Source organism: Strix uralensis, chromosome 4 (assembly GCF_047716275.1).
Source record: "Strix uralensis isolate ZFMK-TIS-50842 chromosome 4, bStrUra1, whole genome shotgun sequence".
NCBI lineage: Eukaryota > Metazoa > Chordata > Aves > Strigiformes > Strigidae > Strix > Strix uralensis.
Genome location: NC_133975.1, coordinates 121,031,463 through 121,175,641, shown reverse-complemented (window position 1 = coordinate 121,175,641; position 144,179 = coordinate 121,031,463). Strand labels below are relative to the sequence as shown.

Genomic DNA, 144,179 nt, shown 5'->3' with positions numbered 1-144,179 from the left:
TTCTTGGCTTTTTAAAAACATCATCTACTCTTTAGAAAAGCTCTATAACACAATGAAGACTAAAGCTTTCATCTAGCCAAGCCCCGGTGTATGACAAATATAAAAATTGAAAAGCACAACAGAAGCTAATAAAACTTGAAATAGGTGAGATTTATTTCTTTAAATTGTAACTTTTCCCATACCCACCGGGCCACAGTCTGTTCTGGGTTACACTAGGGTAAACCCTGAGTAAATCCTGTGAACTTATCTGACTTTATTGGTCACAACTAATATGTTTTGCAGTGAATTGATATCAGTTCTGCTAAGCATATTTGTCATTCCATTTCTAGTTCCAGCATTTACATAAAAATCTAGTAACAACAGTGTGACAGGGGAACTGAGGAACTACTAAAATTAAGCCTATGTATGCAACTTCAGTTTGACTTATATCCCTTATGCCCTGCTTCTGAATATTAATTCTGAAGCCTTTAATGATGTGATCACATTTTTTCCACAGGATCTGCTACGTCTCCAAGTAATGGATCACTCTGTTGGGGTTTAAATGTGAAGCATGCAGCAAGAGAGATTCTTGCCTTCCAGATCTCTGTTTAACTTTAAAGAGGTACTTGCAGCTACACAAACCAAGTCCTGGAGAAAGTAGGTGAAAATGGGGTATTTATGCACTCAGCTGATAAGGAATCCAAGATTGGAAAGAGAGTTTACCATGCTGTGCTTCAGACACCTTGAATGAGAAGGGAAAAGCATATGGCCTGCAAAAGAAAAATGATCCAGGAGTCATACTTACAGTCTTCTGATCTATAATCAGAGGGTGTTATCCACTGTGCTACTAGCATGCTGTTGGCAAGGGCTTTGCTTGGACAGATGCACCCTATAATCAAAGTTGAAAGATGAATAATGAAATTTATTTCTAAAACCCCACCTAACTTTTCCCCAAAATTACAGAGCAAAATGAAACCCTCGCCAGGCTGATATGAAGATGAATTGAGTGTTTGTGAAGCCCTCAAGAACAGTAGTGATGAACACTAGAGAAAATTTTAGGACTTGAGCTACCATATCACTGACAAAAAGTAAGAAGAGTAGAGGTCTTACATGGTAACTCTCAAATCCTCTAACGCCAAGAGCACCTATCCCTCAAACTCTCTTTTAAAATCCTCTTTACTGCCTAAAAGAATCATCCCGATGGGATTCAAAGGGCAGAAAAGAAGGATGTACCAGAGAAAAACAAATATATGGCATCCTTACTTAGGAGGAAACAGATAGCTTTTAAAACAAGACTGAATAACACAGAATAAAATATGTAGAGGACCACACATTAAATACCGCAGATAAAACGACTAATGGATCCTCTGTCCATCTTGTGTACTGAAGAAATTCAAGTCCTTTGGAAAGAATAGTATCTCACTAAGGACTGCATCATAATGCAGTCTTTATTCTGTCATTTTTCTGAGTCGTCCGAATTTCTGAATCACCTGAACTTCAACCTCATCGTCACTCGTACATGTAGATTTCTAATTTGGGGTGAGGGAGAGGAGAGTGAAGACTTTTTTTAAAATATATCATCTGAAATCATTCATATTCTTATGCTCAGAAAGAGGAGACTCTTTAGGTTCACTCCATAGATTTCTACCACTTGACCTAATGGAGTATCAACTCACAGTAGTACAATGCCATGTGCTCTGGAAGGGAGAGGACCTCTCCTGCCATCACAGCTTCACTGTTATTTACTGACAGCAGAACAGGGAGGCTCAGCAGCCTGAATGCCTTTCCATGCACTGATAAGGGTATCGCACATATTCATGGACATTCCCCTAAAATGGACCTTTCTGTGTCTCAGTCTTTTCCACATCCCTACTTCCTCTCATGCTGTTCACTTTTTCCATTGTTTTAACTTCACTCTCCATTGCTCAGGGATCTCATCCTCATCCCAGCCTCTTGATGGCCTCACTATAACCTCCATCTCTGGATTTTCCATCCAAGTACTGTTCACTTTCTACACTGTCAATGCCTTTACACCAAGTACCAGCCATCTTTTAATCACGTTAATTCCTGTTTCTCCTCCCTATTTCCCTTTCTCTCTCTCACCTCTAGGCCTGTGCCTCACACCAGGGTACCATTACGAAACCTTTGCCAAAAAAAATCCCAAAGGCAGGTTACTGAAAACTGCCATGCTGCAATCTGAGCTCTCGTTGGTTGTTGAACACTGCAAGAGCCATAGAACACAAAGTATTGAAATACCATAAAAATACATGCAGAAGTAAGGGTCAGTATGTTTGTCTGTAATTCAGGTTCACAATTTCAGCAGTCCATCATGCAGTACACTTCACAGGACGTGCACATTTTAAAATAGTTATAGGAGGGCTCAGGAAAACTGAAAGCTGTCTGGAACTGCAGGTTCCAAGAATCAAGAATTTTAACATGTGCTCTGGTCTGCTTAAGGGATCAAAGGAAGGAGGCTAATTAGGCACAATAGCCTCTTTCCTGCAAGGCTCGACTTGGTTTTACAACCCAAATGGAATGGGAGGTGTGGTTGGTCTGGTGAGGATATTTATTGAAGTAAAGCCAGAGACTCAGGCCATCCTACACCCTTAAAAAATTACGTAAAAATCACAAAATCCCTAAACTTCTCACAGCATAGTCAAAGGCCTTTCCTCACTGAAGAAGGTAAAGGAAAACTGGTTTGGAAATCTAAAATTCACCTAACTTCTGAAGAAAGGAAAAAAAAAACAAACACCACAGATAATTTTACCCTGAAGCATTAAGAAGAGACACACTTGCAAGTAAAAGGGTCAGAGCAAATACAGCATATCCTGAACCCTTCAAAGTGATAGCAATAACACACTTAATATACCAGTGTCAAATTTTTATGTCCTTGGTGTATTCCAGTAATAACTGGAATAAGACTGATTTTTGTCTCTAAGCTTATATGTCTCTTTTCCCACAGTTCAGAGAAACCCTGCTGTCTGGAATAAAGTTTTGAGGGGACAAAGACAGAACAAGACTAGGCATGACTAGCTAAATTATTAGGGATGGTCTGGGATGTTGAGACTCAGATAGGTGCTGTAATATCTGGAACAGAATTATTCTCCTCCTTTCTCCCCCTCAAAAATCTCTAATTATTTCATGCAGCAGAGAAAAGCTTCAAAAGGTCTGCAGGGTCTTCTCTTCCAGCATAGTTCCAGCTATGCCTGGATGCTCTGCTGATAGACAGGAGGTGAATGGATCTCTTTGTCAAGTGCTCTAACCCCTGCCTCTTGTGTCATCTCCAGCAGCTGACACAGAAACAACAAAAACAACAACAACAAACAGACTAACACAATAAGGCAAAGTTTCAGGCATTTTGAATTTTGAAAGGAGAAAGGCACTGCCTGGTGGCATGCAGTAAGAAGTCTATGCCACAAGAAGGGATAGATTTAAAGCTTTGGTCAGATGGCCTCTTGCAAGTGTAACTGTGACAGCATAAGGAATTAGCTCCTTGTCTTTCAGCTACAACTCCTGGGCTGAAAACTGTTGCTTTCCCTTAGCAGGGAGTCGCTTGTGACATAACTCATCTGCTTCAGTGCAATAACTAGCTGGTCAGACGTTGCACTGAGCAGGTGAGGAGCGCTCAGGTGAACCGTTCTGCTGTGATAACGGTAACCTCGGACAGAGACGTGGTGAACTCAAATACCTGAAAGGATGATCGTGTCTTAAATTGCTGCAGTCTCTTCTAAAGTGGTGGTGTATATCCAAGGATGTCTCCACTTTTCAGTGACTCCTCTGGACTATTTTCGATAACTGGCATTTCAGCATAGTGGCTTTTGTGGATCCCCTTCTGATGTTACCTTACCATTACCATGCACTGGGGGACCGAGGGGTCTACCACAGAGCTGCAGATCCTGCCGTGGCTGGTGTGTAGCTGTGTTCTGATTACCCCATCAGTAGAGCAATTCTCCCTTTACAGTGAATAAATGCACTAACAGTTCAAAGGCACTAGTAAAAGGAAAGGAGGCCACAAGGATTTTTTTCCCATATCATTCTTGCTACAAAGTTAGTCAAGCTTAGCCAAGAGTCACTTGTATCGAACATCCTTTAGTTAAAACATTGTTGTCACTGTTACATGATGGTCCAAATAATAACTTTAAATATACCTTTAGCAAAATAAAACTAGTAGCAGCAGAAAGGCATAGAGATGCCAGCTGGTGCCTGCCCAGTCTTCAACATCCCCAGACGTGCACAAAGCCAGCAGGCTGCCTTTTGAACCTTGAATGTTTTTACTATCGACTGACTTTGGTTTTGCCCTGTCTCCTGCCTCCCTCCCTCGTCATCACTATGGTGACTACTGTATCGCAGCCTGTCTCCTAGCCTTTGAAACTGTCTCTCTCCCTTATTCATCCTTTCTCCCTTAGCATCCCTTTTCCTTTCGACCCAATCCTGCCCTTTAAATGATAGGATCAGCTCTGGACTGTTGCTGAAGTCATCCCAGCTGTCCAGCCTGTCCCTGCTGCGTGCTTGTCTCATTGCTCATCAATCATCTCCTGAATTACCTCGGTTTGCCAAGCAACATTTTAAGGCAAACTGAAATAAGCAACAGTTCACCTTGAAATACACTCTCCCAACTGTGGCAGCCAAAGAGCTGACTGACAAGCAGCTGTACAACAAAAGGGGGGAAACAAATGTCCTAAGGTAAACTTTCCTTTCTCTTAAAACAGTCTCTTCAATAAATACAGGTAATGAATGCTCATCCATCTTCCTCTTATTGATTTAATCTGATTTCAAACCTACCTTTTCACATATTCTGGAAGAGATCCTGTTTTCCTCCATGTGTCACCTAACATCACCTAGCATAGCGACTGATAGGAGCAGAGTTCAGGGATGATAACGAGCTGTGTTGTTTCTGATGCCAGACACAGCCCCAGAGGCTCGGAGGTGCTAACTCAACTTCAGCTTGGTAAATGAAGTCCAAGGCTTCAGACAGAGCATCTCAGCCTTATGTGTCCTCCTTAACATATTGAAAAAGAGAGAAAACATGAAAAGCATCAGATATGCAAAGGATCAAGTAAGGCTGTTACTTTTAACACTCCTTATTTCCTTTTCCATTAGCTTTTATCCCAGTTTTTTATAGAAATAAGGCTTATGAGATCAGCTGGGTAGTGCACGTCTCTTCCTTCCCCTACCTTCTTTCCCCCATTAGCCAGTCTCACCAGAATTTAATATAGAAAGTAAAGTTCTTCAGAGTTAATTAAATTCTTATGAGTTTTATAAAAACCAGTGGCCAGGAAGCAGAGAGCATGGTTTGGGCCTCCCCAAGTTGACCTCAGATGATTTTGTTCCTATCATCCAATTTCTTGAATATCACTTGACTTTAAAATACTTGGCTGATGTGGGAATGTTGTGAGGGAAAAGAAAGGGAAAGCACAGTGTTTTAGTGAGTACACATGGCGTACTCAAGTCACGCTATATGCAACAGCCACCGTGGTGCCATTGTGATAAAAGGCCAAACACAGGAGCCCTCCCGGCCATACTCAGATAGCAGGCTGAGAGCAGGCAGTAAAGGCAAGAGGACAGGCTAATGCAATGCCAAAAAGTGTGGAAAAAAAAGGAAACCTCATGTAGCTGTGTAACTGTAGTCATACCAGTGGGACCATCAAGCTTCTCCTGAGCAGCATGGCTTATGGTCCAGACAAGAACTAACCAAACCCTAATCTAAAGGTCTGGAGTCTGACTTAACACAAGCCGTAAAAGGATATTGGACATTAGGGATATGTCATCCAGGAAATGTCTAAATATAGCTTTAGATGAAATGAACACGGGGTGCTGACAATGACTGCCATGAACGTGCGACCTTAGGATAAGGATGAAAAATTAATCAATTAAAAATGTATAATAGGAGATAGCAGCCACCAAGGAAGTGCACTGCACAGTACAAAGGGCTGATTGAGTACCAGGCAGGAGTAGCTGTAGCTCAGTTCTTCTACCTTTAGTTGCTGTGCCACATGGGCCCTGGTACTGGTGTTACGGCTACTGTTCCACCCCCGTACCGAGAGCAGCTGTAGTCCCTGCCGTGCAATGGCAGACAGCAGGAAAAAGAAATTCCCTAGCTGGATTACGGCCAGCGGATAAATGGTCAGCCGTGGAGGAGGACTGTTGGTGGGTCCCATCTCTGGAGCACAGCTAGTTCTGGAGGGTCTGTTGTGGTTACTGGGCATGTGAGAGACCTTGAGAGATCACCGGCTGTGGGGGAGTGGGGTGAGGTATCACCCCACTTCCCCTGGTGTTCCCCATGTACGTGGCGTTATTTCTGCTTGACTGCAGCCCTCCCGCTATTTACGGTTACAACAGCAGGTTGCATGGCCCTGCAAAGAGAAGGAGAGTCACGTCAGGGGAAGGGATGGGTTAAAAAGGAGGAGGAAATGACAAGATGATCTCAAAAGAAACCTGGAGCAGCAGAAAAACAAGGAAGCTGTAACATGCAGGGAAGATGGAAAGGAGGAGGAAAGCCAGCCAGCTAAAGGCAGCAGAGCAGCTGTGGGGAGGCGAGGGAGGCAGAGTGGCTGAAGAATGTGGAAGTCACAGAGCACAATATCATTTATGCTTTATGCAGAGATAACAGTAGATTCGAGTATAATTAACTTAAAAGTCAATACTGCCCTTTACATGATAGGAGCATAGATCTGCAGAGAAACAGGCTTCGTTATTTTTCCTGCTCACAGAATGACCTACTGTCAGGGAAAGCCACTCTTTGGCTGGCTCTTGTAAGGTACTGGAGGTGACAACAACTGTCCATTTTGTCAAAAAGGGAAAAGGTTATTTTAAATGGGCCAGAGCAGACGTTGTTTTCTTTTGTTCCTCCAGAGGAAAAAAAAGACAAGAGCATACAAATGGAGAGTGAGAGGGAAGAGCTGCAGAGACAGAAAACACAGTGGCTGTTGTGGTGCTGACTCTTCCTCTCCATCTCATTGTGAAAGAAAGGGCACAGCTCATGCTCTTATCATTTCCTCTGAGATGATTTGTACCAGCATACGGCTGTTCAGGGCACTGCTCAGCCTTTCTGAGCACCTTTGCAGTACTCTAACAAAAATGCAATCTTGGCTGCCTAATCCAGACTTTGAAATAGGGGCACAAGCAGACAGAGGAGAGAAGAGGAAACAGGGAGAGGGAAGAAAGAAAATAAGAAGCCCAACCAGGTGGAAATTAAGATTTCAGTCAGATCCTTTCCTTCAGTTTCCCTGACTACATAATTTTTCTGAGAGTAAGTAGAAGAAACCCATCTTAGTAACTTAGTGGTTTCTGGGATTCAAGAAGAGTCTGGACAGGGAAGCCCTGATGATTAACAGCTTCACCAGAAATCTGTCCTCCTCACCTAGTGGCCACTGCAGTCCCCAAATGGGCAGAAACCCCACTCACTCATCATTTTATCCTTTATTAATGACCTAGTTTACCACATGAATTTAACAGAACCCTGAGTCTGTGACAATAGGCCTTTGCTCCAATCAATTCCACATGTTTTTAATACTTTCATTACTTTTAGTTTCAAAAAAAAATCTTGTGTGAAGGACTGAGTTCAACCCTGTGTAACCCCAAATACCTTAAAGGTGCTGATTTCCACATTTTCACCCTGCTTTGTTAAACCGAAATCAGTCCTGCTTTAATTTCATGTAGTGGACTGTCACAACTGCTGTGGTTCAGGAGTTCCTGTACATCCTGAGCTCTTATCCCTGCTGTAGGGATGCCAGTGAGGGTGGGCACAGCGCTGCCGGGAAGCTGATTCAGCTGTCACATTCTAATCTGCTGCAGTGTGCAAGCTCCCAGAGAGTGGTCACTTCTTGGAAGACAAGCTCTCATGTGCGGGACTGGGCTGCAGCAGAGCCCCCATGGCCAGTGCTGGGAGGGAAGCAAGCACCACACACATCCTGCTTCCACGCTTTCACAGGGACTCAGGCAGGGAGCCCACAGAGTTATTGCTCTGGCTGGAAACATGGCCATCCCCAGGCACTGTTCTCCCCCATACGTGGAGGGATAAGTAGTGCCATGCCCAGTACACGAGCAAAGGTCTACTCCTGAAATGCCAGGGAAGGGATTGCAAGGCCCCTGAGAAAAAAGCAGGCTGCTACTGCCAGATGCCCTGGACAGAAAGCAAACAGGCAGATCGCCCCTCTGCCAGCACGGCAGCAGCAGCCCCTCTGCAGCGCAGGTCCCCTCTGTGTTCCACAACACAGTGGTCCAGGCACTAACACAGGAGAGAAACCAGCCTTGTCTCTGTCAGCCCCTGGAGAGGGTCTGAGCCACGGGGCTGCTCTCAAGGCTGTTGTGGCTGTGCCAGACCAGAGCCTTGGCCCAGCACAAGGTGGGACAGGAGACACGTTGCAAAACAAAGGAATGCCTTCACTTTGATTTGCAAGAGAGCACAGCTACTGATATGTTGGAGGTGGGTTGGATCCTGTCATCTGCCATCCCTGTGGGAGATGCATGGGCACAGTCTTCGCATCACGCTTTTGGCTTTAGGGCTGGAGTGCCTCCACACACACACACAAACTTCAGGTATCCAGTGAATTTTCATTTCAAAACCCAAGGTGCTGCTTTGGGTTAGGTTTTAGCTGCAGAGGGATTTTCAAGATTGTGATTTTCCACTTACTCCTGTACAGATCTGCCCCTTGCTGCCTGTGTGCTCTCTCTGCACCCAAGAAAGCTCCCACCACCTGTGCCTGGTGCGTACGTTTGTGGCATTTTGTTCATTCTGTCGCAGTGTGACAGACTGAGGGTCCCAGCTGCTAATTCCTCTCTCCCTGTGTTTGAACGGGGCTAGTCCCATCTGAGCCATGGCAGGAGAAATACTGTAAAAGTACAAATGCGAGGAAAAATGAGTTGTTAAAATATTGACCCTGAAGTACAGAGTGAAGTAAAGAGTGTCCCAAGAACGCCTCCTTTGCTGTGTTTTATTAAACAAAAATAACATGGAGATGCTGCAGAGTCCACAATTTGCCCAGACCCCAGTGAAGAGATTTGATTTTTATTCTTCTCTTGCTGCTGCTCCCTTTACTTCCCCATGAAGGAAAGAGGATAAAAACACCTCCCCAGGTTGGCAGGAGGGTCCTGTTCAGACCTGGGCCCAGGCTGCAGGTGAGGGAGCTGACAACTGAATTTTCTGTGTGTCTGTGTCTGGTGGGGCAGAAGGGACAGGAGCAAAGAAAGCCGGACAGGCTTTCCACATCACACAGTGACCCACCTGCACGAAGTCACATGAAGGACTGACATCTTAAGCTCCAGGACATTTTATACATCTTAACTTTATGTCAACAAAATTGAAACAGAGCTAAACAGATATTTGCCCCCACTCCCTGTAAACTTTCATAACCTGAATTGGTTTGGTCTTTGCTTTTGTTTTGGGACCACCATTTTTTAACAACACAGGCATTGCTTCAAGAGAAACCTTGGGAGCTGAAGGCCTCTTAAAGCTGAGGAACACAGGTAGCCAAAGAGCACACTGGTCCAAGAATGAAACCAGTAGTCCTTGAGAAAATTAAATCATTACTGAAATAGAATCTAATTTTAATAGATTTTTTAGTGCAGTTTTTTTAAGGTACAGAGCCCAAGAATTAAATGAGTGTTATCTAGATGCTAAAGTGTACTGGTCTCTCTAGATTCTACCGAAGCCCCCAGAGATGACACATGTGATACTGGGAGTTTAACTGCAAACACTCGCAGAAGGACACCAGTTTATTTTAGTCCTCAGGGTCATTTCTTGCCCTTTGTGGAAATACCCATTTTAAGTCTCTTTGCTGCCAACCCCTCAGGCAGCTCTTAGTCCCATTCCCAGCACTTGGAGGATCTCTTTGAGGAGTGTGATGACAGAAAAAAGGGATTGAGGTCATCTAATCCATCTGGTTATCTAGTCCATTCAGGAGGATCAGCTTTATTTTACAGATGTAAAAACCTCAGGACTCTCCCAGACTGCAAGACATTTAGTTGCTAAGCCAGGGTGAGAGAACTGTAAAGCTTTCCTGGAGGGTGACTCCTGCAGAGAAAATCTGTACCCCAAAGAGAGCTGCTAGAGCCAGATGTAGAAAGAATAAGGAGCAAAAACACACACAGTGAAGCATCCTGTAATTTTTCTGCCGTTGCAACACCCGTTGGGGATACAGCACCCCTGCAAGTTAAGGCAGCTTTCCAGAGTTGCTGCATCCATGCTGCATGCTACATGAACCCTCGGGATCTCAGTTGTAAGCTTCTCACCTTGCACCAGCACACCGACAAATGGAGACAGCCAGCAGCACTGTGACTCCTCAAGACCCAGTGTGGGCAACAGGGCAACGTGCATGAAAGCCTCCAAGCCTGCTCAGAAATGCATCTGTCAGCCCAAAGAGAACAAAAATCAGGCAACTCTTTGAGAACTTCAGGTATATTAGGACATTGACACAAAGGAGGACTCATCTGCAGCTTAACTTTAGAAGGCTACTTTGGAGAAGTGATTTAATACTGTGCTGTATTTGGGATGTTTGGGATGTTGAAGTGAGGTTTCGTCCATTCCTTTATTAAATAAGGGGTCATTAGTATGTTTTCAAACTACTTAAGCATCAACATCATCTGAGACCTGAAGTGGGAGGTTGGTCTTCCTTTCCCACACATCAGCCAGTCAAACCCAGCCCTTAGCTGCCGTTGTTTAGGTGGAAAGCATGGCAGCTACCTAGTTCTTGGTCATCAGCTTAAAATAACAGATTTCAAGGCAAAGCCCAGGCATGATTTTTGCCACTGCTTTTCAAAATGGACAGCTGCTTCTAGGTCAGTAAAAGCACTTCCTTTTCTCTACCCAGATTATTTTTTTCCTAGGTTCTTACCAAATCTTTTTAGTCCTCATATGCAAGAATTGCAAGAGTGATTTTTATTTAGGTGACAGATAGAATGAACATCCCTGGGAGAGCTGGGGAGCCCATGCTCCTACAAACTTTGGCACATGGGTTTCCATGGGCCAGTGTTGCCTGAGACTTTGCAAACAATGTCAGGAGAAGCGAGAGATATGCTGCAAAGGAGCAGATTTCATCCTGGACATGTAGCGTTTCCAAGAAAAGGACGTTCTGTTCTCCACCACCTCTAAAAACAAAACTGATTCTGTCATCTCCATGTTTGTTTTGCTACATCTGATATTTTTAAATTGTTTATTAAATACAGTGGCAATTTAGCTGAGTGTTTGTAATAGCATGAGATCTGTGCCATTGGCTTGAGCCAAGAGCCAGAAGGCATGCAGAAAAACTTCCCCCATCACGCTGCCGTTGCCAGGCCTCCACGGTTTTCAGAAAATCCCTTTCCGATCACCCAGTACTAAACCTCCTTAAAGTGATTCCACCACCACCACCAACTGGGATGAAAATGCTGTGAGAAGTTGTCTCAGAGCATGAACTCATGCACAGAGGACCTTTCTTTAATGTCACCATAATTGTCAAAAATAATTTTCCAAATCCTATCATAACCACAATATAGAAAGGGTTCATGTAAAAATCTTCTCTCCTCACTGCATCTACCAAAGTCATAGGATTTGTGCTGCTGCAGTACTATTGCACTGGAAACTATTATAAGGAAAGCTCATTAAATTTCATTGCATAAGTGACCAAACATGAAATGTATACAGCAAAACAATTCCAAGGAAAAATCTTAAAATATCCCATTTCGGGAAAATGAAAATGCAGGGTTTTCCATCTGGAAACCGAAGGGACGACTGTGCTTATGTCGTTATAATGCTAAAACAAATACCAAAAAATACAGAAATAAGCTTTGTAATAATGAAATAAAGTCATTTTAAATTAAGTGACTGCTTACACAAAATACACTAAACAAAACCAATGTTAAAATTACAATATTAAGAAATGAATCCACAAAAGGGGAATTCTAAATTAAATCAACTCTTTGCTTAATGCAATTCTTATAAAAATGACACTTTTCCAGCAAGATACCTTATTCCCAGCATATTCTTTCTGTGTACCAGGCCACAGAGTAAGAATGAATAAGTGGTTATTTACACAGTTTGAGTAATGCTCCACATCTCACATTCACAGATAAGTATGTGGGACTCAAGGCATCCAGCAACACAAACAAGCTACCAGGACTGCATTTCACTACGTCTGTCTCTCTTCCCATCACCCTCCACAGTCCAAAGTTACTTCTGCAGGGGAATTGGGGACATTTGTGCCCCCCTACGCCATGATTTCCCCAAAACCAAATAACAAGCAATAGAAATTGTGTCACCTTTCTCTCTGATGCTGCCTTTCCCCACAGAGAAGACGGTGGTTGCCTTACCCCAGGGGGCAGCGGGGTTCGTCTCTCAGCCCCCTCTCCCAGGTGCTCCTCCTGCCCACCCACAGCAGAGGTTCAGAGCTGAGATGGAAAGCCACATGGACACTGGTCCCTCTGCGAGGCTTGAGGCCACCCATGGGAGATGCACCTCGACAGCACCAAGGGAGACCCTGAAGAGAGAAACAAGTAAGAAGTGGTGAACTAAGGACCCCAAGTGCCATGGTTTCACTGAAAGGGAGTTGAAGAGCTGTAATGGGTGACATTTCTTCCCTGTTGAGGGTTGAGCACTGGCCTGAGCTACCAGCACTAGACGTCCTCAGCCACCACTGATGGAGCAGTGCCTGGCCGGGAGGAGAGGGAGCCTGACCTGAGCCAGAAAGGGAACTCGAACCACCACAGACAAAGGAGATGGTCTCCAGGAGGCCTGGACGTCAAAGCGATGGCGGAGAGGAAAGGAAGCAAAATGGGGACAGAAGTGACAGCAAATGCATGCACCAGGTGCCACAGGAAACAAAACAGGAGGCCAGTGGGAGAAATGTGATAGAGGAAAAGATGGAGGAGGCAAAAATCGAAGAAAGGGGAAAATGAAGGAAAATACTTCACCTGAGGAGGAAGCACTGGCCCCTGGAAGACTCCCACTTAGACAAAGCCTTCCTTCTGTTTCCAAATTCCCCATATAGAAATGCGGACAAGAAAAACTTCCCTCCCGCTCCTGACAAAACAAATTGGCACATGCCCTATAACAAAAGCTACTGAAGCAAAGTCAGCATTGGCACAAGAACAAATGGGTCTGAGCTGGCCACAAATGCGTTTAAGGTGACAGTGAGAAGCATGGCTCTGGGGTGGCAAAGGGCGGGAACTTAATTCAGTATGAAACGGAGCTTGATGCATTAATTAAAGGGATTATATAGTGCAATCACCTGTGAAGACAGACTTGTTTCAAGAGTCCCAAAGACCCCCACCTCTGTTCCCAAACCCCACTGTGCTGTCTGTGGCTCACTGTTGCCAACCTCATGTGCTTTCATGGACCCAGCAGCACCACACTTCAAGAATAAAGGACAAAGGTGCAAAACAAATTTGGAAGCTATTAATGTAGCACCATACATATTCATACTCTTACACGGATAAGACCAACATTTTCACTTAGGAATATAGGGCCAATCAAGGGCTGTAAGAGCACATACAGATCCATCCCAAAATAATGCTTTCTGTGTATTTCAGGAATGAGCCTTAACTATACTTAGGATAAGGAATTTGTCTTCATGTGATGAGCCTGACCTCATCATCTACAAAGGGAGAGGTCATGAGCAAGCAGACACTCCTCTCATCTGCAAAGTCCAAATCACCAGTATATTTCATATATTTAAAGTACTGATCTGGGACCCGTTGCTGTAGTGTCTGGGTGCCTCGTAGTCTGCCTAAAAATAAACAAATATCATTTACTCAAGTGGGTGACTCATAATCATATACGAGCCCCTTCCAGTGTGAGCGGGTTGGCTGGTTAATTAACTTGAAGTCTGACTAACAGATGATCCTAATACTATCCTCAAACTACCATCAAACCACTTTAATTAGTATCTGTAAAAAGGCCAAAGTGCACAAAGCTAGTAAACTAATCTCCCCTTCCCTCTTACATCATGTACTAGAAAAAATTCCCTGTTCTCACACCAGAATTCATCCCTATTGACAAGAAACACTCATAGAGCTCTTTCCATCCCACATTCAAAATATGGGCAGAGGGGCAGGTTTTGATCATAGCACCAGCAAAAGCCCTTCACCAAACCATGAACTCAGCATAAAACTCAATCCACTCTTCAGATACTTGTCACAATGCTCATGTAGCCTGTTGTTGATATCTCTGATAACTTAATCTCGCCCTCCATCCTTTCCACACTCCTAAAAAATACACAGTCTATTGAGATGATACTTCTGAATCTTGGCCTCATGGAAATATATTTTTTAAATGATGTGAATATTTCAAAATAAAAATATTTTTGAACGAGTGGAGCCCTTTGGGATCTGATAAGTGGTTTATTTCCTTGAGTTTATTTTTTTTGTTTTTAAAAACTCCTGTTTACATATAGGTATATACACACACACGAGAAAATATATATCTCTCTATATATAAATGCACACACATACATAGAGGTATATGGGACCATATGGAACCCTTCTTGCCAAGCCAGACTCAGCCCAGGGGGAGCTTTGCTGGCAAGCACAGGAACCTTTGCTGTCCTTTGACTCAGTAGCAGTCCTCTCACTGCCAACAACATTAGTTTAGTTATCATTCAAAAATGCAGAAAAAAAATCTGGGCTTAATTTCCTTAAAAAACCACCATACTTAATTGTTCCAAGAAAAATAAAGTTCTTTTTTTTTTTTTTAAAAAAAAAAAAAAAAAAAAAAAAGAACAAATCTTGTGGCATCTCTCTACGAAGTGTTACAACTGGCCACCTTTAAAAGACACTTGAAGTTTAAACCTGTGTCATACTCCACATGCTGGTTGCTTTCCACTCCAAGCAACTGCTCTGGGCTGGAGAAGGAAGGAAGGGGGATCCCGACAGACACTCCTCATCTATAACCAGCAGCTATAATTGCACTTTCCTTTAGCTGGCTCTAGCATTTTCCAGGCTAAACCCCACCATTCTCATGCAGGGAAAACTCTTTGGAAGTCAATACAGAACTGCTGCTCTGAAGTCAGTGAGAATTGACTTTTTCAGCCTGTCAGCAGGTGCTGGCCACAGTCGCTTTTTGACATCCCTGCACTACACCGGCTTTGTGTGTACAAATGAGTGAAGTTGCTCCCCGGTGACTGACTCGAAGTGACTTACTACTACCGACCACTGCAGGAACTCTCTCTTTGCTCAAGAGATAAAAATGTGTGTTTTGGAGCCAAAGAACCAGACAGTCAGAGTAAAACACACTGAAGCTGATGAGAAAACTCCTACCAACTTCAGTGGGACCAGGAATTCACCCCTTCTCCTGGTGGCTAATGGGTGTGTGCAGTTGTGCCTCTTGGCTTTGTGACTTCTTTACAGCTCGCACCCCGAGTGTCTGCTCTGCAGCCCTGCAGCACACACGCACAGCAACATCAGGTGTAAGATCAGAGCTCACATCACAAAGTGGTCTCGTCTCAACATCAGTCCCAACATTTTTCTGTACAGAAATATATACTGGCCAGTTCCATCTAATGAATGAGAAAAACATCTGGTCTCGTAACTGCTCCTATGGGCTCCATGAAGCTGAACTGATATGACTCTTCAGGGCTAAACGCAGATGTACAATACTTCTCTTGGCGTTGCTACTTGAGTTTTCTATCAGCGTTCCAAAACGTGTGAAAACAAAAATAATTCAGGTTTTCACCTTACTTTATTGACTATTTCAAAGCAATGTTCACCAGTGCCTACATAATTATCTAAGTGAGATAATACAGCAAACACCTTTCAAGCCACAGGACTGTGTCAGTGGATGAGCTGTGCATATTACTTGTACCATGAAAAATACTGTTAAAGTAAGTAGGGCTTTGTTCTGTTATCCTTCAAAACTTATTTTTTGTAAGAGTTATGAAAGTAGATGAAAACAAATGGAAAAATGTGCTGTAGAGGCAAACACAGTGCTCACCACAAAAGCCAGCTCATAGAAAAAAAAAATTCCCAACATTGTTTTGTGCAGGTTTCGTTCCAGGGAAAATACCCTGAATAGTGCAAATATGCAGTTCTCCGACCTGACCAGAGTCTGGACAAAGGCAAGAAAATCTTCATGTTGTGGGGTTTTTTTCCTTTTATTTTAAGATGCTTGTGAATTTCATGGGATATTTTCAGCCTGATGTTGGGGAAGCAGTAGAAAATACAGACAATTTCACGTGCTACACCAGACCCTTTTCTTTCCACTGAATGCTTTTCTGGATATATAATTGCAGTTTCTTTTTGAGCTTCCTTCTTACTCTAGAAAAGAACCACCCAGAGCTACAAGGGAAACACAGTAGCTGGTTTTACATGAAAGTAGCAGCAAAACCGATTATACAGAGCATAACCTTAAATTTATCCAGTGAACCACTAGAAAAATAGAGACATTTTCATTATTTTGAGTAAAACTAGTGTGATGCTGAAATTGGTATCCTTTCAGCATTAGCAAAGGCTGCCAGTTTGCGCTGAGGGTCAGAGTGTTCTTTATCTCTACGTAATGGGGTTTTCTCGCTTAATGAAGGCACCTCTGCCATCGAGCTGGGATTTTTTCTACTTCTCTTAAGGAAAGGAGGAGATGAAATAAAAAATTAGAAAACCCCTGGCACAAAAACAAAGGATGACTTTAAAAGACATTCAAACTACAAGTTTTATTTCTGTCTAAAATACGTAATTTGTGCCAATGTACTGTGTTCTGTGACATTACACTGCAGTAAAGTGAATTCTGCCATGAAAAAAAAGGAAAATAGTTTATATTGTAACTCCCACCTTGGGGTGTGTGGATTTGTTTTTTGAATTGACTTTTTTTATTTCTTTAAAGTTCCTATGTAAAAAATATTTTTAGTTTTTTTGGTTTTTCTTCTTAATTTCAGCATCTAAACAGGAATTCATCCCTTTTGCTTGGGTAAAAAATGTAAAAAATATGTAAAAATTTTTAAAAGTGTAAAAAATATGTAAAAAATACCTTTAGTTTTTTGGGTTTTTTTTCTTAATTTCAGCATCTAAACAGAAATTCATCACCCATGCCTAGGCGACTGCCCATACCAGCATCCTCAGGGTGAGCCATTCCCTTTGGTTCCCTAAGACCATGGGGGAAGAGCTCCCCACTTTTTCCTCCCCTTCCCTCTGTTGCCAGGAGCTCAGAGGTGGTGCTCCCATGTAAGTACCTCATCCATTGCCCATCTGCCAAGCAATTCCTACAGGATCTAGGGGAAATGGACTTGCCCCCTCTCTCCTTTGTCTATATCCTGAAGCAAGGAGAGAAACAAGTTATATCTTCAGAGCCCGCAGAAATGTGTTCAGGTAAATATGGTTATGCTCCACCCATGTAGCACAGACATGCTCTGGACTGCTTCAGCTCATGGAGATCAGACTTTGCTCCAAGGAGAAGCACTTACCGGGTGCTACACATTGATGCCTGAAGCAGATCAGAAATAGGATCTAGAGTCCATAGAGAGCTCAGATTCCAGAGAGTTTGGCACATGTTTTTTCATGATACCAGTAACAGAGGGGCTTGGAACATCCTGTGGTCATCTGGCCACAAAAAAATTACTATCCCACACCACTGCTGATAGTTGATAGTATCATTGGTATCACTGATGGCAGGCAGATGGATTTCAAAAATCCCTTCCCAGCCCCGGTCCCTGTGATTCAGTAACCAGCTGATCCTGCAACACTCGTGCCAGCCCAGTAAGCCTCAGAGGCATGTCTGCTCCGTGCCAGAAGTACATGTGTCTGCGTGAGACTCAGGTCGCACTGCCCTGCCTCACTCTTGTATCACATCCCTGAAATATGTGCTGAGCACCATCAGCACCAGTGCAACTGTGTCAGTGACAATGCTGGTTTGCAAGCAGCAGTACATAAACTTGGGCTTTGAGAACAATCCCAAAGTGTCTCGGTACCTTGGCATGAACCGTGTTTCAAACTCTCGCACCCATCCTCCTTCTGAGATGCAAGAAGAAAAGTACAGTCTGTCATCACCCCCATCTCTACCAACCTGTCATCATCCAAATTTGACTTCATTAGGGTCCTTCCCCAGGCATATCCAGGTTGGTGTTACCTTTCCGCTCAGCGGACTTACTCACCAAGCAAACTGGCAGAGGCATGTCCAGGTCCAGGCAGGAGTCTCTCTGAAACTCATTGCACTGGGTTTTGGTATAGGCAGCCAAACCAACCCTGATGAGTGCCAGGGACATCTTGGTCTTTGTCACCTGATTATTCATGCTGCAGGCCATCAGTGCTGGTCAGCATCTTCAGGCTACACAAGGGGCTCTCTTGAAAGACTTGTCCATAGGGGACATCTGAAGAGCAGCTGCTCCGCTGTTCATCCCTCACCTCCCAACATGCTGTGCCATCACAAGGTCCAACACAGACGTCAGAGAGGCTGTCTTGCCCTTTAAACAAACCCCTGAGTCTCAGCATCATGAAGCCCTACTTGGGATCTTCATACAGTAAAACAGACAAGTGCAATCAATCAAAGAAACAAGTAATACTGTGCACAGCAAGTTTTGCTTTCTACAAGCATCATCTTAAAGGTGAGGCTGGATTCTCCCCAGATACCCATGGAAAGATGAGCTCCTGCCCCTTCCCTGTCCTAGAAGCGGTAACAGGTCTGTGTATTCACAGAACTGAAGGAGATTGATACTTCTGAGGTCCCTGAAATTTTGTCTAATTTGGTCAAATGAGTTCAAAATCAGAGGACAGAGTGACAATATGAGCACATAATCTCACTTTCATGGTAACCACGCAGCCCAAGTCACACCTCCCTTCCCTGCAGCTCCCCGTCCCTCTGCAGGAACTGAGGGCAGGGCAGCAGGACATGTGCTGCCTAGAACATCTCACTGCGGGAAGTTCTCAACTCCTGCATGCTGAACAAGAGCACAGCACAGGAAAATGTGTGTGTCACACACCTCAAATGGGACACCTCTAAGTGGGTGAGTAACCATTGCTATCCCGCTGGCCCACTAATGCCAGGGGGACTGTTCACAACTGAGATAGGGACTGCCATTCACTGCTACACAAGCAGTAACTTCCAGCAAAGGCTGGGGTGGTCTGATAGAGACAATCAGGCTTCAAACCACCACCATGGGACCGCCTGGAGCTCCTCTGACAAAGCCCTTGGTCTCTGTGGCTTAGCTGTTCTCATGAAGATAAAACTACTCCCTCTGCCCTGTTTGCACATGTCTGGCTCTCGCAGTAACTGCAGAGGTTCAGAAAGCATGCAGGGGGGACACCCCAAAAACCTGAGGTTTGTTTCTTCTTTTTTTTTCATAGCAGAAATGCATATAAATTTGCAAGTGGTTGATTTGTGGTTTTAAAGGGGTATCTCGTCCTTCCTGAGTATCCCCACCTTCCCCAGCTACAGGTCACATCTCCCAGCAAATACCCTTATGGAAATGCAGGTTATTGCAACGTCCTTCAGCTGGAATATCTCAGACTGGCTCTGGAGAGAGAGCAAATAATGCCAGCAAAGTCCTTTTCAAGTGATATGACTGCATCAGCACTAGGACATTTGCCAGCACAGCTATTTTTTGGCAAGAGAAAGGTAAAAAGCCACTGCTCCGACCAACGTAACAAAACTGGCAAAACAGAAGCACGGTCCATGGCATCTCTGATAGCATCTGTCTCCTCTGTCCCCTGTCTCCAGCCCCACTTTCTCCCACCACCACTTACACACACAGTTTCAGACCTGCCCAGAAAGGGAAGGGAGGGGAGGTACTGCTTTCTCCTCATGCAGATAAAACCAAAATGTCTCATGTAAACAAGTCCAAAGGACCCGTGGGAGATGTGGACCGTATGCTGCAAGTCAATTCATTCACTCAGTCACTCATCACCTCATTGAGCCCTTAACCCGACAGCGTTTCCTCAGATGTCCTCGCTAACTACAAAGCTTTTCTTTCAAAGGAAAATGCTTTGAATGATCTTTGTGCAAAAAAAGATACCGTGTCTGCGATGAGAGCTGCAGTGCTGCCGTTTGGTCTGTGGGGCACTGCTGAAAGAAGCAAACAGCCAAAAGCGTAGCTGCAGCCTGTTCGCTTTAATGAGCAGTGAACTTCATGGGGGAGTTGGGACCGTTTCATCAATAGCGTTATTAAGCAAAGCTCATTTGCCCTCCCACCTTCCACCTGTGGAAAAAGGAGAGAAGTTCGGTACTGAACTCTGTGCTAATGCAACTACAAAATTACAGTATAAAAAAGAGCTCAGAAAGGGGAAGCTGGGGAGCTGTTTTAGCAGCAGCCGTAGTCCAGCCTTGCTGCAGTGACCCAGGTGGGTTTCCCTGGGCGAGGGCATGCTGGCAGCGTTACAGCTTCGATTGCGGTGCTTTGGCACAGCAGAGAGGGCAGGGAGACTTGGCACAGCCTGGATGCAACTTTCAGTGCCTCTGCAGGCTCACACCTTGGCTTTCATTTTAGCAAACAGCGCATGGTGCAGTCTGACAGTGCCTGGAAGGATGCTGTGCCATAGCTACACATGCACACAAGCAAACTGAGCAACAGATAGGAAAAACAAAGTATATGCAGCCACATCTCCGCTGACATGCAGGTGAATCCCGATGACAGATTCTAATCCTTCTTGTTAACACACCTAAATTTCTTCCTATGGTTTAGCAAGTTGATACTATTTGGGCAAAATACCACATTCAACACATAAGTTGGCAGGCACAACAAATTGAAAAGGCTTTGAATAATGTTGATCCAACTCCTAGCTTGAAAGCTTATAGTTTACAAACAACACAACATGTAACAACACTGTATTGATTTCATTAAATAATAGCATTGGGTGGGGGGAAATTGCTCTGAATAGCAGCTTTTAGAAAAATCACTTTATAGTCCATAGTATCTGATAAAAACATAGCGCTGGCAATCGAGACCAAGGGGAGAAAGAGCTGAATCAGAGGCCCCCAGGGATGCAGTGCCAGTCTCTGCTGCAAGGGTGTGGGAATCCTGCAGCAAATTTTACTAATTCTCCTCCAGCCCTGCAGTACCAGCATGTGACTGCAATCCCCCCGGCCCCGGGCTGCCGCTGACAGCCCCGCTCTGCCCTGCGTCCCCAGGAACTGCTGCTAAAATCCTTCACAGCAAGACACAGCATCAATCCCTCCAACGATGCTTGTGCTCTGGGCGGTCAGATTGTGCCGCAGAGAAGACGTTGCTGGGGCAGCCAGGAACATTTTGGGTAGGGGCTGGAGCTGCACTGGCGGGATTTTACCAGGATAACTTAGACCAGGCTATCTCCAGGCAAAGCGGTCTGGGTGCAGGCACCGGTCATCTGCAAAAGTTAGTTTCTGCCAGATAAATGCACCCAACCTCTCCTCTGCTCCCCTTACCCCAAACAAGCCCTAACAGGGAAAAGGCTGCTTGGGGCAGATCCAAGGGGCTTTTTCCAACACAACTCTCTCAGGCACCTACTGCATCTCATCGCACCTCCAGCCAGCGCAGCTCTGAGGGGTGATACCAGAGCCTGGCCTCCAGCAAGACGTGAAGGAAAAAACCTCAGATTTGTCAAATTAGCTCCTGCTCAGAGCAGCATGGACTGCATTAGGATCTGGTGGGACAGCCATTTAACCTCACCATTAAGTTTCCATCAGGCGAGGACACTGCCCCTGCCAGGGTGGAGCCCAGTTAATTGAGCTTGTGACCTCGGTTCCCCAGCTCCTTTCATTCAGAGCAGGCTCGTAAAGTCACAGACGTTGACAGCCAGAAGCGTGCTATTAGTAGTAATAGTAGTGGCGCTGTTATTATTAGCTAGCCTTTTATTTATTTTTTAGGAAGTTATACTGCTGGACTGCAGACCTGTCTGTAATGCTTTTCTAAGTGGGGGGGTGGAAAGGGCAGACTCCCCGGCACCAAACCCATCATTAATCTATTTTAAAAACAGGATCGTGTTTTCCAAATATCATTGCATGACTTCTCCTACTCTGCCAACATATTTTTATGGTGGTTTGGGATTTTTAGGGGTTTTTTTGGTGGTGGGGGAGGAGGTTAATTATTGATAAGCATACTAGCCTGCTTCGCAGCAAGCCAGAAGGAGTCTGTGCCCTCACCCTGGGTGTGCTGAGTGAGCAAAGCCCTTCTGCACCGGGTGTGGATCGGGTCTCCAGGAAGCCCTCTCCACTGTTGCTGGCTGTAATCCATTAATCCATTCCAGCCGGAGGATCTGTGCATTTCAATACGCAGCGATACTGGAGGCAACGGCGTCACCAGCCACGAATGCAGGAGGTTTGCTCGGGCGCATGCCCCAGGAGCAAGGTTAATCCCCCCAAAAAGCTGGCGTGACTGCAGCCCAGTGAAATGCAGGGCCAGATTCTCGACCACTGCTCTGCAAAGCTGAGCTTTAAGTGCCTGTCCCCGCTGGAACAGCTGCCTCTCCCACAGTGCAGCACCCCTGACTGCCCCGCAAGGCTGGCCCCGCAGCCAAGGCGAGCTGGACCTCGCAGGAATGGCTTTGCCCAGTGCCTGGGGTAGGTTCCTGCGGCTCCCAGCTGTGTTTGCCAAGTGCAAAGGTCCCATCTCGGTCACTGCTGTGATTAAAGATGATGTTCAGCTACAGGCTCCACGTCAGAGCTGGTCTGAATGGTTTACAGTGCTCGAGAGCGGATCAGCACTCCAAATCCAAATGGATTTGCCCCACACCTCAGTAAAGACTAGCTCGGGATCAAAGTCTGGTTCAGTCTCTAACTGCTGTTATTTGAGGGAGACGTGCACTGTCCCAACAGGAAGAAATGAGCTGGCTGCTGGCAGCCTTTGCAGCAGGAGCAGCAGGGACAGGCGAAGACCAGCTGCCTTGCTGTGCAGACAGTGAGGAAAGCAAAACACTTGCATTTTAGCTCATAGCTTTGGACCCCATTTGGGGAATTCCCAGCATGCAAGATGCTGTTTGCTTTCTTCTGGGGTCCCCGAGGAGCTTTTGGGCAATTACAAATGCATGCAGTAGAGCACAAAACCTGGCTTCTCCCTGAGATAGACAAGGCAGACTGGTCCTGCACCAAGGCCTTTCAGCAGCCTTGAGGAGCCATGCTCGCCGTGAGCCTCTGCACCTCCCCTACCTCCAGCCCAGCCACCCGAGCAAGAAGCAACAGAAGCGAGAGCACAGACCTACAGCTCAGGAAACAGTTTACTTCCAGCACCACCTTCACCTCCCAATGATCCTATACAAGATTCCTTGCTCTGTGCCTCAGTTTCCCTCTCTGTAAAATGGGCTTGCAGCCACCCTTCTGGTAAGCTCTCTGACAGGTATGGAGAAGCGCTGCGAATGCTGTCACACAGATGCTGGCCTGGGGCGAGGGCAGGGGGAAGGGGACAAGTAGATGTGCCAGCCATGTAGCAGAAACAGCAGACAGGGTCTCAGCACCTGTTTTTTTTTTTTCTAGTTTAGAAAACAGGAATCCTGGGCAAAGGAAAATAAACTCATCAACTGAGGTGACATGCCACGTAGTTGGCAAAGTCATACAGCTGGGGAAACTGAGGCAGAGTCAAGCTTCAGTGGGAATCAATTCACTGACACTGAAAAGCCTCTTCGACAGAAGGTCTTGTCCACTCCTGAGACTCAGACAATCCTGGCAGTGAGAAGTCCATGTGTTACTTCTAAATACTTCAGAAAGTCCCAGCTGCTGCAAGGAAAGGAGTCTTCCCTCTAGGACAGAGCCAGGCCAGCTCAGGAGAAGGTGAGTGTGCTGCAAAACAAATCTCACAGAGAGGCTACTGGGTGCTTTGCTCATCTAAAACAGTGTTGTGCTTATTCATCTTTGTGCAATGTCCCCTGTGATTGCACGTGGCTGCATGCAGTACTGGAGAAGTTAGGAGAAATTCAATTATATTGATTTACAGAAGAAAGAGACAATAACAAATGTAATGGGTAGTTGTTATTCCATATTTTATCGTGAGCCATTAAGACTTTGGTTTCTAATATCCTCTACCTTTAGCATGAGAATGAAATTAAAACAATCATTTTCAGGATGAGGTGCTTCTCCACACAAAGCCCGGAGCTGCCAGCTAACCCAGCATCGACACACATAAATCAAGACCTCATCAAAATCTGGGTGCATTTGGATACTTGCTGGAAATCAATTGAAGAAGGTTCCTGTCAGAAAAGGTGCTTCTTGGTATAAAATATGCCAAGCGGGTGTCCCACTGATTGTGCAAACCAGTTGTAGACTGGATAAATATACAGTAGGAAACTGGATCCGAGGAGGCTTCTGTTTAATGTCCATGCTTTGAAGATCCACCTTGTAATTACTGGGTAGGTGACCACAGTCTACACCAGGGAAATAGAAAACTCTAAGTATTCAGCTAAAGCAAGCAGAGAATTGTACTGGTCTGTAGCATGTTCCAGGTACCAGTGACCAAAACCTGAATGATTTTGGGGGTGACTTGAAAAAAGACAGATTTTTGAGAGGGGAAACAAATCAGTCATCCAGCCTTGAGGTTACCAGCTAAGAAATCCCTGGCATCTCCCACTGCTGAATACACATATCACTAATGACAGCTTAATGTGTTGCTGCTCTGCTGCTGGGTGTATTGCTCCACTTCCACAAGGAATAAAGCCCTGAACCTCTCCTAACCAGGGTTTCCTCCTCTGGTTAACCTTTCATGCTCTCAGTACCATGATAGCCCAGGTGGAAAGCAAAGAGCAACCAATTCTCCAAACCTCTTCCCTTCAGCAAGTAAAATCTGAAACCACCTCATTTATAGGTATGTTGCTAGCGGATTCAGATTCTGCTGGGGACACACAACCAGGCAGCCACTCGTTCTAATATAGGCTGAAAATGCCTGCTCTTTATTATGGGCAAGGGCTAAAAAAGCTGCTGAGGCACATTCCAGCATTGTAATATTGCTCTGAATAGAAAAACTGTAGGATAAAACTCTGGCTTCTTGAGGCAGAGCATTTTTATGTTAATTGTGGTTTAGGAGCCCTGCTCAGTAATTGAATGAACGACCATTTGTTTGCAGCATCTTACGCTACCACTGCTTGCAGTTTATGGCAATTTAACAGAGTATTTATAGCCCAGGTTAATAATTTCACTGCAGTTTTTCTTAGCTCCTTGCTATCATTTGACACCTTGAATGGCTCCTCCCCACCCACTGCCTGGACCGAGCAGCGATGTGCTGCCAAAATGGCAGCAATGCCTCCTTCAGCGTGCTCCTGCCTCGGCCAAGTAATGGGAGCAACTTATACCTAGCTAAAGCATGTCTCCCTGTTCCAGAAATCAGTCTCGGAGTCTTAGATCTCTCTCCCTGACCCTATCAATGCTTGAAGGCTTCCCAAACCCCCACCTCAGAGACACCAGGGCAGCCTGTGTTCCCTCTGCACAGAGGCTGTTGGGACGCCAGCACGGCTCCCACGGGACATGAGGAAGACTGCAAACCCACCCAGCCTTCCTCCAGTGAGCAGACTGGGGCGCTGCTTTGGCTTGCAGCTGTCTGGCACTTCTCCAGGCAATGCTTGCTTGCTTTTTAAAAGCAAGCCACCCACAGCCCTCTCCCCGGTGAGGTGTGACACGTGGCAGTGTCTGCCGAGCCCCTGCAGAAGGTGGTCTCCCAGCCCTTGCGTTCTGCACAAAGCCTGGAGACACCTCATGGCCCAAAAGCCGTGATGGGCAGAAAGCAGCTACCTGAGCCCTAGACATGGACCCTCCCCAGAGCATCGCCCCTGCAGGAGGCCTCCAAAGGGCTTGTGGTTTCTCCCAGAAAACTCCTTTCCCTGAGGTGGGAAGAGCCCAGAGAGCAGCTCCCTCCACCAGGCTCTTCCCTCTGCCCCAGAGCACAGGTTTTGCACTGGTTTAGATGGATGGATGGATGCTTCAGTGCCTCTACCTCCTCAAGGATGTACAGCTCCTGCGGGGCAGGTCACTGTGGGCCTGCTCTGCCGCAGCCTGAGCCCGGAGTTTGTCCCATGGGTCTCTCCAGCACTTTCACACCACCTTTGGGGAGAGGGGGCCTGAGGTTTGGGTGGAGGCCAGGCAGGTGGGAGGGGGCTCCAGGGCGTCCCCAGGGTGCGGGGCCAGGGCTCAGAGCAGGGGGGGGGGCAGGGGGGTGGGGGGGGAAGTGGCAGCTGCACACCTTCCCTGGGGAGCAGAGAGCTGAGACAAGTTTCAGTGCCAGTTTCAAAGGCACACGCTTCTCAAAATTAACCCTCTGATCTCCCAGCACACCCTGGGTCAGCCTGTTGCCACTTTCCTTGGCATTTCAGCAGCTCAGGGCATCCTCCTTGAGCTTTACAACAGGGTTACAATGCACTAGTTGTGTGTTCAAGCAGGAGGAGGGAGCAAGAGGAGCAATGGGACTGGATGATTTGCAGTATCAAGATGACTGAGGCTGGCAGGGACCTCCAGAGACTGTGTGTCCACCCCCTGCCCAGGGCAGGGTCAGCCAGAGCAGATTGTTCTGTCAGGCTTTGTGTATCTCCACGGGTGGAGATGCTGTATCCTCTCTCTGGGTGACCTGTTCCTGGGTTCGACCACTGGTTACATCCAGGAGGCTGGGATTTAATCTCAGTCAACATCTGAAAATGTCATCACAAAGCTTGGGCAGAGCTGGTCACCTTCACTTTACCCCAGGTCTCCTCCTTTTCTGTATAAAACTGGTGCCCTCTGCAGGGTTCCTGGTCCAGCTCTGCTCCATGATGCCTGCGGGAGCCTCCACCACCTCAGAGGTGTGATCACAGCAGCACAGGAGACTCGGTCTCCCAGCTAGACCTTCTCCCCCCTCTGAGTCCACCATCCATGTATTTGATAATTTACAGATTCAAATATTCTACCTTTTGCCATTTAACCTTTGTCAGCAAAGTTAATTTGCAGAGGCAGATTGTGAGCTCTGTGGGACAGAAACCACATTTTTCTAGTGTGTTGTACATAGTAACAGTTTCTATGTAATATTCCATAGAAATAAGAGTCTTTATAGGACGGGCTAAATATAACAGCTCTAATGAAGTTACCTCTGGTCTTAAGCATAACGTGCTGTCTTCCAGCCTGCAGGGCTTCAGCGCATGCATTGTTCCCCTTCATCAAAAATAGGGGAGTAGGATGGCTGTTTTTCTGTCCTCAGGCAACTTTACCTGCCTCCTTTTTGGCCTAGGAGCTACTTCAATATATCCTTCACTTTCTAAATATCACATGGTGACCCCTAAGAAATGTCACAGCCCTCTTTTGCCACCTCCTCCCACCCAGGCTATTTCCCAGTTCTGTCCCACTACTCCGTGGACTCCTTGACCTCACCTCTGTCATTGCAAGAGCCCTCTAGCCCTGCCTTTCTTGGCATCTCCATCCCTCAACGATTCCCAGCACTACCCAAATCTCATCGAGAAACAGTCTGTCACCTTTTGCTATGTTCATTTTTTATTTCCCATTACTATCTCTAAAACTGAGGAGATAAAGCTTATATGAAAGAAATCAAAATCATCCCCCAACTTCAGGATAAACAAAACTGAGTTAGATAGGGCAGAATTGAAACTTCCCTCTAAAAGCTCACAGCATAGTAGCTTCAAAACCAAGGACACTTTAACAGCCTCAGCTAATCATGCCTATGAATGGCTACTCAGGTTGATTCCTACTTGTGAGTTATATGGCATCACACACAGCGCAGCAACACAGACATCCAGGTTAAAAACATGCACAATCAATTCCAGGGTTGGAGGCAGGAATGCCAGACAAGGGATTCCTGCCTGGCCTGAAGAATGAGTGCCTTGGATCACTGCACACTAACATGTAAAATTATTAAATGCATTTATTGGGACCATCTGCTCTGAGAGCTGCAGCATGAGGGCAGGGGAAGCTGCCTGCAGTAGCTTGTTGTTTCTAGCTGCTTATCTGGAACCTGAGTCACAGTTGGCTGGTGGTCCAGAACTGAGAAGCGAAAGACACCGAAATGAAATGTAGTCGGCTTGAGCACTGCTTCAGCATTTCACTAACGGGCCGCCTCGCTCAAAATCACTTAAAACTTCTGTTATACATGCAGAGGGAAAGAGCACTCCAGAAGTTACAGATACTCTACAGATGCACAAAAATAAACAGTGGCTTAGCTAAAATTGTGTATAGATGGGGGGGGGGAAGGAATCCAATATCCTTATTATGCATTTCAGTCTCACAGATAATAAGAATCTGATTTTCCTTTCCTACCTACTATCTGCATTCTCTTCCACTGCAGGCAATGTTTGGAGAACCCACGTAAGCAAAGAGTACCTGATGATGTGCCACTGCACTGTAGAATAGGTACACTCGTTCTCTGTACCCAGAGGATGTGCTGGATGAACAAGGGGTGAAGTTCCTTTAAAATACCCATTTTGCATTCCTTGTGAAGGCCAGATCCAGCCAATAGTACTCTGTACCGCATGCATTGCAATAAGCTGTAGATCATCATTTGGCAGGAGACTTACCCGCAGACTGCCAAGCTGTCCAGGAGTTAGTAACAAAAGACCTCGCTGCCTCCAGCTAACCCTGACGGGCTCGGGACCTGTGGACCACTGTGCACCACCCTCCCCCATGAAGCAAGCACCACTTGATCCAGGTCATGAAGTCACTCTTGTTGGCAACTGTGACTGACACATCTGGCTGCATCTCAAGTCACATCTGAAAGCTTCTTGGCTGGGGTTGTTTTGTGCAGGCCCCATGGGCTCCCTTTGAAAAGGGTGACCAGGCAGAGTGGAGGCTAATGCCACTGGTCAACTGGCTGGCTCCTGGCTAGTGTTCCAGATAGCAGTGGAAGGTTATTTGCCTCAGGGGATCTCAGCTTGGGATGTTCAAATTCCAAGTAATAGATCAATTTACTGAGCTAGACCCAGAGCTCTGTGCTTGCCGGGGCCCAAGATACTCTTTCAAGCACCATACTGTCACCAGGAGCCAGCCACCTGCCAGCCCCAAGGTCTCCAGGTTGGGGCTGCAGCTTGACTCCAAAAAAAACCAGACACCCATGTGATGTTCTCATTTTCTGTTCTACCACTCTGAAACGCTGTGCTTTCTCAAGTGGCTGACTGCACTCAGCCACCAGCACCAAGCAAAGGCAGCTCGGCAGCCCTGTCCACCCTGGCACCCATGGCACAAGCCCAGCTGGAGAGTGTCCCCATGCAGCTGGGGGGAAGAGCTGCACCAGCGGGACCACAGGAGAGGCAGGAGAGAGGATCCTCATTTTGCTTTGTTCTCTGTTCTGTCTTTTCTCCTTTTATCACTTTCATTCGTGCTTTACCTTTTTCTGCTGTTTTCTTCCTCCTCTCTCCTTGGTCAACAACCCTCTCTTGGTTCCCACCAAAGCCAGGTAGGTCCAGCCTCTGACATCTGCAGTACCCAGCACTGAACTAAGCTGTGCTTTTTCTCAGTCCCCCACCAACGCTAGTCCCTAATCTCTGAACCTCCTTTTCCCCACCAGTGCATGAGCTGTCTGGGTGAGGTTGGGTTTGGAGACTGCAAGCAGATGGCCACAGTGGCAGAGGACAACGTTTGGCTGGGTCACTGGAGCAGAGCACTGTGGATGCCTGAGCTTCAATGCCAAATCCATGAGGCCCTTGGTGCACATGGGCACTGTGTCCCTCTGTTCAGCTGTGTCCGGACCCACAGCTCTCCCCTCTCAAGCTGGCATCTCTACTCACATTGTCACCACATGCCCTGCCTCCAGTGCTTGGTCAAAATCAAATGGCATTCACAGTGATTGAAGGTACATGTACCCTTCATTCCTGGTGTTTCACCATGCAACAGGGAGCAGATACTCTTCAGATTCAGTTTATCACAAGAATTTCTTTCATTAAATCACCAGAAACCCCTCACGTTATCCATGCTGCTAACACAGTGCAAGACTCGGCCTTAATCCAACATGCAGCCACCAACAAATTCAGATTTGTTGCTAACAAATGTGACAAAACACTTGGCCACTGATGCATCCATGACCTTGTCTCCAGTGTCATAAGGAATTACTCTTTTCCCCTTACCTGCTGACTTCTCTTCCATTTTCCAGGATGTGAAACAATTAATCATGAAAGGGGGGGAAAGTGCTCCTCCTCGCTCCTGGAGAGGGGAAGAAAGGAGCTGCAGGACATTTCTAGCCCAAGTAAAAAGCATCAGGCTAACAGTCTGGCACCAAGTCATTCTACAGAAAAATTAGCAATGATACCTACTGCAACATGAACTGGAGCTGGCTGGATATTTGTCAGGGTTTTGGCATGTGTGGGTTGGAGTTGGTTGGGGTTTTTTGCTTTTATATAAATTAATTTAGAAATGGAATGCAGAGGTGCCTCTTTTATAGCAGTTCAGCTCAGAAAATGTTGATTTGCATTTTTTGTGAGGGTTTAGCTAATAATGCTCCTCTTGCTTTCACTGTAACAGCCCAGTCTAGACTATGGACACACCAGTTTGCTTCTGCTTTGCTTGTTTGTGAGGAATATATATCTTTTATATATATATATATATATTTGTTTGTGTTCCACGTTTGTATTTCAGACCTCCTTTTTTTCCTCTCCAGGCATTCTTATTGACAGAGTAATAAATATTACAACATCTCTTTCCTGTGGATTAGGAGGGCTGCAACTATCTGTTCAAATGCTCAGAATAATCCATTATTTCACTGCACATAATAGGGGAGGGGAAGAAAAAGCATCATAACCCACGATGGGCGATCAGGCAGGGGAACAGCATGTACACAAAATGCACCCTAGCAGCTCTGGAATTACACCATTCCTGTTTCTGAAAGCTTAATTTGTCATATCAGGATTTTGTATACCAGAGGATTCAGCTGCAGGCTTGAATTACTGTGTTCCCATCAGGGCCGCTCACAGAAATCGTCTAGCAGGTAAACCCTATACCAGCATTGCAGGGTATATTGTTTTCAGGCCAGGCAAGAATGGGTTTGCGGGAAAAGGGGCGTTTCAAAACAACAGTGTGCCCGTACAGCTGAAAACAGAGAATCAGGTCTGAGGTTCTTGAGTCAAGAGCAATCTTCTGGTCTTCTCAAGCACCTAACTATCTCAGGGTGCCACAGGCTTATCTCCTTTCCCAGAGGCAGTGTTGCCTTAGTTAGTCCCATGCTGCAGTTCGGGACCAGACATAGGAAAGCCACCCGAGATTTGCAGGCAAGATTTATATGATTGGTGTATTATGGCTGCAAAGCTCGATGCCCTAGGCAAGACCAAGGCAATGGGACTTACTAAAAATCACTGCTTTTCCTCAGAAAAAGTCATCTCTTGCCTTTATCACAGTAAAGTTACCCACTAACACATGGAGCTCTGAGAGCACAGGCATCAAGTGAATAAAACTGAGAGTGGCAAAGGAGAAACGAGATATGAAATTAAATAATGGATTATAACACTTGTCTCTTTCTGGCAAGAATTTGGAAAATAAGAGACAGGAAGGTGCCTATCACCAGAAATACCATCAAAAAAAGCTCATGCAAGATTTTATTTTTATGAAGACACGCTCAATAGGAAGACAAGAAAAGCATGGCTCTAGAACAAATATAATTTTTCACAGTCAAAAAGATTAGTCTTGCTCAATAGTCTACAGCTAAGTGGGAAGAGCTGGTTATTAGGCGACACTAGAAAAGAAAGAAAACACTGCAGTCTTACAAAAAAAATTGGAGGGATATTGCTTTCATATAAAGACGGAAGCTTCTGAGGTCTGAGATGGGAGATTTACATCAAACCCACAGCCTAGTGAAATGCCTAGTTTAAGGTTAGATTGTAAGGGCTATCGGAGACACAAAGCTGGAAAAGAGCCTGCTAAAAGGGCCCAGTAAGGATTCAGTGTTGCTGTACATCACAACTGCAAATTCTGGCCAGAAAACCACAGTGGACTGAGCAGGCAAATCCCAGCCCCATGGACCAGGGATGTAGAGCCAGAATTGCAAGACCCAGGGAAAGATTTGCAAAGCTCAGTGTATTTGCACAAAGGATTTTCTATCCAGTGTGGAAGTACGCATGGGCTTCTGCAACTCTGCTGTGTTTACAAGAATATGGTGAGGACCCACAGAAACATACCTTGAAAGAAACCCCAAAGGTCTATCCCTGAAGGGAGCAGATGGCCTTAGTACAAAGCAGGAGGGGAACTGCTCACGGGGATTTCTCAAGAAGCCAAGGCACCAAGCAAGTGAAACTTCAGCATGAGCATGAAGGTCTCTTATAAATTGAACACTTCTGTGAGTGGGTAGATGGAGTTTCAATAAAAGGGTTGAAAAGAAAATATAATCATGCTTTTTGCTGAACTAGGCTATCACAGTAGGAAAATAATTTTTATCATAGATAGAAGCAAACTAGATGTCAGAGGAAAACAAAATACTGAAAAGTTTGTTTCAAGTAACAAGTTCCTATGCCAGGGCTGAAAACATCTGAAGCTTCAGCATTTGGGTTCATCTCCCCCAACTTTCAGGATGTCCAGTATGGAAACCTGCATCTTCACTGCCCATCCAAGATCCCTCATGGGTTAAGGGAGGGGAATGGGCACCTCTGGGATGCAATGCATCTCAGCTAGTTTAGAGATCTAGCTTAGAAGGAGATGAGTTGTATCCTAGAAGTGGGTGTTTTTCTCCATCAGATAAAAAGGGAGACTTTACAACACAGGTATCTACACACAAGCTGGCTGGTCACCATGACCTAAAACCCTGGTGGGATTCATCTTACCTTACTGAATGAAAATTTGTATCACAGGACACGAGCTTGCAGAGAAAAAAAAAAAAAAAAAAAAAAGAGAGAGAAGCAGAACTAAAGAAGGGAAAATAAAACAAAATAGAAGCCCAGTTCCCAGTAGTAGGTGAAGGCAATGCAGAAAGTGATACCTCTAAAGTAAAATGAAAAAGAGACAGAATAAAAAAAAAACCTAAGATAATGTTTCTGAACATACTGAAGGAAGCCAAATTCGTAGGCCAAGGCTGGCACAGGCCTGGTTATGCTGGGAAAATATATATTGATTTTGGATCATTGTTCTTAGAATCCAAAAATAGCATTATTAAAGATTACAAACCAGTAACCATGTGGTATCCTGTGTAAAAGTCTATCTGCCAGTCATAGCATAACAACTATGGAAACAACAGATAACAAACCACAGCTTGAGTGTTACAAGTTTAAGTGTTTCACAAGGGAAAAAGAAATTATTGTGAAGAAAATCCTCTGAGCCCAGAGCGATTTGGCTCAGTCTGGGATCTCCAGCTTATTTACCTCGTGGGAAGCGATGCCTACAGTCTCAGCCCAGCATCAAATGTATAATGAGGTTTTATTCTGGGTGCTGGGGGGCAATTCCACCCTCCTTGTGTCTCCAAAGGGATTACTGGAGGGAACCAGACCTATAAATGAAACAGGAAGCCCTTCATCAGGTTCATCCAGAAAAAGGGGAGATGGCAGGATGGCAGCTCTGGTTCTCCAAGCTGCAGAGCGAGGCCAGCTGGGCTCATTGCACCAGGGAGAGGACACCTGGGGTGCACAGGAGCCAGAAGGCCAGTGCCGAGCACAACCAGGTCTCTCTGAATTTCTTTTTCAATGCTATGCAAGTCCTTCCTTCCTTCCTTTAAGACAGCAGTGCTGCACCGCAGTGTCCCAGAGCAACCCAGTCAGAGCAGTTTTGGGAACAGTAAAGTCTGTAGCCAGAGACAAGCAGACGATGCCTTTTTTCAGCTGGCAGGAATATTTTTTAATTTATGTCTTACACTAAGATGCACTCAAGTCATTACCCCAGCGGGGCCACCGCTGCCCCTCAACCACCACCTCCTACACGTAGTGCCTGTGTGAAGAAGCTGTTCCCAACACCTGGACATCTCCACCCAACGCTGTGGCCGCACCTCCATGACCGAGCTACCCGGGGGAGCGGGCTGGTCCTGCGGGGACCAGCGCTGCCGAGGGGCTGAGCAGTCACTGCCGGAGCTGCAGGTCCCTCTGGGTCTCTGGTGGCTCCTCTGTTTCCAGAGCACTGCTACCTCCAGGGTTTGCTGCAAGTTCGATGTTCAGAAACTGGGAATTTTTAGGCCTTGGCAGAAGCACAAGAAAGGTTGGAGGAGGGAGAGGGGAATGGAGAAGAATTTGATGCTGTTCTGAGCGCAGTGAAAATCAGAGAAAGAAAAAATAATCCTGCAGAGGTAGAAAAGCTGATTTACAGCCGAGCTCATTTTTAGAGTGACAGCCACCAACATCTGCTAATGGCAGTAAAAGTCCTCCCACTTTGGCTACATATCAGCTCCTGTATAAACTCATCCAAAGACTGACAGGCATTCTGGGTTGGCTGTTTCAGTAAGTTTTATTGCTTCAGCACTTGCAAAGGGAACAAATTTGTGTCCCTGGTGGCTAAAAGCCTCACATAACCTGCAGCATCACCTCTCACCGGGGTTTAAAATCCCCTGCATTGCCCTTCCCACACTGACCTGCTGATGTTCCCCAGGCTGCAGCCTCCCAGCCCAGCACCCACCTCCCCAGCAGCTCCACCGAGCCCCTGCTTCCCTGCAGAGGACAACACCGCCGCAGCCAACCTACCTTTTAAGCAACCAGAGGCTCCGTTCAGAGGAAGGCTCGAGCTAACCAAGCCCAGGGCAGGCATCGCCCAGAGCTCACAGCACAGGGCAGGCCACCCAGGGCGCTCGCTTCCAGAAGCTCAGGGGAATAGCTACAACTTCTGCTAAAACTTCTCTGCAAAGTACTCAAGATGCTAATGGCTTTTAATTTTCCATGAATTTGCAAAAGCAGTATCCTGCAAAGCTGCAGATGATTGTTCATACTTCCTCACCTAGTCTAACATTTATTATATTTTTCAAGCAGACATTAGTATTAATTTAAGCTTGATTTTTTTTCCCCCCTGAAGCAGGCTATAATTAAATGTCCTTTTCCCATGACATTTGCTAGGACATAGTGAGGCCAGGGCATTTTTAAAGACTCATTCAATATAACTAGCATTTTAATTAGTGTAAGTGCATGAAGTAAACATTTAAAAAAAACAGCCCAGTCACTTGAACTCATACACATGGGACAGTTTGATTTTTAATTGACTGCAATTTTTTATTTTTTCAAAGGAGAGGAAGTCTGACTGAGTGGTGGAAGTCCTAGCAAAGTATGCATGTTAAAGCATGCTGAATTTCTTTTAATTTTCTCCTCAAAGCTGTAATATATTTTCCTTTCCACAGCTGAAGCTTCATGTTGACACTTCATCTCCGTGCTGCTGCCCTTACTTGGGGAGATTTTCATATAGGAAATTTCCTACTGAGCAACACTGTTTCACTGAACAAAGCTGCTTTTCTTTTGGTCCATCATAACATGCCTCAGCACGGATTGACAAAGGCATATGTAATATTTTCAACAGCTTACCCTTCCTCTTTAAAAGCAATCACAGAGGCATATGGTATTCTCATTCCTGTTTTTCAGGGAACATTTAAAAAAAAAAAAAAAGAAGCCTCCTTTGGGGTTTCACAGATCCCAGCTGCCTACTGAGGAGGTCATTAAAGCAAGAGTGCAGCATCTCACACAACAGACCCCTGACCTTCCTCAGGGTGCCGGGAAAAAGAGAAGTACTATGCAGCAGCAACAGTCATTGAGCCTTTAATAAGTTCTCCCAAACTACCATAGGAGACATTAAGGAAAGGGACATCTAATTACAGTTCTCTCTTAGAGGAAAAAAAGCAACAATCATTTTAATCCATTTCCCACAGGTGTGGAAAAGAAAGAGCATCTTCCCCATGCCAATTAAGTCTCCTTTCTGTACCGCTGGTGACCAAAGTGGAGTGGTGGTGGGAGAGGACACCAGTCCATGGGCTGACAGCAGCTCCTGGAGAAGCAAAGTGGAAGGCTCAACTTTTCCAACTCAATATAAAGGCACTTGTTGTACAGCACTCAGAGAGGTTGTCCTGCTTTGAGAGAGCTCCCTGTATTCCCGCAAGCACCAGCTGGTTGCCCAGCTCCGGGGGTGGTGTGTCTGTAAGAGGGCTCCAACACTTCTGGGCTTGTTTCAGGAGCCACAGGGAGAAACGATGCACTGAAGGTGAAGAGACAGGCTTGGGAAAAAGGCGAAACTGAGCTTTCCCTGAAGAAAGCAGCAGCATAGAGGCTTGCATGGTAAGAGGGGCACGTCCCTAAAGGGACAGCTCAAAAGCACATGCAGGAGGCTCCTGACATGGCAGCAGCAGTGAGGAATGCGACATGCAGATACCTCACCCTCGAGTAACCCAACCAGGCTGTGGTAAATTGAGCAGGTCTTTGGCCCTCATTACTCCCAAGGCCTGGAGAAACATGAGGACAGTGCTTGAGAAGAAACCCAGCATCTGCACCATTATTTCTCTTCCCAATTTAGGTTGCAACCTAAAACTGTTGCAACACCAAAATGAAGTATGATTACACAAGCCAAGAGTATTTCTAAAAATGAAGGAAATACCAGTAAATGTCTACATATGAAATACAGCATTTATCTAACACTACCAATTGAACTAAACGCTGCACTGCTCGCTCTGCCGTTCCCAGAATAAGCACGATGCATCTCCAATTGATTTACCCTTATTACTCATTTTGTACTGGGGTTTGCAAATTCCTCTCCCAGCACAGAACACAATTTTTCTCCGTTGCTGACGGACAGCAGCAGGCTGACTCCGATAAATTCCACTTGGTCAGAATTGAGTATCTCCATAATAATTTCTCCTAATCGACTGGCTGAAATATTGCCGGCACTGCATTAGCAGGAGGTAATTTCAGTAGCTGCATTTATCCTTCCTTTAGCCTCTTCCACAGATCCCAGAGCTTTCCCATTATTTCAGATGCTGGAGATGCTTTCCTCAACTTAGGTGCAAAGCAATCCTCTCCAGGAGGAGAGGAGATTTGAATGCCATCACCTCTGGGTGGAAAGTCACCTTTAGGAAGGCTCAACCCAGAACCATCATCTGCTTCTGAGGGGAAGTGAGCATCCCACTGCCCTTTTCCCACTTCAACAGATGGCACTTGGCTTGAGCTGGAACCCAACAGACCCCACAGTCAGAGTAAGATTTATGACCAATTTAGCAATGTGTTTGGTTTTGTGTAGTCAGTTCCTACAGTTGCTACACAGTGACAAGCGTCCTTAATGTGACACTAGGCTCTCTTCTGGGGCTGATATTTCCTGCCCAACAAGTCTACCCAAGGGTTCTTATTAATTAATCCCCAGCCAGACTCAATATTTGCTGATGGGACCCCCAACTGGGGGGAGTCGCACTCCCTTTTCCTGAGCATGGAGAACCCCATCTCCCCCTTTTATTTGATGGAACTTGCAACAGGTGGGTATCAGAGATAAACAGGGGAGGAGGAGGAAGACTACAACTTAAACACCAAAGCTGACCTGCCCAGCATGCTAATGAGGCTCCTTGGTGTGCTGCTGCACTCGCCGGCAGCAAACCATTTCCCCATCTGTCCCTACAGCAGCGGAGAGGCGGCACGGAAGAGCACTGCAGGGAATGCAAACCCGTTAGCATTAGTTAAAAGCAACATCTAGAAAGCTCCTCGCTGCAGGAGGGAGGTGGCACACCCGGACCGTTGTACCCATCGGTATCCTCAGGAAGGGATACAGGAACTGGAGCCTCCCTCGTGCCCTTCCCAGAGGAGCCTAAACCCAGTTCCCTTCCCTACGGATCTGTTTTGCCTCAAGATCCTGGTGCCCCCCCAGGCCTCCACAGGAAACCTCATTTTTTTTCTCAGGGGCTTCTTTTAACACCTGGGGCCTCTTGCCTGGACTTTGCCAATTAGAGGGAATTGCAGACACTGCAGAATTGCTCTCATTTTGTATTTCATTTTTTCAGTTAGATTAATTCAGGGATCAGAAAATGAATGAGCTTAGCTCGAGTCCCACAAGCCTGCTTTTCCTCCAGGCAGCTAAACACACTGCTCTGCTTGCTAGACAAACATTTAATCACTTTCTGCACTCAGCATCCTCCGCCACGCTGGGAGATGGGCTCTTGCCAGGTTCCTCAAACAGGCAAAGCATCCACACGCGTACGTTTATTTCCCAAGCAAGTTGTGGCAAACACACAAGGACAGACACAAAGAGAGGAAACTGCCTTTTGTAAAAGAGAATCCTTGTAAATAGAATCAGGTTAAAGAGGTTCCCTGACTTGCAGAGCATCTTCAATGCAACTATAAAACAGGAACCTATCGAATAACATACCCATCAGACAATTTATGCCAGGAAACATAGGGGAAGGGAGATTCACCTCCACAGGTTACCTGTGCCAAATACCATGGGTTTGAGTAGAGGGCATTTCAATTCTGTAAAGTCTGCCTTTTCATGAGAATGGCAGAAAGATCATACCACTCAGTTTATCCAAAATAAGACTAAGATGTAGCTGCCTCCTCACCTGCAAGTACCAGGTTGTGAAGAAGTGTCTGATAATAGTCTTTAAGCTCACAGAAGGAGATGCAATGAGATATAGCAAATAGGAAAAAAAAAAAGATGCTGGGCAAATCAAGGCAGCAAAGGTAACTTACAATCGAAGCAACTTGCTTAGGGACCTTGTGAATTCATCGTTGCTTGAAGTCAAACCTGGGCACCTTTCCAAGAACTACGTTATAGCTCAAGAATAAATTACAGGTGTGACAGAGCTGATGTTCTGGAAGCACAGAGATATGATAAAGGCCATGGAAACAGTCACATCAAGCAGAAGTCATTAGGAATAAATTTGTATTTCTTACCTGATGGGAACTACTGAAGTGTGTGGGAGAGGAAAGGGATAATTAGGGCAAGCTCCCACAATTGCCTGCATAGATGGCTTGTCCTCTTAAGACATCATCTCCCAAAGAAAACAGCACCGCTTGGTTCAGGAGGCTGGATGAGGCCCTTGAGCTAAACACTGACAGTGCTGGACTTGGAGAAACAATCCTCACTCCGGTACCAAATGCCGAATACGTGCTCCACACTCACCATGGGCTCCCACTGCTGTCCTGCTAACCTGAGCAGACACGGACTTGCTTTGTGGGAGCCTCTGCACTGCTACCGCCTCCAGCAGAGCTGGGGAGGTTGAGCTGACATCCAACATGTGGAAGTTACCATGGTACATCACAAGGCAGCTGTGGGTTTAAAACCCATCCCTGGAGAGATGGGAGCGTGGGACAGAGGCACTAGAAGACTTAGAGAAGTCCCTGAGAAGCCACAGAAGAGCTGCAAGTACAGCCAGCCTGGGGGTCTGAACGGGGTCTTGGTACAGAGGTCATCAGGTACTGAGATGTTTTAGGGCTATTAAAGTCTGAGTAGTGGGATAATCCACACAAAACATGGCTGTGGGCCTTCCTGGCCTTCAAAACCTGCAAGAATTCATCCCACTTGATCATTTATCACTAGATGTGTGGGTCCTTCATGCATCCCAGCACAGTTTGTGCCTCCCCCTCAAATTGTACTCATCTAGACTTCACAGAGAAAACCCCCAAATAAATCATCTGTGATTCATAATTTATTCAAGCAGTTCCCAATCTAGGTATTGCTTGGGTTGACATCTGACAAGATTAATGGCTTTCCGGAGCCACTGAGAACACCTTCCCCACCCACTTCTCCTCAGAGCTTTACCAACTCTGGCAAAGTACAGGCTGGAGGTGCCACCTGGCACTCCTGCATTGAACACAGGCTGTCAGGAAACAGTTTGTGTAGAAAGACAAACTCAAACTTTCACAGCAATAATGAACACGACACATCTGTCACTCAGCTCTGCTAATGATTAATTCCCTTTGCCGCCTCATTTTCAGGACTTCATCAAGAGCTAATTTCTAGTCCTTCCACACAGCCAGGACTGAAGCACCCACCTGTCCACCCTCTCTGGCCAGAAACCATCTCCTGAAAAAATAAATCCTGTCGGCTCAGGGCTCCTAGCTGCTCCCTGCCCCCATGGCATAGCCTACCCTCAGTGCCTCCTTTCCACCCTGCAAGGAGTTGCACCACTTCCTTCCAGCCCCTCGCCATTCCTGCCATCACCCTTCTGCGTCCTTGGCTTCGCCACTGGGCAAGAGGTGGATTTTTTAACAGTAGATTTCAGTATCTTTGATGGATAGAGTAATCCAGGCTTAGATCAAGCTTCCCACAAGAAAGACCTTATTATAAAGTGGGTAGGAAGGAAGGAAGAGGAAATGTGAGGACACATCCATGCCCCTTCTTCCTGTGGGGTCTACAGTTTCTTCCCCAGCTTCTGCTGTAGGCAGTATTTAAGACAGCAGCACACACACGTTGCCCAGCTTCCAGCCACAAACACATGGCTTCCAAAGGCTTCTGCAAGCATTAATCAAACACTTCAGGACACACAGTTTTCACATGCTAATTTACTGAAATGACATGTTACTTTGTCTTCACAACAGAGACACCTAAACAGCTGAACAGAAATCACAAACTGAATCTCATAGGAATAATTAGTACACAAAAAATAAACCAAGCCAAGCTAGAGCCACCCAGGCAAGTGGCCCTTTGGGTCTGCCTATGAAACAACTTATTTAGTATCAGAATAGTCACACACTGAAGAAATTTGGACAGTGTTCTCCAAAGCTCCAGCAATTCTAGGAAAATAACCTGCTATAAAAGGATCTCATGAAAAATGAATCTTGTGATGTGCAACCAGACCCAGCATGGAAAACAGGCCACACTGTTCATCCACTACTCAGGAATGGTCTCAGAAGTGGGACCATGGCAGAGGTCCCAAGACCCAACTCCCCCACAGACTGTGACAGTGCTTCCACTACTCCCAGTGTACGTTCAAGGTAGGTACCTTTTGTTGATTTCTAGGCACCCACACTAGTCTGTAGCTGGAGCACAGCCCAGCAATCTTGTTGATGCATATAATATCAAGACATTCTTTTTGTGTTCTCCAACTTTCCTCTGTGCTTTGATTATACCTGGTTAGGGGTTTCCAGAAAAACCTGCTATAAATGCCATCATTGCCAAGGGCAATACCCTTCTAGCATCAGAGAACTTCGGCCTTCAGAAAGAGAGTCCACACTGACGTCTCTCTCCAGAACCTTCTTGCATCCAATCAATGACCCATCCCCCAAGTCTGCTACTCAAACACATGACCTCAGCCTCTGCAATGTTCTTCAGACAGGGCCACACTCACAGCCACACACAGCTCCTCATCAGCCCCCTTCCCACCAGCATGGACTTTTCACAGGGCTTGTTTTATACAAGTCAACTTTGCTACTAGACAACATCTACCACAAATCTCTTGTACAACACCTTATTTGAGTGCACTGACTAAAATGATATTCTGGGGCCTCTGGTAGCCACGTATTGCAAGGATTAGGAAATGCCTTCTTCCTTAGGTATGTAATTGCTCCTCTACAACTGTGCAACATTAACTAAGGGTTTTAACTCCCAAACACTCACAGATTAACAACCCAAGCCCTAACTGGGCATTATTCTAGGACTTACTTATCCATAGGAAGGACACATTCTAACACTTTCCATCTGCAGACATCAATGCTTTCACACTGACATTACTGCTCTCTATTCCTGAGCTCACAATTGAGTTAACCTCAACTTAATTTTGGCAGAAATTAGCAGAAAATAGTTTTGCTCCTCCTCCATGAGCATGCTAATGACTCTCAGCAGTGCTGTGAGCCCCCCCAAGTGACCAGCAGCTGTTTGAAGCCTTTAGTAGGTTCTGAATTTTTAAACAAAGATGTATTCTCCTGAGTGTTTACAGGGCATTAAGTAAACATTAAACTTTTTAATAAAATGAAACATTGAAAACCATCTCAATTACTCAGCTTTCATTTATACAGCATTGTGACCTCTCTGTCCCAGGAGGTTGTAGAAGTAAAACTGAGTTACTAAATGAAAAAATGTACCTTTACAAGAAAAACAGTGATGACTCCACTGCCTTTTGGCAATCTTCAAATGCAAGAACAGCAACAAAAATTATACAAACCCTCTTCGCTTCATTTTACAGTTTACTACTTCTTTTCATACCAGAGCAAAAGCAAAACATTGCAGAAGGACAGAACACTGGACCACATCCAAGTTTGAAGGCACTGCCCTCTTGTTAACACATATTACTTGTGAAATCCTTGAGGTTAACCAGTTTGACCCAGGAAATGACCATCTCCAGTGGACAAAGAAGCAAAGAGTTTCCTGAATGCAACATAAGTCCCTCCTTCAAGTCCTCAAAACAGGTTCACCAACCAACAAGGAAGCAATTCAGAGGTGCTAGATGCTCTCTCAAGTCGATAAAGCATTGCTGAAACCTTGCTGCTTCTCACAGCATGCTGACGTGTTCCTTCGTTAGCAAGGCACATCTTTGCTTGTCAAGTTTCTGCTTGGCCCCAGACACTAATGAAAGGCTGACAAGTAATCATTTAAAGCTGCATTTGCTATAAGTTTATAAAGTTATTTACTACCCACCTGGTCCAACTCTTACTGCAGACTATGTAAAAGCACCCAACAAGGCTTGGATTAGGCTCCCTACTATTTATTTAATGCCTATAGCGGGTGCATCCTTGTGTGGGGGACTTGCAGTTTAAAGCATTAATACAAAAATATCTTGGGAAATCCAGCCGAAGTTAGGGAGTCATGAGTAATTTTTTTAAAAATATATATGTATGTATATAAAAATTAAGTTTTCTCCTGTTATTGTAAGAGATTTTCTCTTCGCCTTGAGACTGGTTGGCAGAAGAGGACTTAGTGTATTTCACACTATGGAGGCCCTAGGCAGCACACATTTGAGGGCACTGAAGATGCAAGTCAGTTCATAGTTATTTATTATGGATCTTTTTTCTTGACACTAGATTCTGAACCGCAAATCTGGAGCCCTTGGCAGATCCCAGTACTCACTGCTAACAATGCATGAAAATAAAACCAGGAGGAAGAGAAGTTACCCATCCGTGCCTTGGGCTAAAGGCATTGTTCATAACAAACTCTTGACTAGTTTATCTTCCTTGTGTGCGTAGCACAATTCTCTTATTTTTCTACTGCTAAATCCCACTGTGGTTCTGGGTCACTCATTGGAAGTCAAAGCAAGAGGCTGCTTGTGATGGGAGCACAGACATGGGGTATTGTTTGCTTCCCAAGTACGGCATAGTGCTGAACCCAGGGCCTCCCGTGATTAGTTGCAGAAACTGGAATCTTTATACAAATACTTTTAAAGGACAATTTGATTAAGCTTGAAAGTTATCTTCTCAGAATATTTGTACCAGTGAGACTTGATCGTGCAAGGAGGAGAGAACCAGCCATGCAGCAAAAGAGAATTAGCTTAAAGGAGAACATCCAATTAATTGCTTTTGGGCTTGGTTTTGGTTTTTTAATAGTTGTTTTTAATTTATTTTTTTAAGGGAGAACATTAACAGCACAACATACTGATCAGAGATGCAAAGCTACTTTTGGCATCAGAAGAGCTGTCCCTACAGTTGTACTGGAAAGGCTAAAAATGATAGAAGATGTAAAAGAATAACATTTTCGGCATTAGTGAATCATGACACTTCTTACCTGAGCTGTCTCTTCAAGAGACGTGGGACACAGGGCCCAAAAGAATGAAAACTGGGTTCGATGAGGTTCCCCCCCCCCACCCCCCCGCCCCATATAGGTACATTTCTAAAGTACTTAAAAGGTACCAAGCCACAGGGGAACTAGTTCTGTTATCAGAGGCATATTTCAACAAGCAATGAAAATTTGGGACCTTCAGGAGGATATACTTGTTTAGAAGTTCATGAAGTTTCCAACTCTGTCCCAGATTTCCCGCTATATCTTGTGACAGGAAACAGACTTAATCCTCCTTCATAAGGAAAGAGCATAAGACAGGAGTAGAGACCCTTCCTACAGAAAATCAGGACGAGTAATTCAGTTATCAGTGATGGAGACAAGCCTACAGTATATGCCATGCTGCAGTCTGGGGAAACTCAACATCCAGTAGCTACTGAAATTAAAATAAACAGAATCCTTCAAGCCAGTCTTTCCTATCAGGAACCCAATTCATTTTACATGAGGAAAAAGAAAACATAAGCCAACACAAAAGCCCCAAACCAACACAGCAGGAATCTCTGGGAATCTGCTGGTGCTCTTGTGAATGTCCTTCCCAAGCCTCCCCGCACCAGCGGCGAGGTCCTGTGTCTGGCACTGGGAGAACAAGGAGTTACTGCATCCCAGGGACAAGTGGCCTGGCTGCTGTGGGCTGCAGTCCAAAGCAGGCAAGGCAACTGGAGTGACCCACAGCTTCTTCAAATCAGCCTCTACACCCAGAATAGCACATGCAAAATCCAGAGCAGTGTCACAACACAACTTTTACTTGGCCAAGGGCATCTCTCAGTCTCCCCCTATCCCAAAGCCATTTATCCCACCCCACAGGCAGGACGTGGAGAATAGCCATGGACCTTGGCCACTTCAGGGAGCCCTTCATTCCCAGCTCTCACCCACTCAGCTGTCAGCCAGCAGCTTCATTCTGGTGCAAGCTCAGACTCGAAACTCGCAGCCAGCACACTCTTACATGCTCAGAATCACAGAATCATCTAGGTTGGAAGGGACCTTGAAGATCATCCAGTCCAACCGTTAACCTAACATTAACAGTTCCCAACTACACCATATCCCTCAGTGCTATGTCAACCCGCCTCTTAAACACCTCCAGGGATGGGGACTCCACCACCTCCCTGGGCAGCCCATTCCAATGCCTAACAACCCGTTCTGTAAAGAAATGCTTCCTAATATCTAGTCTAAACCTTCCCTGGCGCAACTTGAGGCCATTCCCTCTTGTCCTATCACTTATTCACACAGAGAGCTGCTCGGCCTCTGCAATGCACTGGCCAGCTGCAGGCAGCCAGGTGCCCAGAACAGGGGAGGACTACAGATACAATCAGCGGTAGTTATGTCTCCTGGAGCACCCTTCCACCAGAAGCTGTGGCCCTACCAACAGTACAAATCCCTGTGATTCAACACCACTACTCTTCTGGAGGAAGAAAACCAGCTGGCAGCAAGGGTGGACCCAAGTGGTAAACCAGAGCTTGCCCAATACCCTTCTGTACCAAGCGCAGGGCTGGAAAGAATCTTCTGCCATACGGAGTTCAGCTCAGTAACCATGGCACCTCCTTCGCATACTTCCAGAGCTTAGGAAAATAATGGAGAGATTTGTCCTCAAACCTGGAAGAATCACCTCACTAAGGTTATGGGCTGACTAAAATCCAGCCTAGTTTTTCTCTTACCAGCACTGCCTTTATCTTAGCCTGTGAGCCCTGGGGTGTCATTTACAGGGAACAGTTCTTCGCCAGCCCTTCTTCCACCTGTCCGAGCAAGCCGAGCTCACTGGGTGCCTTCCTTTCATTTCCACCTTTCTTCGGGAGATAAACCAGGATCGTACACAATAGCCCAGAGGAGCTTTCCGAAGCGTTGGTATGACGGCATCTAGCTGGAAGTACAGTGCCCAGCGCTGCAGGAGGGGGTTTAAGTCCTTGCCCACTCCTGGGGTTAAGCCCAGGCAGCCATGGCACTAGCATGGTTAATGCCCAGCTTCCACATCTGAGACAGAGCCCTAGGCTCTGCCTATAATCTATAATAAGGAAAGAAATAAGCACTTTCAGGATGTAATACATTAGATCAGTTTTCAACATCTAATTTAGGATTAAATTAATTATACGCTAGAAAAGCTTATTTCTCTCTAAGGGATTCTGGACAGGGAGCTCAGGCAGTGATACCCATAACCACTGATGAATCCTGCACCTTGTGATTGACTAGTCAGGCACAAGTCTTTCTCTGACAAACTCACTGCACCCATTCTTCTATTTTATTAATTTACCTAATTCTCCTTCCCATCATGACATTCTACACCTTGAATGCACAAGGCAGTATCAAGAAGCCTGCAGCTGCCTAGATCTCCTATTCATCTTTTTCTTTTAGAAATCAGTTCAGTTTTGTCAGTCACATAGTATCATCTTGCATTTTAAAAGCTTATTCAGATCTTGCTAAGCCATACAGTTTCATATGCTAGGTGTCAGACAAATTATATCTGTTCCCCCAAAGTGTGCAGATGAGGAAAAGCTCCTCCCAGCTCACATGTGCACATTTTATTTCCATCATCCCACACCTTCTCCTGTTCCAAACTACCTTAGTGAAAACTAAGTGTCCACCCAGAATCAGAAAACACCTTGACCTCTCCTCCCTCGCCATCATCTCCAGCTGGAAACAAACAGAAGTCAGCATGACATGTGTCAGTTCTTCTTTCACTCCCATTTCCTGATGTAAACTCCTTGGCTGATCAATGTTTTTCTCCATCCTAGAAGTCCCTGCCCTTTGCTGCCCTTTTCAGTCCAGGCCTGCAGCCTCCATCCATGCGAACTGCTTCCCTTCCAGTAGGGGAAACTTCCAGGTGAGTTCTCAGGCTTTGATGGAAGTTCAGACCTCCTATACGCTACTCTCCTCCACATTTCCCTTCCCAACGACTTCAGAAACTAGTTCCCTTAATACGTTACAGTAATTCTCTCCCTAGCCCTTTTGCAGCAAAAGTGAGCAACTTCTCTACTACTATCAGCAGGCCCTTTGCTGAGTTTTGGGGAGTGTTTTTTGTTTGGCTTGGTTGTGGGTTGTTTGTTTTTACATACACACATGCACATTTTATTTACTGTTTACTAAAAGCAAGACCAGAAATTACATTTGCTCTTCTTAGTGGGTGGATAAGCCAGAGCCCAGTTTAGATAGGAATGAGATAATAGGTTTGATACCCAGTTCTCTCTCAAACATCATGCTCTTTCAGACTGGAAGTTGGTTTATGAAATAAAATCCATGCTTACACTGTTATTTCATAAAACCGATACTTGGGGATTAGATTAAGATCTCAGCACACAAACAGCACCAACACTGAACTCGTCCCTTTCAGCCTGAACTCCAGCTCCTATCGCATCCTGCAAGGCAGCTCCTATCCTAAGGGAGAAGTGCTCAGAGCTGCTGTGTTGTTCATACTCCACAGCTTGCAGAGGGGGGAGAGGCCTGGAAGACACATACATGCGTTCTGGAAACTTTCCCCACATGCACACACTCTCACTCTTAGTTAAGGTTCAAAGCTTAATTAAGGTCAGACCTTAAAAGTCTAAACCACAGTATTTGCTGGAGCGCTGATGCCTTAAGACTTCAACACTGGAAGTTATCAGATACTAATCTGTTTACATAGGAAAAAGCCTATCAGGAATACTAAATACAGCCTTTTAACTCCATTCAGCATTAATTCAACGCTGCATTCCCATTTACAAATACATACCATTACTAGGCAGATAAGTAGCACCTGTGTTTTTAAAAACCAGTAGCATTACCACTACTTTACCTGTGCTTCTGGACTCCTCAGGACATTCTTCAGGTATGTGTTTGGGCAGAGAAAGTCCCCATTTTCTCACCTGCTTATGCTCTCTGAGTGAAAGGAGGGGAAGTTCCTTCTTTTATATTTCTCTTTGTTTCACTTTGGGGTTGTAGGGGCACAGGGGCAGGAAGGGCTGGTTTGTATTGAAGGTTAAGTGCTGAAAGATCTTAGCGAGTCAAACTCCGCTAAAAGAGCAGATCACTCCCTTACAATGCTGGTACCATATTCTCCACCACCAGGAAAATTACGAAGATGCTTTCCGGTAAGGAAACACCCTCAACTCCTAAAAATGCTGTCTGTGCTTCCAAAACCCCAAGCCCATCTCCCTCCCCCCCCACCTCCCCCACCCAAGTTTTACAATATAAAAAGGCATGACTAAATCCTGCCCTCCACACACTACAGCATTGGAAGCCACCACAGTATCCTGCTGTCTTGCTGTATTAGTTCTGCTGCATTTAACACAAGGGAGCAAAGAAGAAAACTCCTTGTCACTTGTCCTGTGCCACCACCACCCAGAGTCACAGAGCACTGCTGGTACCCTGCCCGTTGAATGTAAGGACACAACACAAAGCAGCTTTCCCCAAACTGCCCTGTAATGTCTTGTCTGTGCTTCTACATTTAGCGCTTAGTGTGACACGTGACAACAGAAAATATTACCTTGCTGCAAATCCCAAGGTTCAACCCCAGTGCAAAATTTCCTGCCATTTTGAGCATCTGGGATAGCAACATCTGCACGCTGCTAAGCTTCAAGGGTAAGAGTTGCCTTTTTCTATGTGTTTTAAATGCATTCCCTTCATTGCAGGACAAAGATGACAATCTTGTGAAGTTGTACAGCCAGGTGCTAGCTCTTTGGAAGCAGCAGTTTAATCTCCAGGTCCTCATTCTCCATCCATTCCCTACGAGCTAGACTCTACCCCCTCAAGAGCAGCCAGCACCCCAGTCCCACCGCGTCCCCCACACAGGAGCTGTCTGGTGACAGCGCTGCTGTTGCCCGAAGGCAACGCCGTGCTAGTGGGGCCGTGGAGTGTGCGGCTGCACGGCCCAGGGAAGGAGTATGCTGCACCATCAAAAAAGGAGCAGATGTCTCTGCGGGGCCACTGGCATGAACTGCATCAGGCAGCTCCGGCCGGGAGCAGTGTCCTAAAGGCTGTTCCAGCGTCCCAAGAGCGCAGGACTCTGCCTGCTGGCTCCAGCCATGGTCAACCTGCGCTGCGACCGACACCTACGCACAGACAATGCAATACAGGAAGGGGCAAACTCCAGCCGGTTCTCCGGACCAAAATTTGAAAGGGAGGGGATCAATTACATTTCAGAACCACATTTTACATCAATAACACTTTACTACATATTTTATTACATCAATGGCTTGAAAAAATTTTATTTGATGTCAGCAAACATTGGAAATCATAGAAAAATGAATTATGTAGAATTTCACAAAGGAATTTACCCCACTATAATTCCTCATACAGTAAAATAATTCAAAACCAAATGTTACTTTTCAGTGGCTAAGCAATTTTATAATGCTATGAACATTCATCACAGTAAGTGTGCTGAATAATAGAAAACAGGCAAAAAAGACATTTAAAATATTACTTACAACAGCATTATGACAACATACTTTCTTTAAAATCCCAACAAGTATTTTATCACTTCAAAAGCTATACAGCATTTCCATTATATTTGCAAACTTAACCTTATACATCTTTTAAAATCTTGAAAAAACTTCTTTTAAGCAATCTATAAGCAGTTAACAAAATTGATAAAATCTACATAATGGAATACTATACACTCCAGTATAAATTTTATTTTAGGAGAATATGAATGTAAACACTCATTATTATACAACATGCATAGACTATACTGACCTTCCATTTTCTGAACTGTAACTTTCACTGCAATTGTGCTTTACTATCAACAGGAAAAGCTGCATTAATCCAGGGAGTGGCAGAAAGTATTCGCTTTAGGGGCATTGCACAAGATCACTAGATTTTTGACTTGCTGAAGACAAGCTGGAGCTAATAAAAATACATTTTCTTCTTTTTGTAAGGAGTAAATACCAGGCCACTCATCTCTGAATGGGCTATGCCTAATTTTATACAGATCTGAAGAAACGCATTTTCAGAAACATTTCCTAGAATATTTTTGCGCTTCATTGACTTGGAGATTTATGTCCACAAATCCAGTGATCAAGTTAGTGTAATGCACTGTTTGGCTCATATTTGGTGTGCAAGAATACCAACAGAATGTTAGCGATTTAGAGAATAAAAACTGAACGTTAAAGTGACAATGAGCATATTTTAATACATAACGTTTCAGATGTATTTGTACAGGAAAGAAAAATGTTTGTCAGGACATTGCTTTAAGAGAATAAGAGTTTCACTCTTATATTAACTATTAAAAAAGTGTTCTAGTGGATATTTATGGGGTCTTCCTGGTTGCAAACTTGTAAAAATATATTAAGAATTCATTATCCCCATTGGTATTAAATATATCAAGACAACCATTGTGGTTGTACTACCAGTTATGGCTACTATGGTCTTAAGCATCTGATTGTACATTGTTGCTATATTGTTAAGCACAACTGAGGCATGTATTTTTTTTTCCCTTGGTTAAAAGATTATATTACAAAAATTGATCACTGTTTCAAACCAGTTAAACACGAATATTCAAGTAACAAGGTTGTTTTATTGGATAAGCGAAAAAAGAAGTTACCTAGCACTTTACACAACTACATAAAAATTAAATAGAACAAATGAAATTTGTTTATGCATATGCAATACACTTTTATATCTTTAAGATTTCTAAAACTAAAACTTAAACTATCATTTTCTTTAACGATACCATATTTTGCACAATAACTTATACTTAGGAGAAATAATTTCTCATTTTCCACAAAATATATATAATTATGACATTCACATTGATAGTTTAAGAAACAAAATTTAAGTGAATATTCTATCTTATGCAGTTATCTTTGTGGACCCTTCTAATCAGAATGCAACCAGTTAATGTATCTAATGCTTGACCCATTTAAATAGAAAAAGAGGGTCTTCACCTAAACAAGACCAAACCATTTAAACTTTCAAAAGCTAAAATGAGTTTATCGCATTTAAAAATATAGTTAAAGAGAATGTAAAAAACTAAATGTTTACAGTGCTATTATATTGTATGTATCAACTACAATAAGATAGCAGTCAACTGAAAAGTAATTAAACAACTTTTTTCTTCCTAATATCATGAATTATACATGTTTTCCCCCTATCCCTTGGGGATGAAGCCAAAACACAACTTTTCTGATCATAAGATGGACAGATTTGAGGGCAAAATCCGATGAAAAGTCCTCACAGGTAACTTCACTCGCCAGCAGAAGCCTCTCCTGATGAGTTTCACCAGCCAGGATGCAAGCTCACACAACCCTCACACTGGCGAGGACCCATCTCTGTGCATTGGTACCAGCAGGAGGTTTAATACTAGAGTATTTCTAATGAGTGGCATTGCTTTACACCAGAACTGTCAGCTGAATTCACAGTGCTATTTGCCCGGTCTTTAATCCTAATTCACACTGGCTAACAACTAGTGTCCTTTCCCACAAGAAACTCCCAACTCCAACTGTCACAGGACTGAAGGAACATCTGCAGGGCCACCAAAGCTGCCACTTCACATCAACAGCTGTAGAGATGTTGCCACAAACTTGGGATTACAGGTTCCCCATACAGAGGATGGGGAATAACTCCCTTCCATCCTACCATCACCTCAAAGGATCAGCCTGGGGCTACCAGAATGAAACTACTCAGAAACAACCGCAAAGTGGCTGAAACAGGCCCTCTTTTTGGGTTCCACACTCTAGCTGGCCCTAAGAAATCCCTATCTGCTCCTTCGCCTATTTGTTGTTGCTTGATTTCTGATGTTGAATTACTTTCCCCACACAAGGCCTAAGGAGACCACCTCAGCAGTACATGAGGCTACCTCCCCTGCCTTTCTTGGGTTGTGTCTACTCTGCAGGAGGTGCAGTCACAGCTGGCTGTGAGTCAGCTGGCATTAGCCTACCTCACTTAGGTACAAAGAACAGAGCAGTCACAGCACACAACATGGCACAGCCCAGCAGCTAAAACATCAGCACCAAGTTCGGGGCTAGACTCCAAGCTGCAGCACCTTGGCTGCAGGCCAGGACATGGCCTAGCTCATTTCATGTTGTGTTAAGAGGCTGGTGCCACACATTGCTCTGTGCCACCTTGGCTTGAACCCTCTGTAGAGGAAGAGAGGCAAAGAAGGTCCTTCTTTCCACCCGCAAAGACACATGGTGGTTTCTTCCAACATCATTACATTAACCATTTTAAATGCTTTGTGACTAGTGTTATTTTGCAGCTTTCCACTGGACAAGACGTAATACTGCTGCTTCCAGCTTCTCTGAACACTGTCTGCTCGGCAGTCAGCAACTAACTACCTTGTTCAAGGTGCAAAGTCCTCATACAGGACTTTCAAGAACAGCTCCAGTTCAAGCCAGCTAGATAGGTCACAGCACAGGATATCCGAGCAGAGGGCTGGGGATTTGAAAGCTGCATGCACCAAGTATTTGGAAAAGCACCTCTTAGATTTCAAATTGCATATTTTGGTTGAGAACATGAAAGCGATGTGTGCTTCAGAAGGGTTAAAATGGCCAATGAAATTAACCCAGTTCTTCTCCATTAAACTTCCAAGAGACCAAAAACTACTTGAAGGTTGAATTTTGTGCTCCAACCCTTGTCTAGACTTCCAGTGGGAGAAGTAGTTTGATGTCTTTGGCAAACAGCGCTCTGAAGAGGAATGAGACACTGGGACAGAAAGTGACCTATGGTAGCCAAATGTAAAAAGGCACATATTCCAGAAGGAGAGGCACCAGAGAAAGTTGTTTTGACTTAATCCCACAGAGGATCAGGAAAAAGAAAGTTGTGTAGCACTCATTTAACAAGTTACAATGCAAATGCTGAATGCCAGGGGTTAAATAGCGTATCAGTTTCAGGTTATTTATTCCCTTTTGCACTAAATAAAAGCCATTAAAATATACAGGAGTAAAATGCTCAATTAGGGAGCTTTCTATGAAGCAAGAACACACAAATACAGTGGAAAGAATTGCACAAACCAGAAGTGTAATGAGTTACGTCTACAACCTTGGACTGATCAAACCTTAGAAATAACATTTCCTATCGCTTTGCATTACTCAAGATTGCTTGTTAACATGCCCTGTCATTTCAGAACAAACCTGACACCACTGGTATGTGCACAGGCCTCTCCTTTATAGAAAGCTCACTAATAATAGTGTCATCGTAAGAATACACAGGAAGCGGAGACCACAAGGCCATGCAGCAATACATACTTATACCCTACGGACCAAGTATTATAAGAACTCCTAATGTGTAGAGTTACTGTGGGGCTGCTAAGGAGCTCCTTGTTTTGCAGGTTGGTCAAAATTTGTCCAATTGTCAAAAGACAGGTGTTACTGGTTCTAGAAATCCCCATGCTTAAGCAGGACGTTGATGAAATGGAAAGCTGAGCTACCTGGGTGCTTTTGAAAGAAAGTGGAGGCAGTATGGAGGAATGAGGGGAGATTAAGGCAGATGTAGCACAGGACTGGAAGCGTTTGCCTTTTTTTGGTAATAGCTGCTTGTCCACAGATATGATGCAGATGGCTGTCTGAGGTTTCTAATACCTGATATCCTGGATAACACAGTAGTCAACACAAATTGTTCTAGGCTACAGCACCTTCTCACGAAGCAGATGCATATCTGACATCAAGAACAGAAGTAGCCTGGAGGGAAGGGGGAGGGGGGAGAAAAAGGAGACGTTTAGTTTAAAAATGAATACACATAGGCTTTCTTGCATCTCCAAACTTCACCCCAGATCTGTGGTACTGAAAGCGACAAGACTGACAACTTTCACACATTGGAGGAATCACAGCAGCTTCCTCTATTCTGAACCACACCGGGATTTGTTGGGAATGAAAACATAGAAGAATTAAGACTGGAGTTGAGGCTGCTTTATAATCAGCAGTCTCACCTCCCCCCCTCAAAAAGAAAAAAAAAAAAAAACAACAAAAAAAGGAACTGCAGCCACTCACTATGAAAACACACTGAAGGGGAAAGCCCAGAGCAGTCAGAGGGCTGACAAAGCTTTTCCTAGGCTGGCAGCCAGGTAGTCAAGGCATGCCGGGGGGGAAAGCACCCAAGGGAGTGCAGTGTTCAGCCAAAGTCTTCTCCTGGCTACTGCTGACTGAGTCCACCTGACTTGACCAGCTGCCTGTGCAAGTACTCTCAAGAGCAGGCACCAGCTGCATAGTACTGCGCAGCTCAGGAGGGACCAGGAGCCCCCCTCCTAGCCCATATGTATCACTTATGTGATAATCCCAATGACATTTCACTTTGCCCCCAGAACTGCTCAGACAGGCACCCAGTCAGCACTGTGCTTGTGTTACCTCTGAAGGCAGGAGCACCACATTTACAGCCAGCCTGAGAGGCAATGCCTGATGTGCTCAGAGAGGATGGTGGCCATTAGATGTCCACTGTGCGACACCCCCATGTCTCTTCCTCATGCATTTTTATAAAAAGCTGCAAGCTTGGTAGTTAAAATCCCCTCCATGCTGCCAGCACCTTCCTCCTCCCAGCCGTGACACATCAGTTCCTACCATCCAGAACAGGCTTTATCAAGAACCACAAGCCACATGGTACTAGTGTAAGGCATACATGGTGTGTCATGGCTGGCAGCTCACTGTCACCCTGCTTGTGTCAGCCTGGTGCAGGCAGGCTCTGTCCTCATCCCTTACTGTACTGCAGGGCACAGTGAATTGCCCAACTGGCAATAGTTGCCTTTTCTCTAGGCTTTGTAACTAACTAATCCCACCAGCCTATTATTTTGGACCCCCTTTCACCACTCAGCACTTGCTCATCTCCAGCCTGGGCACTTTCCATCACTAGTTTGGGGATCACAACTGCTGCTCCACCAGCCATTTCACCAGACCATGCTGTCATGCCTTCACTCTCCTTCCTCCTGTGCTAACTTGTCTGGGATCCTCATTGCTCCAGTATCCACACACTTGGCCACATCAGCACACTCCAGTTCCTGCTGCAAACCAACACTTTTTCTTCCTATCTCAAGTGCGACTCTTCTTTTTCGACTAACTTCAGGAGCAAGGGTGCATTTGAAGCCAGGAAGAATCTCAGAGGGCTCAGAGAAAAGCTCTGCACTGCTAACAGATACCACTCTACTGGTCACAGGAAAAGGCAGTGACAAGTCACCTGTCTTTCAAATGGGTGGCTATATACTAGTATCATTGCTTCTTTGTTCCGCCTCTCAATTCTGGAAGAATGGGACAATTTCACTCACACCCTTCTGAGAAGGCAAGTGTTTTGAGTTTGGTTTTGTTCATCTGTCATACCTTCGGACCTAGTCCCCAAATATAAGCATCCTTGATTAACACATTATTAGGATTTGTGAAGCAATTAAGTTATACTCTCTGAATGCCTGAATGGCAACATACAAGTGAGCCAACCATAATCAGGGCAACAAAAATATACAGTACACTGAGACGTCTTTAGTCCATGTGAGACCAAAATTCGCCTTATGCTATTGACTGTGCTTGCATTTAGAAGATCAGGCTTTTGTGCCAAGCTGCCTTATAAAATTAGGCCAAAGGGAGCCCTAGATCAGACATTTTTAACATGCAAACCTCTAGTGGGGTTCTCTTTTGCAAGACTGTGTTAATATTACATATTTGCACCTTTCATATTTAAACATTCTACAGTCTTAGATAACTTTAAACACACATTGTCTTTGGAGAAGTGTTATCTCCATGAAGCTCCATCAAGGAGAGGCTGTTTCTAGAATTTCTGTCTTCACAGAAACTGCTGTAAAATCAAGGAAACTTTGTCTCTAGGTAATTCCAGAGTGAACAGTTTCACACATTCGCCTTGTTTATAGCTGTCTTCCCTTCCCCCGAGTGAAACCACTCCATCGTCAAAAATGAAAGAGCGAGCTTTGCCTCAGAAGACTGTACGGTCCCACAAAGCCAAACCTAGAACAGCTTGGAGAACTGAGTGCAGGGAAAACATCCAAGTGAGATACAGATGTTTCGGCAGCAAGAGGCATTAAAATGTCCATGTGCTGATGAGATACAGATACTGTCAGAGGGCTGCAAATTAACTGTTCTCTTTCCACTTTCATGTATGTCTGGAATTCCCAGTTCCCAAAATCAGTACTGGAATCTGTATATCCAGAGGAAGTGAAATATGCTCAGATTGAAGATTGTCAAAAATGGCTTTTGCGGAAAGTATACATATATACACATTTATCTGAACCGAGCTCAGATTGGGAATTTTATGTGACTTTTAAATTGGATTTACCTCATCTTCCTCTTCGGACATTTTAGTGGAATTGTCAGGGGATTTTACAGGCTTCTGGCTATTGGTTCCATTTGTCTCCTCTTTGCCATGCTCTGCCTCCCACTCCTGTAGAACTTCATCTATGTTGAAACGACGTCGATAATTTACAAAAAAGTTTTTCACTTGCACCACAGATTTGTTTCCAATCACATCAGAGATTGCCTGAAAGTCTCGGCCGTATTTCCTAATTGCTAAAAGCAACAAAAAGAAAACCAAAAGCAATCTGTTATTTCCACAAAGACCACAAATCAGGCTCAAGTCACAACATAAGGAGCTGAAGCTGAACTTCTGACAAGGTTTCAAGCCTTTCTCAGATTAATCTGGGGCGAAGGCGGGGGGGGGGGGGGGGGGCAGTCTGAATTGGGCGGGAGGCACAGTTAAGACTATCCCTGGAGAACTGAGGTGTAATAAAGATGGGCAGTGCCAAATCTAGAAGACCTGGGTAAATCTGTCTGCACTACTTGAGACATTATGCAGGCAGAGAGCATAACAGTGCCCCCAGTAGAGTTTCACTTTCTGAAAGCTTGGACAAGCAGAGATTATTTGCAAACATTCATATGGTGCAATTTATACTGCCTGGGGAGGGGAAGGGGCAATATTGTTTCCTTGTTCAATTCCATCCTTTGTGCATTAATACACAGCAATGTTAAAACCCTTCACTAGTCACTGAAGGGAAACACAGCTCTGAAATGCAGAATTTTGATTATCACCAACTGAAGTACAAATAGACTTGTAATGCCATACCTTGCACAGCAAGAAGCTGCTCATCCGTGGTCCAACGTGCATTAAATTTCTGAACGACCTAGACACCCAAAAAATTAGGTAACTCAATTTACATAAGCAACAACTTTCACTTGTATCCAAGCTCATAAAAACCTCACAAAAACACAAGAAATTAACTGCTAGTCAAACTGTGTCATTCCTTTTAGTAGCAACGATGTTTTCGATATAAAGAACTGTGTATGGCATCCATTCAGTTAACTGTGACATACGCTATGCCTGTAAGTCATGGTAATACAAAAAGATAGAGAATGGTCTGAGCAGATAACCAAGAGCCACACTCTTCCAAAGCACCTACTTGTTTTTATCAGACACCCTCTGTAATCTTGGTCAAATTATTTCCAGCATGTGGTGCCAGAGCTGGAAAGAAAACAGCAAAAGCACCAAGTGCCAAGAGAAAGATAGGCCATTAACATCCTCTCCTACATTTCTCAGTATTTAGAGCAAAGCAACTACCTCTCTCACAAGGCCGTATGGGTACAACACTGACAAAACATGGTATATCTGGGGTACCTGTACTTCTGTTAGAAACCACTTTCACATGTTAAACACTGCTCTTTCTTCTCATCTCCCACTTCCATTACACAACAGCAGTGAGTATGGTATGGTCTGGATTCACACTGACAACTAATAGAACATTGGCCCTAGTTTACTGGCAACACCAATAGCCCTGGTACGTAAACACAGATTAGCATTGAGCTCCACGGTAAAGGTCAGAAAATGATCCTACCTCTGGAAGTCTGTATTGTTCTATATCACCTTCAAGTTTTTCTTTGAGCGCACTGTTTGTCTGTTTGATATTCTGAATCTGAAAAGAAAGTTTCATCCCTTTAACAAAGATTAAAAAAATTTCTTTGGACAAGCCTTCTTCCAGTAGCCCCAGCAGGAACCCCACAAGTTCAGCATTCCAGTTATCCTCACAACCTCCCTTTTCCAAAAAGAAAGTTTGTTATATTGGAATAAAGGAATCCAGGAGCAGCTGGCACACCAGGAGATCCCATTTAATTTACTCTATCCTATCTGCAAGTTATTTGGAGTAAGAACTGCCCCAACTTTCAGGGCTGTATAAAGCCTAGCATAAGAAGAAAGGCCCTGTTCACAGCAAGTAATGAATCAAAGACTGCTAGAGCGCTCCACTTCTCCCAGAGTGCCAAGAAAAAGGCTTTAGGCCAAAATACCAATTCTATTAAGTTTAATAAAGAGCTGGAGCCAGATCTCTGCTTTAAAAACAGTGAAAACGTTCAGATCTAGGAAATAAACTCACGTAGTAAACCTGTCTTTACTAATAGGTATTTGAAAAACATTTGTTTAAAAGGCAGATCCATCAGGCAAGCAAAAGATATGTAGGAAAGTTTGTATGATGCCTGTCTAAGAAAGAATAAAACAAATGTATCTGCCTGTTCCAACAGTATCATGGGAAAAGGCAAAGGAATCTGACTGCTGCAGATGGAAATCGATACTGCTGAAACCAATGTCAGCTGAGGGAAGTTCATAGTTAAAACATAAGGAACTCTGAACTGCAAGAAACACTAAGCACCAATAAACATTCCTTCAAGCCAGTGCTACGAACTTTTCCTGCTTCAGTTTAGGTATAAAGTAGGCTCAGCCACAGAACTAAAACATAAGAGACATAAAACACAGGGCTGCATTAGTTCATAGCACAAGCGTAGCAGCTTGTCAAGTAAGCCACATAATGATGTGCATCATCACTGTCAAGCTACAAATTCCTGCGAACTTTGCAGACTGTGACAGGCACTACCACCAAAAATACCAGTTATTCTTGAACTATCCCATCCGTACCTGTCGTTTGATTGAGACTAATTCCATGTCCAGTTGTCTGAGTACAGTGGTAGCAGCTGTTGCGTTGGCAGAAACAGCCTCCACGTCTTCTTGGGAGAGGAACATTCCTTTGGGAGGTTTCCTCTTTGCTCTGTTCTTGGCCTGTGTACTGTGTTTCTCCTTCTTCACCTGAGGAACAGTTTCAGCAGGTGGCACCTGGCAAACAGCAGTCATTTTACAAAACTAGATGATCTTTAGGGGTCCCTTCCAACCCAAACCAATCTGAAATTCTGTGACTTTAGCCATCCTCGACGGATGGAGAATGGTATGTCATACAAACACTGTCATATAAATCTCTCCTTTCTTCTAGGCAGCTTTCAATGTTTACAGAGATACTGGTTGTCTTCTCCGCCCATTCTCATTTTGGAAGACAAATGCCCAATCTTCCAGCAGTTAAATATTCTGGTTATTTTCAAACACTCCAAAACACTTCTTTTTTTTCATCACCAGACCTGAACATGGCAGCTTAACTGAGCACCAGAAGGAAACAAAGTGGAGTTTGGAGACAGGGTAACACCACAACTAGAAGAGTTTACACAGACTTGTTTTTCTACATGTCAGACAGGAGAAGGAATAAACCAAATTTATTTAAAGGCTAAGGATAAAGGAGTGAGGTGACTACAAAGTAATTCTTAGATTGTTTTGCAGTTTCTTGGAAGCCATTTTCTTGCATAGCACTGATATATCAACTGTTCCATTAAACTGATGCAGTTTTGCCCACAAATAAAATTTAAATCTCTTTTAGAAAAGGTAATATTTCACATCCAATTATTTTTATGCCTCCTGTCTAAAGCAAAGAATTAGGCACACCCCTCTAACAGGTAGATTAGCTAGGACACTATACTACAGATACTTCAAGAGCACATCTGATTCTCTAATACCAAACCCATTTCTTCCAGAAGTTATTTTCAACAAGCAACTCATACCCAAGATTTATTACCCAGTGGCTGGAGCCTGGCCAAGAACATAGAACAGAAGAAGGATGGCAGGGAGAGAAAAAGCAGAGAAGGGAGGCCACACATCTGAAATCCTCTACTTGATCACTGCCAGCTTTAAACACATTGGCTTCACTTAGCACTATTGTTTCCCTCCTAATTTGCAGCTACATGTAGTTTCTACACAGTCTGTGGCATTTGCTCATTAGTGAGCATTAAAATGCTTGCATTCAAACCCACACGAGGCTGAGCACAAAGCCTGATGTAAGCATAAGGTTCTGACTCCCAAAGACTGGAGGACCCTACCCTCTTCATGGGCTCAATGGCCAGAGCCACATTAGAGCAGTAATGTGGACAATTCCCTGTTCTCAACTTTTTTCTTCCCTCCTTTAATGCAAAGGACTCCATGAGAGACAAAGCCTAAGACAAGCCCAGGAGCAAGTGATAACTATTACTGTTGCAGGATGGATACCCTATTTCTTTCTGCAGAAGGGAGTAGGGAGAAGGAGAAACCAGACTGGTTTAGCTATGAACAAGAGAGGTAAGCTCTGCACTCCACTTCAGAAGCAAGCACACGGATAACTGAGCCAGGTAAATTATTCAACATGGATAGATATTTCAGATTCATTTATATTTCATCTACATACAGAATTTCACAGGATCATGCAGTAATACATCAGAACAGGTTCAGGCCGTACGTTGACCAACACACAATGCCTGTAGCGCAGATTTCCCAGAAGCCTCAACATTAAGGAAAAATGAAAGCAATTTCAAATTACTGTTTTACACAGTTGAAAGAACGTGAAGCTCTCCTGTGTTGTGGACAAGAAGCCAGAGCTCCAGCAGAATGGCTTTTGACAGCTCCAAATGCCTCTAGGCCCCAGTGATATTGTGCAGGCTCTGACAATTTGAACGTCTAACCTATCTTGGAAACTCTTGCTTTCCTGGCCACACACATCTCTCTCTAGATGTAAATGAATTCATAAAAACCAGAGGGAATTAAAATGCAGAGATTTAGCAGTGCTTCTCTCTATTTAGATATTGCCGCTGCTATTCAGTGCACTTCAGTCTTACAAACCTATTAATGCAAACAAGGTTCCCTTCTTCAGATTTCAGAGTGTAAAAAGAAAAGATCAAGTTATTTCAAGCCATATAAAAGCAGAGGATGAATTAGGAAGGATTTTCCAAGAACAGGGAAGAAGCTCTAGTTCATGACCTCAGTATTATGGAGTCACCGTCTGAGGAAACCTGAACAGTTGCACTAACACTGAAAGTACTAAAAAAAAAGAAAAGGGAAGATTCCCTCCTCCAATGATCCCCAAAAGAGGAAACAGATGAGAGATTTCAGATATGCTGAGAAATCCCAGTATTACTCCGCAAGTCATACAGTAACTGACATGTGTCAGAGCTGGAAAAACCTTGTCTGTGGGGTTGGGACAGGGAGGTTCTTTACGGTAAGAGTCCTGGGCTAGTGGTACATCACCACCCCTGCGCGTCTGACCATATCACTACAAGAAACATAACTATCAAGAAAGAACATATGTCCCTCCTGCATACCTGCTCTCTCTCAAGGCATTTTCAAACAGCCCAGGCTCAGGTACTGCAAAATCAAATCAAATCAACTCTGAACAGGCTATGTGGGTTGTCAGCTTCATTTTACCCACCAGTACAATCCCTGTCCAGAAGAGCCTCCACAAGGCTGCCAGCCATTGCATATACAGTCAGACTGCACACGCTCCACAAGTTTTGGTGATCTCTTTCAGATCAGTTAGCATGCTGCGGCCTGTATTAGTGACAGGGAGGGTAGACAGCCTCCTCCCATACATGACTTTCTACAAAAATGTCTTGACAGTAGCTGTCAGCCATCTGCTCTGGTTTGGCCTTCCAACAGAGGCAGCCAACCTGGCAAAGAACTACCCTTTCCTCTTCTGCAGCAAGTTCAGAGCATGCCAGCATGGTAGAGAAGGAAGCAGTAATAAAGGAGATTGAAGGGAGCTCTCTTACAGATGCAAGCTTTCAAAGAGCTTACAGAGAAATCTAAACTTTCAAGTTTATTAAAATAATGGGAAATGAGATGATGATAGTAATTATTTACAAGACACACTGGAGAGCTGCAGTATGCAGCTGCAACTTAGCCAAGTAAGAATCCTTCCAGTTTGGGTGTTACTGAGGCTTCCGAGAACTCAGCTTCTTGCAAGGGTGAACATAAGTGGCTTCACATCCACTCTGCTCCTAGGAAGTCATCAGGGATGCCTTCCTTTGGTGGAAGTAACAGCCAAGCTTTTCTGGAAAGTCTGGAGAGCACCCTGGCATGGGTGAAGAACAGACTAGAATGCTGTGATTTTTCAGTTATTTCCATTCAAAATAATTTATTAGAGGAATTAATCTCACTGACAGCGCCTGACAAAGCAGCTGCTCTAGGCTTTTGTTTTTGTCTGTGTGCAATCCTGGTTTTAAATAATTCTAGTGGTTTTTTCCTACATATATCCTTTATCAAAAAAAATTAAACAAATTGAAAGAGAATGACTATGGGAGAGAAATCAGGCTACGAGAAATCAGGAAAGGGAGCTACTTCAAGGAGAAAAGGCCTTAGGGTAAACGTCTTTCTGCAGCACTCACACATACAACCCACGCTGCTGCTGAACGTCAAGGCTTTTTTATTTAGTAACAGATAACCAGCAGGTTATACACAAGAAAATAAGGTATACACTTTCCTGTTAAGCATCACAGACTAGGCTTTCAAAATTGTTGTATTTGTGTGGCTCTACTGTAATCTAAAACTGTATGGCCACTTGAAATTAAGTGTTTGAAGTGAGGTGCAAGTATTACATTTTAATTAGACAAAATATTCTGTGCATAACAACAGTCAAGGACCCTCTGCCAGACAAAATGAACTGGCCACACGAAAGCTTTCTCCTATACTGTTCACCACTGTAGTTGCAATCCTGGTGCCACATCAAGAATTTACCTTAAAATCTAAGGTGTACATAAACATGCTCTTGCTAGTCTACCTAGAACAGATTAAAAGATTTATTTCCCCTCCACCAAGCTATGTCAGTAGGGACAGAAGTGCTTCTACTCCAAGCAGTTAGGTTGATTTAAACCATCATTGAAGGTGGTTCAAGCTAACACAGTCAACCTTGAATCAAAGAGACTAGAAACATTCACATAGTATATTATCATGGGATGGTAAAGTCTTAAATTTTCTCAGCTCCATCCATTAACTTATTTGTCTATACTTGTCTTGATTTAAGAATAATTCTGAAGACAATTCTTCTTTTCTTGTATGACAACTATACAAAGCACAAATGAAGAAAATTAGATACTGTCAGCTTCTACATGAAGTAGCTAGTAAGTAAATGCTTTCATTTATACAGCAGTAAGAAAAGAATTATACCTCCTTTTTACTCTCCTTGTTTTGTTCAACTTCAATATCAATAGGGTTATTTCCATTTGCTTCCTCCATTTCATCCTCACTGGAAGACAAAAGCAAGCAGTACTGTGTTAGTTTGTGAGGCTCTCTTTTTCTATAAATAGCATGTTAAAAGAAATGCATGAACACAACAGCAAAACCAACTGTTTTCCTTAGTTTTATTCCCAGGGTGTTTTTCTAGGGGATTGGGGTGGGCTTTTTTTGTATTGGGTTTTTTGTTTTTTGTCTTTAAGTCAAGAAATTCTTCATTGTAAAGATGCTAGGGACCACGGAAGAAAGACTTCTCAGTAGTGTGCTTAAGCAAAATAAGTCTGCTCAGCTGAAGGCAAGATATATGAAATAGATTACACAAGTTATCTTTTAAAGAACATAAGACATTCAGCATTTTAACTTTAGGCAAACTGAGACAGAAACAAAGACTTAGAATTACAGCTAGTAACTAAAGCATGGATTTCATACAACTCCTTAACATTTAGCAAAATAAGACTCCCTCAAGAAACAAGCATAAAAAAAATGTTTGAGGTCCCCCCCCCAGTGACAGCCTCACTTTTTTTTCCTCCTCTGGAAAAGAAAAAGAGGTTATCAGTTACAGAATAATAATAGGCATGAAATTGAGGCCATCTTGAAAGCGACCCTGGCAGTTTGGCTTCATTGAAATTTTAATCGGACATTAAATCGAATATATTTTCACCATTTAGAATTTCTGTACTGTACACAACTAAAGTTAATTGCACCATTTGGGATGATGCCCAGAAATGAAAGAAATAAGCTGACCTAATCAAAGTTGGGGGTTTTTTGTTTGTTTTTGGTTTGTGTTGTTTTTTTTTTTTTTTAAATCAAAAAGATAAACCTATTTTGTCATGTCAAACTATATCCTGGGATGAGGAACTTTGGCTGGTGCAGGTATGTCACAGAGCCAGCACACAGCAGGGCTGTGCAGAGAAACCCCAGCAGAAGCTGTGCGATGCTGCTGGGGCGCTGGAGCTACCCAGGGTGCGTTCACCCAGGAGCAGAGACGGCAAGCACGGCCAGTGCCAGCGAGCGTGGCTGCGGTACTGCCACTCGCTCGTGGCTGTCTCCCTGCTGCAGCGGCGTCCTGTGCAGACACAGCCTAAGGAGGAACGTACTGCCGTGTAGCTTGAGCTGGCATCCATCTCCACAAGAGCAGCCACCTGTACAAGCCATTCCTACTCTCCCAAGCTGATTCAGAGGGTGTTTAGTTTGTGTAACGACAATTCCAGGAAATAAATTCACAAGCACCCCTCCCAGAGCTGCATACACTAAGCCCCTTGCATACAACTAAGAACAGCTACTGAAAACCTGGTCTCAAATGCACTGGGAGCTATTTTAGTGACAATCTGAGGGGTTAGGGATTTTCCCTGCCTAGCCACAAAGAGATATAGCAGTATTCGAGTGAAATACCTCAGACTGTCTCTTCTCTTAACTCCATCTCTAAAAGAGCTTCCTTGTGTTCTCACTTAGGTTCAAATTTCAGCCTTTCTGCAAAGACCAAGCCCCCACAGGCTTTGCTGTGCTCGTAGTTTGCTCTTCTATTCCAGCAAGTTCCGGAGACATGAGCTAGATCAAAACCCACCCACTCAATTCTGCGGTTTTAGACATTGATCACTTAACTGAAGAACTTTTTTGAAGTTTTGCCAACACCCAATGGCATAGTACAACCTCAAAATCCAGCACCCCAAACTCACCAGCTTTGCTTCCATGCCCTGCATGGCTGCACTGACAAATCCTTTGGGGGTGTAGGGATTTGACTATTTTACATAATGGAGGGGAAGAAGGAAAAGCAAACATCAAGCTGATGGCCTGGTCCTTAGCTTGCTGCAGATGTAAACCAAATTACACATTTCTAGTCCAGCTGCCTTCCTCAAAGGTTACAAAATTACAGCACACAGCAGCCCTTACAGTTCTTTCCCAATCACCAGATGGTCTGAGGTGCTGCTTTTCCCAGCAAACAAGCACAGGTATGAGAGAGGTGTATTTCCAAATTGCAGTAATTTCATTTATGAGCACAGAACAAAAATAGGTAGTACTAAAAGATCCTAAACTACATAGTACGAGACAAACACATAATCCTTACACAAAATTTCCCCCCCCTCATAAATTAGTAAGAAAAATTTTTTAAAAACAGGATGGGGAAAAGAAAAACCAAGACAGTCTTTGCAGAGAAGGGAAAAGAACAGAATGGAAAAAAGAGACTCGGGTCAAAGAAAGCCAACCAAATACTGGACAAGTTGGCTGGTAGTATTCTCCCTGGCCATGCCTGTTAAGCAAGCATTGTTGATCTAGTGGAGAGATGGGAGAGGTTGAGTGAGTCATTGGTGCAGTACAGCTCAACCCTGGAAACACATTTCTTCTCCCTTCCCAAACAAGGCTCGCTCATACGCACTAGAGCCAGCAAAGAGCAACCTGGGAAGTGCTAGAGCAGCAACTCCTTGGAGGAAAAAGCTTTTGCAGAATTTTGCCCAATTACATTAGGAGTCTTCCAAAGCCAGGCGCCCCTCAGGTTTGGTGTGCAAAGACATTAACCGCATTTTAGAGCGGGTTGAGAAGGCACCTGCATCAAGTAGATGGGAGTTCAAGTGTTTTTTTTTTTCCCCACACACACACCTGAGGCCACTGCATTCTGAGGCCCTGTCAGCTCCAGAACCAGGCAGTCACCAAGTGGCAGTTCTAACTATACAGATACTTCTAGTAACATACACAAGGCCACTGGCTGACCTACCGTCAAGGGCTTGCATAGGTATCCAGGAGCGTATCTTGCAGACAAAGTCACACAAGCAGGAGTCAAGCTCATCTGCTGAAGATCAGTGCTAGTGACCTCCTAAACACCACCACCCTCACCCAAATCCTAATGCACCCAGCACTCCTTGAGACACCTCTGCCAGAGAACTCATCCTAAGCTCCCCTGTGCTACTCGAGAAGAGAGTCACTCAAAAACACAGCCCTAACTTCATCTTTCTCCAGGAACAGAGCTTGGCCTGACAGCCTTATGTTAACAGTTTTCAAAGTGAAAGGCAGGGGAAGGGTCTGTGTGTGCATATGCACAGGCTGAGAGGTGCTGCACTGGAGTTCCCCATCAGGTGAGTGTTCTCACTCTACTGAGCACCACATGGAGGAAATAAAGGCGGATTTCTAGCTCTTTCATTACTTCCTTTTACTGTCCTGCTTATCAGCTTTTCTGGCTCTGCTGACAACAGTGCCAATCAGCTTGTAAACAGTTTCAATTTCATTTTCTCCACCCTCAAGCAGTATCAGAGAAAAAGCTTCTAGAGTGATGGGACAGTGACCACTGCACTAGAGGGCAATCAGGAATTGTTGAAAAAGGGAGCACACCTAATTGCTGACAGATTCCTTTTGGCTTTAAGCAAAGCAAAACATGCACAGCAGGGAAAAGGGGTGGGGAAAGAAGGTGTGGTAACCAGGAAACATTTTGGGGAAAATCCTACGTCTAGTTTCTTACAAGCTATCAGGAATCTGAGATAGTCTAAAGAAAATCAGTGTACGTCAATACACAGCCTTTCTGCTTGCAAACCTACCTTTCCTCACGTTCCCTTTTTTGTTTACGAGCATGACGGTCCATCACGCTAGTTTTAGTCCTTGTCTTCTTCCAGGAGTAGTAAAATTTCACCAGGCTGGCTATTGATTTGTCAGGAAGCTGTAAATTAAACATGTATCCTTTTATATGTTTATATGTAAAGTATCCCCAGGAGTTCACATACAATTGGTCTGGTTTTGTCAAGGAACATCTGATCTCTCTACGATAGATTCTCTCAAAGGCTCAAGCAAGGCAGTTCTGCAGCCTTTCCAAAAATGATATATGGGGGAGTGTTTCAGGTTAGTGCCTACTATTTAGGACATCAAAATCACTGAAGAGCATCTCAGCAAGCCTCCACTCACCAGCCAGGTAGCTGGTTCCCTTCAGAATAGAGGAACATAGTAAGAGCAAATCCAAAATGGGGCCTTGAAACTGAGATAACAGTTTTAAAAGCCAACACAGACATGTGTAAGCAACCACAGGAACTGCTGAATTGCAGGCTACAACCCAAGCATATCTTTGATGTTTGGTTAAAAAGGCTTATTCACACCATTCACATGATGAAATCTATTCAAAGGTCTCAACAAAAGATGTTTTCAAAAGGTGAAACATTACTGTACGGTGAACTGAGGATATAGGAAAACACAAGTCTCAGAATTTGGTTTTTTGTCCTCTTATACCAACGTCATTGCTCTGTAGCCATGAATGAGAAGTCTGCCTCCAAAAAGCGTAAAACTACATTAAGACTAATTCTCCACTTCTGAGGTACTCTGCATGGATGTTCTTACACAGGACTTTCACAAGGTAAAAGTCCAGCCTTTCTTGTTGAATAAAACATTTTTTTAAATAAGTGTCTGATTCAGCTTGGAGGGCAGGATGGGTGGGGAGGAAAACAAAACTGTGAGCAAGAGCCAGATCTTTCTTATTCAGATACTGCAGTTTAAGTCTTCACTTGAGATAAGCCTGGTTCTCAGACTCCAGGTTGGCTTTACATCCTAATAATGGATCGCACCAGAAATACCACCCTGGCCCACAGCTACACACAGGCATAAATCCACCTGCACTGGCAAAGCACAGGTACTATGTCAATGTTGTGCTGCCAATAGCCATGCAGCAGTCTGGTACACTGGAATTAAAGAGTTCCACAGAACAAACTCAGGGACAAGGCTGCTCATGACAAACATCCACTTGGCTACAAACACATCCTAAGAGTGCCAAGGCATCAGAACCAGCTCCGGTAAATAACATAACTCACTTTTCATTCTCTGGCTTTGATGATTTTTCCCCTCAGTTCCAAGCTGCACTGGTGCTAACAGGGCAGCATGTACAAACTAACAACTAACATACTCCCAAGCCATTGATTCCTGTCCCCTGCTAAACACAAAGCTTCATGCCATTTAATTCCTTTCGTGCAGGATGGCTTTTCTGGGAGCAACAGTAAAAAAATATCATTACCTAGGGAACAGTGCATGAGTTTGGCATCCCTGTATTGGAATGCACTTCACCGAGGGACAGAATCATGCTTTTGCATATAAACCGAATTGAGAATTTCTTGCTTTGGCATTTAACCAAGCAACAGGACTGGCTTTATGTTGTCTTTTTTTTCCCCAGGACACTTCCCTCCCCTTTTTCTTCCCCTGTGTAAGAACAGAGGAATAAAGAAGATGACAGCTTCACCCATCAGGAAAGTCTAGAACTCCCCACAGACTGTCCATAGTATGCACAAGCCCCATGATCTGACTTAAGAGAGTAGGAGACTCTAGGACTCAGAGAATATTTGGAAACAAATGCCAGTAAGGAAACATTCAAGCCTCTTCCTGCCACCCTTCTGAAAAGGGATCTGGCAGTCTTCCTTCATACTTGGGAGGCAAGTCGCCTTTCGCTTTTCAGCAGGATCAGCAACACACACCTTCACATGTGCTTTAAAGAGGCTGAACAGACTGCAGCACCCTAGGCTCACTTCAAAGGGTCACAACCAACGTAACCGGGTCCTGCTGGAACACTCGAGAGGCACTTTATGGAAGGAGAGCAAAGAACAAAGTCTGGTTTCCACCCAGCTGATGAGCCACTTGAAGAAACTCTCAAGACATAATTAATAAAAAAAATATTTTACATCCCATCCTCTCCCTCTTTAGAAAGAAAATTGCACACACCCCAGCAGTTCCCTTTCAGGCAGAAACCTACCCTCAAAGTTTTCAATCACAGTTTAAAAAAATGTGACTACCAACCAAAAGCAAAGGACTGAATGCTTGCAATGATGTATAAACCTCCACCGCAGCATCCATTGACAGTCCCAAATCACATTAAGCACAGACTTCATAGTCAAATAAAATGAATTCCTAAAAAGCAGGCTGTAAGAAAGGAAATCAGCTTTGCACAGAGATGATCTTTACTCTGTGTGTGGGTGGGCACATGTGTACAGACCATGCCTGAACTCCAGCTGAGACATAAACACTACCACAGCACGCAGGGGACTGAAAACTGTAATTTCCAACCAAAAAAATGGCACAGTCGAAGTTTATCCTGAACTAATAAAGCACTTCAGGAAAACACTTGACAGACTCTGGAAACAATGTTGTTTCCTTCTATTCATGGTAATATTCTTCCTCTAACATCCCCTTTGGCCTGTTCTCTCCCAAGAACATTAGACAAGAGTTCAGCACAATCAGCACTGAAGATGATGGTCCAACTGCCTGTTCGACTTTTCTATTCCTGTGATACCACTTACCATCTGCTGGATCCTGTGAAAGGTTTTCCCATGGAAACTGAAGGCCTGTTCAAACAAGACCTTGTCTTCCACTGTCCACTCATCTGGGAATGGAGTAAAGTTTGGCAGATCTGCCAAAGACTTCTCGATGTTGTGCTTGTGCCAGAATAGCATTCCAAGGGCCTAGAAATAACAAGGACACCAAGGGCTCAGTTGTAATCACAAGAAACATTATTATATGTATGCAAAGGGAGAGCAACAGCATTTTTCTCAGGTAACACGTTAGACAATTTTAATTCTCAGCTACATCAGACACTTTTCTGTGCACAAGAAATCTGGTATCTGACCCCCACCCTGCTAGGCTGCGAAGACCAAGTTTATCCAAACCACACAGGTAGTAAGAGAGTAGCAATAGAGAGGAGGGAGAAGAAAATTGAAGGAAACACTCCAACTTTACTGATCATGGTATGCATCAAAGCTAAGCAAAGACTTGGGAAGACTACCTAAAAACCAGGCTGGACTAAAGGAAGCTTCTTGCCAGTGCCAAACTCCCTTTCATTTCCTGTGCAATTAGGAGGATGGTTTCATTGACTGGGGTTTAAGGTTGTTTAGGGGGCTCTTTTTAAGGGGGAGGGGGAAAAGGGGGAGAGGATGAGGGAAGAACTGGAAAAAGGAAAGGCAGAGAACATGCACAACCTTCATCGTTGCTAAGATGTCCCTGGCCCAAAGGAGGAACTAGTCTCAATCATTTTAAGGGCTGGTCATTTGTTCAAGACATCTTGTTTCTCTGTTGCAGCCTCTGGTTCTCAGTTCCAAAGACAAAGGGCATGCACTGCACTTCACCACCTGCAAACCGTCCTCCCCCCACCATCTCTGAAATGCTCACTCACAGCCACCCCTCTCCCAGGGGTGTGCAGCCCCATGTGTTATGACACATCACTACATCTGGCATGCCAGTGACCACCACAAGTCATTTGGGGAAGGTCTGATGCTGCGGAGCTAGAAACCTGCCTTTCACAATGGCTGTAAAGTGAAAACAATCCCTAACATGTTGAGTAAAACATCAGAGTAACCTGCTTGTCATATGCAAACTCAGCGCAGGTTTCACAGTCACAGTTACCCTCATCTAGTAGTTTCACCCTGGCTGCTCAGAGCTACAAAATCCCTCCAAATTCGGGGTTTCCCCATTATGCTTTGCTATGCAAAAACCAGTTCCTTTATGGGATCTTGCTCGCCTGAGATTCTGCAGACAGTATGTGTATAAATATTAGTGTTATCCAAGATCTTGTCCTAACCCTACTGGCTTCTCAGTGCTGCCCAGGCACCCTCTCCTCCCTTTTGCCACCATGCAGAACAAGTAGTAGTCTTGGTTGCAGCACAACCACTGAAGATGTCACAGGAGCCACACAGCCACTTATCTCCATCCACTCTGGCAAGCATGGGGCCAAAGAAACTATTCTGCAGTCACAAAGGACCAAGTTTTCTCTCCCTGCCATCCCTTTCAGCTTCAGATATGAGCTGTACCAAATATCTCTGCTGAGAAAGCACAGGAAAAACAAGGAGGGAGACATTTTGGGAGGGCAGGGTAGTGTTAAATACCACTAAGGTGCTAGTGAGGGTTGAAGGGACAGCTGCTTACACAAAGCAGAAGGTAAACAAAAAGGTTTTCCTTACAGGCTTAACAGGAGCATAATATTCCTTCTCCACTCCATGCTGCCCTTGGAGAGCTCTGCGCTCATATACAGGTGAGCACACTGCTTTTCCAGCCTCATTTGTTGCAGTGTGTCTGACAGAGGCTGACAGGAGAGTGCAGCTCATGGCCAGACTTGCTGTTACGTTCCCAGAAGCCCGTGACTGCTACAGCTCCACACAACCACCTACCGCAGTTTGCCAACACTAGCTAAAGTGAGCTTGCCCTGACAGAGCTCACTCACCTGCTGAAGCCTGCCCTTTGCCTGCCCTCGAGCTGGCGAGGCTGCAGGGACTGCCACCAGCACAGCCCCAAGCCTCCAGCCACCATCTCATAGCAGGAGAGCCAACAATAGGGCACTCAGCTGCAGGCGAGGGGAGAGCAGGGCCGGAGGTATGGGAGCCACACGCGGCACAGAGGCAGCCAGCTGGATGGAAAAGCTGCTGGGCAGAGGAGCACCAGCACACACCCCAGCCACCCTGCCGAACAGCTCGCCACTCCCTCCAACAAACTGGCATGTCTCAATCTGCAAAGGTAGGTTTTGGGCAGGGGGCACAGATGGAAGAACCAGAATCTCTGAGTGATGACTGTCAGCCAAGCCACCCATACAGGGGTCCAAAGAGACCGGCTGTTGGGGCGATGCACACGTGGGAAAGGGCTGCCTTGGTCAGCAAAGCCCAGAGACAGTGACCAAATGCTAAAGTGAGCTCTAACTGTCTTTCAGGGAGCTTGCATCAGCTTGTCCACAGTTACCCAGCCAACAGCAACTCTAATGATACCTGCTGAAGAGTGTCCCTTGGTGACACAACAAATCATCCTGATTTGAAAGCCTTGACACTTAGCCCTATAATACAAAATGAGCACATGCCTTCTAGAGCAATACAAGATAGATCTTCTCCAGTTACTTCCTGAAAGTACCTAGCTTAGCTGTCTAGGAAATCCCAAAGGACCTGGGAAACATGTTTAACTCCACAGAATTATGCGAAAGTGCTATGGAAGGAATGAAAAAAATTTTTAGGAGATACTTTTTTACAAGTTACTCAGCCACTTTACATCCTGGTGTGGTGAGTCCCACAACTTCTACTTCTGTACACAGAGGAGGGGAGAAAAAAGGGGAGAAAGACTTTGAGGAGTGAGTGGGAAGTCTGTATTTCCAGCATTAAAATGAATGCAAATCTGTTAGCCAAATCTAAGTTTTCCAAAACACAATAATTCAGTGGGTTTTTTTTAAATCACAAGCTTCATTTTGATCAGTCTTCCAGATCAGTCTATACTTTCCAAACAACACTTCTCCACTAGAATAATGAAACCCATTTTTATTACCCTGAGACCATCTCTTTTGGCAAATATTACCCACAATATCCAATACTAGGATATACCCACCTCAAATGAAGTGAGCTACCACCCTTATTTTCATTTAAGGTCACAGCCTTTGGTGCTTTCATCTTCCTTTTATTGCTGTTCTCTGCACTCAGAAACTATAAATATCAAATCTGATCATTCCTGATTTTGCTGGAAATTTTGCTGGTTACCTCAACTTCAACGCCCCTGTTCCACAAGAAGTCTTTTTGAGCACGAGTATCAACCACTGAAAGTCTGACTCAAAGATGACAGCAGAGTCATTTAAATAGAAACACTTGCCCATCCAAATCATTGGTTTCTATGCTCATGACCTTTGTCTGAACAATTTCATAAACTTTCAAGTTTTCATAGAGTCCCTTTGTAGAGACAGTAAGTAATTTGCCAATACAGTAAGTCATGAGATTCCCCACCTTCCTTTTCCTTCCGGGCAAGTATTAGTGCATAAGGAAACTCCGCAGAATTCAGAAAAGCTTCCCAAGCACAGGTCTACTTATCTCCCCAGATGAGTGTTGAAATCGATGTTGGTTAATACAGGGAAGATTAGTACACAGTCCTAGACCATGTGGAGTAAAGGAGAGGTCCGCTCCTCAGGCCAGGATTTCCATCCCTAGGCTAAAGGCACTGGCTACCCTCAGGGACAGCTGGTGAAGTCATCCACTCCTACTGCAAAGGCATCCAAGGTGCCCATCTATGAAATGCAAAATGATTTGCAGCACAGTTTTGAGGTAAATAACCGTGGATATTGGTTTGCCTCAGAAACGCATATGATGGTTCAATAGCTCCTTAATAACTGCCAATACATCCATGAAGCAGAGGTGGAGCAGCCAACTGGAAACTGCAATGCAATCAGGCAGCTGTCCAAAGACAAGCCAATTTCTTTAACATTGTTTAGGGGTTCTGAAAGTGTTCAAGCAGTAGTCATTGTAGGAAGCATAATACTCATGGCCAAACTCAGCTAGAAGTTACAATGGTTTTGTTTCTTCTTTTGACTCTTGGTGTAAAACTGGGGATGAACTCCATATCCCCAAGAACATAGGTTACTATTAGGAACAGCCAGTTTTGGGAGAAGTAGGAGAAGAGAAAACACAGACAATACAGGAGGGAAGAAGTAGTTCTAGGTAGTTACTTTAAGTCATGTTTTAATACCTGCTGAAAAATATTTTAAAAAATAAAGTAAGTATTCAAAGGGTTGTTACCTGCTCCATATTGTATCCATGCTTCTCTTTAGCAATGGCAATATATTCGTCCACTGAAAAACAAAGAGAAGGCATAAAGAGCATTTCATATAATGATCTCATCTCCCCTTCCCCTTTCCAGTCGAAAACCCAGTCCTGCAGCTCTGACTTCAGTCATGGTCATTGCAGCCTCCAGAGAGAACTCTCATGAATAGCTGCTGTTCCCAACAATTCAGGAAAGGAAGGAAACAAAAGAAAATCAACAGACACCAGACAAACTGCTATGTATTTTCCTTAACAAGACTAAATGATGCAAGATATCCAATCCAGTACTTCTGAAACATGGCATATAGTATTTCATAACTTGTCCAACAAAGCTATAGACATGACTGTCTCAGCTACTTTTTTTTTCCCCCAATCCCCCCCAAGCAGTTGTTTTCTTACAAACAAAATTCCCCAGACACAACCATACCTTCCAATACTGCCAGACTCCTAGTGTTGCACAACCACTGCAGACATCTTGGCAAATTTTTCAGCCCTTATGCCTCAGCAATTTTCAGCTTGGACCAAACCCCACCTATACGTATTATCAGGCCCCTAGGAGCTTTTAACCTTTACAATATGAAGATGCCCTAAGGAGTTATATTTTCTATAAATGGGACTAAAACGTCTCTTTCAGTATGAGTGACTGAGCTTACATTATATGCAACAGCACCCATTTGAGAGGGCTGGATTAAAGTCAGTACCGGTGGTGGCGTTCTGAAATCTGTGCCCTTGTGCTTGGTCATTATTAAATGCACTGTAATGATAACAACATCCTTGAAAAAAAAAGCTAAAAGGTGAAACTCCTACTTCACCTAATGGAGTGGAAGATGCTGGAAGCATTGGTTGTCTGTAGGATCCCAACACGCAAGTACCCTGAAAGACTCAGAACTGGTACACACAGCCAGAATTCCTATTCTTCTACAAATTTTGGACTTCAAGGCAACTCACTTAACAATGAGCTCAAAAATCATTCCCCCTTCCTTTTCTGCAGATACCCAGGGAGGAATGCAAGCAAATTCCTCTGCTGAGCACCTGATTCATGGAGAAAGTGTGCAGCACCTCTGGAAGGAAACGGTTCTGCGTGCACTGCAGCTAAGGAAGACACATTTCCCACTCTTTGGGCCCCATAATTAACTTCAGCTCTCAAATGTGCTTCTCCCATATTTCCTGCAAGAACTCTTGCATGAAGTCTTTGGTGACTAATGGCATGGCATTTCTTAAAAGCCTTTTCTTCAAGCCAGGACACTCCTCAATTCTTCCTTCAGCTGAGCAAACTAAGGAATAAACTCAAAAGGTATTGGGAAAACAGAGAGAATCGATCAGAAAATGCTCAGCAGGAGAGCACCAGCCTCTTATTTTCAGCCTGTCATCAATACAAAGAAATTAAATCTAGATACTAAAAGCAGACATCCCATCTTACTAGGCCATATGACATGCTATATCAGTGCTAGCCCTTCATTTGGAAAGGAGATGCATTAGTTAATTTTCACAAAAAGGTGTTGCAAAAAAGGGCTTTGTTAAACGCCATGGAAAAGTCCATGAGAATATTAGTACAGCCACATGTTGTTCCAGAAGAGCATGCAGTAAATACAGGCACAGTTCCACATTAGCAAGGACACTCCATAAGGTTCTTGCTCTTCTAAGCTCCCACCTGCATACAATGGGGGCTCCCAAGGGCCCGATGAACCTGTTCGTTGGACCACATTCTGGACACATTCAGTAAAAGTTTTATTAGCCCTTTGGAGAAAGGTGTAGTCACAACCGTTCATTTACACCCCTGCAGCACAAACGCATCTACTTATCCAAGTCAACAAATTGTTTCTAAGAAGATCAGTAACAAGTGGCATTCCTCAGGGGTCGGTATTCGGACCAGTGCTCTTTAACATCTCTGTTGGCAACGTAGACAGTGGGATCGGGTGCACCCTCAGCAAGTTTGCCAACGACACCAAGCTGTGTGGTGCGGTCAACACGCTGGAGGGAAGGGATGTGCCATCCAGAGGGACCTGGACAGGCTGGAGAGGTGGGCCCGTGCAAACCTCATGGAGTTCAACAAGGCCAAGTGCAAGGTCCTGCACATGGGTCGGGGCAATCCCAAGCACAAATACAGGCTGGGCAGAGAATGGACTGAGAGCAGCCCTCAGGAGAAGGACTTGGGGGTATGAGTGGATGGAAAACTGACTATGAGCCAGCAATGTGCACTCACAGCCCAAAAAGCCAACTGTATCCTGGGCTACATCAAGAGAAGTGTGGCCAGCAGGTTGAGGGAGGTGGTTTTCCCCCCTCTACTCCACCCTCATGAGACCCCACCTGGATTACTGTGTCCAGCTCTGGGGCCCCCAACATAAGGACATGGACCTGTTGGAACAGGTCCAGAGGAGGCCATGAAGATAATCAGGGGGCTGAAGCACCTCCCTTATGAGGACAGGCTGAGAGAGTTGGGGTTGTTCAGCCTGGAGAAGAGAGGGCTCTGGGGAGACCTTGTAGTGGCCTTCCAGTACCTAAAGGGGACGTACAAGAAAGCTGGGGAGGGACTCTTTATCAGGGAGTGTAGTGACAGGATGAGGGGTAACTGTTTTAAACTAAAAGAGGGTAGATTTAGATTAGATATAAAGGGATAAATTCTTTACTGTGAGGGTGGTGAGACACTGGAACAGGTTGCCCAGAAAAGTTGTGGCTGCCCCCTCCCTGGCAGTGCTCAAGGTCAGGTTGGACAGGGCTTTGAGCAACCTGGTCTAGTGGACGGTGGCCCCTGCCACCCCAAGGATGACCCCTTCCAACCCAAACCATTCTATGACCATGCTGAACACGGATGAAAACCATCCCTTCTTGCATGCAACTTTTTTTTGCACAAGGCAAACATAGTAATATAGTTGCACAGACAGTGGAGGTAATGGCACAGTGACAGAAACAGGCTGAAATCGCTGCATTGCCTAATAGAACATCCTGAGGGTTACCAAATGTTAGGAACCTCGGAAATCAGCTTTGCCATGGAACAAAAAAAAAAATCAACTTGCAGAACCACACCTCAAGGGGAGAACATGATCAAGGAGGATGACATGGGGGAAATGGGGACAGAGAAGGGAACTGCCTTCTCCCTACACACCATCCCTTCCCTCCACACACCAAACAGGGCAGGGAACATCAGTAGGATGCAGACAGAAGGGAGACTTCACATGCTTCCAGACTTTATAACCACACCAAAAACTGCCAGGAAACCCAAGTGCAGCATTCTCCTGTACTTCAGCTAAACGCTCACGGCTTCCTTAGGACAGGTATTGCACATGCAGTGTTATATATTTTGTCAAAGGGGGAGGGAAAGGAGTTGAATTCTCTGAAGTCCAAGGCTGAATTAAGCTCTTGAATGCTAAGTACTCCTGCATTAACTAGCTTGCTTTCACTGTGGAAAGATCTATAGTTCCTGATTTGACTTCAGCATCTTATCCTTTAATATATACAAAGAGATGAGGTCGTTCTCCTTTCCAGCGAATTACCTTTCTTATGCCAGATGCTATAAGCAATGAAAACATACTCACTCCCCCTTGCTTCCCACCCCCCCAAAAAATCATTACAGCATTTTCTCTCCTGAGCAAGAACATTAGCAAGGTCCCCACATATCAATATCAATAGGATTTCTCTCAAATCAAGTCAATACACCACAGAGCCAAACAGTAGACTATGAGTGATCAGACACCATGAGAGGAGGCAGGATGCTTTTCTTGTCAGTGGGGTCTGCAACACCTCAGTGTTACATGTCATTGTTACAGTGGAGGAAAAGAAAAATAAGAAAAAAGCAGTAAGGCTTTTTTCCAACCATGAGCACATAGCAATGCTCCTTCTATACACTAAACAAGTGTTTGTGGATGAAGGAAGAACAAGTAGTACACCATCATACTCTACTCTTGGCTTGTTCCCTGCCTGCCTACTAACAATCTAGCCCATTTTGCTTGTAATTTCTTGGTTAATTGCGGGCTCACTCGCTTTGATGCTTGCACCATCTGAGAGGTATGACAGTCCCTTGAGCAATCCTTCTGACTGCTCTTTCTTTACCATCCCCCTCCACATGAATTGAGCAAGAAAGAGCATGGCACCAGCTGAGTCACAGGATCCCTTTAGTCCCCCATACCAGTAGAGCCTGGAATTGCTACAAGCTTAATGCTTCACATGCCACACCAGATAAATAAGTGCCCTCTTCCATCTCTGCCTTCCCCACACACCTCTAGCAAGCCCAGGGCAGCGGGCACGTGAAATTCTGCTCCACTGCATTTCAGTGGCGTTCAGTCACGCTCAGCATGTAACCCAGCAATCTGTTTAGACATCAGAGTTCAGAGCCAGAGGAGCCTGTGGCAAAGCCCTGCTTACACCAGAAGAGACAGTTTGCAAGCACAGCTCTTAGCCACTTCGCAGAAGAGAATAAACAAGTGCAAAACAATCCCATCCCATTTCCCCCAGCATAAACTATACCACCATGTACACTCTACAAGCATAACTTTTCCGTGAACAGACAACAGCAGACAAGAGCATCCTCCCCTCCCATCCAACCCACTTCTACATGCCAGAACGACATTTCAGCACAGACCAGGCCAAAAATACAATGATACTTGCATAGACAGTTGTGCAACACGGGAGATGCATTGCTCCTGTGAAGGCTCTTGTTGCTACTAGAAACCAGATGGGGGGAGGGACAGAAAAGAGAATCAAACTGGTATTTCTTTACTTATTTGGCTATATTTCTTCTCCTGCATGCATTTTTAGCTGTGTGAGGGTGAGCAGGACCCCCCCTGTCCGTCCCACACCCAAAATGGAGTCAACACAGGCCCAAAGTGTACTCCCCTACAGGGAGTCATGCTCAGGAAGGCAGAAGCAGCACAAAAAGGTGGGGACACAGAGAGAACAGAGCCCCACATACACATTGTCAACAAAGAGCACAGAGTGTTCAGATGCTAAAAAGCACCTCTCCCTAATACAAGAAGCGATGTCTACAATGAAATGACCAAAGGACCCCGTGTGTAGCACTAACAGCCAAAGAGATAAGGGAAATGGAAAGGAGTGAGAAAGGAATCAGAGAAAGATGCATCCCCTCCCTGCCATCTAGGGAGGAGAGTTTGACCAAAATGGTGCCATCAACTGCCTGAATTTTGTGGTCTTACCTCCAGCCATCTCTCTCATACACCCTTTTCTTCTGCTTAACTATCTTCCAGAAAGAATTCCTCAATAGAGGCAAAAGAAAGGGGACCCTCTTGGCTGACAGAGGGAAAGAGAGACAAGAGAAAACAACTGCATTGCTGATTTTCAGCCCTGCATCCTAGAACAGTGAATTGAGAGATGTAAAACAGGAGCATTAGTTTCAGAAGGGTAGGAGAACTCTGAAAAGAAAAATGCCTGAAAGCAATGACTCCCCTCATCACCATTCGATCAGATTAAATGATCTCTCCAAGTGGGTCTTTCAGGAGAATTTCTCCCCCCTACCCAAATTGCTTCTTAGTGACCCCACAGTCATTGCATTATGTTTAGTGGACTCAGTGACCCCAAGGAGGGTTTGCAGCAGAAGTGAGTGTGCTAAAGCCTATAGCAAGCAACAGGAATGCAGAGGTAGAGCTGTTGCTGCAACCTCAGTTCACCCCTATTACTGGGGTACTGCAGGAGCTCTGAACACTTTGCATATTACGTGATGCAATACCCTGACAGAACAGGGTGAAATGAGGACAAAAGCAACAGCCTTCACAGCCTCAGTAATGTGCTTCACAGGGTTTGATCAATGCTGGAACCTGCGAGGAATTCTGGATGTTGCTGTATATCTCCCCCTCCCCTCCATCTCCCTTGATAACAGGAAAAAAAAGCCAAGACCCAGAACAAGTCAATGTTGTATAAAGAAAATAAGGAGCATGGATTAGACACATACATGTGAAATTCTTCCAAATTTCAAAACACAATTATGACGGTACACAAACAACTAAGCACAGTTTTTGCCTTGGCTATAAAAATGAGCAGCTGCATTGCTGTCCCACCACCCTTGCAGCATCAGTGGAACAATCCTGCCACCTCGTGGTCCCAGCACAGGAGAGGAAGCTGCAAAAAGCAGTTTGGACAAGTATCTCACTAAAGCCAGCTGCAAAAGGAGGCAGAGCGGAGCAGAGATCAAAGCAAGTGGCTTGACCACTTTTTCTGGGCAGAATCACTTAAAAGAAAATAAGACCCGCCTCTTTAAAAGGGTCTTCTGCCTTGAAAAAGCTATTTCCTCTTCATGGCAAGACATAATGTGTGTCACAGGCAAGAGTGGAGCAGAGAGCCAGAGCACAGGCATGTTTTGTGGCCGGTCCTGCACCCATCTGGGCAGGCATACAGCCTCATTTAACACTGCTTCTAGGAACAGAGCGCACTAGTTACACAGACACAAGGGTTACTTAAAAAGAAAAAAATCACTTCATGCAACTGAAGGCACAATAGGATTTAGGCCTTAACTCCACTGCGTCCGCAGCAGGTGAGGAGTAAGTCTGGATGCAACTACAAGGCAAAGGAAAAAAAAAAAAAAAGTCAACCTTATCCCGGGGAAGTTTACTTGAACAGGAGCAAGAGAAAATACCCTGCAGTGGGGCAGGGTACCTTGAGTCACAAGACTCCACAGTGTATCTCAACCTCCCACCCACTTAGCTCCCTGTAGCTCAGATTTTACTTGTATTACATCTCTTGCCCCTGTATCAAGGCCCATAGGGTGCCATTGCATTAGAAGTCTCCTTCGACAGCAGGACCAGGTTAAGCACCCCTAGCCTCCAGCCACCTCCTTCCACCCAAGAGCATAAATATTTGCCTGGGCCCCAAGGGAACCAGACTGGGAAACTGTTCCACCTGAAAAACAACCAACCCTCTCCTGCTGCATTAGCTCCCTCACCCAAGCAACAGTGAAGCTGTACAAGCACTGAGTGGTGGAAGTATAGAGATGCTCTCACCTACCAGGAGGAGCAGTCCCAAACCCTCCTATTGCCAGCCCTAGCTACGCAGGCTGTCACCTTCTCCTGAACTAGCTCTGGAGCCACTCAAGGCACTGAACAGCTGACCACCACCAAAGGAGCATGTTATTCATAAACCAAACAGTTTTACACTTTTTATATGGTTGTATACCATACAGAAATCACTTTGGTGGGAGGTTACACAAGCCTGAGAAGAGACAAGCCCTCCTAGTTCCCGCGATGGATAAGACTAGCTCAGCCAAAAGCGCAACTCATTCCTTGCCCCAGCACAGCGGCAAGGGATGAGCAGGCAGGCAGGGACAGGCATGGCTACGTCAACTAGCACTGGTGAGGAAAGAGTTGTTCATGGAACCACACCTGGAGCCTGAAAACGGCAGCCTCAGAGAGCATAAAACAAGGAATAAAACGGGAGTGCCCCATCGCTGGGACATCTGTCCCTCTAAAAGCTCTGACATACCAAAAGCTGCCTTTCTCACACAGTGGCAACCAGTCACCACCCAAGCAGTGCACACTAGTAAGTTAGAAAAGAAATACAGTATCCCCCCCCCCCCCCCCGTTTTTTTTAATGCTGCCCTTTGCATGGCCTGCATCTAAGGGCAAGTCCAAAGTTGAAGCTCCAGTGATGCTTAAAGACCTGACTCATCTGCCTTTAATTTTTGCTATACCAGCAAGAAGGTTGTACTGCAGACACAGGTGTACTGACAAATCCAGCATAGTTTTTGCAGCTTGACAAAGCTATTTAAACTGTTTACCAGAAAAGGCCTTTTGCTAGTAGACATGTTACTTCTAAGGCTTTTACCAACATACGCTTATTCCTAAAGTTGAACCCTCAGCTGACACTATCACATGAATAAAAGTCTCAACACACTGTGCATATGTGTGGGCAATGTATTAATGAGGACCACCACAATGAAAGCCAGCTGGCTGATGCTCTCTTGCCCCTCTTGCTCTCTGATGCTGCTGCTGTTCTCCCTCAGAAAGGCCATGTGGATGCCCCGTGTAAGGATATCCATGGAGGACCCTCTGGGAAGAAAGACTGATTCTTATACATCCATCACATTTAACCTTCAGGCAGAAATTTACTCTGCCATAGCACTGAACGCCACTTTACCGGGGGAATGGCACAGGCTTCAGGATCTACAGGCCCTAGGTACCCCAGATGTCTCTGTACGTACCACAGAAGAGAAGAGGACAACGGAGATCTGACAGGGCAGTAGTAAAGAGGAAACACTACCTCTGGGACCTAGCACAGCATAGGCAGCGCCACATCAGATCACCCCGGGACCTAATCTGTGACCATACAGGATGTGAGCATGGCTATCATTCAGCAGTGCAAACCTGATCCTAAATCAGACCTAGGCACTGGACTGTATTAAATGTAACTAGCCAGAGCACTTGATACCAGGTTTGGAGCCCATGTAAGAACATAAAACCAGTGCACATTAGCTTCTTCCAGAGAGGGAATACTCGTTCCCACATATGACCTTCCAAGACACAGACAGGAAGTTACAGACAGGATAAATGCACAGAACACGCATCCTAACAAAGTGAGCTTAGAGCAGAACAGCTCTTTGCATTATTCAGCACAGTGCTCTCAATTCAGTCTGAGAAGCCCTAAAGCCAGATTTATTCTGCTGTCAAATCGTGGCTTGAGTTAACTCTACTGAGAGGTTATAGCCTTGGATTATATACTTCAACTACAGGCAGCAACATGCCAAAGCAATGCAAGTAGCAACATTATCAATACAGTTGTGACAAGGGGTAGAATATTTTAAAAATTATTTGATCAGATGGTTCAATGCAGGAGATGGTAACTTGGATTGGAAGAAACCTCCCTCACACAGATTTTCTTATGGAAATTATTATTTTTTGCACTCCTTGAAAACACCTGATCTAGTATACCCTTTTCAAAAGCCAGATTCACCAATTCAGAAAAATAAGTTTGACACACAGAGATGACAGTCAGCATGGAAGACCACAGATGCAGACTACTAGCAGCCTGATACAAGGCCTCTGCACTCTACATAGGAACATTCTCAGCTCTTCAACCATGTCACACTATATATGCTGAAATTCTTGGTCTGCAAAACAGTCAGCACAGACTACCATAAAGCTTGGTCAAACAACCTGCTGTCAACCAGCTTCAGAAGCTATCAAGGAATATCCAGACTCAAAGCCCTCTGAAGAGGGTGAAACCTTTCACAAGGTCCATTTTCCACCCTCCAGAAGATTTTGAAAACTCCTGTTTAAACCAGAACTGTTATATTCTCTGTATCAGAGCCAGGCTTCCTAAACAGCATGGGTAACTCCACTTCCCCACATCACGGGGTCTTTGTGCAGCATGAGGGCACACACACAAGAGTATGCTGGAGCAGAAGAGCCATCAGGTTAAATTACAGCTCATTATTATTGTTACTGATAATAAAGCCTGTGACAAGAGCGTAGAAGTCATGCTGACCCCCTTTATAATGGGTACAAAAGCAAAAGAAACGATCAATTTGTCCCCTAGCCACCTCCTTGAAGGATGTCACTTGGGCAGAAAGGAAGCATCAGGCAAACCAGCAGGCAGTGAAAGGAAGTAGACAAGTCAGAGTCACACAGAGGAGCTGCCCCCAGCAGATGTGCTGAGAGACAGGAGCTGCTCACTGAGGGGAGAGAACCTCCATCTGTAATTACCCACATCCAGCTCCTCAGCAGGTGGAACAGGAGAACCCCATGAACCTGAATGGTGAGTGGTCAGGTCATAAAAGCACCACATACTATTTCAGTTATTTTTTTGCAGTCAGCCCCCTCACTTCCAAACCCAGCTATATGAGTAACATAATAGCCTCAGCAACCCAGGCGGCCTCTGCGTTCATGAACAAGTTGCATGAAAATTGCTTCCAGCAAAATTAGATGAAGAATGATAGAGACTACGTGAAGGCAGCTTGATGTTGGAGAGGAACTAATCCTTTAGTTGTATTTTCTGAAGCACTATACTGGAATGCTTTTATTCCTTCTACATCTACAGTTAAAAACCTATTTTCAGATGTTTGGGGCTGGCCCCTTCTAAGAAAGCAAGAGCCTTCCCACAACCTCATTCATTGCACTACTGCACCTGGGTGCTAAGAATGAAAAAAACTAGGTCTCAAACTTCCTTTGAAAGACTCCATTTTCCTCACTTTCATATCAGCAGGATGTGAGCAAGTTAGCAGGAAGAACAACGAAGAGAAGACAAACACTTCCAATGGACAGAGGGGCTGCACAACCTAAAGAGAACAGCTTATCTCGAGAGCTGCCGTGGCTCTGCCCCCCAGCTGTCTGCCTCATTCCGCTCCCAAAAGTTCCTATTCCTGCTTCCTGCAGGAACAGTTTGGCTTCTTGATAAGCAGCTGCTTAATCACTTAATGCAGGCCATGAACTAAAGCAGCTGCTACAGGTTAAGGTGCAGTGGTTCAGTAAATTCCTGGTATCTTACCCCACACATGAGAACCAGGGCAATAAAAAGAGGTTTAGATGAAAAGCCCTTTCTCTACTTAAGATCAGAAGCTACCTGTGGACAAACTCATACAGATTGCCCTACTGTAGTCAGGCCAGCCTTTGGGAGACACTAACTACATCCATTCTTGCACTTGTTTACTTCCTACAGGTCTGAAACCAAAAAAGTGCAAAGGAATTATTTTGATCCCTCCAAGAAGTCCCTGCAGAAAGACAGCGAGCTTACACAGTCAGATCTTGGACAACATAATATTTATAGTAGCTTCTAAATCAAAGTATCAGCATTATGTTGACAGATATTAAGGTATTCAAAAATACATAAAAAATAAGTCAGTTTAGGAAAAAAAAAATCAACTTTCAGATTCACACAGCACTTGCTGAAACTTGGATTGCATACAGGCCTTCAGCCTTCGAGGCTGATCCTAAGAGACTGAGCAGAAAAGCCTATGATAAACCAATGTCACTAACTAGACCTTGGAGCATCAGTGGTAGGTGGTCACAGCTTTTAGCCAGAATTTAGAAGCCCAATCCTTACTGAGAAGTTATTATGTATTGCTACTACCCTACCATTATATGAATCTGCATGAGAAGCAGATGATCAGGAAAGTAACTTAACACGAAGAGCAAAAATAAGAGTACAGGAAAAATAACTACTGGGAGTGGTTCCTAATTAGAGCAAATAATGCCACAGCAAACACTTTATGGTGAGGGAAGTTCTGGCACATGTCCTTGAGAAAGCCTATCTGCTCTGCCTCCTGCATGAACACCTCTGTAAAGGTCACACTCAGCAGCACACTCATCACAGCAAGCTGTTACGGCCATGACCTCCTCAAGCATTCCCCAGTGAAGGACATATCCCACAAGAGCTCCTCCCTCCCTGCACAGAGCTCCTATCACATCCCTATAAACAAGCACTTGCTGGTGCATTTGCTGACTAACCACCTTCTAAGGAGAAAAAAAAAATTAAAAAATAGCTACCCTCCAGTTCGCTGATCCTTCTTATTTTTCCCCTCACAGCTATAGTAAGGGACAAGAGGTCAGGAAAAAAGACCTAGTTCTCTGAAATGCTCCGAGGCTGCCATTCCCACCAAGACCAAGCAAGACTGGAGCGCACTCAGCCCGTCCCAGGGCTGGGTCCAAGCAGCACAAAGTAGCTGCAGCCTGCTAGTTCTCGTCATACTGGTCCTACAACTCACACAGCGCCTATCAGGCTGGCTAAGACTGCTCCCAAATGTATTTCAGATGAAGGCTCCCTGCCAGGGTGACTCTCAACACAGCTATCATCACTCCATTACATCCACATCATCCTGTCTCTAAACTTTTCTTCGGGAAAAAAGCTTCTTCCTAGCGCCAGCACTAGTTCAATCCGCACAGGAGTGTCAGTCGGCATTTTCAAACTGGGTCATCTCAACAGGTTCGGAGAAGGCCTGTTTCACACTGCAGTAAAAAGGAGGAACAAACAGGTGGCAGGAGAGAACAAGGCACATGAAGAAACTGGTGACTGCTCCCCCACTCCCAGCACAGCAGCAAAAATTCCTCCAGGATAACACAGCTACCTTAGATAAGACATCCTCTTCCTGGATACTCTCCAACACATTCTTTCCTTCAGGTTTTTTTGTTTGTGGGTTGGGTTTTTTTTAAAAAACAAACAAACAAAAAACCTAATCCACAATCCACTGCACCTTGGGTGAAATCCATACCAAACACACACCCTAGTTCTTTCAAACCAAATTGCCTTCCTGGCTCCAATACAAACCACTGCTGTGAAAGGGTTAAAATCTCAATTTAAATATGCATTCAGTATCCAGAAATATCAACCTGCAGCAACAATGATGAAAGGGCTGCTCTGAGATTTCCACACAGCATTGCAACAGCAACTAGCACAGCAGATGACAAACAAAGAGGAAACTGCAGCTAAGTTTGAGGCAACTCAGCCATTTCTGGGATACACCCATAGCCTTTGAAGCCTGGTACCTTCTTTTTGCTGTTCACAATATTGCTACTATAAGCATCAGAAGGTGCCTCAGCTAAAATGAAAAACTGCATCCCTTCACCTTCATCTTTTGAGCATTTCCTGAAGTGCAGCAACTGCAGCTGCTGGGAGAAGTGGCCATGACTGTATTATTTCTACAGCTGAACTCAAGCAGAATCTCAAATTAAACACCAGTTCTCTCATTTTTGAATTCACGGAGTTGTATTCTTCAGCTACTGTATTTGCATCCAGGCTTCACAGCTGCCAGGTTCACTGCATAATATGAAATTTGGATTAGGGATAAACATAAACCCAACTCTGCTTTTCCATTAACCTTTTTTGCTGTCACTGGGGCAGCCAACAAACTGGTATTTCTAGGGAAGGAGTGCATACAAACAGCAAGATCCTAAGTTGGTTGGGGCTTTTTGCTATTTTCACTTCAGTGACAAAAGGTAAGCACCTAGCTTCAGGCAACATAACCCCTGAGGTCCACGCCTCAGAGACCTGGAAGTTTTTGCTCTACCTGACAGCTATTTTTAAGGCCAACACTTTTCCTACTACCAAAAAAAACCACTTCAACAAAATAAACCTCAGACACAAACAAGCAGAAAAACCCCAAACAAGAAAAGCACAATACATATCCACTCCTTTCAAGACCTCCCACAGCACTTAGCCAGCCACAAAAAAAAAAAGTATGAGCTCAGCTAAGAGTTCAATAATACGTTTTTCTCTCTGGTGGCAAAGCCTAAGCAGCTCCCACTCTCCCATTCCTGTCCAAGGTGGCTGCACTCTCACTGAGCACCAATGCAACCTTTCATGGGGTTGTGTTATAAACCAGGTCACAGAAACGATAGGGGTTGGAGAGGAGAGGGGACCAAAAATAAAACCACAATTCCAACTGTTTCAAGGATCCTGTTTATAGCATGATGGAGAAGAGGGACTTAAAAAGCAGCTGTGCTGATGCTGAATACAAACCAGACTACATCCTCTCCCTCGCTGCGGCTGCCTGGGGAGGGGTGCCTCTCGCATACCTCTGAAGCATTAATCCCATCCATTTTAAATGCATCCTGTTAAATAGGGGCTTCATGTTCTACAAGGGAGATTTTAAGATAACACTTTCCCCAGTCTACTCCCTCTCATTTGCGGTTTTCCACTCACATTTACTTATTGCTAGGGAACCCTACATCCCAAGGAAAATGAGGACTGATGATGATAGTTCATGGAGTCGTACATCCACAGAATTCACAGGCCAAAATAAGCGAGCTGAGGGGGAAAGGATATGTCCAAGCAGAAGCTCTTCTTAAAACAGCTATGCCTCAGCTATACACTGAAAACAGAGACTTGCCACACAAAGCATGATGAGACACACTCAGCAACCTGAGAAGACAAAAATTTTCCTGTCCTCTACTCTGGCAGTCATTTTAAGTTAGAAAATTTAGACAAAGGTCATTTCCAAGCTTGTTTAACATCCCCTTTAAAAGAGAAACTGAAGAATATTCATAGCCTGTTCTACGAAAAGATTAACCCTTGAACTACAGCTGAAGACAGATTCTGGCCACTTAAACCTGTCAACTGCCCTCAGAAATTTTGGGATTCACCTCACCTTCACCACAGAGGACAGCTACCAAAACTCACTCTCACCTAAAGAAAGCTGTTGACACACTAATGACCAGGACACACTTACAGACTTGGTTGGGACATAGGCTTTTGACATCCTGAATGCCAACTCATTAGGGTGGAGCACTGCTGCTTCACTGTCCCAAACCGTTACCCAGCCTGTGGCACAGTTAACTAAACCTTGCCCATCCAGACACCACAGGGTTAATATCCTTAGTAACCATAGCAACCAGCACTTCTTCCTCCATCAGAGCATCAGCTGGCACAATGCTGCCTTTCCAGCATCAGGTTTTGCAGCACATTTAGAGACCCCTCCCTTTCCCCCCAGCCACAGGGTTTGGCCAAGCACATCACAAGGATGTTGGAGCATTTGCTGCTTCACCTAATTCTGGCCTTCCTCTGTCCCCATGTCCCTGGGCACTTCTACCTCCCCTCACAGGGGGAAAGAGGCTGTCTAAATTCTCTCCAAGTGCACCAAGTCTGGCATAATGTAAAGCACAGAGCCAGCTGTACCCTTGCAGGAAGGGATGCCACGGGATAACAGAGGGAGGGACTGGTGAGCATCCAATGGCATGCTGATCAATCATCAGGTCAAAGAGAAGCAGCACTGCAAGACTAGGGGACCCAGCTGCCATCCACGACCTGCTGTCCCAGGGGTATTAGGGACAGCACCTGCCTCTTCAGTGACACCCCATAAACTGCAAATCCACTGGAGACACCCACCAAGACATCAGTGATAAACCAAAACTCCCATCTAGCAGACATATTCTGTCAGGAAGAGAACAGAAACATTACTTTCAAAACAGAGCTTATCACTAGCAAAATAATACATCTTTCTCCTCTTGTAGTTCACCTTTGAACTGCAGATGCATAAAAGCTATCATCACATCCTATCCTCTTGCCTGGTTTCCATCCCTCGCTCCTGGGCAGCTGCAGCATGCCAGCACTTGCTCATTTCTAAACCAACCCAATGTCATTTTTATGGTTCCACCCATTGGCGTACTTGGCACAGGGAGACACTGCTGTTTTATTAATAGCTTCATGCTGGCCCAGCTCAATCCTGTGCAGGGTTTCCACAGCATCGTTACAATGCATTTTTCACTATTTCCCCCTCCTTCCCCACACGCCACTCAAAGAGAGCAGACGCCTGTCTTCCACTTAGCTGTTCCTGCTCATCTATGTCACCTTACTCAAGACCTCACTATTCCTTCTCCCTCCCCATCCCCTTCCCCACCCTCTGTGACAGAGTCCCAGCACACCCAGAACAGTTGCCCTCCATGGCACCAAGTCCTCAGAGAGCCTCTCAGGAGTCTCATTTTGAGAGCAAGCTCTTTGTAAGAGGTGTGACACCAACCACAGCACACAGGGAATCTGGAGCAGAGCTGGAAGGGGAGCAGAGTTCTTTTAAGTCCAAATGTTCAGTTACTGCACAATGACAATTCTTTCTTTCTTCTCCAAAAGAGACAAGACAAACTTCTAGCTTTGGGCTAACTTTGTGAACTACTCACTAATGGTAGCAACTACTATGCAAGTGACCCCCTCAAAGAAGTCTGGCAGTAGATATGGAACATGCTGGCAGCATTCAACTTTGGTATGAATATGGGCAAGGCAGTAAGTTGTTTATACCCAGGATTGATGGTTAATGAGGCACAGGATAAAAAAAAGTGATCAATGTGCCAACACATACTTTTGTTTGTTTTAATCTTCTCTACCATATCCATCATTTCATCGTGTCCAGGCAAGAGGTTTCTCCAACATGACTAAAACATTGCTCCAGCATATAGGATGCATGGGACCCAAACAAGCTTTAACTAATTGTATGAGCCTGAAGCATCTGGTATGCAGATATCCACCAGGTCCTAGCTGACACACTGGTCTTTCCAGGATTAATTTCAGCATTTTACAGAGGACCCTCCTACAACCTCCACCAGTTTGGCCAGCCCTCTGCCAAACCCATCGGTGTGCATTACTCTGAGCATTGTCACAGATCTGCTTTGTAGCACAGATTCACCGCTAACAGACGTGGCTTCCAAGAGTTTCACTGACTGCACAGAACTGTCCTACTCACAAGAGCTACCAGTTCGCTCCAAGCTGATGGCTAACATGTGCTGCACTAACTTCCATCTTCATGTCAAGCCACAGCCACAGGAACAGACTTAAAGAGTTCACCACAAGAACAGGCACAGGATGGATTAAACACCTTGGAGTACAAATGAAAGTAGCTAGACACAGGTACCAACATGCTACTGATTGGAAGGATTTGTTCACCCACACTTCAACCTGAACAGCAATATTAAGAATGGATGTGCTAGCTAGGATTCACAGTCCTTGCAGCCCAAGGGGCTATACCAACCTCCTGAAGAACACAGCTCCTTCCACTTGCCACTTCACACTGGCAATGATTCCCCCCACCAAGGATAACACACACGTCACAAAAATCCATGGTTTAAAAGGGCATCAAGAAATAAAGAGAATCCATCACTTCTCTGGATAACATCCAATAGTCAATCACAAAGAAACCCCCACACACTCAGACATTTCATTTCTGTCCATGTTGACTTATTTTGCAGTCATCTATTTGTATTATGCATGTCTCTTTACTATGTCAAAATTTTCCTTTGAGAAAATAATTTACAATAGTCCCCTTTCAGTCTCTTTTCAGTAAGCTAAACAGATGGAGTTTGCTTCGTCTTCAGTTTCCAAAACGTTTCAGTAGCTCCCATCTCCATCCTTTTCTCAGTTTTTCCAACACTAAAGACACTATTCTGAGGTTCATTTTCCTGACTGCTTCTGGATGCAGAGGCAACAAAGTGTTCCAGTGACTACCTCACTTTTTACACCCACATCATCCACTGGGTCAAGCAGGACACCAGAAAGCTTTGACAAATTACCCGCTCAATGCATCCCCAAAATTGTTCTCCAAGCCACTTCTTTGCAAACAGCCTTGATGCAGAAAGCCAGAGCTTTCAGTACTGAGATTTGTAACCTGCAGTTGGGTCATTAAGAGCCCACTGTAATGGCATCAGTCCAAGTTAGGAAAAGATCCAAAGCACTCGACAAGACTATCAGTAGCATTCATTTTATTTACCATCCTGTCAGTCTATGGCTCATCCTCAGTTTCTCTCCACAGCAATTCCGTATCAGTTCCCATATCACTGATGGAAATGTTGATCATCAATCATGATGATCATCAACCCCACAGACCCCATTTAATTAGGATTCACTATCAACAATGCCAAGACTTGTCAGTGAACTCAAAAGTAGCTGAAGAGACTTCCTTGTCCCCTGATGTTCTTCTGTATAAACCATAAAGCAGATTAGGGAACTCTGCTTGTAATACATTTATTAAGTGCTCTACAGCCTTTGCAGAGCACTGGTATTTTGGAGGAGGTTCCCATCTTTTGAAAGGAAGGGGGATTGAATCAGACTCTCATGCAATCAACGCTTAACAGCTAGCTGAATACATTAGAGCTATAAAGTTATTTCTACTGATCAATCCATCTCTAGTCTCAAAAAGAACAAAAGCAACTATCTTCAGCAGGATTTGTTTTTCACAGTCTATTTTTAAGTAATGCCAGGTAGAGACAGGAGTAACTGATACTTTTCGGTAGCGTCAGCTCAAATTGACACAAGACAAAGCAATGACCAACCAGTCCACTCTTACCCTGTTCTCTTTCTCTGCACAGCTGCCCTCTCTCCATCTGCTGGAGTTTTCCTGTCACCCCAAGGTCCCCTCAAGCCATCTCTCCCAATGCTCCTTTGTTTTTTTTACTACTGCTAGATACTGAATTTCACAACTCCATCCCTCTATGTCAATCAGGCACCTCGGAGATAGTTTGTGTGTCATGTATCGCACAACAGCATCATATGGTGTTTGAGGGAGGGAAGTATGAAATTTTTTTTTTTTTTCTGTATCTTTTCTGGAAAGTGAAATCACTGATAAGCCTACACTCTTAATAAAATGTTGAGGGTTTTTTAGAAATTTCTTCTTGCCCTCTTATATTCATGCTGTTTTCCCCAACTTTTTTATTGTACCAGCAACAGTCAACTGCCACCTAGTCTTAGTCAGTGTCATACCACATTTTTAATGACCTCTTAGATTCATGACATCATCTTAGCAGATATTATACCCTTTTTATGCTCTATAATGTCCTTACATATTTTTGTGCCTATTGCCACAGAATACTCATAGATTATTTTATTCAGTTCCACATATCTTTACTTTTTCCTCCACCATTCTGCTCTTCCCTCTCCAAGAAAACTGTTTCCTATCAGGCAGGAGTAAAACATTCCAAAGCTGAGCTGAGATTCAAAAGGCTCTCAGACTTGAGAGACAGCTACAGGTAGTCACAGACGACCCATAAACAGTTGTTCCTTTTGGTGGAGACAACAGTTTCTTGCTCTTACACCTTTTTAGAGGTTTCTAGCTGTAGATAACTGTCAAATATCCCTCTCCTCATCAGTCTTATTTAGTTCAGCATCCAATAGCCAGCAGGGAACAGACAAGACACCACTGGTAGGAAAGAAGTCAGACAGGACCCTTGCAAAGCCCTTTTTATCTGTAGATCACAGTACCATCATCCTTCTGTAATTTAAGGGGCAACTTGCTCAGTGGAACAAATGCCCCAGGGCAGAGCCCAGCCCTTTCATGACAGAGCCAGTTTGTGCACAATCTCTGCTGCATTAATTTGCAAATGCTACTACAACCTTCACAAGTGTCTTGTGATCCATCTTAGCCCTTGGGTCTAGGGGAAAACCAGGTATCAACTTCATAGTGCCACCACAAACAACTGCAGAGGAACAGGAATGTAAGATTCTTATTCTTGGTCCCAGAATCAGAAAGGAGGAAAAAAGGTACAGTCAAAAATAGCTCCTTTCAGCTCCCTCCCCCAAAAGCACTTGGGTTTAGCTACTGCATTCAAACAGCAGCCCTTTAATCAAGGAGTCCTACTTATTCATGAGGAGAACTGTAGCTAGACAAACCTTTCAAACACTAGTTCTGCCATCTGGCAGCCGCACTAAGACTTGTTCCCAGACACACACAGAGTGCTGGTAATTGCCCTCACGTGGAATTCCAAGGCACTGCAATTGTTCTGGCATTTAAACCTCCACGGGCTCCAGATGTGGATTTTATTTGTGTCTTTGTGGAAAAAAGGTACTACTGATTACCATATATTTCCCCTCCCCAAATACTTTTCTTTTTGGTCTCCCCAGTTATTTGTCATTTTCTACAGCAGCAGCAGCAAAAAAGCAGATAAGTATCTTAAAGAATTCATACTGAGGCAGAAAGTGTGTCACATTTCTCCTGCTTTCCCTGCCTCCGTGGATTTGACGCTCTGAGCAGCTGCCCAGTGGGGAACGAAGCTCTTCTAGGGGACTGCTTTGTAGACTTGACTTTTTTCAAATTAATTTCAAATCATAATGGAAAGGTCAGAGACAATCTCTCCACTGAAAGTGCAACTTTGGATTCTTGAAGTGATACATGTAAGGGGAAGGGGGAATAAAAGATTCCGAGACTTACATTTTGCTTCAGACAGATTCTGGTTAGGTGACCAGACCAGCATGCCGAGATTCTCTCTCTCCTGACTTCGCCTTGCGAGTTTGGCTTAAAAGAAAACAGATACAAACCAAGTTACAGAGAAAGTCATTTCAGATGCAAAATGGATACAAAAATGACTTATCACACATCTGCAGCTTTTAATCAAGATACAAAACCCATCCACAGAGTTAAAACTCCATCTTCCCATTCAGACCTGAGGCTTTTCCTTGTTTTTTCAGTGCATCACCCCCTATATAACATGACAGATACCGCACACTCCCTCTTTCATGCAGTACACTTAAGAAGCATACGTTAGATCTAAATTAAAAGTTAATTAATGTTTTTCTCTTCCAGCACACTTGATTATTTTTCTTCCAGCCATCATTAAATGAAAAAGGGAGGAGCTGGGCTCAGGCAGCAGGCTCCAAGCCATTGACATCATGAGGCTATACTGTGCAGCTAGATTAACACTCCAGGGTACACACATGCATGAACCTCCCAGATTTCACTTCTGAGCACCTACTCTGCCCCAGCAGCCCTTCTATGGCTTCATCCCCCATAGAGACAGGAATGCCCACCCAGGTGACACTGGGTCTCCCAGGTCAGAATCAGGTCCTCTGTTCAACCACTCCAGAGAAATCCTTGTGCATTCACACCCACGCTGTGTACATGCACCCACACTCAGAAAGCAAGACCATTTTTAACCAACTTAACACCTGGCTGGCATGAGAGCCCTGAAAGTCTCAAGTGAAGAACCACAGCTGCACAGTTTGAAAGAGCAACCTCAAGCTAAGGTACATTTCAACAGTGAGTTCTTGTGAATCTGTTCTTCAGTCACAAGCAGTCAACAGAGGAGGAGGAGGACAACGAGAAGAGAAAGAAACTTGCTCTGTTGAGTCAGCACACACAGAGCCAAGCTCAACTACCCGCCCTGCCAAGAGAAACTTGCAGGTCTTGTTATGAACGAGTGCCTACAGTACTACTTCCACTACAAAACGTCATAGAACACTGAAGTTTTATGCAATATTTCAACACAATGCTATTTTCTCTACGCTGTGCAATTATACATATAACCACCACTTCATGATGCATTAAACAGGTCAGAAAAGATCTAGTAACACAAAATTACATTACAATGCTATCAACACTCATGGTTTGACTATTGTTTCTAACCTGAAATCTGCTCAACTAAGAACAGTCAGGGTTTAATAACAAAAAAAAATTTTAACATTAAATTTAAAGCACAAATAGCGCATATTAAAAATAACCAGTTGCCAGCAACATATTTATATTGAACTATTTTTTTTTCACAACACACACCATGATTATCTTTCACACAGCTTGTGATGTTTTTTTTTAAAAAAGGATAGCAACTGCATATACAAGATATTTTGTGCACTGTGCACGTTCATTACTTTCTACACTAGGCAGAAAAACAGGAATGAGAAGAGACAACAACAGCCTCTGGTGGTGAGAGATGGGGTGGAGACCAGGACACAGAACACGAAGGGTGTCTGAATTTAAAATTACAGCTTCACACAAAAAAAAGTCTGGATACATTGGGGATTAAATTTTACTTTCTCCCTCATTTCAACTCTAGGTCTGGAATGCAAAGAAAGAGGCAACCCTAGGCCTCCCCTCTATCAAATTTTGCTCCTCACTCTCCCTATCCAAGATGATCTGTCCTACTAAAGTCTAGCATAGGGTTCAAAACACAGAAAGAAAAAAATTCCTCATTTTGCATTACACTGAAAAGCACATTCTCATCCCATAAAAATACTCAAAGACAGAAATCATCAATCAGGTCTCCAGGAAGTTAAGCACTTTCCACACAAATCCCAACGCACCTCAAGTAAGCCACGGCAGTTCAGGAGCCTGATGTTCAAATTCTGCCAGCAAGGCTTAACACTAGGCAAATTGTCAGCCTGGCTTTACCACTGTCTCACTCATTGAGCTGGCAAAACTCACCTAACTCAGGAAAAGGGAGAAGTTTTCTCCTAGTTTAGCAGGCTGAACCTCCTCCCTGACACGTCAGGTGCACATCCCAGCCCAGCTGTCCCTTTCAGGAGCAGAGCACTGCTAGCTCAGCTCACCCACAGTAATGTGGGTGATGTTTCACCTCCCATGGTTAAAACCCCAAGTTACACTTTGGAGCATTGTGGAGGGAGCACCACAGCCTTCCTGGCTGTGAACTGCAGTGAGCCCTGGGAGGTGATGACCAGTGCAGGGAGGTACTGCGGGACCTTATGGCACCCAAGTGGGGTTGGCGAAATGTGTTCCTCATCCTCCATCACAGCTCCCCCCACAGGCACCCAAGACCTCCCTTTGCAAAGGGAGTGCCTTGGGTTAGGAACTACCTCCTTCCAGCCCCACATCCCCTCCCTATGAGCCAGGGTAAACCTGGGCCTCACATCCTGAACAAGAACCCCCTGCAGATGCCAGGCTTTATGCAACCCTCAAAATGCTTTTCTGTCCAGTTCCCACAGCCCAGATTCTTCTGCTCTGCCTGTGTCCCTCCAGCCTCTCAGTAGCAGCAACCAGCCAAGTTATACTGCAGTTGTAAACAGGTGTGAAGCAGCACCTCTGGTATTCCCACAACATCTCTCCTACTCTGCCACTCCACCCAAGCCCACATCTGTCCCCCCTCTGCCCTCGCTCCTCAGAGGTAGAGGCCAGTGCAAGGCATGCATAGGGTTAAGTTAAAACTCATGCTTCTCTGCAAAGGACAGAAGCACCTAAAGGCCACCACACATAGAAGGGTGGGGGAGTGTGTTCCTCAAACATCCACAGAGGCCCAGACTACCTCTCTAATATTAGAGGTGACTTAGCCTGCCACCCAGTTCCTTCACCATCCAGCACCACATCCTCCCCATCATCCCTTCTCAAGCCCACAGCCCCCAACGTTTACCATTCCCTGCACACAAGGCAGACACGACAGGCATTCTTCCGAGTCCAGTGCTGACCCCATCATAAATACACACAGCACAAGTACTCTTGCTACATGATGTAGCAAGGAAGAGCTTAACAGCTTGCTCAGAATTTGAAAACACGTTGAAATGGTTATTTCAGAGCACAGCCATGAGAGGAGAAGGGAGGGTTTAGAGCAGAGCGGTCATTACATCCCTCCCTTTCCTGCATCTTTCCAAGCACAGCTGCAAGGCTCACCAACACAGGGGAATTCCTTCCCCTGTCCCCTGCTTTTGGACAAAGGATACTAGGGTGAATTCTAACACTCTACACTTCAGTGACAAAGCCAAAAAGATAATTCAGTTTATTCTATATTTCATATAAAAATAGCCACATAAGGGGGGCAGGGTTACTCTTTTAGGGGAACAGATCTGTTGGGTTTCCTTGTTTAAGCAACTGCAGTTAAACCAGTGCAACCTGTGTTTAGAGAAGCTGTATATTGGCAGACAAGATCATCTGGCATTTCAGTTAATCCTGCACTCTCATCCAGGCTAGCCACCAGGTATTTGTAGAGTCTCTGCCACAGCCATTAGCTCCCTATCACATCTGTTGTGGGAGCAAACACTCTGTAATCACTTTCCCACTGCTGGCTTTCTTATTTGTCCCATGTCTCCAAGGAATCATGGATGCTTCCTCCATCCTCAAGAGGAAGACCACCTACTACAAGCAGCACCCTCGAAATTTTGTTCCACTGTCAGAATTCACAGGGGATTCAAGCTCCCATTGCCTTTACCCAAGCAGAGATGCCCCCACCAGGCACAGTATCATGTTGCTTTTTCCACAGCAGTTCCCATCCCTCACTCTTCCCTCATCCCCAGAACATACCCCTACCCCATGGACTATACACTGAAACACAGAAGGGAATCAATCAAGGTTAAAACTCACTTTGTGAGGAAAATGTTATTTTAAAAGTTGGTCTCATTTACAGATGTGGTTTACTGCACAAGCCCAAACAGTTCAACTGTGCAAGGGAGGAGATGAGGCAGGGCAGAATACCCTTATATCAAAATTATTCTTAAAAGAAGTTGTGGGGGCTTTTTTTCCCCCTGGAGCTGTGAGGAAACATCTCAACACCAGCATGCTATTGACCACACGGTGTGTAGGAATATATTGATTTGTACAACAGAGACACAACACTGCCATTGGAGTTCCTATCACTTCTGCCCACAGGCTGAGGCTCTCCATCCCCAGGGGCTCCCTGGGCCACCTGTGCTAAGGCACAGGCCTGGCACATGCAAGAGCAGCACAATGCAAGATGTGAAACCCCAGCCCACAGCAGCTATAGCTTTTCCACAACTTTTAGAAAGCTGTTGCAAGACTATCCCTACCTCTCAGAAAAACAAGACAAAGTATCTTGACTGAGTCTTTAAAGCATGTCTCTTCCCTGCTGTGAGGGTTACTACGTGGGACAGCCTCACTCCCAAGCATCTGTCTGTCCAATTTTCACTTGCATACAGAAAGATGTCAGTCCTGCTCTCCCACTACCACCCACAAAGTTTAAAGCCTCAGGGGTAAATCCACCTTAGACCCCATACTTGAGCGATCCCAGCTCACACAGGAGGAGAACAAAGAGTAAAGTGAGAGCAAAGTAAGAACAAGGAGAATTTTTTTTTATCAATACAAAAAAAACCCAACACAAACACCAAATCAAAACTCTTAAAACCCACTCCCTCCCAGAGCCACACTCCTCTGCTGCATCCACTCTGAGTCAGAGAGCAGAGGGTCAACCCTGACAGGACGCTCTGCAAAAACAGAGGAGAAAGGTGGAACTTGCAAGTTCCTTGCAAGGAACTTCTTAAAGGACACCAAGCCAAAGGTGGAACTTGCAAGTTCCTTGCAAGGAACTTCTTAAAGGACACCAAGCCCTAAATACCCTTGTGAGTCCTCTGATGTGTCTATTACCTTAAACCCTGGGTCTGGAGCCCCTCCCTACACCAAGAAATACACATGTATCTCCTCACATCTGAGGGGTTCTTCTGCAGATACTGTTAACTTCAAGTTTTTTCTTAGTCAAACCAAAGTTGTACCAGTGCTGTAATCTGGACTATACGAATAAGCTCAGTGTTGAACGTGCTGCAGAGTTTGTCTCATGCATACATTTGTGTTGACATGAAACCACAGATTTTTGTTCAGGCTCTCTCCAGAACGAGAGAGCCAAGACACGCACACATGCCCTGCAGGCTCCTCAGCCACCAACACTCAGCAGAGTTGCTGCAATGGACAACAACGCGGGGCTGAAAGTGTGCTTCTCTTCCCACCTCTACTAGGGTGCTGGGAAGTCAGGACACCTGACAGTGAAAGGGAAATGGGCACGTCTCCAAACAGAAACTACCAAAGGCCACTGTACAGCACACATGAAGTCCTCCCTACAGGTCAGAGGGTACCTTTCCCATCCCTCTGACCCCTCCCCAATTTCAAGTTAGCTATGGAGCAGTGGGCATCAGTACAGCTGTGCCTGGCAGTAATACCACTCCCTTCATCCCACCTGAATCTCCTTCTGGCAAGATGAACCAAGAGCCTCTGAAGAGCTGTGTTAAAAGGCCAAGGGGTGAAGCTTGCACCTCACAGCTTGAATCCGTCCAACACCTCACTACTTCTAAAAGGAGAGGAGGTCCTGCTCAGCCAGCATTTCTCTGCTCTCCTGACACATGCTCCCTGCTTCTCCCCCCCATCCTGTGTTGACTCTGGCATTTACCCCTCCAAGACAAGCACATTTGAGAAAAGTAACCTGACAAAATAGAAAGCAAACAGCATTTTCCCCAGTTATTAAGTCATCTGGCTGCAAGATGAGAAACAGCTGAGCGGGTGCACAGGGAGCAGCAGGCCCATGTGGACAGGGGCCTCTCTGCCTTCACCCCACAGAGCTTCACCCCAACACGATGGTTCAGCAGCACCACTGCAGAAGAGAGGTATGGAGGCCATTTCCCCTTCTACCAGCACTAACGCCTACTTGACAAACCAAAGCAGGGGATCTACCTTGAACTTAAAAAAAAAAACTAATCCAACAAAAAAACTGTTAGCTTTAACTCATACCAATTCTTCATTTTCTACCGCATAACCTAAGAGACAAGGAGGAGAATCAAGAAGCAGGAACAGGCAGGACACCTCCCTCAATCACAGCACCAGCTTAGGCTGTCTCAAGGACTGCTGGTGGAATGACAGCGTACATGAAGAGCAAGCAGGAAGGCAGAACCCACCAGCGAGTGGGAGCCCAGTGCTGTGCACCTCCAGCCTGACACATCCCATTTTATTTTTCTTCTCCAAGTCAGAGAAGAAACATGCCAGAATAAACTCAGTGGGAGCCAAAGCCTCTCGAAGAGCCACCAATCACTCTGTCGCCTATTATTTTGCTTCTGTGCAAGGCAGTGGTGCCAGCTCCCACTCGAGTTCCTGCACTTGAGGGAGCTGCTCCACAGCTCTCCCCAAGGATGCTGCATGTTCCAGCCGCAGCTGAGAGCCGTTCAACAGCGCTTTATGCCTTGCTTTTGGCACCTATACTGACCCCTCAGAGAGACGATCCTCGCCTCCAGTAGATGCCAAGACACACTTTGCTCCCAGCTCCATCCTGCCCAAGCAGGGGTGAAGCTCTGCCAGGAGGCCTCTAGCATTCTTCCTACTCCATAAACCTTCCAATAGTTTCTGATGTGCGTTCTTGCTGTTGCTGTTTGCACAAGGCATTTCAGAGCTACTGAAGCCCTCAATTTCAAAGCAAGACACACTAACACATGACTATGTGAGAGCACTGCAACACACACCATGAAGAGTGGGAGCCTGCTGTTAAGTCAGTTCCTCTGTTATTTAGAAACTGCAAAAGGTAACTCAGAAAAGCACGTCCACTGTCAGGTGCCTGATACAGATACACACTTCCGTACTTTCTCTGGAAACCAAACATGGGCAAATCAAAGTTTAAAAAGCACTTGCCAGAGAAGTACAGGGAATTCTTCAGGCACTGATCTTTTGCAAGGCAACCGGTAAGAAAAGATTTCCAGATCTAAACAATGTACTTTAATAACTTCATGAAGTTTACACAAGTGAAATCCCCAAGGTACAGGATAGCAAGATTCCCACCTACAAAGGCCACTGCAGTACTAACATCACTCACTGATCCCCCCATAACTGGTACCAACTCATTTTTAAATCACATGTTGCAGGTTTAAAAAGAAAGACTAAGAAACACCTCCTCCTTTTAATATGTAACCCTCAGCATTATATATAAAACATGCCTTGTATAATACCCAAAGGTGAATAGACATTTTTATTGTTTGAAAGAGCTGGAGCTGACATAACAACTTAGCTGTTGAACACTGCTTAAAGCTGTTTTGGACCAAGACTAAATGTATTTAGTTCTAATGAAGTGAGATTAAACAAGTGCTTCCATTCCCAACCCTGCATTTTCTTTATATTTATTGCATAGGGCAAAACATCCTGTTTACAGTACCCATGATGACTGTTAAACAAAATAAGACAAGGGAGGCACTGGCTCCCATAGTTTAAAAAAGCTCACTCTCACTGGTTTGTTAGTATTACTCAGGCTCACAGTGCAACTGTTAATGCACAGCTGCAGTACAACAACAAAATACCTATGTGGCACATGAGAATTCAAACAAAATTGAGAGTCAGAAGAAAAGCTTCTTCCACCTTCCCTCCCCACTGCTGGTGCTGGTGTCCCAAGCAGCAACTCAAAGACATTTGAAGAACTTTGCTGCCCATCTCCACTTCCTTCAGCATGTGACTTCTCCCTGAGTCAGCAGACAATACTTGTGATCCCCTTTCATCTGTGTTTTCTGAGGACTGCCTTGATATAGTAGCTGGTACCTCATAGAAATACCATTTTTGTAAACACTATAGCAGTATTAAATGCAGCAGAACATTTTAGACTGGAATCCTGCAAGTTGATGAATGTTTTTTAATTAAAAATATATAAATTAAGCAGCAGTTAGCTCTTCCTATACATGACTACACCTGACTGGCACTACAATCTATATGCAAATAAAGTTCTGAGGGCATTTTTGTACCTGCCCAGGGAAACAAAGGCAACTATTTGGGTTTCTATACAGAGCAACAGTACTGGAAACACAGGCTGAAGGACCTTATTGCCTCAGAGTAACTGTAGGTGCTGTGCTACAAAAACCCGCAGTATCACACATTAAAACAGTGTGAAAAATATTGCTTTAAAAGTTACCCAGTTAAAGATTAATCATCCAGCAATGATTACAAAGGTCACTTTGCAGTGATAAAAATTATTATCATTAGAAGAACTGGAAGAGAAAATCAAAAAAGCACGGCTAGCAATACACTTTTCTTTGAAGTAATCAAGTTCAATCCATACTAAGTTTGAACTTCCCACCTTTGTATATTTTTATTTTGTTGTAAACTTCTTAAGAACACATCTGATCCCAGATGCCTTTCCAGTTTAAGAGCTAGCAGTAAAGCAAAAGCTGTGGCCTACATTTTGCCCAGGCCAGACCGAACAATAAAGCCAGAACAGATGTTGAGGCCTTGCCTTGATTTTTTTTTTTCCCCCGAATAATAGGAGTCCACTCATTCTTTCCTGCAAGCAGGTGGCACCAATGTGCAGCCATAGATGAGGTCTGAATAACTATATGAGCAAGCAGCCTTTCAACATACACTCTAAGTGTGTAAAATTATTTTTTCTACATGCATGCAATCCCAATCCAAGCTCTGCAGCTAGTTCTGCATACACAAGTCCTGCAACCCATACAGGAGCAGGAAATACATTAAAATATCAGAAGCATAAATATAACCCCACACACACACTCAGTATTGAGACGCACACCTCTATTAACCACAACAGGCTTTTGTCTAGACATGGCCAGGGTTTTGCACTGAAATGTGAAAGGGTTGGAGTTTGTATAGAGAGATAAGTATAAAATTAAGATGAGAAAATGCACATTTGATTAAGATTTTACAACAGATCTCTGGCAAGCCTTTTGAAGAATGTAAACATTTGCCCCATCCACTTCTTTTGTTTTTTAAAGAAGGATTATTAACTACACTACAGTGATTCTGAATGCACAACCAAAAAGCAGACAACCATAACAAAGTAAAAGCCTGCAGCGCCCATGTCAGGCTGGACCCACAAGGCTCACCTGCCCTCCCAAGCACACTTCTGCCCCCTCCGCATCACAGAGCACCCCGGCCTCCCCAGGCTGCGGGTCAGAGCCACAGCAGCTCCAAAGCACCGTTAGGAGGACTGGGATGGGCTGGGACCCGTGCTGCCCCATCAGTCAGTACCACAAAAGCAGGCACCACCCGTGGGGCCCACAAGGCCCCACACACCCTGTGGCTACCACCCCCCAACTCATGGCTGCCACGCTGGGCCCCATATCCCGCCACCAACCTTGGGAATCCCTGCACACTCACAACCCTACAAAACAACGTCAATGCAGAATCTCCAGAGCCACACAGTGTACCATTTTAAAGTTTGTTAAAAATAGGTAAATGCATGCACACAATTAGTTCTGAGAGTCAATCTCCAACCTGAGCCAAGCTACAATGAGCCAACTACTGTTGGTTTCTGTTCAATCTCCCTGAACACTGCCCCAACAAGAAGAATTTCCTTCCCTCCCTTCCTCCACACTATTTCCCTTCCACTTTCATTTAGGTGACCAAGAAGTCACAGAGGCATGCCTACACGTATGCAAGTAAGATCCACATGTAGAATTTAATATACAGAAAATGAACAGCAATAATATAGCACAGGTCCCTCAAGTGCCAGGTCTCGTGCTGCCAACAAATATCTAGGCGCTGCCAAATCTATTTGAAGCCCAACAGTCTACTGATGAGGAAGCAATGATAAGGCAAACACATCATCTTCTTTCCATCATAGATCTTGATTCTGCTGCCTCCCCTGATCCTTAACAGTCAGCAACTCTTACATGCACAGGTCCACATTCATATGGTCTCCCATCTCTTTACTAAGCCAGCCCTCAGGTCTTCCCACCCACTGAATGGGGTCCTCTGTTGTGTTCCCTTACCCCCAGCAAGAGCAGTTGTTTGGGTCCAGTCCTGTCCATTATTCAAAGGCAGCACTTAGGAATAACAAGACCAGGACCAGCAGAGAGACTTCCTAAGCCTGGCATTGTATCTGCATCATTGGATTTAATGACCCTTCATGGGAGGAGGGGAAAAAAAAAAAAGAAAGTCCATCAAATCATCTAATCCTTTTTGAACCCATTTGTAATTTTGGCATCTACAACATCCTGTGGCAGAGTGCTTCAATTTAATTATATGTTTGTTGTCTGAAGGAGAACATGCACACACTCCCTTCTCAGCTCTGAAGCTAGTACCCAGTCATTTCATTTGGTGGCCCCATTTCCTGCCTTATGAGAAGCAGAGAATAACTGCACCCTGTTCACCTCCTCCGTGTCTCTTGCTGTTTTACAGACCCCTCTACCACGCTCCTCTCTGTCATCTGTTTTCCAAGCTAGACAGTCTGGGCTTTTCTGCTTCTCCCTTGTACAGAGATGGGAAACAAGAACAATTCCTGTACTTTATCTAGTTATCTTACAGCTCTGAAAAGCTTATACGCATGGGGGAGGGATGGAAACGGGGCACAACCAGAACTGTACGCAGTGTTCGAGAAGAGGGTACACCACAGGATTTATAAAACATGCTATAATGAGGTTCTGTTTTGTTCTCGGATGCTTTCATAACAGCTTTTAACAATACACTTGCCTTTTCACTATTGCCATTGAGTTGAAAAAAAAAAAAAACCACCATGACTCCCAAGATCTTTATCTGGAAAGGTAACAGCTATTTTAGAGACCACTGCCATACACATACAGTTAAGGGCTGTTTCACCCTACCCTACCCCCTCCCCCCCCCCCCTCACCTCGAATATTACTTAGTGCATAACAACAAGTGTCACCTGTCATTTTACAGCCATGCCGTCACAAGATTGAACAGGTTGCCCATTTCCCCCCTTCAGCAGATACCCAGACTCCCCTTACCACCCCCTCCTCCCATTCACATAATCTTTTACACACTGACAAAAGGACAATCCAGCTGTTAGCAGCAAAAATAAAAAGCTAAAAACAAAAATAACAAGATATGTAATTTGAAGTGGAGAATACACAAGTGTTGCTTTATTCAGATAGTGAGAAGTGCTCCTCTCCAACTCCCAGCTCCAGGACACCTCTGGCTTCCCAAGGCTTCTTTCCCCAGGAGACATGACACAAGGAGCAAGAAGCCAACAGAGGGTTTCTCAGACCTTGTGGCTCCCCCCATTCCCCTTCCCATCAAGGAAGCAATACTGTTTAGTAGGCCACTGACCTAAGCACTTCCCCCTCCCCATCTCCACCCACCCTTTCCCACTCCCCAGCACCCTCTGGGGAATGAGGGGAAGGACCAGAAACGGAGGGGAGAGGTAAAGGTTCTTTTGCTCAGAAGCAACACTCCCACCACCCCAGCTTTAGAAAGCACTGAACCTCCTTACTCAGAGGAGACTCTGTTTCCCCTGTAAAGCTTTAAACTTGGCCTCCATAGGCCTGCACAAGCACCGACAACTCAAACAAGCAGCATTTTACTCATCTTTCCCACACACTAAGGACCAGCTGGCCTGTTTCTATTGCCCAATGCAAGTATAAAAAAAAAAGCAGTCTCAAGCGTTCACAATGCAGAGATTACTTTTCAATATTTTTAGCAACACCTCTTCCCTTCCCACCCATCTAAAGTTCACATGACAGCGTCCTTTTGAGATAGCTTACACTGATCAGTGGAAGTAACAAGTACCTAGAAAGCACAGTGATGCAAAATTTGGATTCTTGGTTAACAAAGTAACTGGTTTATTTTTTCCACCATACTTCAAAAACCCTGCCAAGAGATAGTCAGAACATATCTGACTAACTAGAACCTGGTCTCCAAAGAGTATGGGATGCAGGCACTTCTCTTCCTCCTCCTTTTCCCCCTACATCTCAGGAGTTCAGAAAAAAAAAAAAGGAAAATCACAACCAGCTATGCTTGATGGCTTATGAACTAAGGCTGCTTGAAGGCAAATGTGTTACTGCTTCGCAAGACAGTAGTGTGAAGGGCATGCCAACAGGACACACCGGTGTCTCCATCCAGACAAGAGTCCACTCAAAAGGTCAAACAAAAGAAAAATTCTGTGTTAGCGTACTCCAGTAGAGCCAAATCATTTTACACAGCAGAATGAATCAATCAGCAACAGCTAAGCACAGCCAGCTCTCAAAAACGGTAAAGATTTCTCACATTATTATTCTTTAAAACCTGAGTCAAACACCAACGCTTTTCAAGGCCATGAGGAGACAAGCCCATCACATACAGTGGCAGACACTATCTCCCAAACCCAGCTGGGTGCTGTGGAGAGGCTGGTGCCTTCCAAGAGCAGCAGAATCAGGCCCTGCCAGCAAGCCCAGGAGAGGCCTTACCTCTATGCTGAAGTCACCTAAACCGACCCAGCCATTTCTACCTGAAGCTAGTTTTGTAGAGGTTACATGAGTGGCCCGGCTGGCAAAGCAGCAGAGACAGCAACCTCTGAAAAGGGGGCACAGCTTCCTTTCCTGACGCAGCCATCTCCAGCAGCAGACACCTGTCCTCAGGCCAACGTGAGCATAGGAGAAGCTTATATATCAAATCCCACCCAGCACTGAGTCATGCACCGATGTGGTGTGCAACTGCAATCAACAGGCTGCGAGCATGCCCAGTTTAACCCACACAAATCCGACTTTTAAACGTCTGCAACAGTTGCATATCCTCCTCTCACCCCCATCCATGACAGTCTTCCAGGTCCTTATCCTCACAGCACCCCTACCAGCCGAAGAGAGCTTTTATCAACACACACACAGAGTGCAGAGTGCCAGGCTTGCAGGAGTTGAGTCAGGTTTTCCGGGCCCCATGTTAGAGCCCCAACTGCGGGTCATCCTTCCTCATCATCCCGCTCTCAGAAATGCTGAAATCAAGAAGGGGCCCATAAATAACACATTTGTAATATTTCAAATCAGATCCTGAAAATCAGTCTGCTTCCAGCTCTCCTTGGAGATGACTAGTGTATTCATTAACTCACAAGCTCCCCAAGGCACAGACAGTCCCTCTCCTTCTGTCTGCACGGGGCCTGGCTCAACAGGGTGCTGTAAGGATAATATTCATACCCAAAACCAAAGTCAGATTTAACATGCCCTTGAAATGCAGGCAGATCCTCGATCACATTTTTCCCCAACAGATTTCACAAGTCAGTTTGTTTTTTCCCCATTTTTGCCAAACTCAGAGGCACAGTAACAACTATATTTAAGATGTAGCTAACAATCATGGCAAATCTTAAATTATTTTTTTTAAACATTCAACTTTTAGTAAAAGACTATCCAAAAGAAGTTATCTGGTTCCTCTCCTTCTCCTGCCTTCAAAAGAGTCTCAGAACTAGTTTGTCTTGCATCTACATTAATAATTTCAGAGTATGATAACTACAAGAGAGGCTAAACAATTCATCTTTGCTCCACACCAAACACTGCCTTGCACTCATCTGCACTGCTGTTCTGCCCATACTCCCACTTTATGCCGAATGTAACTGATCCTAAAAGGTGCCAAGTAACAGCAAACTGGAGAGACAGGCTCTGGGCAACAAGCAGCAAGTACACTTGCAGTCCAGAGGAACAAAACAGGGGCACAGCCCTGCAAAGATGTTGGATTTTCCTGAGCTGCCTCCGCTGTGGGATTACGAATGCTCCTTCTGCAGTGCCAGCATTTGCATACCACAGCATATTTACAAAGAAATCAATCGGGACACAAGCACAAAGGTGAACACGGAGAAGAGGCCCGTAGTGCTTGGGGCACCCGGCAGAAAAGCACACGGCTTTCTGCTCTGCTTAGATGCTTCGGGGAAAAAGCAAATCGGTTACGACCCATCCACATCTAAAGCATGATCCCCTTCCCCACTCCATTTAACAAAGAGGACAGAAGTTTGCAGGCGCAAAGCCTTACCAGCTCTCTAAAACGCAACCACCACGTGGCAAGCGTTAGGAGCAGAGCTCACACAAAGAGCCGAGAGGCAGCGGGAGACCGAGGGGAGGGAGAGGGCTGGGAAAGCCTCGGCAGCCAGGAGACTGGGGAAGAGGAGACCAAGCCTTATTCTCCAGCCACCGCCACAAGGAAACAAGCACAAATGGGACGGTGAGGCTAAGTAGATAAGGAGAAGCCAGCCGAGTGCCAGCCTGGCAATGTAGATAAACAGAGGAGCCAAGATCCTGCTGGAAAGAGAAACGTGTGGTTTGGTAGAGAGCTGAGGGAGGAACCCAGCTTGGCGCTGCCCCGGGAGGGGAAGGAGGAGACGCTTCCTGGCAAAGCGGAGGAAGGCAGTTTGCACAGCACTTACCTGCCCTGTAGCACGTCCCTCGCACTGCACAACGCTGCAGCACGGTCCTCCTCACACACACAGAGCTACAAAATTAACTTAATTTTACTGTGTTCAGGGCCATTAGTCTTTCCAATCTGAGGACCGAGATCCTGTTCAGCACATAAATGCCTCTTCACTGAGGCTGAAAATTCTTCTTTTCTCCAATTTAAAAAGGGGAAAAAAATACCTTTTAGACAGAATTCATGCTCAGGGCAAAACAACCCCTCTCTCCCTTCCTTCCAAAAGTCATCATCATAGTGAAAGCAGCCAGAGTCCCTGCCTGTGTTATGAGCCCAGAGGTCTCATTTTCCCTTCCCACAAATTATATAATGGCAAAAAAATGCAGTGGCCAGCCCCCAGCAGCTGTTTGATAGAAATACAGCTGTACCTCCTCGCACATCAATTATGCTGCCCCACACTGCACTGGGCAAATTCAAAACGTGGCTGCCAAGCTCATTTTCTTTACCCAGTGACCACTGGACAACTCCATAAAAGCAACCAGCGGCCCTCCACAAGGCACTATATTGAGCTCTAGCCACGTAAGGACGCATTAAGCAATCATCCCTGTCCTCCTACGTCCAGTGCTACCACCCTGGCCACTCTGGAACACTGTCTCCACACTATCACCTTCTGAGCATCAGTGATCCAATACAGCCTGGTGTTCTGCCACCAGGTTACTTCAAGTCCAAATCTCAGCTCCCCAGCTTGTGGAAGAGTGCTTAATGGGGATAACACACATCCATACAGAAGTGAAGGGCGTGGGGGAGCAGCAGCAAGAAGAACAAGGCAGCAAGGGAAACAAAACACATGGCAGAGAGCCTCAGGGGAGGGACAATATTTAGAAGAACAGTTACTAGAGACTGAGAAGCTAAAACTATACTAACATTGCTGGGCCTTCAAAGGGGGAAAAAAAAGTCTGTGCAGAGCATCTCAGAGAACACAACAGCCTTACAGGTGCATATGTGGGCTGAAGCAGAGAAAAGCTGAGACACACTGGCACCAGAGGGGAAAACAGACAGACAAAGAAAACTACAAGGCACGGCAGGCCAGGGAATCTGCACCGTTTACCCACAGCAAGGGACTCTGCCAAGACACTTGCATCTTCCTCAGCAGAACAGCTGCATGTCCTCTTCATTTTTATCCTGGCCCGCATTTTCCCAGCACAATTTATTGCATTTACTGAAAGATGACTATTTTCCCTGACTTCTGGATTTTCACAGGCTGCTATTTCAGTAAAAGTTTGCTACCTTAAAGGATAGACTCCAAGACAGGTACCATGAAAACAGGGACTAACCACCATTCTTAGTGCAACTGAGCTCTGATCGGCAACTGGGGCTGTAGGCACTGTTGCAACATTGATTTTACCCTGCACACTTAGAAGTCTTGAGTCTTCTGCTCTGTGCCACCACTCAAATACAAATTGCTGAGTCCAGTTATATCTACATTGAAGGGAAAGAATGAGTGTCAAAATAATTCAGAGTAAGTTGACTCCACAGACTTCTCTCTTCTCCTCCTCCCCCAGGAAATCCTTCAGCCTCACCTCCCCCTCCTTGCACGCACACATCCCCTCAGCGAAAGCTTTGCACACATTAAACCAATACTTGCTAGCACGGCCAGGGACACTGCTGGGAGCCTCATCTCCCTTTAAGGCATGCTCCAATGGGTCCAACTTTCTAATGATAAAACTATTTGTAGTCAGATATTCCTGATGCTGGCAGTGATTCTTGATATAATTCTGTTCATTAACACCTAGCCTGAATGTACAGGCAAAGGAGAAAGAGTTCACAGCCTGTAAGGTACCAAAAATCAAATCAAAACAACACAAATTCAAGAGTAAGCCAGCTTCATCAAGACTGAAGCTCTTTTCCTATGGCAGTTTTCTGTAGCATGCATTTACTGTGCAGAGCAACAAGAACATCTTATTCTACTTGTTCATAAGATCCCACCCAAGCAATGCCCACAGAAGGCGCTGGCTGTCTGAACTGGGCTCAAAGGCAAGCAAGACTCCAAGCTTGCTCTTGTCAACACTTCCCACGTCTCCACTTGCAGAGCCCTGCATGAGGCCATCCAGCTGCAGCACTGTGACATGCTCACACCTCCACAGACAGCTCTCCACTATCCTGCAACAGCTGTGGGAGCTCCCTGGAGGAGCAGTCACGACATGTGCCGCTGCACGAGATACAGAAGCAGCAGGGAAGTGAGACTCCCTGAAGGTCCACACAAACCCCCATCTTCAAAAACTGTCGTTCAGCAGGAATATGGCCCAGGCTTTCTCAACAGCTGGATGATGGATCTTTGCACTTAAGTATTTTTTCTGGTATTTCCAGCATAAGCTACAAACACCTGCTCTTCTGCTCCAGCAAGGGCTGAACACCAGCAATGCTTTCAAGACCTTGGCACAAGGCAGGGAGACAGAAACATCCCTGATGAGCCCCAAGAAATCCAGGATGCTCTTTTCCTTGGGGTCATGATTATCAGTTACCAGCATTGCGTCCAGTCTGGTAAGCCACATGCTAGATCAACTCACATGGCCTCCAGCAACACAGTCCTAACAACATTGGTCTTAGACCTGTAGCCATCTTTTGCACGGTACTTCAGACTGCCAAGCTGCTGACCGCATGGCTTTAGTTGTTTTTGTGCCCCACAGAGAAAGGAAGAAGGAAACTGCTAACAAAACTCATTCAAAGACCACTTTCTCATAGCAGTGTTCCAGATCCATTCCCAGCTGTTCCAGGCTTGCAGAATAAAACAATCCCATTGCATCTGGTGCTGTCCTGAAACAGAGGCATCAACTTACATGCAGGAGAATTTAGATGCCTGTCGCTTCTGAGTTCTGTCTAAACTTGCAGAGTCCCCTCCAAAAACCTCCATTTTCCCCCTCTCGCAGAACCCAGCAGTTCAGACACAAGTATGGACATTATCAGTCCAAGAACAGTTCAACAATGAGTCCCAGAGCCCAGGCATGTCCCCCCACAACCTCAGAACCTCCTTATGCAACTGCCCAGTCAGTATGTAGACGAGTCATATGAGACTAGCACAGATGCTGAGAGAGCAGGTTTTAAGTTATTCCTGCACAAGAAAAAGTAATAATTAAGTAATGCCTAATAAGATCCCTGGGCTCTTTCTGTTTGAGAATCCTTGCACCCTTGACTATAGCAATACACCAAGAAAACAGCACTCCCTCTATGCAGTTTGTTTAAATATCTGTACTATCTCCAGTAGAGAACTCTGCAGCAATTTCTAGGAAAGATGACACCAGAGCACCACAGTTTCCACATCTCTGGCTTACTGCCTGTGGATAGTTCTTTTTGTGCAGTCGGTAAGGCTTGAAAACTTGTTTCCATCTGACACTGGCTGGTGATGCAACCTCCCTCCCCCACATCCTAACTGAGAGCAAAGCCCTTCTGAAGCTCCCACCCCAGTGGTCTACAGGAACAGAATACCTACACCTTTTTCTTCCAAGCTCCCCTTTGCCAGGGGGACACTACTGGAAAGCTAAAGCTTTCACACTGAGCTTCTAGGTTGCTTCTCTATTCCTAAAGCTGAAGGTCACATGCCAGCAGGCTCAGCTAGTGTCCTGCAGTAACTTCATGTAAGGCAAGGGCACATGCCTTTGCTCTACTGCACCACCTGCAAGAATTTCCCCTGTAGGAACAGGGGAGAGACAAGAGAGACAGGGAATACACCAGGCTACGGTCTGAAGAAACAAAATGTAGGCATTTCTCTCTTACAGCCACCTCCTGGCAGAAGGATACTGCAGAGTAGATCCCCCTGCCCCAAGATGTATGCATACTCACCAGGTGGTCAGTTGTTCTCTTGTCAAGTTTAGGGCAGTTCATGTCCAACTTTACCCTGTAATGCTGGCACCTCCCTGAACAGAGGTTTCAATTCAAACGTATAGGCCAAGGACACACTAGCAACACTGCTAGGAAAGCAGATTTTTCTGCTTTCAGAAGCCCTTCCTCTGCTGTTCCTACAGAACCATCAATTTTGGCCACTAGAAATCATGACACAAGGGGAAAAAAGATATTTTTTTATAGAAGCAGCAATTACCATCCCTGGGTTTGCCATTTAGCTATATTAACAATCTCTTCCCTGGCTGCTTTGGCTCTTCTATAGAAAACTCACTTGAAACCATCACACAACCCTACCACTTCTTCCATCATTCAAAAGACATGGAGAGTTTCCTTTGTTCCTCCTGTTTATTCTGGTGATTTCAAGGCCATCTACAATAGTATCCTTCTCAGCACTGCCACAAAAAGTAACACGAATTAGAAAGGGAACTTCTCCAGCCACCTAAATCCTTGGTAGAACAAGGCACACATGCAGAGGACAGAAGGAAAGGCCCATGCCATGCCTCATGTTCTACAGGTTAGACACTTTCCTGCATTGTTACATCCCAACGTAAAGTTGATCAGTTTTGTTCACCTCACACATCAATCATTTGGAGGTGTAATGCTTCCTGAAGTTTTGAAACACGCAAAGTGAAAACTAGTTCCCTTTTCTTTCTGCCTGCCTTTTCCCAGAAGTTTTCAAAGAAGTCAGCTGTAAAAACTTGGAACTTCATTTGCTCATCTAGGAATGAGAAACACGTCATGCCTGAGTTGCCCATAAATTTCCATCAGGTATGCTTTCAAATAAAGCCCTTTAATACAAGGTACATTTATCATCATTCAGAAGTGAGACTAGAACATCACAGCACACTATGGTAATAAGCGTATTTGTTGCCAGTCGGTGTATCTCTAAAATGAGACAAAGGAAGCAGGAAAAGTGTCAGAAATAGAAAGTATCAATATTGTTAACTCAAACGGAAGATTATATATGCTGGGGGCTCTAAAATGGTATGTAAATAAAGACCTAGTGTCATAAAGCAAACGTAAAGAAACAGGTACAACATCCCAGTCTACATAAAAGTGTCTTTCATTGTGACATGGAAACAGCAAGGACAAAAAGTAAATCTGATCCCACGTTATCACTAATTCATATATACTGATTTTTTTTTAAATGAAGCAAACACATTTGAATTCATTAGTGACAGAAAACAATCTGAGGAACTCAAGTGCAGCAGCCATCTCCATTTAAAGCTTTTCACTTTTAACCCTAAATATATCTCAAGAATATCCCTTCTGATTTTTCCACCCTGGACTTGGGGAGGGTAAAGTGGTTTCTGAGAGCTAATGACTTACTCTTTTTTTTCCCTATTGAGTTCTCACATCCAGCACATCGCATCCATGACCTTTCCATAGAAATTAAGTGTTGTTTCATGTACTGAATCTTGCCCTAGAGAACTATCTGGCCTTCATGAAACACAATGCTATCATCCATGAACTAGTCCCAGTTCTGATTATTAGGATCTGTGTTAGTCTGACCTTCTGACTTTGAGCCCAGAGTTCACAAGACACCCATAAACCCGTTTTATTCATTTATTAAAACAAACAAAAAACCCAAGGGAATTATTTTCTTCTTCTCACAGACCTAAAAGATCTGTTCCTTGGAATGGGACTCCCTGCATTTCATTACTGATTAATGAACACCTTACCATGCTAAGTTGCTTTGCAGCCAGAAGCCCCATGTTTTCTCCTCCCAAACACTGTTACAACAAAAGCTTAGATCATCTGCTAGAATGCTCATGCACCGCAGTTCTGAAGAAAAAGCTGTATGAAAATGGATTTATTTCCAGCTACCACAGAAAGTGACTGAACATGGAACAGGGATGCTATGTGGGAAACTATGTTTCGTTCCCTGGAGCAGAAGCAAGTCATTTTACCTCAGTGCCTTGATTTCCCTCCTGCCTTCAACTTATGGCAATACTCAGCACTTTGCAGACATACATGCAAAGGGTGAGAAAGTCTAAAGGCCGTTATCGGAACGGCATTCCAGGCCCCATGGCAGAAAGAACTGCTGCACACATGCGAGCCAGGCAGACAGACCTTGGGGGAATTTTTATCACAGTGCACTTCAAAGTGAGAAGACCAGAGCAAGTCAATTCAAGTGACCTCCTGAAGGTAATAGTGGCCATAGGAGGCTTCCACCCATCACATCCAAAGAATGAAGCCCCACCCAGTATTAACAGCTTACCAACACAGGCAGATCACCATGCCTGCTGAAGAACAACTTCCACAGCAGATTGAACTACAGAAATGTCCCCCTCTGAGGTGAGGGGGAGTGGGGTAGCATCAGTCGAGTTGTGCAGAGCTACTGTACTTTACCCTATTTTGTAACTTTTCCAGTGTCAACACCAACAGCACTTGCACATCCAGTTCCAGTGCTAACAGGAGCATACACAAGTCTCAGGCCAGTTACCTGGGCAAATGTCTTGGTAGCTGTGTCCCTTTTGCTTGAGACAAAGGCCCTTCCAGGGACCTAGACATCAGAGAGCTCCATAAAATGGTTCCCGGCCTGAGGGGGTCAAAGCAAGAGCAGAAACCATTCACTCCAGCAGGACAACAGGAAGGTGTCCTTGGGCTTACAGCCTCAGAGTGCCGTCTAGGAGGATATGAGATGCCTTGCCTACCTAGGGAGGTCTGTGGCTTCCCAAATATCATTTAAGGTTTCACAAAACCCCTTTCTAAAGAGGAGACTCCATTGGGAAGGAGAAGAAAGGAAGGGGAAAGCAAGCTCTTCACAACTAACTAGTGTTCCTCTGTAAGGATTATACAGTCTTAACTACAGCAGATTAAGTTCACACCCTAGCTCAGCTCATAGAGGAGAAGCTTTTTAGTATAGACAAAGAGTAAGTCTGAACCTTACATCTCTGCAGATCTGTAGCCAGAGTTGTGCTACACAGCTTAAGCTTTACTTAAACTACTAAAAGAACATAGGAGAATAATACCCATACACCTGAGCTATCCAAAGGAGTTCCTGAAGTTCTTATACCCAGAAATCTCACTGCAGAGTACACAGTTAATCTACCTATAGCTGCTACCCCAAGCAGGGACAGTTATGACATAACCCAAATCTCTGTACAGATATGGAATATGAGAGCAAGTTAAACCGAGCAGTTATCAGTGAAAAAGTAGTCACACCATACTATGTCCACTCTTGCAGCAGGATTCTGTTCTGTGGTTATACTGGTATAATTGAGTCAATTCAGCAACAGAACTTCACCAGGAAACTGAAATCCTCTGTGTCCATCTGGTGTGCTCCTCCTCAGAGGCTGCTGAACTAAGCCTTCTTTTCCTACAGTCAGGTTAAGACAGACAGCTACCTTCAGGCTGAGTCCAAGGATGCTCTGACATTCCACAGTGTCTTCACAAATGGTACCTTTGTAGGGAACATTGACAAACTACAACAGAAAGGCAAAGCAGGACCAACCCTGCTCTCCCCCAAATCTCACATTTCTCCATAATGAAACTTGGTAAGTTATGTGCTGGGAGAAAGTCTAGCCCTAGCTCAGGTCAACTGATGCCAGTAAACTGGAATTTTAACTCTGGCTGGTAAAACGTTGGATGGAAAAAAAAAATCTGACTGAACCACCCAGTTATTTACAGCACTGCAGACTTCCTGTTTTGATGCAAGTCAGCAAGATCTGGAAAACCCAGGAACAAAAAGCAGTAGTTAAGGAGGATAAGTTAGTTACAGAGAAGCTAATGATCTATCTCAGACTTCAGAAGAGAGGAAACTGCATGTATGCCTATCCTTTTCTAGCAGTATTTCAAAGACTAATGCACAGGCAAATGAAGGAATAAATTAAGTGAACTAGAAAGAAAAGCAAGCTACTAATCATAAGAAAGAAGACTATCTATCCCTTTGCAGATTCAGATACAAGTCTTCTCCCCTGCTTCCCTAGTCCATCCTTTCTGCTGTGCCACATCAGTTTATTCTAACCAGGCATTGCAATGGTGGTACAGAGTGCAGAGCCTTTAGGAGGCAGGTGGACAGAAGTGATTCTGAAAAGTTCAGAACAGCAAGGCTTACCTCTGTACTAGGTGAACTGCCTGAAAAAAATCACTGGAGACAGCTATTAAAAAGAAAAGCTAAATAAATGAGGACAAGACATTTAGGTTCTAGAAATGTCATTGGTCTTATCATAAAACCTCCTAGAAAACGGAAAGATTTTAACATTAAGTCTCTTGCCAATTTACAATTTTGGGGAATCACAGGTGATAAGACAAATACCGTGGATTAGAACCAGCCACATAAAAATAAAAGGGAGAGGAAAAACACCCCACAATTCTTTCACATCATAAATTGGGAAAGGAAAAATGGCAATACAAGACCCAGCCTACAGCCCTCCAACCCAAGGGGACTTGTTCCACTGACCTAGCTGGGCTCTGGTTCATGGCGTTTATACTCTGAAGTTCATGGATTCACTCCATCGCAGTTAAGTACAAAACCATCCCCAGAGCGTTCCCAGTATGTATCCTGCTATATAGGCAGAGCTGTGCTTTGTACAGCTATACCGAACCGTCTCCCAGCAAGCTCTGCTGGTAGAAGGGTGGGGTTTGCTGGCCACACAGCACCTACATTAGGGATTTCTGCCTGTCGACCCACACCTCTATCTCAAAGATGAGTTAACAGTGTATCCCACCATTGCAAGCCTGCACACAGCCAGTAATTCCAAGTTCATTTTTAAAACTGTAACTGATAAAGCCACGAGGAAAAATCTCTGCAAACTAGCAACAGAGACACCCTGCAAGCCTTCGATCAGAGTCAGTCACAGCATACTTAAGAATGATGGGCCTTAAGGACCTCTCTCAAAACACCAGCAACACTACTCTCTGCTCCCCGATACACAGCTCTACAGCAGAACATGGCACTGCACACCTCTTTCTTCCAAGCCCCTGGACCAATTACTGAGAAAGATCGTTCGTGTAAAAGCATAAAACTTCACAGAGCTGAGAAGACACAAGCAGCAGGCAGCCTGGTTTCCAGCAACTGCTTCTGAACCCAAGGGCTCCATCTGGGCTCCCCTGCACATACTGCACCAAGCAGGGACCAAGCCAGCACGATGCACTTCAGACTTACTGCTTAGCCCACTGGAGTGTTCATGCTCTACAATTCAAAAACAAGTTTCCAGGAATAAGTAGCAAGGATTTTTGTCACTAGATGGATGGATGATTTATATTAGTGTGGTAGACATACCCTGCAAAAAGTCTTATGATAGCCAAGGTACAGCTTACAGATCAATCTGAGACACAAAATGCCCTGCATAACTAGTAATACATCTTAAAGAAATACATTTTCAAGACACCTGGGTGCACACTAGCAAGCAGGTTGCTGAGCCAGTGTTTGCTTCATTCTTCTCTCCGCAAGCCATTCCCACAACATGCTGATTAAGACAATGGCTGTTTGGCTGCTAGATCCTGAAGAAGCTCTTCTAGCTACTCTGACCTCTTATCCTCTTCTCGGCTCACCTGCATATTCATCTGTCATAACACACATGTCAAACTACACCCAGGCATACTTGGTCATAGCCTTGGACCAGCTTCTGCTTGTCCATGTCATGACAGAATCTCTTCACAGTAAAGCAGATCACCAGCAGGCCTTGAACCCTGAGCGGGACCTCTTTAAATTATGCTTCCACATCAGACTAACAAGAGCCTAGTCCCCTCGAGATGCCCTAAGGCTCCGTTATAACTGAGGCTACCCAACAGACAGTGGTTTGCACAGACCACGGCAGACATGGTTAGGACCTGCTTTTAATTTCTCCCTTCTGAGCACAGACTGAACAGAAGTTAAGATTTCCAAACAACCAGCATTTGCACGGTGTACAGACGCACCTTGCACAGAGTGGGCTGGAACAAACCAAGGACTTCTGATGGATGCAGCAGGCACTCAGCACCCTCTGGCTACCCTGTACATGGCCAAGTGACAAATGCTGTGATGTCTCCATAGGCCAGCTGTGCTCTCATTGCTTAGCAGGGGATAGTGCTGGAGTTGTCATTTAATAAAGATTTGGAATTTGTTTCCCATTTTACACCATCATGGGGAAAATTAGCTTAGCTCAGAGGCATGAGACAACGGTGTGACTGATGCAGAGTGTGTTTATTTAGGCAGGCAGCTAGAGAAGAGTCCGGGAGAACTGAACATGCTTCTATTAGCATCACTTGGCACTCACTTCTACAGCTTTTGCAATAGATGAGGCCTTTGAGTGCGGGGAATTCTGGGCTTCAGGCACTTGCTTGAATCCAGCATGCCAGAGCACACTGCCTCAAAAGTTTCCCTACCTTCTCTGATACCTTGCATTCCCCTCCCAGATTTTCAGGGGATGGGTCTCCAGATTCTCAGACACCCTCTGGTGAAATAGTCACAGAAAAAAAACATGAAAGAGAAACTGCCAAGAAGAACCCTCCAAACCCCTTGTTTAAGGGGGAAGAGGGTTTCCCCTGAGCAGTAAAATCCCCCTGCTCCAGGGCTGTGGCTGCTCTACTATGACAGGCTTCACCCACAAGTAATATTCCAGAAACAGGGACACTGCCAAAGCAGTCAGAACAGAGGACTCCCCAACTCCAGTGGTCCCTGGGAACAGTTTTTCCTGCATGAACAAGCAAGCGAGGAAGCATCATGAACTAGAAGTTAAGGTAACCCAGAGAAATATGCCCTTACATGAGCAACACTGGACAGACCAGGAAACCTTCTAGTCCCTCATCATTCCATTATAGGCAGAGGGAAGGAATTAAACTCTGAGACACATTAACGCTGCTCAGAAGGCACAGCGCAGGTCTGGCACAACAGAGCCTAAGCCCAACACACATTTATTTGCTATGTATTTCTCTTCCTTCCAAGCAGTCTGAAAGGCAAATGCGTAAATTTAGCTTCTGCCTTCCCTGCTAGAGACATCTCTCCCTCCCCCTCCAGTGCACAGACTCCTCCCTGAGATGGCCAGGCAGACGAGCACTGGCTGCACCTGCTTTACTTTGCAGTAAAGCTAGAGCAAGCACACACTGTCTCCACAAGGAATTCACAGTGGAATAGTTAATGCACCTTAGTTACCCTGAAGCCAGAAACACTTTTGACTTTTGGAAGACAGTTACAAAGGAAAATTCCTTCCCGTTTTACCTTCAGAACATGAATTAGTCTGCTGTGGTCAGACCAGACTTCAGATGCATCAATTCTATTAATAAGATAGACCAAACACTGATACCTCCTCTCCCCATCTTGTCACCAAATCAGACAGGGGGGATTCCAGCCCTGCCTCATAAAGCACTAGCTCTACCCAGGCTGCTGGTTTCTTCTCTAATATCTCTAGGTACACACTCTTGTCCACTCCACTCTCATCTCCATACTGAACAATATAGGTAGCTTTAATGTAAAACAGAGAAAGCTAAAAGGTTTAGCTTTCTGACAAGGTCACACTGGAAGTCAAACTATGAATATCTGTTGCAATTAGGGTAAGAATAAATTTGGTAAGAGTTAAATCCGTTGTGTTCTAGCTGGTCCTCAGAGATTAGAGGGGCTAGGGGTGACTGGACTTATCCCTTAATAGGTATGCCAACTGGGGCCATAACTATAGGTCTGACCCAGCCCAAACAGCCCATACACTGTAAGTCTGGTTGCATTCAAGAGAAGCAGTCAGATTCACTAATAGTACGGTTTATTTTCATGCAATATCTACAGATTCTTTAAGATTGCCTACAATAAATGCACAAACTGCAGGTTGGCTATATAGCACTACACAAAAGAAAAATGATTGCAATCACACACACACAGTTCCCGGGTATACACTCGACATAGCCAAGGAAATCTTACCAAAAGGTGTCCCTTCTCGGGGGGGGCGAGAGCACAAACCCATCGATCTGTTCCTCCAATCTGGTGTCGGATTATCGTCCCTCCAAGTTAGGTAAAAACTTGGGGTAGTATTTATCTTAGTTTGTATGTGTGAGTGGGTGGGACTGTAGTCAAGCCGTTATCTTCTGAGTAAGGACACAGTACATTCTTTGGTGCCGGGGTACAGCTGGTTTTTGTGGGAGAAAAGGGAGGATGAGAAACAAGGTCGGCTCGATGTGAGGGGTGCAGCTGGATTTTGTGAGAAAAAAAGGGAAGATAGGGAACAAGGCCAGCAGGCTACTGCAAAGAGCAGGAGATAAATCTGTCCTTGAAATGCAAGAATGGGACTGCGCAGCCTATGCCCCGCTTTACATTCCTCCTTGGCGCCATGACAAACACAAATCACTGGACCTCCATCCCGTCCTGTGCTTGCTCTGGGCACCCTGTGTCAAGGAAATGTGTGTTTTACAGATTTCTCACTGTTTTGCTTCTCACGTTTCCCACACCTAACAGTATCCTATGGTGAAACACCTGTCACAGTCTGTGCCAAGTGGAAATGATTCTCACATGTCAAGATTTTAGGTGACTTTACTTAATGAAACCAAGTTCTTTTTAGAGTCTTCTCCCCACCACCACCTCTTACCTTCAGATGTCTTTGCTGCAGGGTAAAGTAACCTAAACCAAGCTTACCTTCCCTTACTAGAAGAAGCCTTGCCTGTTTCCCCATTTGAAAAATCAACTGGAGGATGCTTTTTCAGAACAAGTTTTTAAGCCACTGGGCCAAAAGGGGGAAGGAAGCAGCAGCAATATCACAATATTATCTGCATACCAAGCTGGTTCACCTCCCAACTGGTTTCTCATTCATTCAAGTGCAGCCTCCATTGTGCAAAGAGAGGTGACCCAGCTGGAGGCTAACAGAATAAGAATCACAAGAACTTGATGAAGGCTTAGCTATGGAGAACACACATGCAGACCAGAGGTGCCAGTTACTCATCTTAATACCTGGAAACTGTGCACTGGAAGTCCTGCCCTAGACAAGAACAGCGGCCACTTTTCCTGCAGCCCACAAATGTCCCAGGCTCCTCTAAGTACCAAGAGCCACGAGTGCTACAGGCAATAGCGTTCATTTTCCCCAATCCCAGCAGAAACTTGTACTCTTACAGTCCAAATTACTGAAGAGAGAAACAAGCTATTTTTCTTCCCCTGCCACTGCCCACCTTCCACAACTAAACCCTGGAAGGAACCTATCAGCCACCTTCACAGGCCACCTCCAGCAGTCAGATACGCCCCAGAGAGCCCTTCAGAGGCTAGCGTCAGATCTCAGCATCCTACGTGCTCTTTTCCCCATCACTGCCAATTAGTCAGACATCTACACAGAAGGGCCATTTTTGGTGCGCTGACCCATCCAATTCATTCCAGGGTCTGTCCACGATCATTACTTCATTCCCTCACTCACTTCACTAACGCTCTAGCTGTGCTTGGCCACAACCAAAGACTATTTATTTACGACTATTTGGAGGCAGTATTCCCACCTCCCTCAATGCTAGCCCATACTCCTACTCCACTCAATTGTAGTTGCATGGAGATAGTTTGCTACGATGCAAGTATTTATAGCCACTTAAACACCTGCTTTGACAAGGAGACCTTTGTCACCCTACAGCTGTATGACACAGACACATATGTGAAACTACAGGGTGTAACTGTACTGCGATCCAAGTATGACGGGGATCTCCTGCCTGTCTAACAGCACCAGCACTAAGTGCCTGCTCTTACTGAAGAAATTCAGCGCCAGAGTAACCACCTGCTGCAGCAGGGACACCCTGACGGCAGAGGAGGGTCCTGCCCTGAATGCACATCACAGGAACAGCGCACGAGTGACTGCAATATTGCTTGTTTTTTCAGAGGGGGGAGGTTGAGCTGTTGCATGGCACAAGGAACAGGAATTGGTATGACCCAGGAGATGAGTTAGGCAAGGCCTGTCCCAGACTCAGAGAGGTCTAGGAATGCAGATAGTAACAGAATTTCCACCTCTGAAAGAGATACAGTGCTTTGTGTGGCTCAGGGATGAAACAACGAGCCTGAAAATAAGGGAGGTTAGAGGCAGAAAGAGAGAAAACCATAAGGGCCCCTTAACCCAAACAAATATTTAGCAAAGAACTTACATGGAGTAAAACACAGAGGTGGAGGAATGAGACCTGCATCACAAAACTCAAGCCTGAACAGAAGTAACAAGACTTGAGAAGATCCACTCAGAGGTGAATTCAGACTCTAGACCCTGCAAAACACATCTTGCAATTTTACTCAGCTGAACACTGTGCCAAGAGCAAGCCTGTACGGTGACTTAGTGTTTGGCTCCTCCTGCATCTGGCTTGGGCACACTCCTCAGAGCCAGCAGTTCAGTTGACTCGCTCACCTTTCCAGCAGCCTGCTACAGTCCAGCAAAAGGTAATCACACACGAGGTCCCAATGCCCCAGTGGCAGTACAAAAGGATGCTGCCTGGCTTCAAAGGACAGGCAGGACAACCAACAGGAGAGTAAAATATACCAACGGGATGGCTGAAACTCTCTCGCAATCCCCCCTACACCTTTATCACAGGTTATGGCAAGTCAGTCATTAGCTCCGCGGTGACCAAGCTTCACCAAGCCCAGCACAGTGGGGCCAAGTAAACAGTGTGCTGTGGGGACATCACACTTTGCTGATGGTCACAGGAAATCACAAGTGACAGAACGACAACAGCGGTCCTCAACTTCTGAGCAAACTGCTTTTGGTTAAGGTAGAACAAAAGCCACAGCAAAGAAGAGTTTCAGCTGAATGGCCTGAGCAGCTGCAGGGCTGGCAGAGGGCTCGTGAACGGAGAAAGCCACAGCTCTCCTTCCCTAGAAGGAAAGAAAGGAAGGACAGGCCTGCTTTGGCTCTCCCATCACCAGGCAAGCTGCATATTTGCCCAGGTTGCCAGAGCAGTACCCAGCCACGTACGTATGCCCCTAACACAGACAAGAACAGCTGCTGTAGGCAGAAGCAGTAGCTCAGCCCAATGTGGATGTGTCAGGCCTTCAGATACTAGCCAAAGGCTGCTGTAAGACCCTGTCACAAACGCAGCTTCCCTTTCATCATCACCCCACCAGTCTGGCTGTCCCCTGATCTCAGGAATTCAATTCAAGACCATCTTCTCCAAAGCACTGGAAGGGTAGGTTTGCACTCACCTGAACTGGTAACTATATGTTTAATCTATCAAATGATAAAACAGAAAGAATAGCCAAATATCTTTAGAGAGGACACTAACAGCATGGAGGGTTTTTTAATTAAAGATTTTCCCCACTGCCACTTCTCAGCCCTTCTTGGTTGGTTCTCTTCCTATTCCCCCCTCCCATCCAAGACAGTTAGCTTCCAACTCTGCTGACCTCACAAGTCCTTCTCACATCATTCTTGTATCTTCACTGATTTCTCTCTCCTTACAGTTGCCCTCCAAGACTACAGAGTCTTGCCAAAATGCAGAAGATAAAACACATACTTGTTGTCAAGTCAGCTTGTCCTTTTAACATATGGCACACAGAGTTTTGTTTCATCTTAAACTCAAAGCAACAAAATTTACCAGTCAGCTGTCATAGTATTACAGAAGTTGAAATTTTAGGCTCATTAAAAAAGAGTGTATTTAAAATTCTATATAAATTCAAGATAACTGGAAGCTACTTTAGGGGGAAAAAAAAAAAAAGGCACCAGAAAGACACAAGTTTCATACAACCTGGAAGCAATTCTACCAGTTGTTTTAAACTATCTAGCAATATAACGTGGTCTTTGAGTTAACATTTCATTTCAAACCACTTTAAAAATATTTGATTGTTCTGTGATTGTCCTGCTCCCATAGACATTTTCATTGGAAAAAGTAAAGTTGGAATACTATGTTCTCTAGTCAGCGCTCACTGATTCCCTAAAACAAAGGGCAAAAAACCCAAGGGCATCAAAAGATGTTTCTAATTACTTTTACACTATTGATGAGAAGCAGATACTTACTCACTCCCTATTGCATATTCTTATTCCCATGTGCCAGGTACTATACAATTCACCAGGACATTCTGGAGCACATCCCTTATGGAACAGGCTAAGAGAGTTGGGGTTGTTCAGTCTAGAGAAGAGAAGGCTCTGGGGAGACCTTATAGAATCCTTCTAGTACGTAAAGGGGGCCTGGAGGAAAGCTGGAGAGGGACTCTTTATCAGGGAGTGTAGCAATAGGACAAGGAGTAGCAGTTTTAAACTGGAAGAGGGTAGATTTAGGTTAGATATAAGGAAGAAATGCTTTACTGTGAGTGGTGAGACACTGGAACAGGCTGCCCAGAGAGGTTTTGGCTGCCCCCTCCCTGGAAGTGTTCAAGGCCAGGTTGGACAGGGCCTTGAGCAACCTGGTCTAGTGGAAAGTGTCCCTGCCCATGGCAGGGAAGTTGGAACTAGATGATCTTTAAGGTCCTTTCAAACCCAAACCATTCTATGATTCTCTTCCAAACATGCTTAAAACAAGCTTTTGTATTTTAACCATGCTCTCTACCAAGCCTGTACAATAGTTATTAACCAGAGAGAAAATGACACATAATAGAATGGTTCTGTTGAAATTCGTTGTAACTGTCATTCCTAAAATTTCCAGGTACTTTTTGAAAACATCCCCCCTCTCCATTCCTATCAGATGCATAGAGATTGATGAGATACACCACTGCTAAGGAAACTTCACAGGTAAGCCTTACCCAGGTCTTGACTGTAACTTCACTTAGTCAGGAAAGGGAATTTTAGTTAGAATGATTATGCCCAGAAAGATATGGAAAGATGGATTTCTTTTGAAGGCAGTATCCCATATCAAATCCATTTCCACCTAGAGAACAGCTACTTAGAACATTTTGTTCAAACTGAAAAATTTCCAGCCCTTTGATTACAAAGGCAACCTGCCAAGTGAGAGTATAAAATTAGCACATTAGTGCAGTAGTGTCTTCCTTAGTCTGAAGACAGCTTCAACTGCGTGCCATAGTTTTACGGGGGAAAACTGAACTAAGACTAACTAGATTCATTCTTTCCTACTCCAGAGGCTCAGAATCACTTGAACAGCAGTGAAATACAGATATCAAGCCAAATTATGTCTACTGATGAAAGAGCAAGAACCAAGTAGCAATAGGAGTGTGAAGGCAACCCTAGCACTCAAGGAGAACCCCGCTGCAACAGCCAAACACCACAGTAAGCGAGCATCACCCAACCATTTTATCCCTTCCTGCTGCAGGGCATATTGCAGCACAGGTGTTTCCCACTGCAGCTTGCAAGCACCAAGTCAATTTTTCAAACCTGGTTGTAACTGCTGCTCACTTTAGAAACGTAAGTTATTTTTAAAATGCATCATCAAAAAAAAAGGTTAAATATAACCCTTTTCCTTTTATTCTCATGTTTGATAAACATTTCAGCAGGCATCCATCCAACTTAAGCAAGCTCTGGGTGTGCACCTGCTCCAAGCTTTGTCCCAGCTCTGGCAGCATGAATTGGATCTGCTGCCTTTATTTATACAGGCACTATATAGTCACTGGAAAGGTTTCCCCTACCCATCTCTTTCAGAGACCCTACCGCATCTCTTCCCACCCCCTCCCTCAGCAGACATTGAAATCATTTTGCAAGCGACACTACTGCACCCAGTAGTTTCCTTCTCTTGAGCTGAAACAAAAGGACACACTGCTGCTCGGGAGGTATTGCTCTGGGCAACACAGCAGCCACCGCGGAGCGGGCGATAACCAGATAGGGCAGCATTCCACTGAACTGAGCTGGAGACTGTTGGTTTCAAGAGGAGACCAGTGTCTGCTCCCAGAGCCTATTCACAAGAGCACAGGTAAGAGGACATGCGAACAGTCCCCTTCCCAGCAAGTTTGAGCCATAAGGACTGTTTCCAAGCCTAATTCCCCCAACACCTCATTTATTTGTTTTTATGACCTCTAAAAATAGTTATTAGGGTTTTAAGAAGTTCTGTCTTTATGTCTCCTCCATCCTCCAAAATAACTTCAGCAAGATGGGTACAATAAAAGACATCAATTTGCCTAATGTAACTACTCTCACACACATTTTGAACAGCTTAAACATTTATAAAGGTCCTCTCCATATACATCCATGCTTTCAAACCAGAAGCAGCTAGTCTTGGATTGTCAGGCAAAACCAGCGCTGCCCATCTCTGCTCCTGGACCAGCACACAGATGTTCCTCAGTCACTAGCTGCACAAGAGCAAACTGCAACACTTCCCAGCTCCACCACCTTTGCTTCTGCTTCAGTAGAAAAAGTAATTTTTCACCCAAATCCACAAATATACCTAGATGCTTGCCAATTTTCAGACTGCTGGCAGAATGGCTGGATTTGTGCCTGCCCTGTTTGCACCACAAGGACAGCATCTGACCTGCATGTGGAGGACAGCTCTGCTGTTTTACCTGAAATTGCCCAAGAAACTAAAGAAATTGATCCCATGCACTCACACTTCCAAGCAAATCAGGGAGGGGGGAACCATCTTATGAACCAAATTAAGAGGACTAAAAACCCACTCAAAATACAGAAGGAACTAGAGCACAATGCAGCAGTTTCCCAGAGAGCAGACCCATTTGTTGGAGCCAGTACGCACAGGAGGAAACAATTTGCCAAGCAACTCAGATCTTGGGCTGAAAGCCAGAGGACAGCTCTGAAAAATCTTCCCTCTGCCACCAAGTTCCCACCAGCAAGCCTCTCCCCCTCACAAGTTATTCAATACTTGTACAAAGCCTAACAGGAGAAGAGAGGCCATGAGAACTTCAGATGAGATCCAGCTGTACTCTCCCAGCTCCCCTCAGCACCACCCAACAGTGAGCCCAAGGCTGAGTCTACAGCAAAAAGAGACAAGGAAAAGCTCTTCTGAGCACTTGCCCATCCTCACTGCATCACAACTCACTGCTTGCAGATTTGAGACAGGCAGCAACCCCGAGGTGTCCTTTATTCACAAAACAGGAGAGGAGATCTGCCCTCTCTCTTCTCCAAACTCACAGGATGAGCTTCAGAGCTACTCAGGGCAACTCAGCCCCAGTGTCCAGCAGGCAGGGGCCAGCTGGAGGCTCCAGCCAAGCGCTCAGCCTGTCCCCAGGGCAGCCCTGGCTGCAGGAGAGATCAGCTCTCACCTTTCTCACATACCTCACAGCAGCAACAGTTCAGGAGAAGAACTGGCTGAAGAGACAGATGCTCTACCAGGCTAAAGTTGGGGGGGGGGGGGGGGGGAAGCATTTGCTCCTACAAGAGCAAGCAGCGCCTTGAGGCTTCTATGGGAGAAGCTGAGGCAAAAATTCTTCAGCAATGCAAAAAAGCCTTGAGAAAGGAGCCTGAAAAAGCAAAAACATCACTGCTATTTAAATGCTTCAAAAGCAGGCAGACACCATATCCAGAGAGGCATCCAAGTTATAAAATAGGTTAAGGAGCAGAGTTCTGCTACATTTTCTCCTCTTTTAGAGCAACATCATAACAAACTAAAAATCACAACCACTTTCTTCCAGCCTGAGAGGGAACTTGGGAGAACCACTACAAGGTAGTTCAGGCACAGAGAAGGTGTCTCTCCTGAAGGGACAAAGTACAGGGAAAGAGGGCTCAGGAGCATAATAGAAGAGCACAGAAATCCGAGCAGGGCTGCGTTAGTAAGATCATCGACAGATAGGATCTAGAAGCTGTACACAAATTACAATGAAAATGGGAGAACCACAAATAGTAACTTCGGAAACGAAAAGAAGGGCTGAGGCATATTGAAGGAAAGCAATCTTTTTCTTACAAGAGTTGACTACAAAAACATTTGGGGCAAACCAAGCAAGTGGTTTTCCCCCCAGAAGTAAGTAATTTCTGGAAGGACAAGCAAGGACAACTGCAGTTTGTTAGGGTGGTCAAGGGGGAAAGGGATAGCAGTGAGCCAAGGTGCAAAGAGAAAGTGACTTCAAAGCAGTTGCTGCAGGAGGTTAAATTAGGTAAGAGTGTACTTTGCTAAGAAAGAAAAAGAGCAGGTGGTAATTGGGAGCATCTCTATAAATGGCCTTATTCCAACAGGAATGACAGCTACCGCACAGCAAATGTTTATAAAATAAAAAAGATCCATTGAAACCAGTGGCCAGAGCATAACCACTTACTGCTGTGACACAGGAAGCCAACAGCTGCAGAGACAAAGGCATGCTGGAGCTCAGCCCTCAAGAAGCACACGGGGCCCATCGCTCCCTTAAAGTTAGGGTCTCCAGTTCCCCTCAGGCCCCTAGAATTTGCCATACATCCTTTGCAGGCACCGATGACAAAAATAACATGAGGGAACGGGCTGCCCTTATTTCTTGAACAAGAAGTGCCAAAACACAAGCTTAGGACAAAGCAAGTTATCAACAAGAGATGGCCAAGTTAAAAGGTCTACGCCAGCTCATCCAGCACATACCAGCATCTGTGCTAACAGTGTGCAAAAGCAGTGTAAGTTTTGAAGGTGTTTACCTTGCCTTAGTCATAATTTTAAGTTTTTACAGCCAGAGTTTAGAAGTGATCTTGTGATATTTTAAGCCCGTGACCTTTGTTTAGAGTGTATGTCACTTTTAGCAGTATCTATTTTAATGCAGGCTACAACTTTTAGACTATATGAGCAGCACAACAGTTCTGCATTGGATGGCACATTGCTTTACTTCACAGCACTTTGTTTTTAAGAAAAGGTTGTGTTAAAACCTACCTGCTGAAACTCCCACTCACCCAGCCACCGCATACTCATTATTCAGATGTATGAGAGGGGTTTCCCCCAAGGTTGGCTGGTGTCAGGGGATCCTTTGGGGCTGGTTTCATTCTGCCAGCCTAAAGACAAACACCCATAATTTGGGGCAAGCTGAGTTATCTTCCCCCACGAAAAAGGTAGAGCATCAGAACGGGGAGGGGAGGGTTGTTGTTAAGACTACTTAATCCACACATTGAGCAAGGTCTGCCTAGCAACAAGTTGGAGTTTTAAACTTGTATCATCCTACTTGTGTTCCCATGGCTACTGTCATGAACAGTGTGGTGGCAGCTGCACAAGTCAGCACAAGGGTCCCAGGAGGGACATCTTTAAGATTCCCAGACAGAAAACAATACCGAGAAAGTACAAATGCTACACCTGGTGTGCCTGCCTGCCTTTACAGCCCTTTACTGCCCCGGAAAGCACTCAGAGCAGCCCCCTCCTAGGGATGGAAAGATGTCAGCCAGGGGAATACATGTGCACACTGGTATCTATCATTTACACTCTTTAGCACAAAAAAAGCTTGGATTACAGATGTGGCACTTCCAGCTTCTCACACAGCTGTTAGCAACCTCAACACAGAACTATATACAACTCCAGCCAACGGTGCCTGCTACGTGGGGCAACTAGCTCTCAACACAGGGTGAGGAGGAGATGAAAAATCCTCCTCCATCCCCATTCACACGTGGCCAAGACTCAAACCGATGTTACTGATGAGGACAGAGGGATGAGTTTAGACCCCCAAAGAAGGTGGGAAGTCATAAGGAAAAGAAAAAAACCTCCACATTTCAATGCAAGCTGCAAGTAAAGAGTTGCTTCAAAAGCGGTGTTATGTAAACCAGACTTCCTTAGTCCCGAGGCTTCAGTTCTTCAAGAGGTGAGGCTTTTTCCCACTCAGAAAGAGGTTTTTTCTTAGCCTTTATCCATCCCCAATCCCCCTGTGGAACTAGAATCTCTCTGTGCCCTCTCCAGGGACCAGTTAAGAGGGGAGGGCTGGCATCATATCCCTGCATGCAAGTCTTGTTTATACATATTCCTTAGGGATTTCTGAACCCAGAAGCCACAGCTATGATTACACATTTGTTACATTGTGCTTTCATACTATGGTTATAAAATCTCGAAGGACACCAATTCAAGGTCATGCACACTAGTAATTATTTTCAATACCCAACTTTCAAATCAAAGTGTCTATATGAACTAACACCAACCCAGTAAGATACCTAGTCATCTAAAAGTACATGCACATGCTATCATGACAGGTTATCACAGATACCTACAGACAGCAGAACTGTGATAGACAGCCACGTGGTTAGACTCCTCTAATTAGATAACTAGGCTACAAAAACAAGCTGTTGGCCCTCTCAGATTATTATTTGTGAAATCCACCCTGGTGAAGAGCACAGAGATAAGGGCCAGGAAGATGAAATAACTTTAAGGACAAAAACTCACAGCCTTATTCTCCTGCTCCATTGGGGCAGGGGAATATTTTTCTAGAGATATACCTAGTTACACACACATAGAGTACATACGAGACCCGGCTGATGTCCCCCAGAGGTACCTGCATCATAGAAGGACAGAGCTGAAGGGGGAAGCATAGACTAGAATTTCCTCCCGAGAGGGGATTTTTGCAATTTTATCACACTGCTGTAGCCTCCTCCCCCCAGAGAGGCAACATTTACCCATACTTCCTTTATGAAGTTCAAAGAGCAAGCTGCTGCATACGAGCTGAATTTTTGAAGATACTTGGAAAGGTAGGTTAAACTCACTTGTTTCATCTTAAAACCTTACATGAGAAGTGAAGCAAATTTATGGAATTTGACCTACAGTACTTAAAGGCAGTCCCATCACAATCTGTTGCATTTGAAAACAAACAGCAAGAGCAACACAAAAGCAGCACAATTCTAGAATATGCTGGAGAAACTTTCACTGCCTTCACTAAGGCTCAGCACATCCTCTTGCACTTTCGAAAAGCACAAAGTAGTCAAAACTTTCATATAGAACTATAAATTAAAAGCTTGTGAAGTTTAAAGAAAGAGACACATAATCTAACATCCCTTACAAAAGCATTTTTTAAGAGCAAGTTCAGTTTACAAATCAACTTGGTATTTTCAGGAACTGAATTTCAAACTGTTCTTTCAAGTTTAAACACTTACGAACGTGGGATCACTCATCTTGTTATACCATCATGTCAAAGCCTCAAAAGACAAGGTCACCCAGTGCAGAAAGAGGTACAGACTTCCTAGGAAGGGAGCACACTCTAACTACCCCAAAGTTTTCTTTTTAATTTGGCCTCTACACTCAATCAGCCACTAGTCACCATGTCACAATCTTACCTTACACTTGGAATAGGTAAGGCAAGCCTTGGCCATGACCAGAAATTGTTATACCTGAGGGAAGAGGGGACTAGCACTAACCATAAGTTTCTGAGGAGTCAGTTACTTCAGATTTACCTGCCTGGCACATATTAAAAAAATTGTATATTAAAGTTACAACACAGTTAAAAAAATACATATGTATGTCCAACAAAGCATTGTCATTTATACTACTCTGAAGGTATGTGACAGGACTAGAGCCCACTATAAGCCGCATTATACAGTGTGCCTTGATCACAGAGGCAAAGATTTCCGAGCTAATTATAATGACTAATCACAGGGAGCTCTAAGCCTTCACTTGGCCAAGTCACAGACCTAACTAGGGCTGAAAACAAGAGTTTTAAGAGCAACTCATTAAGCAGCAGGAACCAGCTATGAAGAACAAAGCAGTCACTCTACCCAGTATTAATTCCAGTCCAGCCATTAATACATTTGTCAGTACATGAGACAGCTATTACCTCCACATACAAACATTGCATGTGCCAGGCAGGGAAGGAAGCCACAGACTTTGGCTGCACCAAGAGTTGTTTGTTTACTACAGCATTAAGGTTTGAGAAGGATGTTCTCAGTACTATTTGAATAACGAGAAAGCCTTGGAATAAGGTGGAGCAGGAGCTCTGCTCACCACCAGCAGCCTCTGCACCCCTTCACAGGATGAGTGAGCAGAACGGGTAGCTACTAAAAGGTAACTACTGAGCCATGCAGGCTTAAAAATGGTCTCCCTCGGGCAAGCAGCCCAGAGGTAACAAAGGTATGGCACCAAATCAACAGCTGTACTCCTGCTGAGGTGTCAGAGATATGGATAATAAAGTCTCCAACTTGAGCACTACTCTTCTTTTTCTTCAGGGTGGATTTAACAAACAGAGGATAAGCTAAAGTGTCAGCATCTGCAAGTCAGCTTCCTTCTCCTAGTGTAGGAGTAGTGGGACTGCACTCTCTGCTGCTGCGGTGACTGGACCAGGAGTTCGTACTGGTGACGGAGACTCAGACTCACCCACACACCAGCAGAGTTGCCAGCACAGTAAGGAGGCGGCAAGAGTCATCTCCCCCTTGCCCAGGGCTGCTGGGGGCCAGCCTGACCTTGAGAACTCCCTTTTACTGTATCCAAATGCCTGAAGGGTTGAGACAGCCAAAAAGCCAAGGTTTCAGCAACAGCTTTTGGTGGAATGCCTGTTGAGGACCTTCTCATGTGCTCTGCAGTACAGCACACACAGAGAGGCTGTGACTTGTGGAAGAAGGAGGGTAAGACAAATATAGCCCACAAGGGAAGTAAGGGGCTGAGCAGACTATAACTAGGAGGAAAAGCTTCTCTTCTCCCACCAGAAAGTTTACGAGAAAACCTACAGTACCTAAATTTTCCACCACCTAATTGTGAAAACACAGTCTTGTTGGGGACAATGCATGTCTCCTCAGACAACAGTGGAAGGACCGAGGCGCATCTGGTTTATCAAAGACACTAGGCAGCCTCTGTCAGCCCAAACACATTGGGCATTAGTACATTATGGTTTGGTATTTCTGATTAGATCAAACATCCTTATAATTCTCCCATCTTTTTGGAAAAGACTCTTGCACTAAGGGAGTTCCTGCCTTTTGCGTTTAAGGCAAAGTCATTTGAGGAGATGAGATAAGTTTTCCAGGATACCAGTATTTCCAGTTTCAGGAGCTTGGTTTTGACTTTTCCACTTGTTTAGATGGAGATCCCAAAGTCTCACCTGAAGAGCACACTTTGTCCCCACCCCCTTTCTGAGGAGTCCCTTCATATAAACACCATTTTCTCTTACAGTCATTGGGTACTCAGGCTATTTGCAAACTATTAAAACTGTTAGGAGCAGGACTATTTGCAAACAAAGCAACAGAACAAGCTGGCTGGGAGTTGGATTTGCCAAGTGCAAGTCATAAGGGGGCTTTTAACAACCTCTTGTTAAAGGGTTACAGTCCCTATTGTGGAGGCCAATAGGTGCTTCTGCCAAGCACCCCATGAAGTAGCTGAAGATGCAACCTAATGAAATTTGGCTTTTACAACTACCAGAGACATAGAGCTATTCTAGGTGAATCAGCCACCCAGGGGCTGTCCCATTATTACTTTTATCTTTGATCCTAAATAGACAGAGGGTGGGTACATTTTAACAGCCAGAGCTGAATGGATGGATGCACCAGCTTCCTCCCCTAGGACACAGCCATGCCACCACTTCCCTATCAGGCATTCCAGATCAGAGACAGCAGAGACTAGTTTTGGGTCTTCTTAGACACAATTATTCTGACAGTCTCTGACTACATTGAAAAGGGTTGTTGGTTTCTTTCCCCACTCCCCATTTTTGGTAACACTAAAACAACACAGTCTTAGCCACAAAGGAAGGTCAGGGAATATCAAAGTGTTTGTGCAGTAGCACACAGAGCACAGCTAAGAGTGTGGACCAGAGGACGAGCTCCTTAAGGATTACTGACATTCTGGCAGCAAGCACCTTCCAGTAGGCTTTTCTGCACCTAGTGGTGAAGTATTTCCTTCCACCATTTTTACTTCAACTGTTACACTACAACAACAACAAACTGGGAAGAGAGCAGCGCTGCAAACAAGGGATTGAAGTCTCCCAACTTTGGATCTCTAGAAGACACTATTGAATCAAACCAGCTTTTGCTCACCTGTTTCCACTGGAAATAGTCCCAGAAACTGCTTTCTAAAGATGACCAACACAACTGATGTCCAAAGGTACAAGATGTAGATTGTATTTTTACTGCCATCACAACAAATGAGGGAATCTAAAGTTGTAGTGCTACAAAGGAGAAAGAAAAGCTCATCTGCCTTCAGTACATGTCAAAATACAGGACTGTCCTCTTTAGGGAGTTATTTAACACTCCTCAAAATTATGGAAGCTTTAATCTTTATTTAAATTCACTGGCTGTGTTAAAGTGCTCACTAATCTTTTCTTCCTCCTCTTTTCAATGTTCCAATAGCATAAATTAATAAGCAACAAGTAAAATGGTCAAGTACAATATCAGTGCTTCCCCATATGAAAGATTTTTACTTAGCTTTAGGATATGCAATGTTTCCTTCCACTGAGTTTTTCCATTAACAGGACATGTGGGTTTCATTTGTATGGATTAAAAGAACCATAATAGTTTTCCCTCTTCAAAACCTTCAATGTCTCAGACTGAGAACTTGCAAGAAATGCTGACCTACCAATACCACCCTTTGTTTAACGCTCAGAATTTTCGTCTGGCAAATGACTCTGAGCTCTAATAAGAGAAGAAACAGGAGAGACAATAGCAATTTTTCACATCGCATCTGTGTAATCAAGGCCAAACAGTGAAACACAGCTGAATCGCAAGTTTTACTGATTCTAGCGAGCTCTAGCATGGGATTTTCAGCTCAAAAAATTTTGCCTGTTCTCCCTAGTTGGCTTGTTTAATTAATACATTGCCTCTGCCTTTACTGTACAACTATATTATACAAATAATAAGGGGTGTACTATACCAATAATAGTAGAGGTGTAAGTTTTTGAGAATAGAAGAAGTGGGATCAATGCAGTGAGAACTTACTTCCCCAAAGTAAGGGGAGAGGTAAAATAGGTAAGAAAGATAGCAACGTTAACTTTGGCAAAGAACCTATGGGCTCTGCCAGCACATGGAATAGGCCTTGCCACCATAAAGAGATTTACTAAAGGAGCTGCGAGCAAGGACCACCTCCTACAGAGGATTCCAGTCAAGAGCATTTTTACAGTCAAACAATCACATCAGGCCCTTCCTTGGCCACTGTCCCAGCAAGTTTTAGCCATGAGGAGTATTAAAAACTTGCACCATGATATTTTAATCCAGAATGAGAACCTGTTATTTTCTGGTTCTAAGGATGAAGCAAATCCAAAGAAACACAACCCTTAACCATTTTCCTTATACTCTGCTCAAACAAGGGAGACAAGCACTCTCTATCCTCCATGCTGACTGAAAGGTGCTGAGGTCCCTTCCCTCCCTAAACCTAAGGAATCATTGAAAAGACACTCGACTCACTTTCAGGCCACACCATATGGTACTTTTTCACTCTTCTCGGGCTATTTAATTCATGAAACCCAAACCAACATCCCACCACTGCCTTGCTCTACCTCTCTTTTCTCCCATAGTCTCACAGAAACAGATTTCAGAGAAGCTTTCCTGATTTTATTGCTCTTTGCTACAGCTCACATGTGGCTGAGAAGTGAAACAAAATTAAATGCTTTCTCTGCCCCTACGCATGGGGACAGAGGAACACCCACGTAAGAATGGTGATGTAAGAATCAGCAGTTACAAATATACCTCAGCCAAACCCGAGGTATAATTGAACATTAAGTTTAAAAAAAAAAAAATTACACACAAGGCCTAGTCTGTGCCATTTTCCCCTCAGACACAGCTAGAGGAGCATGAGCCCTCCGCATTTTACCAGCCAGCTAATCTGAAGGTGAAAGCGTCTGCAACTCAACACCAAACAACCTTCAAGCCTTAGGATCCTGTGGTCATCCAGTCCCTAAAATTTCTAGTGAGAAACAGACACAGCATCTGTGTGCTCTGATAACACTATCCCATCAACTTAACTTCGAAATTACCAATGAGACAGGACAATTTAACAGTTTCAGTCAAAAGGTCTTAGTGCAGTGTTAGGTTTATTCAGGGTTTTCTTTCTTAAACAGGGAAACAAAAGAATCATAACAAATACACACAATGTGGCTATTTAGCCTTTAGGACCAAGAAGAGATCACAAAACTCAGGGAACAACGTTGCATTGCAAAATTATTCCTGGGTAATTACACAGGCCAGGAAACCAACTCTTCAATACACAAGCAGACAAAAGTTCACCTCAAACTTGTTACCTAAAAAGTATACTTTTAAGAAAAAAAAAAAAGAAAAAATAGAGACACCAGTAAAGGAGGATCCAATGCCCATTCAGTTCATCAGAAGACTGATCATTTACTTTGGGTCAATCTACTCAGAGCTTGCTCTAGTACAGTGTGTACTCAAACAAGAACTCCTGCTGATGCTGTGTTAGGGCATATATTACCCCAAAAAAATTTGTTTCTCCACATCACACACTTCCCCCTCCCTTCCACTCCACACAGCACAGAAAGCAATATCCTTTGTATAGGTCACTGTACATCTATAAGTTAAAACCAGAACAATGTATAACTGAGCACTTAACAGTGAGGAAGGGGCACATAGTATTTTTTCCCCCTCCATCTATTATGTTAGAGAAATGAACTGCACAAAAGAGTAATTCACAGGGGTGACCGAAAAGCCCAAGTATTGTTGCGGTACCTGGCTAATAGCCAGTGTGATGCACGTTGTGTGTTACAGAAATGTTGCGTTTGACCTACAGACTGAAAAACAGTGTCAACTGCTGCCTAACTAACAGCTCCCCCTCCCTCCTCCCCCCCGCCCCCCACTTTTTCTCCTCCTCCTCCTCCCACGCCCCCCCCCCCCCCCCCCACCCCTTCTTCCTCCTGGTCAAGCAAGAAATGGAGTTCCCATGTGCCAAGACCTTGTATCTTATTTTGTCAAGAAAATGAAGGGGGGAAGGAGCGAGTAAAAAGGATTCTGTAAATAAATACAAGTAATATTGAACTTAAGAAAAAAATCCTCTCCGCCCTCCCCCCCACCCCACCCCCACCCCAAACCACCCCCCCCCGAGACCTTAACAGTCAAGAACAAACATATATATATTTAATAATAAAAAAGGCATCCAACATATTAGCACACAGTCTGAGGTCGATCCACAAGAAACCTTTTTCCACACAATAACTCTCAGGATTATTCGATAAGGAGACACCGTGGCTTTCCACAGCATTCTTTTTGTTTTAAGGCAAGTGGTGCGGAGGATTCAATTAAGTTTGGGCTGGGCAAAGGGACAACTCCAAACGCTAGAATCTCCAGACCGAAGGAGGGTTTTCGCTAGCTTCAACCTCCACTTACAAAGGAACAATGCAAAAAAAAAAAAAAATTGCTTAGATTTCAAACTAAGGAGGTCAACAGCCTGTCTTCTATACACGGAGATACATCAGTACTAACGTGCTTCCAGCACCTGCCTTTCAGCACAGCCCCAATTCCTTTGTTTGCTCAAAATTTGCTTCCATACCACTTTAAATTAGCTTACAAAGAACCGCAGCAGAATAGCTGGAATGTGAAACATTTTTTTTTTTTGGAGGGGGGAGGCGAGCAGCTTCTTAGGAAGAGAGAAAATTAAAATACAGACCCAAGTCGCTTCTAAATACCTTCGAAAAAATTATATTTACAACTTGATGTCTTCTAGTTTCACCCCTACCACAGAGCCCACAGACACACGAGTCCAGGAGGGGATAAAAAAAAAAAAAAGAAAGAAAAAAAAAACCACCCAACTGCCATCTCCTGCCTCCTCTAGCCCTGCCAGCTTCCCTGTTCCTCCCTGCCTGCAAAGCGCCCTCTGGAAAGCATCGAGACTTCTTTTATCAACCGTGTGTGTTGGGGGGGAAGGGGGGGGTCCTTGTTCTTGCTCAGGGTGTTTGGGACTGGAATTAAGGGGAATTATTTTTGGAAACCCCCTGATGAGCGGAGCCCGGAGAGGGGGTAACCCCCCCCTCCCTGGGCTCCACTTATCAAGGGGGGGGTCTAAAGCAATGGGGGGGGGGAGGAGGGGGAGTCGCCCCCCCAAAAAAATAATAAAGACTTACCGGGGTCGAAATCGGGGACCACCGCCTGGTACTGCGGCCCGACCCTCATACCGCCGCCAGCTGAGGGAGGCAGAGGGAGAAGCGTTACCCGCGTGGGCCCGCCCGGCCCCTACCCCCCCCCCCCCCCCTCCGGTTACCACACACCGCCACCCCCCCGCTTCTCACCGTGCTCCTCATCGCTGGAGGACCCCGAGCTACCCTCCTCCCAGGAGTTGCCGCTGCTGTTGCCGTTGGGGGCGGCAGATAAACTTTTGCTACCGCCGTTGTTGTTATTATTCGCGCCGGCGGCGTTGTGGTTCCTGCCCCGCCGTTTCCCCGAGACCTCCGGGCCCTTCTCGATCATGGCTGGCATTTAGGGGAGGAAGGGGAGGGGGGGGGTGTGGAGAAGAAGGGAAGGGAGGGGGAATTAGAGTTTAAAAACTGCGGGGGGGGGCTGGGGGAGGCGCCGAGGGAGGCGGGAGCCGGGGCGGGCCGGGCCGGTGCGCGACAGCGGCGCTGCTACATCCCCCACCACGATCGCCCTGAACTTTGAGGCTCATCCCAGCCCTGCGCTGGGACTCCGTTCAACCTGCGCTGCTGCCTGCAGCCGGCCCCGCCTCCCCCCTCTTCTGCCCCTTTGCATTGGCTAAACCTACATTTTGGGAGGCCAGCCCGCCTGCCCATTGGACGGCGCCTCCTGTCCATCGTTGCTGCCTGGTGCTTCCGTTTGCTCGGTTAGGTGGAGGCGTATCGCCGGGCCGTACGTGTGAGGGCTCCGCGATCTCTCCGCCCAGCGATACCTCTCCTCCGAGGGCTGCGCCGGAGCGGAGCGGGGCGCGGGGAGAGGCGGGTTCGCACGCCCCCGCCGGAGCGGCACTCCCCGGCCCGGCCCGGCTCCTCGGAGGGGGCGGCAGCGGGGTCCGCCGCCCCGCTGTGAACTCAGCCTCGGGAGGAGGGTGGCGAGGGACTACTTTCCCTCTCTTCCCCCCCCCGCGGCGGAAGGTTACCGCGTGGTTTGAATGGGTTGCTATACAAAGCCCCCGTTGCCAGGGGGCCGGGGCTGGGGGGCGGTTGGCGCTGGGGTTCCTGGAGCGGACCAGTGACGGCCCGGCCGCGGGGGGGGGCTGTGCTCCGCGGGGCGGGGCGGGGCAAGAGCCGTCCGAGGGGTCGGGGGACCCGGCGATCCAGAGTGCCCTGGGGAGAGAGCGGGGCGGGGGGGGGGAGCGGCCCGGCCAGCGGGGAGCGGCGCTGAGGGTACGGGACAGCGTCGGGGGCCGGGGAGGTTCCCCCTTCCTGGGAGCGGCGCCCGGAGGGGATGGGAGCAGCCGGCCGGGGAGCGGGCACCAACCACGGGGACGGGCTCCCTGGGCCGCGGCCAAAGCAGGATGCGGCCCCGTCCGGAGGGTGCTGCCGGCGGCCCCCCGGGCAGAGCCGCCCGCCGGGGGGTCTGGCACAGTCGCGGGAGCCGCCGCAGCCCTTGCCCGGGCGATGGTCGCCCCGAGGTCCCCTCACGTAACTCCTGAGCCCGCTCGTTCCCCTCGAGGGGCTCCTCTGCCCAGTCAAGGTCGGCTCTTGGGGCCCGGAGTGAGCCGCAGACCCCACGCCCCAAATTTCCACAGCTCGCTCCTCGCCGGCGAGGCGCCTGGCTCCCCCGGGAGACCGCGGCGGGGGCGGGGGTTCGGGCCGTGGAGGAGCCCCTGGAGCCTGCGGAGGCCTGGCCGGGCGCAGCAGCCCTCCCCGCATGGCCGCCGCCGGAGGATCGGGCTCTCGGAGCCGCGGACAGCACCGGCCCCGCGCGTTTGTGCCTCCCCCCAGCCCGGGGGCGCGCAGCCTGCCCCGCCGCCAGCCCCCGGCAGCGCTCCGCGACACCGGGAAGGAGCCTGGGCCGGGGGCGAGGGGAGGAAACAAAAGGGGAAGTGCGACCACTTTTCCTTTCCTTGTGGCACGAGGCTCCCGTAGCTTCAGGGCAGGAATTGCTGGGGGGGCCGGGGGCTGCAGCCCCGTCCTGACAAAAATGGGCAACGAAAAGTAATAACACAAAGTGTTCGCTTTTATTTGCGACTTGGACTGTACAGCAGGGTGAGGGAAAACAATACCGAATCATGGAAAGCAGCTTGTGGGGTGTGTCTTCTATTTTCATTCAAATTAACTTCTGTAGCAAGTTTTTTTTTATTGGCCTGTGCAATTAAAAGTGCAATTTGACTAGCAGCGGTTATCTTATATCAGACAAACTGTCCCCAGCCACTCCCCTCCTCCCTCTGCCATTTTAATCCAAGAGAATTTGCACAGGGGGAGGGGGAAAGAGCTGCTGAGGAGAGCTACGGTCTCTAGCACTGGGCTCACTGTTCCCTTTCTATGTTGTGCTTCAGAATATCAAAATTATTTCGCTTCTAGGTAGTAGTTTGGAAAGGGTCCTGGATTTTCATGCACTATTTGCTCCATTAAAATTAGGAAAATAAATACCTTTTTGAAATGCGTGGTAGTTTCTTTCAGCATACTGACCTCTCTGCAATATTTACTTTCCCCTCTATACCCAGTGTATGTGTTGTGTGCATACACTGACAGATGCATCACCACTTTCCTACATGTACACATGCATGTACCTGCGAATATTTATTCACCACAGTTATTTATTTACAGCACAAAAACCAAGTTTATTTACACTACATAAAAATAACTTTCTAGCTCACAAGACTAAATTTTATGGTGGCAACTCTTTAAAAATATCAGTTCTAAATCAGGGGAATAATAAGCAATGCTCTTAAACCCCAGCACTGACAGCCACCAATATTTCTCAGTGCAAAGTGTATTAGTTCTTTACCACAGAATAGGTTTTCATGATAGACAGGAAAGCAAACATGGCAGAGTGTTCATTATCCTCTGCTGTGCTCCAGTATTTCTACTCCAGAAATGCAAAGGCAGGAAGGGAACACCTGATTTTTCATTTAAAAATGAGCTGAAGTGAAAATCAAAAGGTTTTTCATCTGCTTTGCAGGTCCCAGCCCTGAGAAAATAAAAAAAAGCTCACCCAAGAATTAGGCTGAAGCACACCTGAGGGTTCAACTTGAACCTGAGACCACAGATGTGCTTACACCAAGACACGTGTGTTCAGCTTTGCAAATTGGGGCCTAATTTTGGTCTTCCTTCACTTCCTCTCCCTCCCTCCCTTCTCCTCCCTTCAGAGCTGTTACCCACTTAGGCCCCAGGATTAAAATCTAAGTCAATCATCTAAACTGTTTATAACACAATTTTATTCCTTTAAACTGTTGAAAGGACATTTACCACCGGCACTTCCCAACTGTTCGTCTGCCCTAAAGCTCGCAGCCTTGCCTCTCCGGGAGCGGGGTTCTGCAGCACCATCTCGGGGGAGCAGCGCAGCCCCTGCGGCCACACCTCAGCTTGCCAGCGCCCAGACAGGTGCCACCCGTGCCGAAGTCACCCCCTGGGACAGCAGGACACGCTGGGCCACTCCTGCCCACTCACCAGGCTGCTCCTTATCCCAGCAGAAGATGAGGAGATGCCCAGGAAGAGGAGCGGATGGGTGCCTGCCTTCTCCCTTGGGTGCCAAGCGGTGCGTGTGTGCGCACTGTGCGCGTCTGGCTGTCCCCAGAGCAGGAAGTCCTGGGGTTGTCACCGTCACAGCCAGTTTGCACCTGTCACAGCTGTTGTCTCCGGCCAACAACACCCTCTTCAACCCCCAGCAGGGCGGCTTTTCTTTTTCAAACCTCTCTGCAGAAACTCATGAGCCCTGAACTATAACGTCTCTGGTGCTGATGGAGCTTTTTCTTTCTAACCATTGAGAAAATTTTTCATATCTGTTTTTGCTTCCTTAACAGTGGCATTGGGTTTCTTTCTCCTTAGGCTAAAAGCCTGAAGTTTTGAGAGTGCCCCAATACAGTGCTACAGATTTTGGTGGTGTTCTTGAACGAAACTTTGAAAAATTCTTTTCTGGCCATAAAGAAAGCTCTTCACAGAGTGTAGGCGAGTGTGTACACAGAGACTGTACACAAAATTCAGAATTGTATTTTATTTTTCAGCAGCAAAAGTGAGCTTTTTGCAACCTCTGACTACTGCAAATGCCAAAAGAGCAACAAATTCTACTCCTCTGGCTCATGCCACTTGCTCTGGAGAAATCCAATGTTAAAACTTCATTATTTTTAAGTTCTGCAAGGTGGAACGGATGAGGAGGAAACCCCATGAGCCCTAAGAGAGACTCTGGTGGGTACGGGGTCTTGTTTACCTGGATCAATAGTTCATTTAGACACATTAGGTAGTGATCCTACACCTGACTGTGCACACCTATATGTCCTGCCGAGGCTCATCAAGCCATGTGTAGGATCAGGAGTTTCATACACAGTCTGCAGCAGACTGAGTCACATAAAGCAAGGATAGCGTTTTTCCTAGCCCCTGAGCTTGACTGCAACTTCTGGACATTACTGTAATGTAATGGTTAACCTGTTCAGCTGTTTAGATCTCAGAGCAAAAGGGGGAGAAGAAAAAAGTCTTTTCCTTATAAAGGTGGTGTCACTGTTGTGTGTTTGCTGTAACCTAACAGGTTGGACCAGGCAGGGCTGTCTTTTTAAATAATTTCTTGAAATTTGGTTATCTTTGTCAAGGGAAAACCACCTCTCCTTGCCAACTTTTAAATGAAACCTTTTTATTGTCATTAACCCTGTCAGTCCCACAAGTGAAATACAGATGAAGTAGAAATGCAGCCAGGATGCCCAACAACTGAGCAACCTTCATTCCACGGATGAAAAGCAAAGCATCTTCTGCTTCTTTCTTGGTCTCCTCCCCACCCAGGTGAGTGTTTTGTGCCTTTAACAGGACAGCAGTACTTACCGTACATCCCTGGGGCTTCCAGTTCTTGCAACAAAGGGTTACAAGAGCTAAAACCCTTCCCATTTGCCCGAGTTGTAAAAAGCAGCACTCACCTCCTGCTTATTGTATTTTCCTTGAAAACAGACACACTAAAAATGCTTACCCCAGTGAGAATGTGCCTGTGTGTTTACATGAGTGTATATATATATGTATGTATGTATATACACAGACATATATTTGGTTACTAGTAGTAGAAGGGACAATTAGTCATGCTCTAGACTGATTGTTTTTAATACTGAAAGGCTATTAATCAGGAAAATGTTACCCTTTGAACAAGATGTTTATACAGTCAACACCATGGGTTGTTTTTTTTTCCCTGGTGCTAAGCTGCCTGCTAAAGCAGAGCGGAAATCAGGTTTAAAATCTCTTACATTAGAACTTCGTGCCCCAAGTTCGACAACAATTTTGGCTGGAATTTGGAAGGAATGTACCGGAGTTGATGCCTGACTCTCTTTGGTTTCAAGGGGTATTCAAACCCCAAATCTCTGGAAGCATTTCAATGCCTAAAGATATAAACAGACATCATATACAAACTTCAAAAACACCTCCTTCTGCTGAAAAAATCCCAAAGGGCATCTAATTTCATTTTTAATGTAACTAAAGACCTTCAAAATCTGTCCCTAAATCTCCTGCACTCCTTTGGAAATTTGTCCTTGGAGCTTTTCAGCCTGAAAGCTGCTTTTAGAGAAGGAATAATATGGCAAATTTTAATCCAAACTTTTATTTCCCACAGGAGAGAATGGCTCATATCCTGTAGTGAGTGGGAGGCCAGCGGAAAAAATACGGGGAGAACCGTGGTGGGGGTGCGAGGGTGCAGAGAGGCAGCTGGGGTTGGATCAGCAGGGGGGGAGGCAGGAGGAGGTGCTGGCAGCTGTGGGGTGAACACGGTGAGACCAGGGGAGCTGCAGCAGCAGGGGAAACCCGTCCTGGCCTGGAGTGGGGCTCCTGGCTGGCCCAGAGCGGAGGCACTAAGTGCTGGCTCTGGGAGGAGGGCGAGGATGGGATTGAAATCCTGCACAGGCAGAGTCTGGTGATGCCAGGGAGAGCAGTGGGACAAACGCATGACACCTTGGTGCAGGCAGAGTTGCAGAGAACACCCCATCTATCCCAGTGAAGTGTGAACACAGACCCCAGTGGGTTTGTTTCAGTGTCCATGCTCATGAAGCTGAGGGGAACAGCTCATGAAGCTGAGGGGAACAGGAGTCACCCATCTGTACAGCTACTATGAGCATCCCCTTAGCAGGAATTCGGCTCCTGGGGCATATGGCCTTCCCCGCCTCCCCATATTGCTTCCCCAGAACTCCCTTCTCTCCTTTTCCCCCTGGGAGCTTCTCTCAGCTAATTAAATTGAAGGCTGTTGAGGAGCGCTGTTCCCGTCAGCTCCCCCAGCCAGGCAGGCAGCACCCAGAGCAGAGAGCCCCTCTTTGGCCCCCACCCTGCACCTCTGAGCAGCCCTGAGGAAGAGCTCTGGAGGAAAAAGTGGGAAGGGACAGCAGTGAGAGGGGATGAGACAGGAGCTAGGCTCTGACATTATTAATCCCCTGTAGCCTGTGCCTTCTCACAGAAACCGAGCCTTGTATGAGGTGGGACAGGCACCTTTGCCTTCCTGAGGAGGAGGCACGTAGCAAAATCAGAGTAGAAAGCCTCAGATAGCTGCTGGGTTTGCTCCACTCAGCTCTGTGTTTAAGTAGAAAATCTTCATATCAGAAGAGAAATGCAAGGTGCAAAGAGATTCATCACTCCTTAAAAAAAACAAATGGAGAAAAAAGATTTCCTTTTTGGGAGCCACTTCATCATAGAGACAATTCCAGCTAGCACAGCCCTTACCTGGGAAAATACCACTCTCTTTTTATAAACTTCTTTCATTTCACTTCTCTCCATCATCACCATCTCGGCAGTGGGTCAGCCAGCGCTCAATGCTAAAGTCTGTGAGGGGAGACAGAGTTGCAGGGGACAGCTGCCATCATTTTCAGGGTGACCGGGAATCCAGTAACTTAAATTTTCTCTCAGGAGATTTCGAACAAGAAATGCACACAATCCCTTCAGGGACCTCTTTGTCACAAGACCTAATGGGACAAAGACTGGATGCTATACATTAAGAGATCTAAGAGTTTAACAGTAGATATTAATTTTAAGAGCTTTGCAAGGAATACAATCCCTTGCAATTCAGCATTTAAATCAATCTTTTTCTTTTTGAGTGAGGGAAGAAGCATTCCCCAGGAGCAGCTACTTGTGCAGTGCTGTGGCATTACCTCTGAAGGATGCTGCTAGCAGCAAGGCTGATGGACTAAAAGAAGCACCAGCCGAATCCAGCAGTACGACTCGTTCATGTGAGACCCTCCATGGTGGCAGCTTTCCAGTGGCCCATGTCACTGCAGTCCACTGCTGGGAACAGAAAAGGCAGCCCAGAGAGAGGTGTCCCACCTTTGCAACCTGGCAGGCAGCCAGCCCCCTGCCTGCACCCTCCCACAGAGGCACACTGGTGGCCGGAGCTCTGACAGAAACCCTGCAGCAAAGTCCCTTGCCAGGCGGTCTCCTGCCTCCCTGGGGGTCCTCTTCACTTGCCTTTCTGCTATTATGGTAATCCCAGCAACAGGGAAGAGAGGTCCAGCTGAGAGGCAGCTGCTTGCTCCTGAAATCCTACCAAAAAATCCCCAGTTTGACTTTCTGCCAACACAGCCGCCTTTCCTCCACCATTCAGTCCAATCTCTTCCCATGACATAGGATGATCTTAGGGAAATTCAGCCAGGGGTATCCTACGGGGCCTCTGACCACTGGCATTCCCCCAGGAAAGGGAACTGTTAGAAATTCCTCTGAAAGTGCCCTCAAAACCTGTAGTCATAGGTTCAAGCAAAC

The 144,179-nt window shown here is 45.3% G+C and overlaps 1 protein-coding gene across 2 annotated transcripts; it reads right to left on the bottom strand.

Annotated features, from left to right (window-relative positions):
• Positions 1 to 48,483: 48,483 nt before the first annotated feature.
• RCOR1 (REST corepressor 1) lies at positions 48,484 to 137,177 on the bottom strand. 2 transcript variants are annotated; one of them, XM_074868818.1, is made up of 13 exons: positions 137,099 to 137,177; positions 136,629 to 136,808; positions 136,464 to 136,523; positions 92,618 to 92,701; positions 73,042 to 73,094; positions 68,815 to 68,976; positions 66,088 to 66,206; positions 62,498 to 62,576; positions 58,127 to 58,321; positions 57,057 to 57,134; positions 56,291 to 56,348; positions 55,508 to 55,737; positions 48,484 to 52,920 (listed from the first exon to the last, which is right to left on the bottom strand). In XM_074868818.1, exons 1-13 carry the CDS (start codon positions 137,145 to 137,147, stop codon positions 52,879 to 52,881), a joined length of 1,389 nt encoding a protein of 462 aa, XP_074724919.1. In that variant the 5' UTR covers positions 137,148 to 137,177; the 3' UTR covers positions 48,484 to 52,878. The 2 variants fall into 2 exon arrangements, with proteins under 2 accessions (XP_074724919.1, XP_074724920.1); XM_074868819.1 differs by lacking the exon at positions 137,099 to 137,177 and having other exon boundaries at positions 136,629 to 136,928.
• Positions 137,178 to 144,179: the final 7,002 nt, after the last annotated feature.

Coding starts and splice junctions, on each gene's coding strand:
- RCOR1 (XM_074868818.1), bottom strand. CDS start 137,147: ATGGACAGGAGGCGCCGTCCAATGGGCAGGCGGGCTGGCCTCCCAAAA. Junction 73,095..92,617: donor GAATCTGTCTGAAGCAAAAT/GTAAGTCTCGGA, acceptor TTTGTTTTTCAG/TGGACGAATATATTGCCATT. Junction 62,577..66,087: donor AAAAGGGAACGTGAGGAAAG/GTAGGTTTGCAA, acceptor TTTGTCTTCCAG/TGAGGATGAAATGGAGGAAG.